A 144179-nucleotide genomic window follows, 5' to 3' on the forward strand; every position below is an offset into this window, starting at 1 on the left:
GACTCTCTGAAATGTTTTAACATATATTTACATTTATCCTTCTATATGTGAGTCTTATCTCATTATTGTATCAAATTTCAATTATTTTCAATCCCTTTGTCCTGGGATACATTCTAAATTATTAGTAATTGATTGCTGATGATGGTATTTATGCCAATGTGTGTGACATGCACTTATTCTCATTTCTGACACTGACAAGCACAGGTATATGTTTTGACATATTTATATAGTGCATATATTACTGTTGGACATTTGTGATGGACATGTTAATTTTGGTGCAAGCATTCATCATGATACGGGCACTTAGACGAAAATTATCCATGTTTATATTTTTGTAACTTTAGTAGGTAGATGTGTATAATGTGTTCATTTTAACAAGATATGACTTCATAAAATACACACTTGCATAACACAGGGAAAAGGACACTTTGGACTTAAATAAAATCTAATAATTAACAGAAATTGCACAAGGCAAACGGACATGTATCCTTAATACATCTCAGACATGTTTTAAGTTTAGGGGTAACATTGGTTGTACATCGTGTGTAATCACGCTTGTTTCATTGTGTAGTGTAATAACTACATTATACTGGATTTCTATAGTTACAATGATGTGTACTGTTTATGCATATGATATGGTAGCTTATGGAAAAAGATCACACACACCTGTATGGACACATTTTGATTCAGGGATTGATGTGACTTTTTGTGTAGGTGTCCATTGGAATGGAGTCAGTTAGTACAAGATTGGTGATGTTAATGATATATCTGGGTGTGTTTCTTTCAGTTTTTCTAATGACTGAATTGCACACATATGCATTGCACATCATTGTATTATTGCTTGCAAATATTTTTTTTTAACATCCAAGAGTCCAGAGCTAATGGACACAGACAACTCTGATGATTACAGGTAAAACAGTCACTTACCTTCTGGTGACGACGGGGTTGATTTTCATTGAGGTCTACTAGCAGCAGCAAAGGTAGGACTTGTAGGATTGGGTTCATGGCAGCAGGAAATGAGGAGGGTTGTAAAAAGGTAAGTTTCTTGCTTATATACTTCTCAATCCACCAACTCAGGTGTGAAGGTTTAAACGCCACAGTTATGTTAGCAGGAAGGCATACGGTGATTGGCCCAGCACTAAAACTGGCTTCATCCTACCGCTTTTGCCTATGGCACCATCAACTCAGGTATACAATCCATTGGTGATGGTGGCTTGTCGATGGACGTTCATCTAAGGAACCGCCAACAAATAAATAGAGTAGGTGTGGCGCAAAGGCAACTTAATGGTGGGACCAGTTCTGCCAAGATCTAAATCAGGCCCTTAGTATTTGTTCCCGCTTGGCAGGATATTTAAAAATGCTCCTGCCAGTTGGGAGCAAACACATGTTTTCCTGGCCGTGCTGGTGTGGGCAGGGAAACTACAGTGTCCCACGTGTCAGCTTCCTGGGATACCGTAAGTGAGCCAGCCCTGGGGGATAAGATCCCCACAACTATTAAAAGGCCCGGGAAGGAGGATGAACAGATATCCTCCTTTTCATTTTAAGTGATTGCCTGGGGGTTGGGGTCCCAGGGCCTTCTTAAGGCTTATGATGTGGGCCACATTACCCTCCTTCCTTTTTGTTACATTTTGTCCCCAGGGTATAGAGTCCCGAAGGCCTAATTAGTCTCAGGGCAGGAGGCTGAGTGCCCCAGGCCCTGGGTAATGGGGACCTTGGACCTTATTTTGCTTGGGGAGGCTGGTTCAAGTCCCCCTGAGTTCTAAGATGGCTGCCACCACTTCCTGGTTGAGGTGCTGGCAGCCAATCAGATCTCAGCATGAGATCTGTTGGCTCCATGGATCTGACACAGTGTGATATATTAAAATTTTGTAATCTTTATTTCACCAAACTTCTGAATAGATGTACACCAAAACACAGAGAGCACTCTTTCTTGAACTAAGATCTAGCTTTCTGCGAAATTCGGGGTAAACCCATTCAGTGATTTTGGCTGTAGATGTGTCTAGAGTTTCTATGGAAAAATTAATTGGGAAACCTCATTTTGGTGCCTGCCTATTTTGTTGGACTCCCTTAATGATCACCCTGAAACTTTTCATGTGCAAACATGTCAAAAAAGTACTATTTTTTTAAAACGTTTAGTAGAGAATTGCCAAATGATGCCAAAGCTACTTACAGCTAGCACTACAAGAGGAAGCAGGCAAGCAAGCAGGTATCAACAGGCAGCATATAATGAATGTTGCCTATCCAGGCTCAGTAGGTAATCCAACCTCTCTTTTTACAATTCAGCAATTTGATTGAATACAATTCTAGAGCTAAACTAAATAGACCGAACCATATAAGTGAAGCACTGTGTCTGTGAGAAAAAGAAAATAAAGTTTCAGGCATGGGGCCATATCATAGCTATGGATAAAACAAGAATTTGATTTACCTACAGGACCATAATAGTTAGGCATACAGTGGCATGCCCCTTCCTTGCCTTGCAATTCTGATAGACAAATTCTGTTCTGCAAGCTTTCTAGAAAACTGATAGAACATCTTCTCCTAGCCTCTTGCCTCAGGGATGTACAAGACTCCCTACAACTAATGCAAGGACTGAGATCCCAGCTTAGGATTTTAAACTGAAACACCATAACAGTGCCTCTTTTTGTTTGTCACACCCATTTTTAGCAGACTGGTATTGCTTATTTTTAAACTCTGCACCTGCGCATTGCTGCTCAAGCCCCAGTGCATGTGCTCTGATCCCTCAAACATGGTAGCATTAGCTAACTCTAAATTGACCTACTGACATTTCCAAAAAGGCCATAGTATGTGGTGTAGGGAAGTACATCATTGGCGTAGAAAAGTTATATGTCACTTGTGGAATGCAACACAATCTTTGGCCATCTACTAGGCTGACATGAAAACATAACTTCAATCCTACTTGTGAAGCCCCACACCTGCAGCTTTTAAAACTGCAGATGAACCTGTCAAAATGACCCTTTTTGAAAAGAAGGAATATTACTACTATTAACTAGTAAATGTCAGCCCTATGTAAGCCTTTTAGTCCACAAGGTAGGGTGCCTGGTATTTGGAAGTAGTATATACAAGAATTTAGTGTTGACATGTACCCACAGTGAGTAGCCTCAAAAGTAAATTTTATTGTGAAGGGTCGTAAACTGAAATTCAGGATGAAATCATAACTGTGGATTAGGACTGACTACCGGCAGAACTAAAACACTATTTTATTTTTTTGTCAAAAATCCACTTAAGTGATCAAGTAGGATTTTAAATTCATATTTAGGAAAATGTGTTGTTGTCTGTCTGAACCTGCAGTCGGCCAATTAGCATTAACCTGCCAGGAGCCAGCCAGTCAGCGCTACCCCTTAATGAAGTGTGAAAACTGTTCCTGGAGCTGAAACAGTGGCTGAGGCCTTTTGACTAGAAGTCCTGGGTGTGATGTGTGGGACACATATTAGCTCAGGAAGGGTGACTGGGTTGGGTTCAGGGACATCAGCCTTTTGTGGTAGTATAGTCGGTCATGACAAAAGCCACTCGCATTTGGGAACGTAAGTGGCAGAAACATGTTGACAGGTTGACGTATGCCTCATTCCACTACGGTGGGTGGGAATTCTTTAAAGCAAAATTATTCTTTTTGCCTTAAATCAACAAGAGGGTTCTTACATTGAGCCAATCGAGTGGGGGTCTAAGGTTTGTGTTAATTTGCTGTGTGTGAGGCAGTCCAGGGAGGCAATGCAGAAGGTGATGCAAATGTTGAAATTCTTAATGGCTTTTGGGATGTTGTTGCTGTGTTCTAGTAGATGGATGTTGAGAGCTGCATGGCAGTTCTTGTAAGTGATGCTGTTCCAGTTTTGATAGACTGGTCTGGAAGAGGTGGGGTTCGTTGGACTGGCACTGGAATGCTGAACTTGACCAGGGTATGGTCTTTCCAGGAGACTGGTGTGGGCTCATCAATGTAGATGCTGTCAAAGGTGGTAAAAATATGGTCAAGGAGGTGCCCAACAATGTGTGCAAGTCCCTTTGATAGTTGAGTGAGGCCTGGCTTCCAAAGTCTTTGAGAAATATTTTTTAGTATGTAAGTTCAGGTCACTTGTTAAGCTGCCTTCACTAGTGTTGAGGATGAGTTGTGTGACAAAGTCCCCTACCGTGTCAGTGAAGTTGGTAAGTTGGTTTGCTGTACCATTGGTCTGTAGATGAGAGTGTTGCTTTGGGTGATATTGACTGTGACGTGGATCTTGAGCAACAGGTATTTGTTGTTGGAGGATGAGATATCCATGGAGGTGGTGCAGCTGATGGGGTGTTGTGGATTATGGTGATTCTGCCTCTGGGCTTGTGAATTCTGTCTTGCCTGATGATCTTATAGCCTGGAGGGATGTCTGTGGTAGTGCCCATGCAGCGTTAAGCCTGATTTCCATGATGAAAAGTAGGACTGAGTCACTGTCGTGCAGAAGGTCCCAGATCTCTGTGGGTTACATCACAGCTCTCTTTTATGGTATACAGCATCCAGGCTGTTTATCTTGCACTTTAAGTTTTTTTTTTCCTTTAGCCACTACATTTTGTGATACATGAAATGAACCAATAGAGCTATTGTCTACCTGTTCTCACATCTCTGGATGCTTACTTATCCTCTACAAGACAGTGTCAATTCTTATCATCCCACCTGTATAAGAGGCCAATACATCACCACTCCTCAGCCAGTGCCAAACGCGACCCTTACAAATCATCCCCTTATTGCTTCAAAATGTGGTAGCGCATTGTTATCTTTCTATACCTGCTTTTCATATGCTACCATGCCATGCATATCTTCTAGACAATTTTAGATTGTATCCTTCTTCTGGTGCTTTGGAATACCAACTTTTGCCAGTGCGGTGCATATCCATTATTTTGTATTAAAAGTTAACAAAGGGAAATGTAAGGTGGCATGCAAGATTGCTATCTTAGCAGTGAAATATATTGCTGGCTCTAAACTCAATTTAAGGTGTCGCCTACATTACTCCAATATCACTTTGCTCTCAAACACTCCCACAAAATGTGCTCTTTGTCCCGCTTGTTATTTTCACATCTTCAGTACTGAGAGTGTTGGGTATATATGGCCTTGTATAACCTACCTGGGATCCTGTGCCATCAATGGAGGACTTTAAAATAGCTATTGGTCAGCTGTGCCTCCCTGAGACCTCTATCATATTCCTTTAAGAGGAGCATCTAATCCTCATCATGAAATTACATTGATAAATATGTTTCCCACCAAGTATGATTCCCCAGTAAAAAACATAACTGTTAGATCTGACAGCCTTAGGGTGGTCACCCCTAACTTTTTGCCCTCCTCCCTCCACTTTTTAGAAACTGTTTTTGCTGGTTTTAGGACTCTGCACACTTTACCACTGCTAACCAGTGCTAAAGTGCATTTGCTCTTTCCCTATAAACATGGTAACATTGGAACATACCCAATTGGAGTATTTAATTTACTTGTAAGTCCCTAGTAAAGTGCACTATATGTGCCCAGGGCTTGTAGATTAAATGCTACTAGTGGGCCTGCAGCACTGGTTGTGCCACCCACTTAAGTAATTCCTAAACCTTGTCTCAGGCCTGCCATTGCAAGGCCTCTTTGTCAGTTTCACTGCCAAATTCGACTTGGCATTTAAAAGTACTTGCCAAGCCTAAAACTCCCCTTTTTCTACATATAAGTCATGCCCTAGGTAACCCATTGGGCAGGGTACTGTGTAGGCAAAAGGCAGGACATGTACCTGTGTAGTTTACATGTCCTGGTAGTGTAAAACTCCTAAATTCTTTTTTATACTGCTATGAGGCCTGCTCCCTTTATAGGCTAACATTGGGGCTACCCTCATATATTGTTTCAGTGGTAGCTGCTGATCTGAAAGGAGTAGGAAGGTCACATTTAGTAAGGCCAGAATGGTGATACAAAATCCTGCTGACTGGTGAAGTTGGATTTAATATTACTATTTTAGAAATGTCACTTTTAGAAAGTGAGCATTTTGTCTGCACTTAAATCCTTCTGTGCCTTACAATCCATGTCTGGCTGGGTTTAGTTGACAATTACAGGATACTCAGCCTCACTTGCAAACATCTGTATTTTGAATGGGTCTTCCTGGGCTGGGAGGGTGGAAGGCCTGACACTTGCATGTCAAAGGACAGTAGCCTGCCCTCACACAAAGGACTGCCACACCCCCTTCTGGGACCCTGGCAGACAGGATTGAACTGAAAGGGGACCTCGTGCACTTCTTAGCCACTCTTTGAAGTCTCCCCCATTTCAAAGGCACATTTGGGTATTTAAACAGGGCCTTTGCTCCTACCAACTCCGACACTTCTTGGAGAGGAGAACCTGCACCTTGTCAAGAAGATCTGCCTGGCTGCCCAAAGGACTCACATGTCTGCTTTCTGTGAAGGACTGCTGCCTTGCTGTTGCCCTGCTGCCATGCTGCGCTCTGGCTGTGGTGAGAAGTGCTCTCCCAGGGCTTGGATAGATAACATTAATAAGGACTGAGGAAATGCCTGATATCGTTTCCCCAAACTCCTTCCATATGCTTATATATTGAAGGATAGGGGAGCTCTCCACTAAGATGGGTGTCTTTCCCAACTTACAGTTTGAGGTTTGAATTAAATAAATATAAAAATCATGCACATTTTCTCAGTCTGTACTTTCTCCCACAGAGACAGATTTCAATGCCACCATCATTTGAATTAAACATTTGCTTTTTCTATTAGAAGGGAAACGTTATCATGCACTATGCTTTTACGTCTATTATTAACAGAAATTCCTAAATACTTCATGACCACTTGCTTCCATCTTAAGGGTAAATTATCATTTGATGCTTGAGTCATAACTGGTGTCATTTGCAAGGCTTCACACTTAGACCGATTTATCATGTACCTTTAGAGTTTGAGAAAAAGTTTACCAATTTCATCAATGCCTTCTCTGAAGTCAGTGGATAAGATAGATTTACAAATACATTGTCCGTGTAGCACAGAGCTTTCTGTTCCCTTAAAACCATCTTATTCCCCTACATTTGTTCTTCTTGCCTCACAGGAATGGCTAACGTTTTGAGTGCCAATAGCCAGTGGATCAGTCTGAGTCACTGGGCATTACTATCACAGAAGATGAGGTAGCAAAAGCCATTCCTGACATGAAATCGGAAAAGGCGTGTGGAGAAGTTGTGTTCCCCACAGAATTTTCCAGAATTATCAAGCCACTGATTATCCCATTATTGGTTAAAGTTTTTAGGGAAGTGCTGGAAATAGGTTATTTGAATTGAAAAAAGCTAGGATTTTCGCTGTATTCCAACTAGTGACCTGTAATGCACATTAATGTTGGTGTCAAATTGTTAACAAAAAAAATTGATGAACAGACTGACAAAAATAGATATCTCTTAGTGTTTATTCCTCACACGTAAAATTCATGCTGGGCTGTTCCTTGTTCAACCACTTGACACTTTTTTCCCACGTATTAGGGAAGGTGAAGCACCGTATAGATGAGAAAGTGCTTTTTTCCATAGATGCACAGAAGGCATTTGAAATAAGGTCAACCCAAGCACTTGATAAATCTGGCCCCAGGTTTAATTCATTTTTGGCTTTGCTTAATGCTCTTTATTTGTCTTGTGTACATGGTCAAACATATTTGGAGACAGGCCTCAATCATGGATTCTATTTGTAGTTCATTGGTTTCTGACTACCTGTTGGCCAAAGTCAAATCCAACAACAGCCCTCACCCCTATAATATGGCCCAGATTTATACTTGCTTTGTGCTGAATTAGTGTAAATTTTTTTACGCTAATTCAGAGCAAATCTAACTCCAGATTTATACTTTGGCGCTAGACCTGTCTAGCGCGAAATTTATGGAGTGAAAGTCATTTTTTGCTAGCGGGAAACTACCTTGCGTCAATGAGATGCAAGGTAGTCATTCCCGGGCAAAAAATGACTCTAAGGCCCAGGCACCTTATTTATCCTCCCGTGCAAAAATGGTGCACTGGAGGGAGGCGGGCCTAAAGCTTAGTGCCATTATTTAACACCTGGGTCAGGGCAGGCGTTAGGTGACCTGTGGGCCTATTTCCATGGTGGAACACCATGGAATAACTCCACAGGTGCCCTCCAAGAGGCCCCAGGGATACCCCACCCACACCAGAGGGACAGCGGAGGATAGGGGGACCCAATCCCAGGTAAGTATAGGTAAGTTGCCATTGGGGGCCCTGAAACAGGTGCCCCTGTGTGGCACTGGGCACACTGGGACCCTTGTCGCCTGTGCTGGCCATTGGGGTGGTGGGCATGACTCCTGTCTTTTATAAGACAGGACTCATGTGGTATGGTAGGTTTTACACCAAGAAATGACGCTAGGGTGGTTAGAGTCATCTTTTTTTACTCTAACCAGCCTAATGTCATTTTTTGGTGCCTTAGATCTGGTTTGCTTGAACTGTCCAAAATCTGGTCTAACGTTACGTTCCTATCTCCCCATATCAATGCTATCGTACAAATCCTTCTCAAGTCTAGAGCGGAAATCTGATTTGTCACCCAGTGGAGCATTGGTTGACCCAACGACTCAATATGTATTCTGTATCTGCATTTTGGTGAAGATATATCTACCTCTGCCATAGGGCCATGTCTGTAGACTTTGATACATTAGAGATTTATGAAGCAATATTGCTAAATTCTCCAATTCCCATTGTGTCATGTGAGTTTACTGAACTAGTGCTATATCTGGTTTTACATTCTGAAAAATTGCTTGTGTTTTATATAATGTATTTTTCAATTAACCTTTGGCGATTCCACTGCTATGTTTGAGTGATCATTCTTTATTTCCCATGTGATACTTCTTCAGAGTGACCTGTTTGCAGTTTCAAGTTTGCAGTTTGCAGTTGATATCTGCTTTCAACCACATAGGTCTCTTTCCCCTCTTTTGATTCTCTATTTTGCTATACAGTATTAGAATATGTGTAAATGCAAGTTGTCACCTCCAGAAACTAAAGTCCCTCCAACTAAATATTATGTGGGAATCTGGAGGATATTGATCTTTATGACAAAGTTGGAGTCAAACAAGAGGTGTGTCCCTCACTTCTCTACTTATTCACTTTTTTGCCCTTTAAGTAGGAGTACTGTTTATGACTAGGAATATTTTGTTATCAGTGTTGTAGGTTCTAGTATTACCAGCCTAATATTCAATCTGTAAAAGATGGGTGATGTTGTGACCTCTGATGTCACAGTCCCCAGACAGTTTTCCTAGTTCCATCAATCAATTTACTAGCAGTTCCCCAAGCAGTTCCCCAATGATATATACCTTTGACTTAGGAGATATAAGAACTGCATCTCTAAATAGGTCGCACTATTATTTAAAACTCTTGTATGGGTGGCAAACTGAATACCAATCTGTCTGTCATATTAGGGGAAAGCCCTGTAATTATGAAGGGAAAGAAAACAGAATTCTATTGATAGGTTTTATCTGGGGAAGCTACACTGAGGATTGTACATTTCCCATTCAGGATACTATGTTAACATTACAGTCTGTTCTCCCCTCCTGAGTCTGTCCCTTCAATGGACCTTCTGTATAAGAGCTGCAACTTCATCTGAGTTCCTGGAGGGATATCCTTGCCTCCCCTCCAGACCTACATCTCCTATCCCACAGTGGTCACAGCAGAACAGGGTTTAGCATGCAGTCTGTGGTGGTGTGCTGCCTTGCAAATATCTCTGTGTCTCCGGTTCTCAAGATCATCACTCTCTCTGGTGTCTGTAACACTTGCAAAATTGTCCTTTATGTTCGATTCTGTTGCCAAAGGCCCAATGTGTGCCCTTTCTGTCCCATCACTGTCATCCAGAAACTTCTCTAAGTCCTCCAACCTTTATTATTTTATTGTCCTTCCATCCAGTGTAATTATCACCGTGGCTTATTCCAGGAGTTCATACTTTATGACTTTCTTCCACAATTGAGGTCTGAGTGCCAAAGGCACTTCCTCTTAGGGGTAGTTTCAAAAAGAAATATGCAGAGAAAAACATTTGCCTCTTCTCTGATACATATGTCCATGTTTTTTTTGCCATTTTGAAAATGTGTCTATCGTTTTGGTGCCTCTGGCATATGACAGAATCTCTCATGGTTGGGCCTTGTTGCCCCTGTTGTGAACTCAAACTCTGTGTGATCTGTTGAACTCAAGTGGCTGATCAAAAATGATATGAATAACTGTCAGAATAAGAATACATAGGAACACCATCATATCCCACGTGTCTGCATTGTCTGGTTTCCCAGATATGCAGACATTTTCTCTACAACTTTTGTCCTAACATTCACAACTCGGGTCCCTTCTGGTTAGTTTTCCAGTCTGCTTTCCACATATATGATTCAGTGTTTCACCATAACCAACTGTGTTTGAAAATTGCCAATTTCTTCTCTGAGGTACTGCACTTCAGTAAAAGTTGATGTCACTGTAGTGTTTACTGAGCAAACAGAAACTTTAATATCCACCAGTTCATTAACAATGTGTACAGTGCCAATTCTGAAATGATTGAGGAGTTTGTCATGGCTGCCATTTGAGTTCTCGTATTCAGTTTACAAGGTACCTTGAATGTTTACAGACTGGTCTGTGCCGTGCAGACCATAAGAGGGGAAAAGTTTATGCCCATATTTATGGAAAGTTAGCTTCGCCTTAACGTCATTTATTTTGACGCTAAAGCAGTGCCAACTTAACTCCATATTTTTACATTTTCACACTAGCCCTGTTTAGCATCAAAATATTAGAGTTAGCCAATCCACCTTGCATCAATTAGATACAATTTTATCTTCCTAAAAATAATGCTAGCCCCCCATCGCCATATTTAACTACAGGCACTAAAACAACACGCAACTGGGAGGCAGACCTAACTAATGGTGCTAAGCCCGATTAGCATAATTGTTTAACGCCTGGTTGGACCAGGTGTTAATGTGCTGGTAGGCCCATTTTCATCAGGAAACACCATGGAATGGGCACAAAGATGCCCACCTCCAACTCCAGCATCACCACCACCCACACCACAGGGACACTACAGGAGGACGGAGCCCATCCCAGGTAAGTTGCAGGTAAGTGTATGTGCGTAAGTGTGTTGTGCCACTGGGGCCCCCTTAAATGGGGCCCCCTAGCTGGCACTGGGCATGTTGGGCATGTCCTGGGGACACTGGTCCCCAGTGGTGGGCATTGGGGTTGTGGTAGTGTCTCCTGTCTATACTTAGACAGGAGTAATTTTTTGGCTGTTTGTGCGTCAAAAAATGACCCTAGGCTGACTAGTAGCAGACTTTTTGCCGCTAATCAGCCTATCATCATTTTTGACCCACTAGCGCAATTTCCGCTAATGCCATCCCTCAGCGGTTAGCATCTTTTTTTGAGACGCCAGCCAATCCTTAGCACCACAATGCATTATTTCCTAAATATGGCCCATGGATGGCGTTAGCTTGCGTTAAAAAAAATTACGCACAACTGCGCTAACACAGTTGTGTGCCATTTTTCATAAATATCGGCCATAGTGTCATACTTCTGATGATTATTCTTCCAGTAGCGCCTCACTAGGCCCACCTACCCAGTAATCTGCCTATATCCCAGCCTCTCCAAACATATCTAGCATGTGACCTTATCCTTTATGTCACCATCCTGTATGCTGACCTGTACTCCGATATCTGTATCCTTCAACTAAATGAATGTACTCTGATAAGACGGTCCTCCTTTGTTGGTACATGTGTCCCTGTGCTGAGTTACTACTGTGAGCTTTTGCTGTGAGCTTTTGTCCATTGGTGCTACTTTCATGCCTCCTTTATTCCAGTTTAGCATGCAACATCGTTGAAGTGTATGCTATTGGTTCTAATAAACACTTTGTCAAGTTAACAAGCTCCTTTCAAGATGGCCACCCCAAGTGTTACTGTTATGTCCTTTTACAATGCAGAGGCCTACAAAATCATAGCATTCAAGCTTGTCCACTTCTCATTGATGTTACTTGTCTCTCAGTTCTCCTAGATCCCCCATGCTCACATTGCAACCCTCTTGACAGCATGTGAGTTCATTTCCAGGCTTTCTTTCTTCATGAATTTTGACTGTGTGTCTTCTCTTAGCCCATGCAGGGCAACCATTCTCTCTTGGGTCAAAATCTGGCTAGCAGGGACTAAGAGAGGAAGGGTGTTAGGCACTCCCATCTAGTATGATCTTTATTCAATTATTGGATCCCTTCCCAGCTTCACAATCTTGCGGCATACCAGTTTTGCTGTGGCCGATTCTAGTGCACTGATAAGCAAACTGCTAACTTAGATACTGGTTGGCTCTGAAGACTCTGGGTTTTCTGTGAGATGCTCCATCTGCAGCTTCAGGCATACTGGTACTGTAAGAGAATTAGCATGATTTCTCCGTAGTCATTGGCATCAAGTCCTTCTCTCCATTGTATGTGTTTGGTGTTGGTCCTTGTTCCAAGATGCATAGGTACTTTATATAGAACTAATGTATATTGTCCCTTTGAATTTCTGAACGTATGCAACATTATTCTTGGCAGAACTTCATAAAAAATCAGTAGTAAGTTCGCTGGACACAGTAGGGTTATCAACAGGTTCTTTTATTCCATCAGGAGAAAACCCCTTACATAGCATCCCAAGCCAGTCAACAACTACATTGGCATCATTCAAACACCAAAGAACCCCATGATGTCATAGGAGCTCCAATTAGTAAACATTCCATCAGCCGGGGGCTGAGCTGCGTGGATCTCAGAAGATAAATACAGTTCACACTATAACATATCTCCTTTCCTTCATGAAGCAATTTTTAAAACACATAACACCTACCCCATATTTCCCAACACTAAGCTTTGATGTCCACCCCAACACTCACACAATACACACTAACAAACACAACAGACAGAAACCCAACATTACCCCAATGAAAGATACAACCACTATCACTCCCCAAACATAAACACCCCTAGAAAAAACTCTGTCATTGTTCTGACAGTAAGGATCACCCACAGAGATAATCCCTCAAATAACCAGGCGGCGTAGGTGACCTTACCACACTGGCAACAAACAATGCCCTGTCACCAACACCTGCACCCACACAAACTGGTCCACTGTTAACTTCACTACTCTGAAACACAATCTTTCATGAGCAGCCATTTAGAGCATTTATGTTTGCTTTCTGGGGAAAAGTTTAAGGCACCACCCTTCTGATACAATGCAACCCTTCTCGGATTCCATGTTTGACCATTCACCAACCTGATCCAATTATTTCCACCTCCAACACCTTAAATGTGCCACAGGAATAGGACAAACCACCATCAATACCTCCAGGTTTGACTTTTACCTAAATGCCCTTGTTAATGAGCCTACAAGGTTCATCTTGTGACTTTTGAACAGCCCCTATGCTTCCACCAACCACCTGTATCCAATAGGGAACCAATTTAGAACCAGGTGGTCTCCCCGCATCATCTCAAAAGGTGTTTTCCCTGACCTGGCATTTACTATGGTGTGATTAGCTCACATCATGTCTTCGATGACATCCTGGATAGGCACTCCAGCACTATCCACCATTTCTATACTCCCCTTAAACAACCTGTTGACCCTTTCCACCAATCAATTACTTTGGGGATTGTACTAAGACGTACACACATGCTTAACACCCACACTGTCCAAGAATGACCTAATCTCCAATAAAGTGAGCTGGGTTCCATTCTCTGTAAGCAAGATTGAAGGAAACACTTTCCTTCTGAAGAACTCTCCTAAGACTAGTATAGTAGAATGTGTGCTGATGGACCTCATAAGGATTACTGCTGTACATCTGGATTTGGCATCTTCTATAACTGCCGTAAAATTTTCCTGATCTAGTAAGAAAACAAATGGACCAATTAAATAAATCCAAGTTGATATTTTCCCAAACTTCCCTTACTTCTTACTCTTAAACCCACTCTCAACCATTTTTCTGATTCATTAAATAAGCCACATTCCTGCACTCATGTCATTACCTAACCATTCATAAGTGGCCACCAAAATGTTATCTTCAATCTCTTCAATATGAAAGTCTAGCCCAGATGACAGTCATGTGCTAAATGTACCAGTTGTGGGTGCACAGAACTGTGAGGCACAACTCTGGTTCCCCTCATAACAATGCCCTCGCCCTGTAAGGATAAATCCTCCCCAACCACATAAAAAGGTCTGAGTGCCTCTGGCAATGAGCTCTCCCTCCTTACACCTCCTCTGACCAATTTGGCTACTTTTTTCATCATGCTATCATTCCCCATTGCTTTCATCCACTCAGACTTGGAGACAGAGCTTTCCAATCCCTCAGTGGCATCCATCACACTAGGCACCACTTCCTCTGTGTAACAATCTTCTTCTTCTGCAGCTTTATCTGGTAGTCCTGACAGTCAGCTACTTTGTTCTTCCATTCTAAAATATATTCCACCTTACAATCAAAGTCCTGTAGCTTCAGAGCCAACCTGGATAACCTGCTTGAGCAATGTTTGTGCCCCTCGGCTCCAGAACCTTGAATAAGGGTTTATGATCTGTCCTAAATACTATTTGGCATCCCCAGATAAAGGTACGAAAATTTGATGTAGCCCAAGCAGCTGCCAATGCCTCACACTTTAGGATGGAATGGTTTCTTTCAGCCCCCAACAAAGAGCGTGATGCAAATGCTACAGTCTTCTCCATTCACCAATGTATCTGTGACATCACTGCCCCAATACCAACTGCACTGGCATCCACTGTGATCATGGTTTTAAGACCAGTCTGGAATGGCACAAGAATTCCAGCATTGGCAATGTCATTTCTGACTTGCATGAAAGCAGTTTGCTGTTCCTCCCCCCCATGAGAATGTTTTCCCTTTCCTCAAAAGAACTCTCTACCTTTCAGTCTTGTGGACGAAGTCATGAACAAACTTAGAGTAATACTCTACTAGTCCCATACATTATCTTAATTTGTCTTTGTCATTGATTACCTTTGCACTCACTATCGCACTTACTAGATCATTCTTAGACATCACTCCTCTCATTATTCCCATGTACTTCACCTCCTTTAACAAGAATTTATACTTTTCCCTATGTAATGTCAACCCTGCATTACCCATCAGAGACAACACTTCATCCAACACCCTGTTATGTATTTCAAAGCTTTCAAAGCTTTGCCCAAACACAAAAATGTTGTCTTGGAAGAACACAACATTAGATCATTAGATACACCAGATAACAAGTTTGTAATCAGTCGTTGGAAAACACTTGCTGCTGAATACAAGCCAAACGGGAGCCTCTTAAATCAAAAAGTGCCCTCTATTGTTATAAAGGCCATACGGTGTCTGGAATCTTGGTGGAGTTGCACCTGGTGAAATGCACTCCTAAGATCCAAATTTGAAAAATATTTCCCCCATGACAATGTCAGATGTTTGGAAGGGGAAACAAGTCCATCACCACATTTTCACTAAGACTATTTAAGTCTACGCAGGATCTCAAGGAATCACCTGACTTTTTTATGACAACAACCGGTGAAAGCCTTCAGTGCCTCCAAAGCCTCTATAACATCCTCCTTCATCATTTGCTGTAGCATTTCTTTCACTTTATATCTCACTATAACAGGCAACTTCCTTGCCACATGCTTCATTAGCACTGCTTATTTGCTTTACTCTAATCTCATGCATGCATTGCTTAGTGACCCCCAACCTGTTCTCAAATACTCCATTATGTTGTTTCCAAATTTCGTACAAGTCCTCGTCCTCTACCACCATCACCTGGTTGACTGCTCTAGGGGTGACCACTATTTGAAAGTCATACTGTGTGTCCACCTCAAGATGGGTGGTCCCTCAGCAGCCACATACACCTTCCCTTTGATCATCTTGCCCTTAAAGTTGATGACCCCTGTCAAGTATCACCAATGTTTGCCCCTTGATACCCTTTCAGAACCACACTAGTGGCTCTTAATGATCTTTTCAGTCATACCATCCCATACATCAAATTCTGCTTAAGGGTGTATAGGGAGCCTGAATTGATCATTAAGGATACCACCTTGCCATTTATGTCAAAATCTTCCTTGGAGCATGTCTTCTGCTTCCAATCTTTACTTTCATTCCCAGGTTCATTGTCTTTGACCAGTACTTTATGTTCTGAGTCTTCATCCTCCACCCAAGCTATTTCTCTTATACATGCTCGACACATCCATGCAAAGTGCTCTTTCTTTCCGCTCTTGGGACAGTCCTTGCCTATTGTAAAACAATTTTTCCAATCTTCCATATGATATGTGCTTCCACATCTGTAGTAAAATGCAAGATGAGCCATTTTCAGGGTTTGACATTGTACCCACCATTCTCACACCTCTAGTTCTGGTTCCATTAGGATAGTTGGCAGTTGGTATTTCTTTCTCACTACATTGACCAATCAATTTTAATCTTCCACCTCTGCCACCTCAACCGTAGGTTTGGTACTCCCATCATTTCTCTGCATTTCCCCCATGCATCTTTCAGATTTCTCCACGACTTTCGCTATGGTAATAGCATCTTTTAAAGAAGGATTGCTATCTGCCCACAATTGTTCTTGAATTTTTTTGCTGCTGCATTAACAGAACAGGTGATCTCGTATCAACTCCTCAGTCATTTGATCAAATTGACAGTTGGCAGCCAGTTCATGTAACCTGGCTACAAAATCATCAACCGATTCTGCTGCCGTCGAGTATAAAACTTGTGTCATTGCATTACTGTATTTGTAGTCATGGCAGATCTCACCTGGAATCGCATTTTGGCTTCTTTGTAAACATCCTCAAATTCATTACCTTGGTTATCATGCACTGGAGGGAAATATTGAAACACATGTTGGCCCACCTTACCTAAAGAGCCTAATCAAGTGCCTTTTTCTGCACTGAAGAGAATCCAGTACTTTCCAATGCTAATAGATTATTCTCAAAAGTGTCTATCCAATCCTCCATTTGAACAGGTGGATCGCCAGGCAGCTTTAAAAATGGTGGAGTGTGACTATGGATTGATTTATCTTCATTTTGATGTTATAGACACTGCTCTGGTTTTGGTGCCAATCAGGCTGCTCTGGGGTGTGTTCAATACTGAATATCCACACACTGTAAGGCTGTACAATCTTAAAATCAAGCGCACTTTACTTAAATATATATTGCATTTATTGGTATCAAGTGAATGTCCATAATAACTCAATATCACCAAAAGGTCAGGCTAGGAGCAAGCAAATGTGTATGAGCTAAGGAATGTACTTGCTTTGGAAACAAAACAGATGAGAGGAGGTGAACGGAGCAGGGCTGTGAAGATGTCAGAAAGTCTTTTAAACATTATGAGGTGAGCACTGCCTCCTTCCAGTAATCAGCTTTAAAAGGTTATGATGCTTCTAAACCTGAGGTGGCTGGTATTGTCACACACGCCTCAAGCCATGTGTCAGCTCCCTTTGTGCCATGCTCCTCAAGCCGTGTGCACTTTCCCTTTGAAACACACGCCTCCTGCCACACGCTAGCTCTCTTTTAATGGTTCTTAAGTGTTTCTCTCTCCTGCACTTGTCTGGTTGACGCATGTCTCTGCACTCTTCAAAGCTGACAAATTACTATACATTTGGCAGTTTATTCACTGCCTCAATCTCGCTTTTTCAGTTGCTTCTCACAGTTTAGGGTAGTGAAACTTGGCAGTGGTCACGCAGTGTGGCCTTAGTACATGCTTAAAGTTTACACAAGAGAGGTTGTCGCACAGCAATCTACTTAACAGTTGGCCTCTTTCAATGTATGCACAGGCCTAAAATAATATAGCGCAGGGTGGCAAAAAAGGCACAGCATAGACTACCTTGACCCTTGGGTGAAGACACAGCACTCAAGAGTCTCACTTCTCTTCTCTGGGGTTCTCCTGACGGTTGACCAATGCCTGACCAAGTTGCCCTCAACTGAAATGTAGTAAGCTCACTGGACACAGTAGGGTTATCAACAGGTTCTTTTATTCCATCAGGAGAAAACCCCTTACACAGCATCCCAAGTCAGGCTCAGTCAACAACTGCCTTGGGATCATTCAAACCCCAAAGAATCCCATGATGTCATAGCAGCTCCACTTGGTAAACATTCCATCAGCCAGAGAATAAAGCAGAGTTCAGAAGATAAATCCAGTACATACTATATCAAACACATATACCCTAATTTATGTGCCTGACCATTTGAGGCACTGAGTACAGAAACATGTAAACTAATGGAATACAAATTATTCTTTTAAGGTTTGTTGCGATTTGTAATCATGTGATAGGGATAACAATAAGCTTGTCTTGGCTCACCTTTATACATTTTAGTGATAATGCTGAACTTGACATCAGTAAGCAACAAGATTAGGGATTCATACCATAGGTAACTAACATCTAAGATGGCTGTATGGCTAATGTAGGAGGTGTATAGAAGACTGACAACCAGGTTGCTTCACCAGTGGTGGTGGGGGGGGTGATCCCCATGATAAAGCATTCCACTCTATGTCTCTGAGAGATCTAATGCCTGTGAGACTGGCTGCACAGAAATTGTTATACAAAGACTTAAAGCGTTTCACACTTCAAGTGGACTATTTAAGATGTCAGGTCGTGTTAGAGCCTGTTTATCTGGAGTGGAAGGTTCATAGTTTAGTGTTAAATTGTTTTGATAGAATGACTCCTCAGATACTTCTTTAAAACAGTCAGTTCTGAAAATCAATTAAGACCTCACTTTTCCATGATTAAAACTGAGTTTGTAGTTGGAGGTTGCTTCTGATTATTAAGATATATCAAGACTCAATTTTGATGGTGAATGTGCTTCTTATAAATGACAATATCCTATCACATTTAAGATATATTTGTAATATGCACTCCAATATTGTCCACTGTTCTAGATGCCTGACTATCCAATCCTCCCATTGTATAGATTTGGCTCATTTGGCACATTTTAGGTACAATGTCATTATTTTGCAACATGTAAAATGTTATTAATGTAAAGTTGCTGACCAGCACTCCCACTCTGAACATTGCCCAGTACCATGAGGCCATGTGGCCAACCCTCACTGAGGATGTCTTTCACCATGTGCACTAACAGTTGGCCTCCTGCTGAAGGTTGTGTGCAGGACTGCGTGGCTAGTGCACTGTAGTTCTTAGCAGCCAACATTGTAGAGTACTCTTGCATGTGGTCCAAAGCTATGTGCAGTGTGGTTTTGATTATTGTGGAGTGTTGCTAGGAGAGCCAGAGAACAGTCCCTTTACTGTAAATAACCAAAACTATTTGCTAAGGTGGTTGGCCTCCTGAAAAAGATTGGACACAAGGCATAGAGGCCAGAGCGCAGCAGTGTTGACAACCCATAGAACGTGTGGTGCAGTTCTTTATCATAGACCACACCCTGTGGTCATCCTTGCTGCACACAGCTAAAGGCCATGAGCTCTCATCGGTCCTGTGGCCAATACTCTGGTGTGCATAGCTGACAAATGTGTACAGTAGGGTTTGACCACCTGGAGAGAGTTGGGTTCAAGTCCTTGCTGGAAACCAACCTCCACTGCAAATGCCTTCACCCATGTAGGTTGGATATCCTGTGTAGTCTATGGATGTATGTAGACTTTTAATTTTAAAGGCTTCTCATTCCTAAGGTTTCCTTATGTCACGTCAAAAGGACCTTTCTTTTGGTAACCCGAGCCAGAACAAATATTTTGTGAGGAGCAAGAAACCTGTTTAGGTGTCTCTACACTTTCCAGTTTCTAAATTGTACCATCTCAAGAAAAGGAACTTCTAGCATCATCCCCAAGTGTTGCACAGAAAAAGGGGAGACTGCAAAAGAGGGAGAAAGAAATTTTGGTCTCTTCAAGGTAGGAGTCGCATGTACATGTGGGTAAGTTTGAAATCTGGGACACAAAACAAAGCTGCATGATGCGGGGCCACAACTCTCTGGGCACATCCACAATGGAGAGGCAGGAGGAGAACAATCTGTTCTTGACAGTGTTCACACTCTTATGCTTATAGTGCAAGGTGCACACATGGGTCAAAATCACAGAATAAGAAAAAGGCTGTCCACCTGCTGCAAATTGGGCGCATGCCCACTACCTTGTCCCAGTCCCTGCTGCAAATGATCAAAGGCCATGTGCTGCAGCTGGGTTAGCTGTCCACAGTGGGTTGAATAACTTGGGTTGGTCGGCCAATCTGTGCTGCTCATAGCCAAAGGCTGTACATGCCACCAAATGGACATATGGCAATTAATTAAATCAAGTGCATCATTTAAAGCCATAGGATAGGAAAACAGTTAGTTAGTTTTGGAGAAGCAAATTCAAACCTGTAAAACCACAAAAATTCACAGTTATATAGTTTGCAGTGTGCACCATTACTCATGCTCCCCTCCAATCAGCCATTAATAAATGGCACAGAAAACAAAGGTGGCTTAGTAACAAAACATGTGTGAGGTGACACTGCAAACAAAAACTGACCATGACTTGTAAATGTGAGGGGGGGTTTACCAGGTTTGCATTTGGTAAACTATATAACAAAGATTGAGAATAGTGACTGTGTAGTTATTCAAAACAAACTGCCCAGAACATTTTGGAGGGGAGGGAGAAAAAGGGTAGTCACTAAAGCTGGATTTCCTATTTTAACTCCCATTAGAAACTTTGCTTTACATTACAGAAAAACATCAGAATGGCATTATACCAAGCCTGGCTTGAAAGCAGAGCTATCCTCACTAAAGTCCTTTGCCATGTTTGGTGTAAATAAGTTTAGCAGTGTTCTGGAAATAAGAATTTAAAAACTGTTTGGGGGGTTGGCTTGAAAGTTAGCAATAGCTGGACCAGTATCAATAGATGGTCTGTGAAGCAGAGTTCGAGAGCTGTTCATATGTCAAATTAAAATAATAAACAAGTCCTTTTGATTGAGGAAGATTTTGATCCTATTGCCATTTCATGACTGAGAAGCAAGCCACAGCTGTGAACCTGAGATCTCTGAAAGGCTTGCCCCACAGTGGAGGGAACACCCAAAGCGCCCCCACCAAATATGTATTTTTGATACACAGTCTGTGAAACTGGATCTGGGTTAATAGACCCCAAAAGGCACAGTCCCCATAGTATTCATAAACCATAGTCCTTGTTCTTGGTACTAAAGCCACACCTAATCCTGGGATACCATGACACAGAGTACATGACTTTCCTGCAGGAGCAAAAGAAACAAAAGCAGGAAAAAGAAGAAAGATGCCAGGAGTCAAACAAGCCCAAAATGTGGCTTAAGAGGTGCTACAGGAAGTGGAGAAAAGCAATTCCTTACTAAGCATCTTTTGTATTTGTTGCATCTGGTGTATGATGAGAATGTAGGAGGATAGCAGAATGGGTGTACAAGATGATGGGGTATCACTATCAGAAACACAAAAGAACAATTTTACATCATTATAAATACCCATTTACACAAACGTTAAGAACTGTAAAGCAGAAAATCTCAGCAAATAACCCCTGAAAATATTATCTTGAGAGCCACCAACACAATTCAATGAAAGGGCTGTTGATATTAAGTCATACCTCTGCATGGCTTCCCGGTGTAGGAAGGCCAGCCAATGTGTCTGGCCAAAAGCCATACTTATCACTGGTTGTCCATCTACTGTAGAATGGATTCAGCCAGGCTTTGCAGCCAACCCCTGCTGCACACAGCAGAATGCAATTGACTGCAGAATTGTCCTGCTTCAGAGGATTTGGATGTGGAGTATAGTAAAAAAATAATTCACTAAAAATATTAAGTAAAAGTACGATTAGTTTTTGGTTATTACATCTTGAAGTATGTTTAAAAAAGCAAAACATTTCACTTTTAAAAAAATCAGACATTATTCCCTGCTGTGTGAAATTGTGTTGATGATTTAGACGGGTGACCTTTTTCAAGCATCAGCCAAAATCTGTGTCAGAGTGAACAACAAAAAGTCACTAAATTGCCCTGTGCTGTACCCTCTGGTAGTATGACACAAAAGCAGTCGGGTTTCACTTAGCGGCAATTTGTAAAAGTGTTTATGGAGCACTAAACCAGTACTAAAGTGACTACACAACACAGAAAAATCCCACAGTAACTAGAAACATAGAGTTAATTTTAATAAATTATTTGACACTAAAAATACAAAAATCCAATCAGTAGTGTTATGAATTTTTTAACTTTAAAGTGTAAAATGTCACCTAAAAGATCATAGAGCCAACTGTGGACATCTAGTCTCACGACATTAGGGCAAAGACAAAAGTTACAGCCAATCTCCATGGAGTGTGATTCTAATACACAAATTGGATTGTGCCCAGTTTATGCTTACCTTCAGAAAATTGCCTCAAATGGTAAAGGTCAGAGGGGCAAGGCAGCTAGTGCAGTCAAACAAGAAGGCATCATCATCTGGGAGCCGCTGGACGAACTAGCAGTGAAGTTGCAGTCAAGGTGAAAATGTTTATGTTTGAACTTAGGCCCAGATTTACAAAACTGCCACGCAATGTAGCACAGCACTCAAAAATGCTGTGCTGAGATGCGTTCCATCACAGGAAGAGACCAGGATTACTCCATATCTATCATGGAACTCTCCTCCCCTCTCCCTAGCGCCGGCACAGACATTTGCTCCTGAGCACCAAGCACATACCTTTGCGCCATAGTGCAAGAATTTGTGCATGAGTCTAGCATAGGATTTGCACTGGAAGTCTATGCTTAGACTTAATTTAAAACTTTTACTTCTTTATATGTGTGCTGTTCAGTGCAACACACATGTGAAGTCGGGAAAGAATGGAGAAATAAAAATATTTCTCTTTTTATTGCTTTCTTTAAATGGCGCAAACCTATGTCTACTATTGTTAGTAGATAGGGTTTTGCATCAAAAAGCATTGGTGTTTGCATGGGAACGCCCATTTGTCACCCATGTAACACATTCTTGGCACTAAGTAGCACAAAACAGTGCTTCGCTCTGCTTTACTTTTAGGCTACTTTCTAGTGCAGAACATGTTTTGCTCTGGAAAATAAATAAGAACAAAAACAGTTTGTGCGGATTTGTGTCACAAACCCAGAGCAAAATGTTAGTAAAAGTACTCCTTTTTCTCTTTTTCAGAAGTTGAAAATCTCTAGCAAGACAAAGCTGTAGGCTGTAGCCAATGAAGGCCCCACTAGGCCGGATACCCCTTCTGTGAGGAGCCGCTGAACAGGATTTGTGCTGCAGCGACGAATGCCGGGGGAGTGTTAGAAATGGGGTCTTTGGTTGGCAGTTAGGTTACCCCCTGTCCAAGGCAGGACCCTCACTCTAGTCAAGGTAAAAGAGAATCACCCTCAGCTAACCCCTGCTTACCCCCTTGGTAGCTTGGCACAAGCAGTAGGCTTAACTTTAGAGTGCTAGGTGTAAAGTATTTGTACTAACACACACAGTAACTTAATGAAAACACTTCAAAATGACACCACACAGCTTTAGAAAAATAGGAAATATTTATCTAATCAAAACAAGACCAAAACAACAAAAATCCACAATACACTCAAAGTCAAGTTATTACTAAAAATGCAAAAAAAGTCTTCATGTAATTTTAAACACACACTAACAAACACTGTTAGTGTGAAAATGTACCTTGGGTGCGTCAAAAATAACCCTGCATGGGTGAGTGTGCCTCAAAAAGGGCTTGCGATGCTTCGATTTCACTCACGAGCAAGACCTTGCATCGTTTCTCCTTTCGTAGGATTGGGGCGCATCGTTTCTTCTCTCTGCAGGAGAGCGATGCGTCGATCCGGTCAGCACTCTCGGGTCCGGGCAGGCCTTGCGTTGTTTTTACATGCCCAGCGGTACTTGCATCAGAAATCCAGCCGCACGATGATCCGAAAACCATGCAGCGTGCGTTGCGATCTCACCAGTCTCTGTCAGCGATGCTGTGCATCGTTTTTCCAGCCCCTGGCGACGATCTTTGTGTTGCGTTGCAGGCGAGCGACGATTTTCATCTGCTAAGCCAGCGGTGCGTCAATTTTTCAGTCGCAGATCAGAGTTGCGTCAATCTTTTCCCCGCACGGCGTTCTGTGCGTGGATTTCTTCCTCTTAGGCTGCCAGCTTCTCCTTTCAGAGTCCCAGGAACTGGATGGGCAACACTTGGCAGAGTAACAGACTCTCCAGAGAATCCAGGTGCTGGCAGAGAGAAGTCTTTGCTGTCCCTGAGACTTCAAACAACAGGAGGCAAGCTCTAAATCAAGCCCTTGGAGATCTTCACAAGATTGAAGGCACACAATGTCCAGTCTTTGCACTCTTAGGGCCTGATTCTAACTTTGGAGGACGGTGTTAAACCGTCCCAAAAGTGGCAGATATACCACCTACCGTATTACGAGTCCATTATATCCTATGGAACTCGTAATACGGTAGGTGGTATATCCGCCACTTTTGGGACGTTTTAACACCGTCCTCCAAAGTTAGAATCAGGCCCTTAGTCTGGCAGAAGCAGCAACTGCAGGATAGCTCCACAAAGGACAGTACAAGGCAGGGCAGCTCTTCTTCCTCAGCTCTTCAGCTCTTCTTGAGGCAGAGGTTCCACTTGATTTCCAGAAGTGTTCTAAAGTCTGTGGTTTTGGGTGCCCTTCTTATACCCATTTTCTCCTTTGAAGTAGGCCTACTTCAAAGCAAAGTCTCTTTTGATTGTGAAATCCTGCCTTGCCCAGGCCACCAGGGGGTTGGAGACTGCATTGTGTGAGGGCAGGCACAGCCCTTTCAGGTGTGAGTGACCACTCCCCCCCTCCTAGCACAGATTGCTCATCAAGAAAGGTAGACTACACCCCAGCTCCCTTTGTGTCACTGTCTAGCGTAGAGGTGCAACCAGCCCAACTGTCAAACTGACCCATACAGGGAATCCAAAAACATGCAGAGTCACAGAAATAGTATAAGCAAGAAAATGCTCACTTTCTAAAAGTGCAATTTTCAAACACACAATCTGAAAATCAACTTTACTAAAAGATGTATTTTTAAATTGTGAGCTCAGAGACCCCAAACTCCACATGTCCATCCGCTCCCAAAGGGAATCTACACTTTAATCAGATTTAAAGGTAGCCCCCATGTTATCCTATGAGAGGGACAGGCCTTGCAACAGTGAAAAACGAATTTATCAATATTTCATTGTTAGGACATATAAAACACATTACTATGGGCTACATAAGGCCCACCTTAGGGGTACCTTACATGTAAGAAAAGGGATGCTTTAGGCTTGACAAGTGGGTACACTTGCCAAGTCGAATTTACAGTTTAAAATGCATACACAGACACTGCAGTGGCAGGTTTGAGACATGATTACAGGGCTACTCATGTGGGTGGCACAACCAGTGCTGCAGGCCCACTAGTAGCATTTGGTTTACAGGTCCTTGGCACCTCTAGTCCACTATACTAGGGACTTACTAATAAATCAAATATGCCAATCATGGATCAACCAATTACATACACATTTTCTATAGGAGCACTTGCACTTTAGCACTGGTTAGGAGTGGTAAAGTGCTCAGAGTAACAAAAACAGCAAAATCAGAATCCAGCACACATCCACAACCTGGGAAACAGAGGCAAAAAGTTAAGGGAGACCACGCCAAGGATGAAAAGTCTAACAGGGAGGTGTTTTGAAGTCAGGCTGACCAGCAATGCACCCTGGGTGGATGGCAAGCAGGTAGGTCCTGGTTTCCTCTCGGTTCACAGAGCACTTTTTAACAGGAAGTTCCAAGTTTTGGATTTGGGCTATGTAGGGCTCCTTAAATATTACTTTCAAGGCTCGAGCACCACCACTTGGAGTGTCAGGACTGACTCAGGGTAGGTTCGCGTATAGGTTCAAGATGTTTGGAGCCTTTTCTATCCCTGAGGCTCTGACAAGGATGTCAGCCAAGTATCCTCCCCTGGAAGCTTTAGGTGGATGCAGGAAACCAGGTCTTAGGCAGCAGAGCAATCCTCAGAGGGTACAGGGCAGGGTTCAGGCAGCAGAGCAGTTCTCTTGGTGCAGAAAGGAAGTCCTCTGAAGTACACAGCAGGCCATTGGCAGCAGGGCAGTTCATTGAGAGTCCTTCTGCAGGTCCAGGAGTAATCTGAACAGTGGGTCTGAGGGCCCTATTTTTATACATGGTGTTCTCTTCTGGAGCCTTCCCCCCACAGAAGTGTTTGCAATTTCTTGTCTACTTGTCTTAGTGTCAATCTGTCTGCAGTCGCTATAGGCTAGGTGGTGTCTTTAAAGTGCATAGGTTCGTCCCCATAGCCCTTCTTGGATGGCCAATCCTGCCAACACCCTGTCCATCTATTGTGTAGCTGACTGGGAAAAATACACAAAAGCAAACTACACACAGTCATGTAACTCTGGAAACAGGCTGCAGGCATTAAATTTCTAGTACAAGAAATGCCAACTTTAAAAAATTGGTATTTTCAGAATCGGGACTTCAAATCTGACTTTACAAGGATTTTAGATTTCAATTCCAATTCAAATTTCAATTCCTTAGGCACCAATCATGACATTTCTATCTGCTCCCAAACAAATGTTTTCACAAACTAAATGTAATGAGGCAATCCAATGTTATCGTATTGAAGAGGCAGGTCTCATAGTAGTGAAAAACACATTTTGGAGTTTTTCATTACCAGAGCATGTAAAACGTAAAAATCAAGTCCAACTGTCTTAGAAAAGGAGCTGTAGGCTTGGCAAAGGAGTTATTTTACAAAGTCCAGTTAGAAGTTTAAAACTTCATACTTGCTGCAATGGCACACCTGAGACATTTTTAAAAAGGATGCTTAAGTGAGTGCACAATAAGTACTGCAGGTCCACAAGTAGCATTTCATTTACAGGTCCTGGCTACATGTAGTACCACTTTACTAACGACTTATAAGTACATTGAATGTTCCATTTAGATGTAAGCCACATTGTACCATGTTTAAGGAGAGAGTATGAACACTTTAGCACTGGTTAGCAGTAGTAAAGTGCACATAGTCCTAAGGCTAACAAAAAATGAATCCTGCAAAACAGAACAGGAGAAGGCAAAAAGTTTGGGTGTGATCATGCAGAGAGGATCGAGTCCTGCTAAAAAGACCCAAATGACAGTGGGGATATTCCTGAATATTTCTTTCCTGTGCTACAATTTGAGAAGCCCCTTTAATAAATCTTACTTATAATGCCCAAAGGACCAGATTTAGTGAGCCCTTGCACTGCCATTGTATCACGCAAGGCAATGCAAGGCATGACAAGGATTTAAGAAATATTTACTAAGCAAAGTAAAGCCACCTTGCGTAATGCAAGGCAATTCCATGTGTAACTGTGATGGGAAGGCCTTCAATGGGTGGAATGTTGCTATTCCCACACATTCCCCCATGGATTTTGGTGCATTCCCAGATTTACTAAAGGGAAATGCATGAAATGCCACACCGTCCCTACAAAGGCATTATGATGAGAAATATTTTTATTTCTTTTCATTATTTCTTATTTCTATGCATGCTGCATTTTTCAGCACTTGTAGAAAGGGGAAAATGTATCTGAAGAATATTTTTATGCTGGAATGTGTGCCTCCCTCCACAAAAACAATCCTTCCTGTAACACAGGCAGCCTTCCACCATGGGGCAAGGGTACTTGCATTGGTGCTAGGCAGCACTCAGTACACCGAAGTAGAGAGCAATCAGGAATGCTCCATATCTTTGTAAATATGGCAAATTCCTACTCTCTCCATTTGACACAGTGCAACAAGTTGTCTTGGTATGCTGCATAATATAAAATAGTAATTCTCAACCTAAAAATGTAGGGAACCTAGAAGAATATCTGACTGATTAGTCACAGCCTAGTCGAGCCTCTAGTAAATTAATTAGGTTTGCTGGGGAGAATTGACTCCCTGAGGAAAATTACTTTTGCACTTAGAAGGACTTTAATTTACTTATACAGGCTATATCTGCTTACATATACCTGGAGCTTAAGTCCCGGCGACTCCTCTACATTTCTGTATTGCAGCACCACCAGCTCTGACTTGATAACCCACCGTTCAAGCTCCATCAGTCAGATTAATTATTAACCACAAATATTTTTGCAGGAATAGAGCACAGTAAAAGTGGAAGGTGCTTGGTATTCAATAGAATCAGTTGTCTTCTTAGGCATTAGAACAAGAAGCAGGGCTGGTCCAAGGCATGGGCAGTGTGGGCCGCAGCCCAGGGCCCCGCATCCAGGTTGAAAAAGTGGGGTTCTGCATCCCTGTGAAAGGCCACAGTAGAAGTTAGCACCCTGCTCCTCCTTTGTCCCTTCCCCATTCTGATCGCATTGCAACTGCATTTGTGAGTTGGGTGACGTTGCTAGGGGTGCAGGGCTGGGGGAAGTGAAACAGTAGGTTGGTAAGTGGGCAGCAACAAAGCCATTAATTGTGTTGGCTAACAATGTCAGGGATCCCCCCCCAAAATACATTTGCCCTCAAGCCTTGTCTTTTGGGTTGCCAGGCAACAAAAGACCCTTTTTGCTCAAAAGACCTGCTGGACATTATCAGGTGAGAAAAGGTGGGTTGGGGAAGGAGGAAGCAGCCACAACAGACTGGCATAGCAGGAGAGTTTATCAAAGCACACTTCCCTAGGCCTGGAAGAGCTGGATAAGTCTGCAAGGTCCATGTATGGGGCCCTCTTCCCTGGGCCTTGCAGCCATTATCCAGTGCTGTGATGCCCAAAGCATGGGGCCCTTTCTCCTGGGCCTAACAGAGCTACACTATTGCTGCGAAGCCCAGAGGATGAAACTCCCTCCCCTGGATTTATGGAACTAAGGAATCACTTAAATTTCCCCATGCCCAAAGAAGAAAGACCTTTTGTAATGTAATCGGCACAACACCACGTCACAGTCATATCACATCCTGGCTCTGTGTATCATGCATGACTCCCATGTTTTCAGATTGCCTATGTGCAGGGGCAACATAACCCCCTCCATCCATCCCTTATTTGAGGAACTACAGGACAGTCGAGGTCTTGAAGGGGCTCATCTGTCTGTAGCTCTGCAGACAGAGGCTCAGCTCATAATTAATGTGAAAGGGTAGGTGGGTAAGTGAAGGGATGGATGTATGGCTGGATGAATGGATGAGTGAAAGGATGAGTGAATGGAAGGATGGATGAATGAGTGAAAGGGTGGATGAGTGAAAGGGTAACTAGATGGATGGATTGGTACAAGAGTACATGGATGGGTAAAAGGGTGGATGGTAGATGGGTGAGACCCAGGATGGATGGATGGATTGAGTGAAATGGTGTATAATGGGAGAGTGAAAGGGTGTATTGATGAGTGAAATGTTGGATGAGTGAGTGAAAGGAAGGGTAGATGGACAAAAGGATGGATGAGTGAAAGAGTGAAAAGGTGGATGGATGGATGTGAGAAAGGATGAATAAGTGAAACAATGGATGAGTAATAGGATCAATGAATGCGTGAGAAGATGTGTGGATAGGTGGATGGAAGGAGGGATGACTATGTGAAAGGGGATGGAAAGTTAGAGGTAGGATGGATGAATGGATGGATGGATGAATGGATGGATGGATGAAAGTATGGATGGATGATTGACTGGATGGAGAATGGATGGGTGGATAATGTAAGGGTAGATGAGTGAAAGAATGGATAGTTCAGTAAAAGGGAGGCTGGGGAGATGGAAGAAAGGATGGATAGATGAGTGAAACAGTGAATGGATAGGTGGGTGGATGATAGATAGATGGATGGATGAAAGGGTAAATGGATGTATGAGTAGATAGATGGATGGGTGAAAGTGTGGATGGCGTTGGCGTGTGAACTCCTACATTAAGCTAGATGACACGTAATAGGGCAGTGACATCCACTACCCTCAGAGGTCGACTCAAACCATTTGACTAAGACAGGAGTAATAAGATCAGGAAATCAAAGAATAGGAACTAATAGCCATAAACCACAACGAAAATTGAATGAGTGAGTAATTTACACTCACCATGACCTATGTTACCATGAATCATGAATCACTATACTAATCTAATAAAAACAATCACTATTAAACGCTCGAAAAGAATTATAAAGAATAACAACAGAGTTATTTCAGAAATTGCAATAGATTTCTTTAGCTGTGCAGTTGAATCGGTTATAATCAATTATTAAATACATCAATTACATTATTGTGTTGGACATCCTTGCTACCAAATTCTAATTTGAAAAGCATGTGTGGGGCTGGGCTTTGTCACATGGAAAAATTAAAATATGACAAAAATTAATTTGGAAAACATCTGAACTATGGCGCTAACAAAAATAAGCTGTTGGATTTCTAAAGGGAACCATGTGAAGGAAACAAATGCACATTGGTTATACTTCTCCTAAATGAGACAGCAGTTAGACAAGTCTTCATCAGCAGAGCACAGAAACAGTAGGTCTTCAGCGATCAGTATAAGTAACATGGAAAGGGGCAACAGTTCAGTAATGTTTTGGGAATAAAGTATCTAAACTATTAGAATCATAAACATCACAACACTTCTTCTTCTGAACTACATCATCTGAAACTTTACTAAATTAAAGTTCCACAAATCACTAGCTAAACTCCTATTGGACAAGACTATGCGGTGTGACAGTGAACATCCAATTGAATTGCTCTTCTTCTTCAGTTTGTAACGTTCCTCACCACTTCTTCGAGATAGGCCCATGCTGACACTCCTCTCCAGTATGCAGTTTCCGCAGAATAATAACATTGTATAAAACAGCACAGAACATGACACTTTAGCTAACAATACTTTCTACCAGAAACTAAAGCCCATTGTTAAAAAGTTCAATAATTATCACAAGGAAGTATAGAATGAACAGAGTGGAAACAGCATTAGATTTCCACTGTTTCTTTCATTGGAATAGCCAATAAACAATGTGTACAAAAGAATTTCAATGAAGTCAGCATAACACCCCAAACACTGTTTTGTGGAAAAATACTAAAGCTTAGGCCTTTTTACTAATGCTAATACATGAAAAATAAAACCATTTTAATAGTCAGACCATATTTAGTACATTATTTAATTAATCAATAATAATTTCAAATTATTAGTTTTGCTCATCAATATTAATCGTCTTTTGTTAGTACGAATGGTTATGATTCATGATTCTTGTAAATACGGCACATCCCTGCAAAATTATTATTTCACATAAAACTCAAAGTGATGAACACCATGTCAACCACATTTTAAACATGCATGTTTTATATTTCTAGCACACATTTATCTGACTAAGCTCTTTTAGTAGACATCAAATATAAGATTTGTCTACTCACATTTTATTAATGATGTTTGCTTTCTGACAATGGATGACTGAAAGGATGGATGGAGTGAAAGGGTAGGTAGATGATTGGAAGGATGGATGAATGAGTGAAAGGGTAGATGGAGGGATGGATGAGTGAAATGATGGATGGAAAGATGGAATAGTGTTGAAATGGTTGGATACGTTTTGATATGCATAGGCAGACAGATTGATGGAAGGATAGAATGGTAAAAGACTGAATGATGGATGAAATAATGAATGTATGACAGAATACAAATCTGAAATGGTGGACATCAGTGGTTTGATGGAAGGATGAATGGCTAGTTCCTTTATGGAAGAGAAACGAGAGTGCTTCTGGGAGGATTGTGATGGCTTAATTTGCTTGCTTGGTGACATAAGAGCTTTGGTTCAAAGTGAAGGATATTTTAATTTTCTGGCTTCTCGCGTGCCTATGTGTGACATTTTTGCATATGTTGTGTGTTTACGTGTGGCATCTATAACTCATACATATGACATTTTGAGTGACACCCAACTGCTACTTGAATGCTACCAGGGGTAGTTCCTCGGATAGAGTGGAGGAACATCACCCCGGCCAGCAGCAGAAGCCACAAACCTTTTACAAAGAAACAATAATAAACCGTGTTTATTATCATTTTGTTGTGAAAGGGGCGGGGCTATGGGTGTTACAAGCAGTGAGGGGAGTGTACTGTGTACTCCCCTCAGTGGCAATGGATGTTTGGCCGGCCGTCTCGGGCGGCCAAACACCCATGCGCACAGGGCTGTCTCCAGCCCGGCACTGTGTTGCTGGGCTGGAGAGAGCAGGCACAGGCTTCTAGTCTGCTAACGCTGCTCTGCGCAGCATCAGGATCGGCCGTAGGGCAGGCTGGGAACCAGTGCCCTGGAGTGACAAAGGAAAGAGGAGCGGCGTGGCGGCAATGGAGCGGGTAAGTTTGCAAAGTTTGCATTTATTATTTTTTTTGTTATTAAATGCCCCCTCTCCGCGCTCTGCACCACCCTGCTGTTTCAGAGTGCAGCGAGCTGTGACTGAAGGTTACTGTAGTAATTGCACATTTTAGCATATTTTGTTTCAGCTGTAAGTTTCTAGAAAGAACCTCATAGTGCAATGAGGTGTTCTCGAGATGAATATATTGTGTTAGAAGCAATACACAACGTGTGCAAAATAAACTGTGAAATAGTATATCCTCAGTATCTTCTTTAAGAAAGGCTGCATGGAAAAGCACCTTTGTAACCTGTCAGTCAGTGCAGCTCTCTGCGAAGCCCTCACAAACAACGTACAATTCCATATTTTAAGCCCGACTTGCTAACATACCCATAATGTGCTCCCCACAGTGTGTTTGTCACAGCAATTCTCCCTTTAGTACATGACCAAACCAAGAGCTCTTTAGTGAAATCCACGTAGGAATGCAATGCAAGGACATCTTAAGGATTCCAAGAGTAGAAGAGCAGTCCTCTTGGGATGAGTAAGGGGTCAGATTCCAGGTTCTAGCTAGGAACCTGAGTAATTCCACAGTAATATTGGTGGATACCCAATTGCTGATATTAGGACACAAATGCCTAAACTCTCATGTCATAGTAGAGGCAGGAATAAACATTTGTATACTGCTGCCAAAAACACACACACACACACACACACACACACATGAACACACTCATACCAAAGCTTTCCACTGCCTTATCCTCACAACTGGCCTCACTAAGGGTTCCAAAATAAGTGTATCATTACACTTTCTGTGTCATCAAAGTAATGAGATTGTAATGAAAACTTTCACTAGGATAGGCTTCCACGAGAGGAGGTCTGAAGTTGCTTCTTTATAGCACATGTAATTAGTTAATTCTGCTTTTATTTCTTTTCCTTCTGGAACTTGCCTTTTCATTTTTCGGCCATAAATGGGGCAGTACAAGATTCAAATGAGAGGGCTACTTCACTTCAGAGATACTCAAAAAGATTATTAGTCCTGTGATACCACTTTCTGTTATGTCATTCTCTGTGGCGTCACTCCCTGTGATGTCACTTTTTGTGACCTCATATGCAACTTAGAGGGGCCTCGCATCTTCTGTTTCACCTGGGGCACCAAAAGTCTTAGGACCGGCCCTGACAAGAAGCAATTAGGTAATAAAAGCAAAGCAATTCTTTTTTGGATTATTTGAAACGTTGCCTGCGGAGATATTTTGAAAATATTCTAGTTGTCCCCACTTCCTTCTTGAAAGGAAAAACATATTTGATATGACTTTTCAAATCGAGATCTTTGCTAGTATAAAAGGTAGTCACAGAATATTGTTTTCAGTAACCCCAGAAATGTATGTTGTTTTCAGTCGATTTCAAAAAGGAAAGAACATTGAAAACAAGGAAACACGTTTTGCTTTTTAACAGACATCTGCTTAAGAAACAGTTTCAGCATACAGCGTAAATCTAAATGTAATTGTTTAATCATCATGATCGGCCTTTGTAGCATGCGATATTGAATATAACCTCGATTAAAGATCTAAAATAATGCAACTTCCAAGTCCTCCAAGGCAAAACATATAAAGCTAAATACTCAACATTATAATCAATTAAAATGAGAACTTGTTAATCACTTGTTTTCCCCCGGGCAAGTTGTAACTAATGAATATCTAAAATGGTATATTTGTATATTCTCATTACATCTTAAATGGTTACACTTATCTAAGCAACAACGTACAAGTTCTGCAAGAGAATTAGGGAAGGTTAGTCAGAATAAGGATAAAGATTTCAACACCCTTGTGTAATTGTTTGCAAGTCTGTCTCGTCGTCTATATCAGCTTGTGTCCACCGATCTCTTAAACATTATGAGCCTGATTCACAAATATAATTTCCACTTTTGAGTAAGTTTATACTTTTATTCCCATATGATATGAATATTTACTTACAGAATATATAATAACCTATTTGCAAATTAATTTTAATTGAATGTTACTTATTAAATTTTGAATGGAAACATTAATACAATTACATTGTTTCTTTAAAATTTAAAATAAGGTATTACATATTGTAAAATGTAACATTAAATATACACTATTTGTTTATTATCATGAACTTATACACACATTCCATTGTGTCTGGGCAAAACTATATACCTCTCTGGTGAGCTATAATGAAGCACATAAACAATCATTCAAAAATGATGTTTGGTACTTCTATGTTTGCTGCATTATAGAGCACACATAAAAATGTCAAATCGCCATTGTAGATTGTTTATGTGCGGGGAGGGACACCTTTCTCCACATAAACAATCACTCCCCTCAACCCAGACACCCCTGCACTATGGTGCAAGGATGCCTGCGTAAGTGCTAGGCAGCTAAATTTAGCACCAGCGCAGGGTGAAACGCAGGAGTGTGCCGTATTCTTGTAAATACAGCGCATCCCTGCATTTAAAAACAGACACAGCATGGCGCAGCTGATTTTGTTGCAGCATCGCGCAGCTTCAGTTTGTTGTAAATCTGGCCCCTAGAGTGTTGTAGGGTGCTCCTTTTTGGAGCTGCTCTCAGTCTAAACTTGGAAACTACCCAGAGTTCTCTCTTCTTTTTTGCCTAATTTATGCATCACTCTAACCCTGAAAGGGTTTTGTGTTGACTTACACTGTGTACTCATTTGTGTCTGTGCAAAGCTAAACCTCTCTGATGAGCTACATTGATAATGAAACACATGTCAGAGGATGCTTTTGCTTATTCCAGGTTGGTTTTGATGGTATTTTACCAATCCAAAGCTGTAATACTGTGGCTGGAGTGGTGAAAGACTTTACAGCTCTCTGAGAATTGATCTGTGCCAATAACATGCCTAAAGATTTTGCTGTATAAATCGCAAAAGGGTTTGTCCCGTTCTAGCTTGTCATGGATGTCATTGTGCTAATCCATGCTTAAAAACTTTGCTAGTAAAACAGACATTTGAGGTGAGCAAATCTAGATTGTCGAATGGTATTGTAGGGTGCTCCTTATTTATTTATTTATATTTAGTTGCTACTTTTCCTTCTGTTTGAGACTCTCTGCTGCCTAAAAGTAAAATTGGCCTGCTATTTATATTATATTGTATAATAATTGTATTGTGTTGTATAATAAGTCACCTCTGATGTTTCTACCATGTTTAAAAACAAGCAGGCAGGGGCGGCTCCTTCGCAATGGTAAAGGAGTGTTGCCCCCCTGGTTAAAGGCCAGCAGCTGAAAAAAAACCAGTAGTTTACACAGCTGGGTTGATGAAACTGCACAGACTCCCACGCAGTGTCTGGGTGGCAGACCAAGCTGCTCAGACCAACACTGCTCTCATTCTATGTGTAGCATGAGAGCAGCACCAAGATTGCGTGGGGAGCCTGTGCTCATGTCCCAGGGACTGCTAGGACACCAACACCATCGGAAGAGGTGCGTGAGGTGAACAGCGGTGGCAGGAACAGGTAAGTTTTCTTTTTTTATTTATTTTTATTTGTTTTACCCCCTCTGCCCCCGCCTCCCACCCCTCCCCCTTGAGATTTGCGGAGGGCGCCACTGCAAGCAGGCATCCTACAGTTTGAAACTGCTAAGATTTTGCATTCTTCATTTTCTATTATTTATGTTATCCAATTGATTTGATATGTGGCAACACCTGATCTTTTAAGTTTAGTTTCTCTCACTCTCTCTAACACCCTGTTTCAAAGTTATGTGGAGTGAAATAATACATACATTTTTCATTAATTTCATTCTGCATAATTATGAGCTGTTTGTGTTTTCCACAACTACCTGGTGTGGGAGAAAAGAACATTGTTTTTTGAACTAGTAATTATGCATGATGCTTTTGGCTGCAGCAGCCAAGTCCTTTTCCTGTCATAAAGGCAGCATCCCTTTTCTTTCCCATCTCTCCTTATTCTCCTCTCTGACTTCCCAGCCCACCCTCAGGCCCAGTCATAGATTAACCACCTGCTCAGAGCTGGTGGTAATTGTATATGGTAAAACTGAAAGAATGAATGAATCGGGAGACTGATATTGTGCACGGCTAGTCAATAGAGTGTCCTGGCTCACAAACCAGCAAGTCAGGCAGGCAATCCGATAGTTAGCACTGATTAAAGAGCAATGTTTTCATTTGTTTTTTAAAAAGCTGATTGATAGGGCAAGGTCCGCAGTTCTAGCAGCAGCTTGTTCCAGGCCTCTAGGCACATAGCAGATCTACTGCCAATTCTGGCCTTCTGCACTTTTGGAATCACTGTCAATGATTTATTAGCTGATCTCAAGTTGTGAGAAGGGTGATGAAAATTCAGCCCCAGATAGATAAACGGCCACATGTGTCAGTACCAGTGCTTGAAAAATAATTATTTTCCTAACTGGCAACCAGTGCAACTCAAGCAGGAAGAGAAGGAGGCGAGCTGCCGCATTCTGTACCATCTGAAGTTTCTCCAGAAGATACTCAGGCAAGCCCAGGTAAAGTGCATTGCCGTAATTAGACTAGATGTTATCAGAGCCTGGATGACTGATTTTTGTTGCAGAGAAAAACTGAAGATGTAAAAATGTTCTAAGAGAACGCAGTATCCCTAAGCACATGCCTACCAACACCTTAATTGGTGGCTTAAAGGATAACTGATCAACAAATTTCAGTCTATGGTTCTTGACAGTGCCACTCCGAAGGCCAGGGAGAGGAGCATTATTAGGATAAATGAATAATCAGCAATTGGAGGCCAGATTACCAAACAGAAGAATTTCTGTCTTCTAAGTATTACATTTGAGCTGATGTTTTGCAATCCTGTCATTTACTCCTGTCTGACAGCTTCTGATCTGGTTCAAAGGGAGCTCACTGCCCTTGTCACAAGAGAACAAAAGCTGTGTATCGTCAGCATAGGAAATACTCTTTGCACCTAGGGATTCTGTGAGATCGGCAAGGAGGGCCAGATACTTATCAAAGAGTGTGGGCCTCAATGCCGACCCCTGTGGGACCCCAACAGACAGATCTCGAGACCCAGATGAGAAAGCTAGAATCCAAATCTGTTGAATGCACCCCTCTAGGAAAGCTGACAGCCAATTCAAGGCTTGTCCTGAATTACCCACTGATGACAGACACTCCAGGAGGCAAGCATCGGGGACCATATCCAAGGCTGAGACCCAGATGAGAAAGCTAGAATCCAAATCTGTTGAATGCACCCCTCTAGGAAAGCTGACAGCCAATTCAAGGCTTGACCTGAATTACCCACTGATGACAGACACTCCAGGAGGCAAGCATCGGGGACCATATCCAAGGCTGCTGATAGGTCCAGCATTATCAGCACAGTCTTTTCTCCTCCATTCAGTGTATCTTTGATGTATTCACTGACCTCCAGGATAGCTGTCTCAGGGCTATATCTGGCCCTAAACCAAGACTGACTGGAATGTGGCAGTTTATTAGATTCAAGATAGCTTGAAAGTTGTGAGCTAACATGTTTTTTCCAGGATCTTGAAAAAAGCAGGGAGCAAGGAGATATGTTTATAATATGCTGGAACCTTCAGATCTGCTAGGGTTTCTTTAGAAGAAGAAGGCTTTTAGCTTGTTTCCAGCTACTAGGAACCTTAGCCAACTCAAGTGAGCAGTTTAGTACCTGATTTACCAAGGATTAATTGCACGAACTGCTAACTCATACACTCTCGGTGGACATGGATCTGAAAGAGAGCTTGATTTCTGAGTGCATAATGCCTTTAAGGAGTCATCCAAAGAGGTAGGTTGAAAACTATGGTGGGATGATCATGAAGGAGGTGATCCAAACCACTGAATATCATTCAAAGTCCTCTCAGACAGAGGGAAATCTGAGGGAAAACATCCTTAAGTGGTTTGAATTTTTAACTGAAACTAAAAGGCAAGCTGCCCACACCAAACAGTAGAAGGCAGGTGGGAGTGAAAGGTTGCAGTAGGTGTGAGAAATTCTTTGACTATGTTAAAAGTTTTCCTTGGCTTATTCCCAGATTCCATGGTTTTCACCCCAAAGAATTATAATTTTGAAGTTTTAATGTTAACATGGTATTCTTTCAATGCTCGTTTATAGTTTTTTGTCTATCACATTGTAACCTTTCCTCCATCTTCCTTTCCAGGACTTTGCAATTTTTTCTCTCTGTGAACAGACTACTCGACTACCAAGGGCTACTCGAGAACCAAGGACTGGCCAACTTTGTTCTTTTTGTCTTGGACGAGAGGAGGGGGCTAATTTCTCAATCGCCTTCTTAATCCAGTTCTCCTTCCACCTTAATATGTCCCACTAAGACAGGGGCACCCATTTAAAAAAAAAAAAAAGAAATTCCTCACAATTAATTTTATGGATGTCTCTCTTCGTAGAAGGATGATTCATAGAAGAGGGAAGAGTCTTCACTGGAGTTACCCAGGAAAATCTCATCAAATAATGATCCAAACAAACTTGCGGTACAGGGTCTTCCAAGTTCAAGAGCAACTTTAAGAAAATGTGGTGAATTACATGACCTGCCTTATGAGTGGGTTTGAAGACAAGGCTGAGATTAAGTAACGTAGTCAATTCCTGTAACTCCACTATCTCACTAAAGCTATTCTTTTCCATATAGAGATTGAAATCATCTAAGAGCAGAAAATGGGAGTATCCTAAAGCAAGGTCTGCTATTAAGCTACCAAGAGATTTTAAAAAGGGACCCATAGGTCCTGAAGGTCTGTAAAGTAGCACACCAAAAAGGGATTGTTGGTGAGAAAAAGAGATACAAAAACCCATGGCATCAGCACCTACTAAACTACCAATGTCAAAAGTCGGACATTCATGGTCCTCTCTGAGATTGATTGCAATGCCTCTACCCCGGCCCAAAGGACAGTCCTTCTTTAAATTGTATAGCCCTTTTATAAAGCCAGGGCAATAACTGGATTTGATGAATCAGAGAACCAAGTCTCTGTAAGGAACAGAATATCAACTTTGTCAGGGCGCATCTCACTGAGAAGTAAAAAAATGCTGTCTGCATGTTTCTGCTTCAACCGAGCATTCATCAGGGCCATTGAGTAGAACATTTTAGTATTTCTCCAACTCAGAGGAGGGGGTATGCCTGCATTCTCACACAAGGGTCTGCACTGGAACAGGCAATGGTGGCATCTAAAAGTCTTAGAGTCTACATACATCTGTCCTGCTCCTTGACAGCTAAACGTAGGTGCTAACCTGAGGAGTTCCTCCTTACTGTAAGATACTACACTACTACTTACTGCACGTAAGCGGGCAGCATGACTGGTGCTGAATGCATCTGGGATGGACATAGGTGCAGATAGGCACCAGAAGTGTGTCCACGCAGGGTGGCCCATGAAATATGTCCAAAAAATAAACAATTACAGCACGCACTACATAAATGGGACTTCTAGTTGTCAAGATCGACCACCCAAAATATTTTTTGCTTCTCCTTCCTCCCAATTGATAACTCATAAAACAATGAGGCCCACACAATTTAAAACAGTGGCACAGTGTCAGTGCCTATCGCTGACATGTCCAGGCAGTGTGGCCCATGAAATATACCCAAAAAGGAAACAGAAAAGTGTGCACTACCAAAAAATGGCCCCTTTAGTTTTCTATTGACTAAATGATTTTGTGTGGTTTTATGATCAGAATATTTGGTTTCATTTGATAATTTTCCATTTAATGGGGATTTTGCACAGTTCGAGGGTGTTTTTAATGAGCACTAATGGTAACGTTGCGATGTCACTGAGGCCCCAGTAACCTGCAACTCAGAAACAGGGAATTGGACAGAATCTCAGTTATTGTGCTGAGCCACTTTTTGGCTCCATGTGTGCTTTTCTTAGGTTAATATCTGGATACCAATTTTCTGTTCTTAAGATTTGCATGTTTTTGGAAACTTTATAATTCTAATGAGTTTCTTTAAATGCTCAAGCATTGGCCAGCGAGTAAATTTGCTCCTTATTCTGGTCGATGTTTACCATCAAAGATGAGTATTGCATTCTTGCAAATGAGCTTGTAATGAAGCTTACTGTTGAGTGCAACACTGTTAGACATAACTATAATGTGTAGACATGCTAATTCTTCCTTAGTGTATGTCATGGTTAATCTCAAACTGGAATAATTCAACGCTTGTTGCTCACGATCCTTCCAATTGAGGAAGCCTCAATCTATTTCCATTTCCAGGATCATATATTGTTACCATAAGGGATAGATGTTGTGAATATGCAATATCTCTCAAAGTAATCGACATAAAGGTTTGGTAGTCTAGGACAGGTGGAACTTCCCATGATTGAGTCTTGTGTTCGTTCGTAGGTAGTAGTCATTCTCATAGCTGAAATTCTTTAAAAGAGCAAATAACTGGAATGATGCCAGTGTTTTTCACTCAGACTAATTCTGTTGTTCTTTATTTTTGATTTCCATAGAAGGATGCAAAACTTCAGTCACAATGTGTCTTGCATTATCATAGTGTTGCCCGTCCTCCAAGATGGGCCTTGTTTAGGTTATTTGGTATCTTGCCTAGATGAGCTGTGTTTAAGAGTGGACCTGTTGTGCAGTTATTTAGTATGGAAGGATTCATCTCGCATTCAACATGAGGGGCATCTCTATGATGAACCACGTCACATTGTGTGAGGGAGCGTTCACATCTTTTTATGGAACTCAAACATAAAAAACAGGATTTTTCTCAGTGACATACTATTGGTGCCATACTAGTTATCCTCTCCTTTAATGAACTATGAATGTTAATAATTATTATTACAGTTTAATCACGGGAGGTCAACATATTATTACCTTTATCATAGGTTGAATATTTTTTAACATTGCCAGGGAAGTTTTGCAAACTTTGTAAATGTCACAGTTCACAAAGTTTACAAATTGCAAAACTGTGGTTGTGGGTACATACTTGCAAAACATTTTTGCTACACCACATGGGAACATTTGTATGAATCTTGCAGATAATGTGGTAAAATGTATGTAGAAAAAATATTTTCACTTTGCACATTCCTTATAGTGTATTAAACAGGTGACATGGGATCAATATGACATATTACCAGAATCTATTTTGTAGCTATGATAAGAGGGAGTCATTGTTTTGGTTTCCCTACTGGGAAGGAAGTCATTGTTGTGGTTTCCCTGCTCGCCTTTGCCTAACCTTTCATTCAGAGCCCTGCTGGGGTGGGAGAATGTCCTCCAGCACCCCATTACTACAGGATGGTCCTGTACTGGAGGCACATGCTATAGAGCGTAGGCAGCTTCTCACAGTTTTGGAGAGCCATTGTTTCGGTGTCCTTACTCACATTTGCTTCACCTTTCATTCGGATCCCTGCTGGGGTGGGACTGTGTCCCCCAGCATCCCATTGCTGCAGGAGGGGCCAGGACTGAAGGCATGAGCTATATAGCAATGGTGGCTTCCTGTAGCATGGGGTACATGCAGGACGTGTGCGGGACGTGCCCGGCATGCACTGGGCCAAGACCGGGCCCATCTTTGCTCGTTAACATCCGTAGGAGGCCAGGCTTGGCCATCCCTCGGATCTCTCTGTGGCAGATTCTTAGTGAGTATTTTTTCTGACCTTATCATCACATATTACTTTCTTGATTGTGTTCAGTATGGGGAAACATAAGATTCCTGCTTGTGTTCCTAAGTCCTATACCAATGTGTCACTGGATTGCTTTTTGCAATAACCTGTTGCGTCCTTAATAAGCAGATTATCCCTCTCCTCCTCATCTTCACCACCTCCAGTTGTTGCCAGTGTCTGACTACCTCCTCGGGCTGAACAGGCGAGCTCGTTGTTGATGGCTGAGAGTCCAGCCGGCCACTTTCTTCCACCAGAAGTCTCTTGACCATCCAGGTCAGTACCCCTGGAAATCAATTGTGCAAGTGGTCACAAATGGGAGCATTTGGGCAACTGGCAAAAGGAAGGGAGTTGAGTCAACTAGTATAGCCAAATAAAGAGGAATCAATGCCCTGTTAACAAAGGACAATATCCTGTAAGTTAGAGAAAAGGACATGATGAAAGTTTTTCCGGCTATTCTCCAAGACAATTTAATTGCTGCCTTGCACTCTAAGCTAGAGCTGAATCTTGCTTGGTTAGCCAAGATTGAATCTGAGTTCAACAGTGTTGATCTGCCCATGTATAATCGAGGAGCCGCGGAAAGCTATATCTGTGCTCATTTCCCTACATGTTATGAAGGGTCATCTGGCTAGGAAAAAATGCAAAAACCTCATGGGGGACTGTGCTATAGTCAACTTCAATTGGCCTTTCATTGTGGGAAAAGTCCATGCCTCTACATGCCGTACCTATGCCAGTAGCTCCTCACCCTCCATTATAGCTCTACCCCTGGGCTTCTTCTACAGACCTGCAACCAGTAGATCATACTCCTCCAAGCATATGCAAAGGCAGGTTTTAAGACTACAAGCCCTGGAGCACGTTCATTAGTATGCATCTCCCTACCCGCATGCAACTTCCTACCAGGTGGATGTCTCCAACAGATACACCCCACTGTCCTCTCTTGATGATTTACTGGAGGGGTAAGAGACTGTGGGCAGTGCTCCCTGGGCTCCCATGGTCAATAACATCAGGGCTTTACCAGAATCCAATCGAAAACCTAACATTAGTGGTTCAGTGCAAAAACTCATCACTTGGAACATAGTGGGGCTGACGGCTACGTTTCAGGGTCCTAAGTTGATGGACTTCATCAGATGTTTTGAGGTGCTTTGCCTACAAGTGACCTGAGCTACCTCCAACTGTTTTATAGAAGGGTATAAGACCTTTTTCATCCCCACCACTCAACCATGGATAGGCAGGCTGAAAGGTACTCTGATTATCTTTGTGCCTCTGGCTGGGAAGTGAAGTATTGATGTACTCCCTTTGGGATTTCTAAACTTTAGGCTTTAAACTTCTCTGCTATTGTACCCTATAGGTTGGTGCTACTTATCGTTCACAATGCTAGTTTCCCTATGCCCAATGTATGTAGCATTCAAGTGCCTAGGACTCTTTTTGAGGAAACTGAATGGTACCAAATTGTCTTTGTAGATGATTTTAATGTCTTGTCGAGGACTCCACTGTGGAATGGAGTAGTTTACAGTGTTGTATGTTTTCACCAGGGCTGCATATGGAACATTTGCATCAAGGCTCTACTTTTATTGCCATTCTGAATGAATTTAAATTGGTCTCTGCATTGGAAAATCTTGATTATAATGCTATGAACAATAACCTTACTTTCATAGGGAGGGCAGGTGAGTCCGTTCTTGGCTTTATTTTTTGTCTCTGCACCTTTTTTCATTGTATCTCTGAGTTTAGGATCCCTTTTAGCCTTTTTAGGGATGCCAATCCTGTGTGCATCTCATTACGAGGCCAAAGCTGTGCAGGAGTCATTGATGATGGATCTTACCTCAGCGTTCTACCGGGTAAATAGAGACAAACTTTGGCAGAGCATGCTATCCTTTGGGGGTGAATCAAGACGTTGCCCTCTTTCTAAGAGACCTTCATCCGAACACCTGCATAGTAGTGAAATGTTCTAAGGATCGTAATTGCACATGCAGCTTTCAAAATGATAGAGAGGTATGTCAGGGCTGCATCTTGGCCCCCTTTTTATTTAACATGTATATAAACAACCTGGAGCAGGCTTTGATCACTGCAAATGCAGATTGCCCTCAGGTGGGAACCCGCCAGTTACTGGTGCTTTTATAGGCAGATAATGTAATTCTCATGGCCAATACTGCAAGGGGACTGCAGTCTCTTTTGAATACATTCCCCTCTTTATGGAGGATTGGACTTTTCAGTAAATGTAAAGAAATTCTTCATAATGGTGGTTGGCCATCTTCTACAAAGATGAGCATGTTTTATCTAGGGAAGAGCATTCTGCCCAATGCCACAGCTTTCTCTTATATGGACATGTTATTTGACTCTCCCTTGGTTTGTGTTCCCCCAGGCCCATTTCTAACCATTGTGATTTTCACTAATTGCACTGTTTTCTAACTGTTTTTACACCCGTTTTTGCATACTAGTGTGTATAAATGTGTATTACTTACCTCCTAAGGGACTATAGTCTCTATGGTGTTTTTGGTATTTGTGTCACCAAAATAAAGTACACTGAGTATTTTCTTTCATGTTTGTGAGTACTGTGTGACTACAGTGGTATTGCATGAGCTTTGCATGCCTCCTAGATAAGCCTTGGCTGCTCAGCTAAAGCTACCTCTAGAGAGCTTCTAGAATCTGCCTACATTTCACTAATAAGGGATAACTGGACCTGGCATAAGGTGTAAGTACCATAGGTACCCACTACAAACCAGGCCAGCCTCCTACATTGGTGGTGCAGCTGTGGGATAAGTACTTGCAATTGGCTTATCACTCTGGCACCCGGTGATGTCCACAGGAAAGACTACTCTATAACTAGAGCTATACAAATATACCTCGTATAAGGGTCTAGTTTCCTACTTTCCTTTTTTAGAGACTAAGGGCCAGATGTATCAAAAAGTTTTTCACTCGCAAACAGTGCGAATCGATAAATTAGTCCGTTTGCGAGTGCAAAACAGTGGTCTGCGATGCATGAAATGCATTCGCAGACCACAAATAAGAAATCGCTAAAATTGCGATTTCTTGCGTTGCAACCTGGAAATTGCGAGTTGCAATTTGCGATTCGCAATTTCCAGGTCGCAAGGCTCTGCTGGAAAAAATCGCAAATTGCTGCGAATGGTGCCGGTATCGCAATTTGCGATTCGGTAATAGCTTTTGCGATTTTTAAGAAATCGCTATTACCGATTTGCAAATGTGATACATGGCCCATCATTGCGAGTCGGTAATAGCGATTTCTTAAAAATCGCTATTACCGAATCGCAATGGGCCGTGATGGTACATCTGGCCCTAAAGGTTAGGGAGGTTAGGTTTACCCTACACCTCCCTAACACACAAATCATATCTACTGCTGGGCCTAGCTCTGAGGTCATGGGTACTCCCTATGAAGGTATGTCCTTCAAGGAATTGAATGGGCTTTTTACAGATGGAAACTAGATGTGGGGAAGAATCCCTTCAAGAATTTATTTTTGAGCCTCCTTCTCCAGGATGACCAGGAGTATGCTGGTAGCCAGGAGGAGGAGGAGGGAGATTCTGACCCCACAGAATCAGAGAATCATCTTCCAGGCTCAGGGAGGGCTCTTCCAAAGATGTTGTACCTAGCAGACCCACTAGTGTAGCTGTTATGGGAGAAATAGTCACTCAGGTACGGCTCCCTTCACACCCACAGGTCAGATCACTAGGGTCACAAAAGCTAGGGAAACATTCACCTCTGCCCATTCCCATATCACCTCAGTGTCTGAGGGATCCAATTGCACAACTTCAGGAGATGACTCCATAAATAGGGAGCTCAGGAAACTGAGGCTGGAGGAGGCCAGGCTAAGGCTGGAGCAGCAACAGCTACCCCTTGATAGGGAGGCCTTGGCAGTGGAAAAGGAAAGGCATGGGTTGGGGTCAGTACCCCCATGGTGGCAGCAGCAACAGTTTTAGGGATTATAGAGTCAGGGTGGACTCCATTGATTCCAGGAACCTGCACAAAATTGTTCCCCCATATAAGGTGGGGGCTGACATTTACAAATGGTTTACTGCACTTGAGAGGGCCTGTAAAGTTCAGAGGGTCTCTCAAAGGCAATGGGCTGTTATTCTATGGTTGTCCTTTTCTGACAAGGGGAGAGATAGACTTTTCACTGTCAAAGAAGAAGACTCAGAGAACTACAGGGTTCTCAAGACGGCACTCTTAGATGGTTTTGGTCTCATCACTGAACAATAAAGAATCAAATTCATGGAGTCCAGAAAAGAGGCATCACAGGATTGGGTTGACTTTGTGGACTGTTCTGTTAAGCTTTAGGAGGCTGGTTACATGGCAGCAAAGTGTCTGACTGTGAGGGCTTGTATAACCTCCTGTTAAGAGAGCATATTTTGAATAACTGTGTGTCTGACTTGCACCAGTACTTGATAGACTCTGATCGGACCTTTCCCCAAGAATTAGGAAAGAAGGTAGACAACTGGGTCAAAACAAGAGTGAGCAGAAAAGCTCATACAGAGGGTGACAAGGACAAGAAGAAGGATGGTAAGTCTCATGACAAGGGTGGGGACAAAGATAAAAACAAAGAGTCTTTATCAGGTCCACAAAACTCTTCTGGGGGTGGGCCTAAATCTTCTTCACATAACCATCACAATAAAAACATCAGTGCTTTATCTGTAGGAATAAAGGCAATAAGGCAGGAGATAGTGCTTGCCCTAGAAAAGTACCAAGCCTTCCATCACCACAAACCCCAATGCTTCAACTAGTGCCCCTAGCAATAGCAGTAGTGGTGGGAAAAATAACACTACCAATAGTCAGTCCAAGGATGTAGCATGGCTCCCTCTGGAAAATGTAGTGGGGGTTGATTTAGTTAGAGAGACCACTGAGGCTGTTTTAGTCTCTGATGGTGGTATTGACCTTGCCACCCTTGTTGCGCGTCCCCTTAATATGAGTAAGTAAAAGCAACAACCCCTAATAAATGGTGTTCCGGTTGAGGCATACAGGGACACAGGTGCCATTGTCACAATGGTGACTGAAAAACTGGAGGCCCCTGAGCAACACCTACTTGGTCATCAGTACCAAATGACTGACGCACATAACAACCCTGTCAGCCACTCCATGGCTGTTGTTGATCTTAACTTGGGGGGAGGGGTTACTGGTCCTAAAAAAGTTGTGGTGTCCACAGCCCTACCTGTAGAGTGTCTACTAGGGAACAACTTGGAGATTTCAGCTTTGGTTGAAGTGGAGTTGGAGGCCAATGCAGCCATGCTGGACATTCCTGGGCATATCTGTGCTTCGACAAGAGTTCAGGGCAAGAAGCAAAGAGGACAGGGAAACTTGAATCCTGAAGCTATGGACCAAAAGCTTCCCAGAAGCAGGGGCAGAAAGGGTAAAAAGTTATCCACTACCCCTCTGTAAGGAAATGCCTCCTTGGCATGGTTGCCCCCTGACTTTTTGCCTTTGCTGATGCTATGTTTACAATTGAAAGTGTGCTGAGGCCTGCTAACCAGGCCCCAGCACCAGTGTTCTTTCCCTAACCTGTACTTTTGTATCCACAATTGGCAGACCCTGGCATCCAGATAAGTCCCTTGTAACTGGTACTTCTAGTACCAAGGGCCCTGATGCCAAGGAAGGTCTCTAAGGGCTGCAGCATGTCTTATGCCACCCTGGAGACCTCTCACTCAGCACAGACACACTGCTTGCCAGCTTGTGTGTGCTAGTGAGGACAAAACGAGTAAGTCGACATGGCACTCCCCTCAGGGTGCCATGCCAGCCTCTCACTGCCTATGCAGTATAGGTAAGACACCCCTCTAGCAGGCCTTACAGCCCTAAGGCAGGGTGCACTATACCATAGGTGAGGGTACCAGTGCATGAGCATGGTACCCCTACAGTGTCTAAACAAAACCTTAGACATTGTAAGTGCAGGGTAGCCATAAGAGTATATGGTCTGGGAGTCTGTCAAACACGAACTCCACAGCACCATAATGGCTACACTGAAAACTGGGAAGTTTGGTATCAAACTTCTCAGCACAATAAATGCACACTGATGCCAGTGTACATTTTATTGCAAAATACACCCCAGAGGGCACCTTAGAGGTGCCCCCTGAAACTTAACCGACTGTCTGTGTAGGCTGACTAGTTCCAGCAGCCTGCCACACCAGAGACCTGTTGCTGGCCCCATGGGGAGAGTGCCTTTGTCACTCTGAGGCCAGTAACAAAGCCTGCACTGGGTGGAGATGCTAACACCTCCCCCAGGCAGGAGCTGTGACACCTGGCGGTGAGCCTCAAAGGCTCACCCCTTTGTCACAGCCCAGCAGGGCACTCCAGCTTAGTGGAGTTGCCCGCCCCCTCCGGCCACGGCCCCCACTTTTGGCGGCAAGGCTGGAGGGAACAAAGAAAGCAACAAGGAGGAGTCACTGGCCAGTCAGGACAGCCCCTAAGGTGTCCTGAGCTGAGGTGACTCTAACTTTTAGAAATCCTCCATCTTGCAGATGGAGGATTCCCCCAATAGGGTTAGAATTGTGACCCCCTCCCCTTGGGAGGAGGCACAAAGAGGGTGTACCCACCCTCAGGGCTAGTAGGCATTGGCTACTAACCCCCCAGACCTAAACACGCCCTTAAATTTAGTATTTAAGGGCTACCCTGAACCCTAGAAAATTAGATTCCTGCAACTACAAGAAGAAGGACTGCCTAGCTGAAAACCCCTGCAGAGGAAGACCAGAAGACGACAACTGCCTTGGCTCCAGAAACTCACCGGACTGTCTCCTGCCTTCCAAAGATCCTGCTCCAGCGACGCCTTCCAAAGGGACCAGCGACCTCGACATCCTCTGAGGACTGCCCCTGCTTCGAAAAGACAAGAAACTCCCGAGGACAGCGGACCTGCTCCAAGAAAAGCTGCAACTTTGTTTCCAGCAGCTTTAAAGAACCCTGCAAGCTCCCCGCAAGAAGCATGAGACTTGCAACACTGCACCCGGCGACCCCGACTCGGCTGGTGGCGATCCAACACCTCAGGAGGGACCCCAGGACTACTCTAAGACTGTGAGTACAAAAACCTGTCCCCCCTGAGCCCCCACAGCGCCGCCTGCAGAGGGAATCCCGAGGCTTCCCCTGACCGCGACTCTTTGAATCCTAAGTCCCGACACCTGGGAGAGACCCTGCACCCGCAGCCCCCAGGACCTGAAGGACCGGACTTTCACTGGAGGAGTGACCCCCAGGAGTCCCTCTCCCTTGACCAAGTGGAGGTTTCCCCGAGGAACCCCCCCCTTGCCTGCCTGCAGCGCTGAAGAGATCCCGAGATCTCCCATTGACTTCCATTACAAACCCGACGCTTGTTTCTACACTGCACCCGGCCGCCCCCGCGCTGCTGAGGGTGAAATTTCTGTGTGGACTTGTGTCCCCCCCGGTGCCCTACAAAACCCCCCTGGTCTGCCCTCCGAAGACGCGGGTACTTACCTGCAAGCAGACCGGAACCGGGGCACCCCCTTCTCTCCATTCTAGCCTATGTGTTTTGGGCACCACTTTGAACTCTGCACCTGACCGGCCCTGAGCTGCTGGTGTGGTAACTTTGGGGTTGCTCTGAACCCCCAACGGTGGGCTACCTTGGACCAAGAACTAAGCCCTGTAAGTGTCTTACTTACCTGGTTAACGTAACAAATACTTACCTCCCCTAGGAACTGTGAAAATTGCACTGTGTCCACTTTTAAAACAGCTATTTGTGAATAACTTGAAAAGTATACATGCAATTTTGATGATTTGAAGTTCCTAAAGTACTTACCTGCAATACCTTTCGAATGAGATATTACATGTAGAATTTGAACCTGTGGTTCTTAAAATAAACTAAGAAAAGATATTTTTCTATATAAAAACCTATTGGCTGGATTTGTCTCTGAGTGTGTGTACCTCATTTATTGTCTATGTGTATGTACAACAAATGCTTAACACTACTCCTTGGATAAGCCTACTGCTCGACCACACTACCACAAAATAGAGCATTAGTATTATCTATTTTTACCACTATTTTACCTCTAAGGGGAACCCTTGGACTCTGTGCATGCTATTCCTTACTTTGAAATAGCACATACAGAGCCAACTTCCTACATTGGTGGATCAGCGGTGGGGTACAAGACTTTGCATTTGCTGGACTACTCAGCCAATACCTGATCACACGACAAATTCCAAAATTGTCATTAGAAATTCATTTTTGCAATTTGAAAGTTTTCTAAATTCTTAAAAGTCCTGCTAGGGCCTTGTGTGTTAAGTCCCTGTTTAGCATTGTCTTTTTAGAGTTTAAAAGTTTGTTAAAAGTTTGAATTAGATTCTAGAAACAGTTTTAGATTCTTAAAAAAGTATTCCAACTCTTAGCAGAATAATGTCTGATACAGAGATGCAGGTGGTGGAACTCAACACCACACCTTACCTCCATCTTAAGATGAGGGAGCTAAGGTCTCTCTGTAATATCAAAAAAATAACCATTGGCTCCAGACCTACCAAAATTCAGCTCCAGGAGCTGTTGGCAGAGTTTGAAAAAGCCAACCCCTCTGATGATGATATCACAGAGGAAGAAATTAGTGACTTGGAGGCCAATGTCCCTCCTCCAGTCCTAAATAGGGAGAACAGGACCCCTCAAGTCCTGTCTCCAACTGTGTTAGTCAGAAATAGTGAGTCCCTCACAGGAGGGTCCCACATTTCTGAAATCACTGAGGATGCTCTCAGTGAAGATGACCTCCTGTTAGCCAGGATGGCCAAAAGATTGGCTTTAGAGAGACAGCTCCTAGACATAGAAAGGGAAAGACAAGAGATGGGCCTAGGACCCATCAATGGTGGCAGCAATATAAATAGGGTCAGAGATTCTCCTGACATGTTAAAAATCCCCAAAGGGATTGTGACAAAATTTGAAGATGGTGATGACATCACCAAGTGGTTCACAGCTTTTGAGAGGGCTTGTGTAACCAGAAAAGTGAACAGATCTCACTGGGGTGCTCTCCTTTGGGAAATGTTCACTGGAAAGTGTAGGGATAGACTCCTCACACTCTCTGGAAAAGATGCAGAATCTTATGACCTCATGAAGGGTACCCTGATTGAGGGCTTTGGATTCTCCACTGAGGAGTACAGGATTAGGTTCAGGGGGGCTCAAAAATCCTCGAGCCAGACCTGGGTTGACTTTGTTGACTACTCAGTGAAAACACTAGATGGTTGGATTCAAGGCAGTGGTGTAAGTAATTATGATGGGCTGTACAATTTATTTGTGAAAGAACACCTGTTAAGTAATTGTTTCAATGATAAACTGCATCAGCATCTGGTAGACCTAGGACCAATTTCTCTCCAAGAATTGGGAAAGAAGGCGGACCATTGGGTCAAGACAAGGGTGTCCAAGACTTCAACAGGGGGTGACCAAAAGAAAGGGGTCACAAAGACTCCCCAGGGGAAGGGTGATGAGACAACCAAAACTAAAAATAGTAAAGAGTCTTCTACAGGCCCCCAAAAACCTGCACAGGAGGGTGGGCCCAGAGCCTCTTCACAAAACAATGGGTACAAGGGTAAAAACTTTGATCCCAAAAAGGCCTGGTGTCATAGCTGTAAACAGCATGGACACCAAACTGGAGACAAGGCCTGTCCCAAGAAAGGTTCCACTCCAAACTCCCATCTAGGTAACACTGGTATGGCTAGTCTCCAAGTGGGATCAACAGTGTGCCCAGAGCAAATCAGGGTCCACACTGAAGCTACTCTAGTTTCTGAGGGTGGGGTGGATTTAGCCACACTAGCTGTCTGGCCGCCTAACATGCAAAAATACAGACAGCAACTCTTAATTAATGGGACTAGAATAGAGGGCCTGAGGGATACAGGTGCCAGTGTCACCATGGTGACAGATAAACTGGTTTCCCCTGGCCAATACCTGACTGGAAAAACTTACACCGTCACCAACGCTGACAATCAGAGAAAAGTACATCCCATGGCAATGGTTACTTTAGAATGGGGAGGGGTCAATGGCCTGAAACAGGTGGTGGTCTCCTCAAATATCCCAGTGGACTGTCTGCTTGGAAATGACCTGGAGTCCTCAGCATGGGCTGAGGTAGAACTAAAAACCCATGCAGCAATGCTGGGTATCCCTGAACTGGTGTGTGTGAAAACAAGAGCACAGTGCAAGGCACAGGGTGAAAAAGTAGAGCTGGAGTCTGGGAAAATGGCCCAGCCTACCAAGAGAACAGGAAAGTCAGTTGGGAAACCAACTGCAACACAGCAAAAGAAAGGGAACCTCTCTTCTCAGGAAGAAGTTCTGCCCTCTGAGGGAACTGAGCCTTTGGAGCTTGAACCTTATCAGGTTGAGCTCTTAGGCCCAGGGGGACCCTCAAGGGAGGAGCTGTGTAAGGGACAAGAAACCTGTCCCTCTCTTGAAGGCCTTAGGCAGCAAGCTGCTGAAGAGTCCAAAGGCAAGAAAAATGGAACACATAGGGTCTATTGGGAAGATGGACTCCTGTACACTGAGGCCAGAGACCCCAAACCTGGTGCCACTAGGAGAGTGGTAGTGCCTCAGCTGTTCAGGAAGTTCATCCTAACGTTGGCCCATGACATTCCCCTTGCTGGACATTTGGGACAAACCAAGACGTGGGAGAGGTTAGTCAACCACTTCTACTGGCCCAATATGTCCAACATGGTTAAGGAGTTTTGCCTCTCCTGCCCCACCTGTCAAGCCAGTGGTAAGACAGGTGGGCATCCAAAGGCCCCCCTCATTCCACTTCCAGTGGTGGGGGTTCCCTTTGAAAGAGTGGGTGTGGACATAGTTGGTCCACTGGAACCTCCCACAGCCTCAGGAAATATGTATATCCTGGTAGTAGTGGATCATGCTACCAGGTATCCTGAAGCTATTCCCCTTAGGTCGACTACTGCCCCTGCAGTAGCCAAGGCCCTCATTGGTATCTTTACCAGAGTGGGTTTCCCTAAGGAGGTGGTGTCTGACAGAGGTACCAACTTCATGTCAGCATACCTAAAGCACATGTGGAATGAGTGTGGGGTGACTTATAAATTCACTACACCATACCATCCACAAACTAATGGCTTAGTTGAGAGATTCAACAAGACATTAAAGGGCATGATCATGGGGCTCCCAGAAAAACTCAAAAGGAGATGGGATGTCCTCTTGCCATGCCTGCTTTTCGCTTACAGAGAGGTGCCACAGAAGGGAGTAGGATTCTCACCCTTTGAACTTCTGTTTGGTCATCCTGTAAGGGGACCACTTGCCCTTGTTAAAGAAGGCTGGGAGAGACCTCTCCATGAGCCTAAACAGGACATAGTGGACTATGTACTTGGCCTTCGCTCTAGAATGGCAGAGTACATGGAAAAGGCAACCAAAAACCTTGAGGCCAGCCAACAGCTCCAGAAGTTTTGGTATGACCAAAAGGCTGCACTGGTTGAGTTCCAACCAGGGCAGAAAGTCTGGGTTCTGGAGCCTGTGGCTCCCAGGGCACTCCAGGACAAATGGAGTGGCCCTTACCCAGTACTAGAAAGGAAGAGTCAGGTCACCTACCTGGTGGACCTGGGCACAAGCAGGAGCCCCAAGAGGGTGATCCATGTGAACCGCCTTAAGCTCTTCCACGACAGGGCTGATGTGAATCTGTTGATGGTAACAGATGAGGATCAGGAGGCAGAGAGTGAACCTCTCCCTGATCTTCTGTCATCAGACCCAAAAGATGGCACAGTAGATGGAGTGATCTACTCAGACACCCTCTCTGGCCAACAGCAAGCTGATTGTAGGAGAGTCCTACAACAGTTTCCTGAACTCTTCTCCTTAACCCCTGGTCAGACACACCTGTGTACCCATGATGTGGACACAGGAGACAGCATGCCTGTCAAGAACAAAATCTTTAGACAATCTGACCATGTTAAGGAAAGCATCAAGGTGGAAGTCCACAAGATGCTGGAATTGGGGGTAATTGAGCGCTCTGACAGCCCCTGGGCTAGCCCAGTGGTCTTAGTCCCCAAACCTCACACCAAAGATGGAAAGAAAGAGATGAGGTTTTGTGTGGACTACAGAGGGCTCAATTCTGTCACCAAGACAGATGCTCATCCAATTCCAAGAGCTGATGAGCTCATAGACAAATTAGGTGCTGCCAAATTCCTAAGTACCTTTGACTTGACAGCAGGGTACTGGCAAATAAAAATGGCACCTGGAGCAAAAGAGAAAACAGCATTCTCCACACCTGATGGGCATTATCAGTTTACTGTTATGCCCTTTGGTTTAAAGAATGCCCCTGCCACCTTCCAAAGGTTGGTGAATCAAGTCCTTGCTGGCTTGGAGTCCTTTAGCACAGCTTATCTTGATGATATTGCTGTCTTTAGCTCCACCTGGCAGGATCACCTGGTCCACCTGAAGAAGGTTTTGAAGGCTCTGCAATCTGCAGGCCTCTCTATCAAGGCATCCAAATGCCAGATAGGGCAGGGAACTGTGGTTTACTTGGGCCACCTTGTAGGTGGAGGCCAAGTTCAGCCACTCCAACCCAAGATCCAGACTATTCTGGACTGGGTAGCTCCAAAAACCCAAATCAAATCAAATCAAATCATTAACATTTATAAAGCGCGCTACTCACCCGTGCGGGTCTCAAGGCGCTAGGGGGGAAAGGGGGGGTTATCGCTGCTCGAACAGCCAAGTCTTTAGGAGTCTCCGGAAAGCGGAGTGGTCCTGGGTGGTCCTGAGGCTGGTGGGGAGGGAGTTCCAGGTCTTGGCCGCCAGGAAGGAGAAAGATCTCCCACCCGCCGCCAGACTCAAGTCAGGGCATTCCTTGGCTTGACTGGGTATTACAGGAGGTTTGTGAAGGGATATGGATCCATTGTGACAGCCCTCACTGCACTCACCTCCAAGAAAATGCCCAAGAAAGTGAACTGGACTGTGGAATGCCAACAGGCCTTTGACACCCTGAAACAAGCAATGTGCTCAGCACCAGTTCTAAAAGCTCCAGATTATTCTAAGCAGTTCATTGTGCAGACTGATGCCTCTGAACATGGGATAGGGGCAGTTTTGTCCCAAACAAATGATGATGGCCTTGACCAGCCTGTTGCTTTCATTAGCAGGAGGTTACTCCCCAGGGAGCAGCGTTGGAGTGCCATTGAGAGGGAGGCCTTTGCTGTGGTTTGGTCCCTGAAGAAGCTGAGACCATACCTCTTTGGGACTCACTTCCTAGTTCAAACTGACCACAGACCTCTCAAATGGCTGATGCAAATGAAAGGTGAAAATCCTAAACTGTTGAGGTGGTCCATCTCCCTACAGGGAATGGACTTTATAGTGGAACACAGACCTGGGACTGCCCATGCCAATGCAGATGGCCTTTCCAGGTTCTTCCACTTAGAAAATGAAGACTCTCTTGGGAAAGGTTAGTCTCATCCTCTTTCGTTTGGGGGGGGGTTGTGTAAGGAAATGCCTCCTTGGCATGGTTGCCCCCTGACTTTTTGCCTTTGCTGATGCTATGTTTACAATTGAAAGTGTGCTGAGGCCTGCTAACCAGGCCCCAGCACCAGTGTTCTTTCCCTAACCTGTACTTTTGTATCCACAATTGGCAGACCCTGGCATCCAGATAAGTCCCTTGTAACTGGTACTTCTAGTACCAAGGGCCCTGATGCCAAGGAAGGTCTCTAAGGGCTGCAGCATGTCTTATGCCACCCTGGAGACCTCTCACTCAGCACAGACACACTGCTTGCCAGCTTGTGTGTGCTAGTGAGGACAAAACGAGTAAGTCGACATGGCACTCCCCTCAGGGTGCCATGCCAGCCTCTCACTGCCTATGCAGTATAGGTAAGACACCCCTCTAGCAGGCCTTACAGCCCTAAGGCAGGGTGCACTATACCATAGGTGAGGGTACCAGTGCATGAGCATGGTACCCCTACAGTGTCTAAACAAAACCTTAGACATTGTAAGTGCAGGGTAGCCATAAGAGTATATGGTCTGGGAGTCTGTCAAACACGAACTCCACAGCACCATAATGGCTACACTGAAAACTGGGAAGTTTGGTATCAAACTTCTCAGCACAATAAATGCACACTGATGCCAGTGTACATTTTATTGCAAAATACACCCCAGAGGGCACCTTAGAGGTGCCCCCTGAAACTTAACCGACTGTCTGTGTAGGCTGACTAGTTCCAGCAGCCTGCCACACCAGAGACATGTTGCTGGCCCCATGGGGAGAGTGCCTTTGTCACTCTGAGGCCAGTAACAAAGCCTGCACTGGGTGGAGATGCTAACACCTCCCCCAGGCAGGAGCTGTGACACCTGGCGGTGAGCCTCAAAGGCTCACCCCTTTGTCACAGCCCAGCAGGGCACTCCAGCTTAGTGGAGTTGCCCGCCCCCTCCGGCCACGGCCCCCACTTTTGGCGGCAAGGCTGGAGGGAACAAAGAAAGCAACAAGGAGGAGTCACTGGCCAGTCAGGACAGCCCCTAAGGTGTCCTGAGCTGAGGTGACTCTAACTTTTAGAAATCCTCCATCTTGCAGATGGAAGATTCCCCAATAGGGTTAGGATTGTGACCCCCTCCCCTTGGGAGGAGGCACAAAGAGGGTGTACCCACCCTCAGGGCTAGTAGCCATTGGCTACTAACCCCCCAGACCTAAACACGCCCTTAAATTTAGTATTTAAGGGCTACCCTGAACCCTAGAAAATTAGATTCCTGCAACTACAAGAAGAAGGACTGCCTAGCTGAAATCCCCTGCAGAGGAAGACCAGAAGACGACAACTGCCTTGGCTCCAGAAACTCACCGGCCTGTCTCCTGCCTTCCAAAGATCCTGCTCCAGCGACGCCTTCCAAAGGGACCAGCGACCTCGACATCCTCTGAGGACTGCCCCTGCTTCGAAAAGACAAGAAACTCCCGAGGACAGCGGACCTGCTCCAAGAAAAGCTGCAACTTTGTTTCCAGCAGCTTTAAAGAACCCTGCAAGCTCCCCGCAAGAAGCGTGAGACTTGCAACACTGCACCCGGCGACCCCGACTCGGCTGGTGGCGATCCAACACCTCAGGAGGGACCCCAGGACTACTCTAAGACTGTGAGTACAAAAACCTGTCCCCCCTGAGCCCCCACAGCGCCGCCTGCAGAGGGAATCCCGAGGCTTCCCCTGACCGCGACTCTTTGAATCCTAAGTCCCGACACCTGGGAGAGACCCTGCACCCGCAGCCCCCAGGACCTGAAGGACCGGACTTTCACTGGAGGAGTGACCCCCAGGAGTCCCTCTCCCTTGACCAAGTGGAGGTTTCCCCGAGGAACCCCCCCCTTGCCTGCCTGCAGCGCTGAAGAGATCCCGAGATCTCCCATTGACTTCCATTACAAACCCGACGCTTGTTTCTACACTGCACCCGGCCGCCCCCGTGCTGCTGAGGGTGAAATTTCTGTGTGGACTTGTGTCCCCCCCGGTGCCCTACAAAACCCCCCTGGTCTGCCCTCCGAAGACGCGGGTACTTACCTGCAAGCAGACCGGAACCGGGGCACCCCCTTCTCTCCATTCTAGCCTATGTGTTTTGGGCACCACTTTGAACTCTGCACCTGACCGGCCCTGAGCTGCTGGTGTGGTAACTTTGGGGTTGCTCTGAACCCCCAACGGTGGGCTACCTTGGACCAAGAACTAAGCCCTGTAAGTGTCTTACTTACCTGGTTAACCTAACAAATACTTACCTCCCCTAGGAACTGTGAAAATTGCAGTGTCCACTTTTAAAACAGCTATTTGTGAATAACTTGAAAAGTATACATGCAATTTTGATGATTTGAAGTTCCTAAAGTACTTACCTGCAATACCTTTCGAATGAGATATTACATGTAGAATTTGAACCTGTGGTTCTTAAAATAAACTAAGAAAAGATATTTTTCTATACAAAAACCTATTGGCTGGATTTGTCTCTGAGTGTGTGTACCTCATTTATTGTCTATGTGTATGTACAACAAATGCTTAACACTACTCCTTGGATAAGCCTACTGCTCGACCACACTACCACAAAATAGAGCATTAGTATTATCTATTTTTACCACTATTTTACCTCTAAGGGGAACCCTTGGACTCTGTGCATGCTATTCCTTACTTTGAAATAGCACATACAGAGCCAACTTCCTACACCCTCCCTCCACTGATGAGTCCCCCTTTGAGGAGAAGGAGTCAACTCCCTGGACAGAACCTAAACCTGAGGAGCTTCAAGCTGATACAGCTGAAATCTTAGGTACAGGGGGGTCTGCCAGGGAGGAATTGAGTGTGGCACAGTAAACCTGCCCCACACCTGAGGGTTTAAGACAACAAGCTGTCAAAGAAGAGGCAGGGGATATCAGTGGTACCCACAGGTTGTACTGGAAGAACAATCTCTTGTATTCGGAGGCAAGGGAGCCAAAACATGATGCCACCAGGAGACTGGTAATTCCCTTGCAATACAGATACTTTTTGTTGACCCTAGCACATGATATTCCCCTTCCTGGATATCTGGGGCAAAGTAAGACCTGGGACAGACTGGTCCCTCACTTTCACTGGCCTCACATGTCTGAAGATACCAATTACTTTTGCTGCTCCTGTGTCACTTGTCAAGCCAGTGGCAAGACAGGTGGCACTCCAGAGCCCCCCTTCATCCCACTGGCAGTGGTTGGAGTACCCTTTGAAAGTGTAGGGGTTGATATTGTTGGCCCCTTGACCCTCCCACAGCTTTGGGAAACAGATTCATTCTGGTGTGGTGGACCATGCCACCAGGTATCCAGAAGATATGCCTCATAGGACCACTACAGCACCTGCAGTGGCCCAAGCCCTCCTGGGAATCTTTACCTGGCCGGTTTCCCAAAAGAGGTGGTGTCAGACAGAGGTAGTAACTTCATGTCTGCATACCTAAAAGCAATATGGAAAGACTGTGGTGTAACTTATAAATCTACCACAGCCTACCATCCCCAGACTAAAATGGGTTGGTTAAGCGTTTTAATAAAACACTCAAAGGCATGAATATGGGACTCTCTGAAAAGCTCAGGATGAGATGGGATGTCCTGTTACCATGCCTACTTCTTGTCTACAGGAGCGTACCCCAAAAGCAGTGGGCTACAGCCCCTTTCAACTCCTCTTTGGTCACCCCAATTTGGGATCCATTAGCTCTTGTAAAGGAGGTTTGGGAGCCACCATTAAATCCCCTAAACAAGAGATAATATATTATGTGCTTGGCCTAAGATCTAGAATGGATGAGTACATGAAAAAGGCCAATAAGGCCCATATTTATACTCTGTTTGCACTGGATTTGCGTATTTTTTTTAACGCAAATCCAGCGCAAACTTAACTCCATGTTTATACTTTGATGCTAGACTCATCTAGCGTCATAAATATCTAGTTAACGTCATTTTAAGGATTTGTGAAACCACCTTGCGTCAATGAGATGCAAGGTAGGTGTTCCCGTCCAAAAAATGACTCAAACACCCTAGCACCATATTTATCCAACAGGACAAAAATTAGGCACGAGTGGGAAGCAGACCCCAAAAATTACGCTAACCCCAATTTGCGTCAAATTTTAATGCCTGGGTCAGGGCAGGGTGTTAAAATGAGGCAAACACACCACTACTTAAGGAAAACACACACAAGCAACATTACAGACCAACAGGACAACATGGAGGTACTACTGATGTAGCTTGCAAGACAATGCCAAGCACTGGACCAACGACGGCAGTCACCACCACCCCGGCGGGGCCCACAAAGGCGATGCAGAAGGCAGGACAGAGTTTTCATAAACAGGACAACCCTACATGGCCTCAGGGAACAGGACATCATTCGGAGGTATCGACTCAACTGGCAAGCCATGCAGAAGCTGCTGCGCCATATTAAGCCACAACTAACAGCTAGCCTGCAGACACCACACAACATACCACTGGTGACCAAGCTGCTAGCTGTCCTGCATACGTTGGCAAGAGGCTCTTTCCAGAAAACACAGAAAACAGGTGCCCTGGTCGCTGGGGTATCACAGCCTTCATTCTCAGCTTTCCTGCCCAAGGTGTTAGATGCCATAATCTCTCTCACACCTCACCACATCAGCTTCCCCAACACCCAGCAGAAGCAGCAGGAGATAAAACAGGGGTTTTATCAAATTCATGGCTTCCTGCATGTGCCTGGTGCAATTGACTGCACCCATGTCCGGATCGTCCCACCTACAGCAACAGAGCACCTATTCAGGCACAGAAAGCACATGCATTCTATCAATGTGGAGGCAATAGTTGACCACAAGGGATTGTTCACAAACATCTTATTCCAGCACAGCAGGATCAATCAGCACTTCCAGAATGGACAATATGACAGTGGCCTTGTCGGTAAGTCAAAAAACCTAGCAATATACACATAGTACAACAACCCTGTAGGACACACAAGACATAAACCACCACATTGACAGGTGGGCAGGGTGACACTGAGGTGTGACACTGGTAGTTTTGTTGTACACCCTGACACAATGGGATACACACCTCTGGACAAATTATGGCTGCCACCAACATTAGCTGCCACTCTAGAACACCAAGGGACCAATGTCAAAGCCCACAGTGTCAATGACATGGCCTGCACTGTAAGTACAACTTGGAAGATGAACCATTTACAATTACATTAGGCCACACAGTCAATAGGCCACCCTCCCAAGCAGTATGTAGCGTGGAAAGAGTGTACAATGTGTGTTGCAGCAGGTCTAACACCATGTGACACATCGCATGATGATGCAGACTCACATGTAGGTGACACAGAAATACTGAGGCAGTCCCAACATCATACATCACTCCTGGGGTGCCGTTTCCAGGATGCAACAAGAAAGTGGACTGTGCTATGAACACATTCTGATGTGCCACCAGTGCAAACTGAACACTGCTGCACACACTGAAAAAACTAATTGTCTGTCAAAATAGCATATGTAGATGGAGATGGCCCTTCTTGCACAGATACATCCACCTCCACAATGTTTCCTGGAGCAAGTTTGGTAGTGTAGGTGCACAGCTGCACATGAGCTACTGGCAGAGGGAACAACAAAGGCTTGCCTAGAAACAAGTCACACATAGGACAATTATGCATTGTCAATACTGAACAGCTCAGTGCTGTCAATTTATGGAGATGTTTTCTGCATTGTCACCTACCCAATTCAAAGGGCCTCAGAGTTGCATTTCATCTGCAATGACATATGTCTAAATGGATGGGATGTCCAGGCCATGTATTGCAACCATGTTACCACCACATCTGAATCCATTGTGTGTGTGGATGTATCATGTCCCCTCCGGTGAAAGCACACTGAAACATGTGGGACACTACATACTGTGCAACAGTTCGGAAACCAAATCATAGGTCCCAGGACAATGAGCCAAACACAAGTTGTCATGTCAAACAACCCAGTGCAAGGAGCTTGTGTGACAATGGGCGGGGGATCATTTGTGACAATGGATAGCATGATTGTCCCAGGTATGACAGGCAATGTTCACAACACATGCCCTGCGCAGTCCATTCCTGGAAATCAGTTCTGCCACTGCCATGGAGCCCAATCCTGACACAGAGTACACATGTCCACACATGTGGACTGCACACTTCTGTGGAATGCACATCTGAAAATATGTGAACACATGTAGCCAGGACAGCAGGTCCACCACAGCAACACAAGTAACATAGCTAATTGTAATGAGTCAAACAGAGGTGTACCAAACATTTTATAGGTGGAATTTAGGCAAGGTGTCTCAAACACAGTACGTACCAAACATGTACACATGTCAGACTTTTGTGTAGTCCACACACAAGTCACCATGAACTCATAGCCAACAATTAATGACATATGAAGGGTAACATATCCTTTATAACACTCATCAGCCATCCTCAATGATACCTGAGTTTGTTTGAAATGTAATGTTCCCCAAGTCAAACAACTACACACATCATATGAGTCAACACATGTTACAAACACATACCATGACTGTTGTAGATCACTGGTTGCCATCAGATGTAGATACACATTTGGCACACATTCATACATTTACATGACATCCAAAGTATTGCATGCGTTTCATCAGAAACACACACATCATTGTTACAGATCATTCACACCCAAATCACAAAGTAGCATGCTCTACCACATGTGGCCATACACTATATTATACACTGAAGGCCATACCATCCTATCTTCATGTTGATACAGGGTGCATTCATGTTAAATATTAGAAAATCACACAATTACAGAGAGTCAAAAATGTTGACACAAATGTGGCGAAAACACCTGCAAACACAAACTAATGATACATGAGCCCTTAGCATGAATTCCACCCGTGCACCACACTCACGCGGATATCCATTGAAATTGAAGTATACAGGTAATGCGTTGTATTTTGCCAAACATGTAGGTGATGCGTCGAAAATATTCAAGCAAACATCTAATGCTTAAAAAAATACACGCACACCGTAAAGAGTGCCGCAAGGGGACTGGAAGCGATGGAATAGGAAATCCTGTTTACAGGCATGGTACAGTGGGTGCACTTTCACTTTAAAGTCTGTGCATTTGTTGACTGTGTGGCTGTGTCTCGGTGTTGCTGGTGTGTTGATTGCATTTATTGTATCTTGCGCCATCTCTCTTGTTGTGTCTATCGTGAAATCTGTTTGTTACTTCTACCAGTGTATGTGATTTCATGTAGTTTATTGTCTTTCATATTGTATTTGTACTGTCGGGTGTCTGTCTGGGTGTTAGATTAGTTGTGTTAGTTGGGGTTCTTAAGTTTGGGCAGTAAGTTTCTTTTATTTTCATTTATTTTCTTTTTTTTTTCAACATTTACTGTTTGAATTTATGGTTGAGGGACATGTCAGGGAGGGCAAGGCTAACATGCATGGGGGAGGAGGAGCTTGGGTGCTTTGTGTGGCTGGTGTGCCACTTCCTACCTATGATGCTCGAGATGGGTGGCCAGGTGATACATGGGTATCACACAGAGGCGAGGCAGCTGGGGTGGGGCAAGGTGCTCTACCAACTGAAGAGGGTGTACCATACCAGATGGAAAGAGCAGCAGCTAATGCATCGCTAGGCTGATCTGGTGGCCAGAGAGCAGGATCTGCTTGACCACCTGGGTGTGGTGATTGGTGGCTCTGTTGGTGAGTATCACATTGACAAATGTGTACAGTAGAATGCTCCTGAGTGACAGTAGCAGATGTCTTGGCGTGCTGCATGCTATGTTTGTAGCCAGGTTGAATGCAACCAGAACAAAGTGTTAGTGACCCAGTACTGAGATAGAGTCCACATGTCTATACATGTTAACTATGCAGGTCAGAGATTTGTCGAGTCATGTACAACTATCACTTAGGGCTACATGTACGAAGGTCTCTTTTACTGTCTCAAATGGCCCAGTTTCCAGAATTGATCCATTGTGAATGCTTGCAAAAACATTGGTTTGAAGCAGGCAGTGGTCCCATGGACCACTGCCTGCACTGAAAAAATGTAAATAAAAGTTTATAATTTTAGTTTTTGAAAATAATACTGCTTTATTTAAAAGCAGTCACTGACCCCAGTAGGCCACTATCCCTATGAGGGCCGCCATTCCCAATGGGTTTGCAAATTGAGACCTACCTCATGAATATTCATGAGGTAGGTCATTTTCTCCCCTACTGTGAATTGCAAACAGTGTAATTGACAGTGTTGTACCTCAGATTTTCCTACTTGCAAATTGCGAGTCACTAAGTCTCACAATTTGCGACTCAGAAAACCTGATCTTTGTACATGTGACCCTTAGTCACACATTTCAGGTGGCATGGCAACACCTCTGCCCATATCTCACTGGTTCCTGACAACACAGTGGGCAATCCATGTTTACTGCTCCATTCTCATCATTACACACACAGGATCCCTGCCGTTATGTTGGCGAAGGGGGCATACCCGGCTTAGGGGACACTACCAATGGGGCATTTGCAACCAACGTACAACTGTGGCACATCTGTCATGGACCACTGAACGCATGATAATTGCAGACTGAAAATTGAGCCACATGTTCATCACACAGTAACTCAGTGTCCCTTGATGCACAAGCCACAATACCTGAGTCACTGAGTATTGCAGTGCACCAGGGAAGTGCCATGGACATTTTTACCCAAATACAAATCGTGCCATGGAGTGCCATCTTGAATGGATTAGACACATATGGTTGTTGTAGGGTTTAGCACCACATGATTGTTAGGCCCAGTGCATGTGTGCAGATATGTGGCTCTCACTCACTGGAGTGTCAGTGTCAATGTGAGTTTGCAGTGGTATGTCTGTTGTACTGTCTTCATGCATGATCATCAGCTCACTCATGTAAAATGTTACACACTGTGATATGTTGTCCACTCCTATGTACAGTGATGTGACATTGAGCATATATTTCCATCCATTTCTTATAGGTGGACCTGTTCCCCATACCATCGGAGGAGTGGCAAGATTTCAGGACCCAGACGCATCCAGTAAGTGTGATAATGTCTGTCCCGTGTGGTGTTTGCGGCTGTTGTGTGAGTGACTCTTGTTTGTTGCACTCAATGCAAGACATGATGAGCTGGCACGTGATCAGATATCTTAGTAGGCTGGATAGTGACATAGTGTTCCGTGCAAGGATTACCCATTCACAAGCAGAGAGTCATATCTTGGGAGTCTTATGCTGTGCAATAGGCAGCAGCATGCATGTGAACAAAGTGATTAGTAGCCACATGTAGGCCCACATGTGACTTGGAAGTGCACCCATGTCAGTATATTGGCACTGGGTCATACCGTCATTCTCACAACACAGTGATGCATCCGTTATCCACACAAATTGTTGCATCCCTGAATTGTAATGTACATGTAGGACTGTATGGGTAACTGTCCCCCAGCATGTTGCCCCATAAGTTGTACTCCATTTACATGACACTTATCTGGAATGTAATAGGCATGCATGCAGGTCAAGGCCAGATGTGTGCTGGCATCAATGTGGGTGTTTTGGGAATTGTGTTGGCAGATCAGGTGTTGATGGGTATCCACACCTGGACACATGAATATAGGTGTGAATGACCTATGGATACCTTATTCCTAGGTGTCAGCCCTCCTCACATATGTTCCACTCACTAAATCCATGTATACATTTACATGCCTTTGTGGTTGACCTCAACAGTTGTGATGATGTATTGCATGCCCATCACCCCTGAGGCACAGGGGGTAGGGGAACAACATATATTTAGGTAGATGTGAGGGTCTCAGTGTAGATGACAGTCATTTCATTCAGGCTTGCATGTGTCCCAAACAACACTGACCCCTTATGATTAACAACTGCATACTATACTGCCAATTAAATCTACTAGTGACTGGTGTCGTGTGCTTTGAATTTGACTGAGATTATAAAGATTAGTGGACCTGGCCCAGGTGAAGTTGTGGCTGCCTTTCTTTGCACTGTGACACATCGCACTAAATCAATGCACAATTACTTTTTTTGGTCCAACTCTTGTGCTTTGTGTAAGAAATGGGGTCTTTGGTTGGCGGTCAGGTTACACCCTGTGCAAGCGAGGACCCTCACTCTAGTCAGGGTAAGTGACACACAATTCAAATTATCCTGTGCCCACCCTCTTGTAGCTTGGCACTGAGCAGTCAGGCTTAACTTAGAAGGCAATGTGTAAAGTATTTGTGCAATAAATCATACAACATCACAGTATAGACCACAAAAATACACCACACATTGTTTAGAAAATATATAATATTCATCTGGATAAATGCAGGTCAAAACGATTAACATGCAATAAGTATATGTTGATATATCACTGTAAATGTGATATAAAGTGTCTTAAGTCTTTTAAAAGCAGTCAAAGTCTCTTTCAAGCACAAAGTACCTGGTTCGTGTGCAAAATCTCCACAAAGAACTGCAGAGGAGATGCATGGAAACAAAGGGGTGTGCGTCAATTTTCTTGGGCCGCACACAGCGATGCGTCATTAAGTTTTTACGCAGGGACGTCTGTGCACCAATTTCGTGGATCCTCTTCGGGTTGGGTTTTTTTTGGATGCCCCAGGGACGATTCATGGATGTTCTGCGCTGGCAGGACGAAGTCACAGGCGCTGCGTCAAATTTTCTACCGCACGGCAGGCACTGCGTTGATTCCTCTCTGGAAGTTGGGCTGCGTCGTTCTGGCTCGGCTGTGCATCAATCCAGTAGCCCGTGCGTCTAATTTCCAGTCACTACACTGGTGTGCATCGATCTTCTTGATGCGAAGTCAGGCTGCTTCGTTCCGGTTCAGCGAGCAGTGAATTTTTCACCACGGTGCAGGCTGTGCATCCTTTCTGGCAGACTATGAGTCAAATTTCGGCGCCCAAGGAGTCCTTCTTGTAGAGATGAAGGCCCTCATTACGACCCTGGTGGACTGTGTTATTTTGCAGAAAGGTACTGCCAACAGGCTAGCAGTACCTTTCCCCAAAATATGACATTGGCGGTTTGGCTTAGGCCAAACCACCAATGTACCACTCCATCCGCCCGGGTGGTAACAGCCACTGGGCTTGAGACTTCAGTCTCCATCCAGGCGGCCGTCACAATCCTACCCTCGGGATAATGACTCTGCCTACCTCCATGGTTTTCATAGCAATCTTACTGCCACAAAAACCATGGCGGTAGGCACTATCAGTGCCAGGGAATTCCTTCCCTGGCACTGATAGGGGACTCCCCTGCCCCCTTCCCAGAGTCTTCCCCACCCCCCCTTTTCCCTCCCTACTCCTGCACGTACACACACCTACACACACATACATAGACACGCATATCCACATTCACCCACACATGAATACATTCATACACACACACCGCAACCCACACTAACAAACATAAAAGCACACACGCATTCACACGACACAACATACACGTACACTCCCATCCATTCATGCACGCACACATTCCACATGCCTCACACATGCATGCATGCACACAAAAACAGTCACACACACCCTCCCACACACACACACAACACCCCCCATCCCACCCATTGGAGAACCCGGCTTACCTGCTTGCAGGGGGTCCTCTGACAGAAGACAGGATGAGGTGGTGCTGCCAGCAGCAGCATCCACCAGTGGAACACCACCAGGCCGTATCATGCGCAACCTTACCGCTGTCCGCAGCCATGACCATGGCCAGAATTCCACCAGTCTTCTGGTGGAATTCTGGCTACAGTCATATTATGGTGTACGGTAGGTAGCCACTGCGACTGTCTTTTGGAGGCCATCGCCGTGGCGGGAGATGGGATTTACCACCAATGTCATAATGAAGGCCGAAGTCTTTTTGGTCCTGAGACTTCAGGGAACAGGAGGCAAGCTCTATCCAAGCCCTTCAAGAGCACTTCTTCACCTCAGCAAGAGAGCAGCAAGGCAGCAGGGCAACAGCAAGACAGCAGTCCTTCACTGAAAGCAGACATGTGAGTCCTTTAGGCAGTTCTTCTTGGCAGGATGCTGGTTCTGGTTCACGTTTCTTCTCCACGAAGTGACTCAGTTGGTAGGGGCAGAGGCCCTGTTTAAATATCCAAATGTGCCTTTGAAGTGGGGGAGACTTCAAAGAGTGGCTTAGAAGTTCACAAGGTCCCCTTTCAGTTCAATCCTTTCTGACAGGGTCCCAGTAGGGATTGTGGCAGTCCTTTGTGTGAGGGCAGGCTACTGTCCTTTGCATGCAAGTGTCAGGCCCTCCACCCTCCCAGCCCAGGAAGACCCATTGAAAATGCAGATGTATGCAAGTGAGGCTGAGTATCCTGTGTTCGTGATGTGTCTGAGTGAATGCACAAGGGAGCTGTCAACAACCCAGCCAGACGTGGATTGTAAGGCACAGAAGGATTTAAGTGCCATTTCTAAAATAGTAATATTAAATCCAACCTCACCAGTCAGCATGATTTTGTATCACCATTCTGGCCATACTAAATGTGACCTTACTACTCCTTTCAGATCAGCAGCTACCACTCAAACAATATATGAGGGCAGCCCCAATGTTAGGCTATAAAGGGAGCAGTCCTCACAGCAGTGTAAAAACAAATTTAGGAGTTTTACAATACCAGGACATATAAACTACACAGGTATTTGCCCTGCCTTTTGCCTACACAGCACCCTGCCCTATGGGTTACCTAGGGCATACCTTGGGGGTGACTTATGTGTAGAGAAATGCAAGTGCTAGGCTTGGTAAGTTCTTTTAAATGCCAAGTCGAATTGACAGTGAAACTGAACACACAGGCCTTGCAATGGCAGGCCTGAGACCAGGTGAAGGAGCTACTTAAGTGGGTGGCACAATCAGTGCTGCAGGCCCACTAGTAGTATTTAATCTACAGGCCCCCGGCATACATAGTGCACTTTACTAGGGACTTATAAGTAAATAAAATAATCCGATTGGGTATGATCCTGTTACTATGTTTAAAGGGAGAGAGCATATGCACTTTAGCACTGGTTAGCAGTGGTGACGTGTGCAGAGACTTAAAACCAGCAAAAACAGTATCTAAAAAGTGGAGGGAGGCAGGCAAAAATCCGATTGGGTATGATCCTGTTACTATGTTTAAAGGGAGAGAACATATGCACTTTAGCACTGGTTAGCAGTGGTGACGTGTGCAGAGTCTTAAAACCAGCAAAAACAGTATCTAAAAAGTGGAGGGAGGCAGGCAAAAAGTTAGGGGTGACTACCCTAAGGCTGTCAGGTCTAACACTTTGCTTTGGTGTAAATGACATGATGGGTAGGCAGTGTTGCCATTACATTCATCATGGGCATTGCATTATTTGGACTGTGATTAGGACTGCATGTGCAAATCGAGGCAGAGTGTTAGAGTATCATCTGTACATACATCACACAGTGATGACACTGATGGTTGCCTCTCTCATTTTTACAGCTGCCAACATGGATGTTGTGGAACCCAGGGCATTCCAAAAGAGGGCTGTACGATATCGCCACATATTGGATGTTGAGCATAGGTACTGCAAGATGGTGCGACTGTATCGAAAAAAAAAGAACGAGGCACAGGGGAATGGCTGGCATGCAGCCAAGGGGGACCCGCATTGGCCTCAAACAGTGGACCGAGCACCACACCTACACAGGGGACCACAGCCGCCATCATCACATCTGCCCCACCTGCAGCACCATCAACATCAGCACCACAGCCCACCACGCCTGCTGCAAAGAACATGTCAGCAATAAAACATGAAACAGGTCCTCAAAAAGCTGGACAACCTACAGAAGGATGTGGAAAGGAATACAAAGAGAATGAAGGTAATCAAGAGGACACTCAGGAGGGCCAACCTCTAAACTATTGCCTCCCTTTACCCGTAGTTCAGTCCCCTCCCTCCTCATTCCTCAACATGTTTTGTAGTGGGTTTAAGGGGGCTAGTGATAGGTTAGAGTAAGGTAGTTGTTTAGATAGGATAAGTAGGTTTTGGGGGTGTTTTTTAATATTATTACATGTTAGTTTGTGGGTGGGTGGGGGTTAATGTTGGGGCTTTGTGTATATAAAAAACAAAAAGAATTACAAAATATATATATATACATACATATAAATATATATATGTATGTGTATATATATATATATATATATATATATTTGTTTAGGATTATGTTGTACATGTCTATGTAAGTATCTGTTGTCCTGCATGTGTCTTATCATATAAGGGGGGTTGGGGGCCAATGTTTAGAGTGTGTTGTTCAATGTGTTAACCCCTTTGGTGCGGGCGTCGGCCACTGGCCGACGCCCACACACCCTCCCTGGTGCGGGTCACGACCAGTGGCCGACACCAGGAAGGGCACTAATAAATCCTCGGGTGCGTCGCACCCGAGGATTTTTTTTTTTTTTTTTTTACTCACCCCGGGAGACGTTGCAAAGGTGTTTTCCCCATGAAAGCAGGAAGCAGCCTTGCGGCCGCTTCCTGCTTTCATGCGGAAAACGGGCTTTTACACGTTCGGGAAGGCCTCGTAAGAAAGGGGAGTGTCTCCCCTTTCTTACAAGGCCTTCCTGAAAGTGTTTCCTGGCCCCCGGTCGCAGCTGTGCTGCGATCGGGGGCCAGGAAACACTTTCAGGTTTCCTAGCTCCCCCGATCGCAGCACAGCTGCGATCCGGGGGGTCAGGAAGCATTTTGAAAAGGCCTCGTAAGAAAGGGGAGACTCTCCCCTTTCTTACGAGGCCTTCTGAAACTGTTTCTGGCCCCCGATCGCAGCTCCCCCCCCGGCATAATTTTTTTTTATAAAAAAAAAGGTAGGTGCCCCCCAAAAAAAATGAAATGACAGGGGGTCGCCCGTGGGCAGGGTGACCCCCTGTGGGGGCAATTATTTTTTTAGATGTTGTAGGGCTTCCCTGGGGGCCATTTTGGCCCCCAAGGAAACCATACAGCAACTAAAAAAAAATATATGTATATATCTATATATATATATATCTATGTAGATAGATATATCTATGTAGATAGATATATCTATAGATATATCTATGTAGATATATATATATATATATATATTTATATATATATAAATATATATATATATATATGTATATATATATATATATATATATAGGTAGATCTGTATCAAAGAGATTTATAAAGCGCGCTACTCACCTGTGAGGGTCTCAAGGGGCTGGGGGGGGGGACGGGGGGAGGGAAAGGGGCTAGGAGGTTCACTGTTCAAAAAGCCAGGTTTTGAGGCCCTTCCTGAAAAGAAGTAGGTTTTGGGTCTTGCGAATGTGGGTTGTGAGTGCGTTCCATGTTTTGGGTGCAATGTAGGAGAAGGATCTGCCCCCGGTGGTGGTGTGTTTGATGCGGGGGACAGAGGCGAGAGAGAGGTCAGCTGAGCGGACGTTTCGTGTGGGGGTGTGGAAGGTGACTCTCGTTGAGGTAGGCAGGGCCTGTGTTGTGGAGTGATTTGTGTGCGAGGATGAGGATCTTGAAGGTGATCCTTTTGTCAATGGGGAGCCAGTGGAGGGATTTGAGGTGTGGAGAGATGTGTTCGTGTCGGCGGAGGTCGAGGATGAGTCGTGCTGCTGAGTTCTGGATGCGTGTAGTTTGCACTTGAGTTTTAGAGTGGTGCCGGCGTAGAGGGCGTTTCTGTAATCAAGCCTGCTGCTGATGAGTGCGTGAGTGACAGTTTTTCTGGTCTCTGTGGGGATCCATTTGAATGTTTTTCAGTATACGGAGTTTGTTGAAGCATGAGGAGGTAAGAGCGTTGATTTGTTGGGTCATAGAGAGGGAGGAGTCTAGGATGATGCTGAGGTTGCGTGCGTAGTTGGCGGGGGTGGGTGCAGGGCCTAGCGTGGTGGGCCACCATGGGGGGTCCCAGGTTTTTTTGGTGAGGGCCAAAGAGGATTATTTCGGTTTTGCTTGAGTTTAGTTTCAGGTGGTTGGCTGTCATATATACATCACTTTTGTCAATATGTGTGTGGTTTCCCTGGGGGGAAAAGGGTCCGACTTGTCTAGTGGCAGTTTTAGTGCCATAAAGAAGCGCAGAAGGTTTATATGCCTACTGCAAAGAGCACATCTGTATTTTATATAAATAGCTGAGTACATTAGTAAAGTCTATGGAGAGATGAAGGGCACTTTTGCTGGGTGGTAATGAGGGAATCCGAGGAGGAGGGAGTGGGAGCACCAATAATGATTGTTGGACTGGGCGCAGGAGGTGCTAAAGACTGTGACGAATGGTATGTGACAAGGTGTTTTTTGAGTGTCTTGAAAGTACGTGCTGATTGAGGGAAGAAGCGCAGGTAAGGTGGCCTCTACTGTTGCACGTATCTCACACACACCATCGATTTTGTGACTGTCTACGTAGGCTAGTGTTTTAGAGCAACAGTTTAGCCAATAGCAGAGATGGCATCTTGATGGATGACTGCTGCCTGCACTCGGGTTATAGAGGACCGCTCTGACATAGGATCAGAGACTGAGACATCAGATACTGAGACAGCATCTGAGGGATAGGACAATGGCGCAGACTCTGGGAGTGATTTTTCAGTCAGAGGAGTCCCATTCGAAAACTCCTCTTCCAGTACATTATGAGGGAGGTGATGAGGACAGTCCTGCTGTCCCTTCGCAAGCTGTTCGTGCAACTGGGTTATAGTGGGTTAGGCCAACCCAGAGAGCAGGTGAATGCGGCGGCAAGCAGAGAGAGAGTGCTCTCTTGGGAGCTCACCAATTTAGTTCAGCCCCAAATTCCACCACCCAAATCATATTGTGGAGACATCAAAATTGTCTATGGCAAAACAAACTGGTTTTGTAAGGCAGGCACCTGTGTTTTTGGTCCTGGATTCGGCGGCCATATAGAGAAACACACTAAACCCAAACATTTCTGGAAACTAGACATTCGGGGGATTCCACAGAGGTGTGACTTGTGTGGATTCCCCAAAGTTTTCTTACCCAGAATACCCTGCAAAGCTGAAATGTTGAAAAAAAACTTTATTTTTCTCGCATTTCTGTCACACAAACTACAGGAATATGCTGGGATCCACAACATTCCTACCACCCAGTGACTACTCACCTGTCCTGATAAAAACACTACCCCACTTGAGTGCCTACACCTAGTGCCTGTGTCAGGAATGGATCACCCCAGGGTCAACAGCTGCCTCACGTAAGGACCAACATTGACCGTTGTGTGATCTATTCCTGTCGCAGGCTCCAGGCCTAACCACACAAGTGAGGTATCATATTTATCGGGAGACTTGGGGGAACGCTGGGTGGAAGGAAATTTGTGGCTCCTCTCAGATTCCAGAACTTTCTGTCACCGAAATGTGAGGAAAACGTGGTATTTTAGCCACATTTTGAGGTTTGCAAAGGATTCTGGGTAACAGAACCTGGTCCGAGCCCCACAAGTCACCTCATCTTGGATTCCCCTGGGTTTCTAGTTTTAAAAAATGTGCTGGTTTGCTAGGTTTCCCTAGGTGCCGGCTGAGCTAGAGGCCAAAATCCACAGGTAGGCACTGTTTTCTATGAAAAAATGTGATGTGTCCACGTTCTGTTTTGGGGCATTTCCTGTTGCGGGCGCTAGGCCTACCCACACAAGTGAGGTATCATTTTTATCGGGAGACTTAGGGGAACGCCGGGTGGAAGGAAATTTGTGGCTCCTCTCAGATTCCAGAACTTTCTGTCACCGAAATGTGAGGAAAACTTGTTTTTTTAGCCACTTTTTGAGGTTTGCAAAGGATTCTGGGTAACAGAACCTGGTCCGAGCCCCGCAAGTCACCCCTCCTTGGATTCCCCTAGGTCTCTAGTTTTCAGAAATGCACAGGTTTGGTAGGTTTCCCTAGGTGCCGGCTGAGCTAGAGGCCAAAATCTACAGGTAGGCACTTCTCAAAAAACACCTCTGTTTTCTTCCAAAAATGTGGATGTGTCCACGTTGCGCTTTGGGGCGTTTCCTGTCGCGGGCGCTAGGCCTACCCACACAAGTGAGGTATCATTTTTATCGGGAGACTTGGGGGAACGCCGGGTGGAAGGAAATTTGTGGCTCCTCTCAGATTCCAGAACTTTCTGTCACCGAAATGTGAGGAAAACTTGTTTTTTTAGCCACTTTTTGAGGTTGGCAAAGGATTCTGGGTAACAGAACCTGGTCCGAGCCCCACGAGTCACCCCTCCTTGGATTGCCCTAGGTCTCTAGTTTTCAGAAATGCACAGGTTTGGTAGGTTTCCCTAGGTGCCGGCTGAGCTAGAGGCCAAAATCTACAGGTAGGCACTTCTCAAAAAACACCTCTGTTTTCTTCCAAAAATGTGGATGTGTCCACGTTGCGCTTTGGGGCGTTTCCTGTCGCGGGCGCTAGGCCTACCCACACAAGTGAGGTATCATTTTTATCGGGAGACTTGGGGGAACGCCAGGTGGAAGGAAATTTGTGGCTCCTCTCAGATTCCAGAACTTTCTGTCACCGAAATGTGAGGAAAACTTGTTTTTTTAGCCACTTTTTGAGGTTTGCAAAGGATTCTGGGTAACAGAACCTGGTCCGAGCCCCGCGAGTCACCCCTCCTTGGATTCCCCTAGGTCTCTAGTTTTCAGAAATGCACAGGTTTGGTAGGTTTCCCTAGGTGCCGGCTGAGCTAGAGGCCAAAATCTACAGGTAGGCACTTCTCAAAAAACACCTCTGTTTTCTTCCAAAAATGTGGATGTGTCCACGTTGCGCTTTGGGGCGTTTCCTGTCGCGGGCGCTAGGCCTACCCACACAAGTGAGGTATCATTTTTATCGGGAGACTTGGGGGAACGCCGGGTGGAAGGAAATTTGTGGCTCCTCTCAGATTCCAGAACTTTCTGTCACCGAAATGTGAGGAAAACTTGTTTTTTTAGCCACTTTTTGAGGTTTGCAAAGGATTCTGGGTAACAGAACCTGGTCCGAGCCCCGCAAGTCACCCCTCCTTGGATTCCCCTAGGTCTCTAGTTTTCAGAAATACACAGTTTCGGTAGGTTTCCCTAGGTGCCGGCTGAGCTAGAGGCCAAAATCTACAGGTAGGCACTTCTCAAAAAACACCTCTGTTTTCTTCCAAAAATTTGGATGTGTCCACGTTGCGCTTTGGGGCGTTTCCTGTCGCGGGCGCTAGGCCTACCCACACAAGTGAGGTATCATTTTTATCGGGAGACTTGGGGGAATGCCAGGTGGAAGGAAATTTGTGGCTCCTCTCAGATTCCAGAACTTTCTGTCACCGAAATGTGAGGAAAACTTGTTTTTTTAGCCACTTTTTGAGGTTTGCAAAGGATTCTGGGTAACAGAACCTGGTCCGAGCCCCGCAAGTCACCCCTCCTTGGATTCCCCTAGGTCTCTAGTTTTCAGAAATGCACAGGTTTGGTAGGTTTCCCTATGTGCCGGCTGAGCTAGAGGCCAAAATCTACAGGTAGGCACTCTGGAAAAAACAGCTGTGTTTTCTATTAAAAAAATGTGATGTGTCCATGTTGTGTTTTGGGGCATTTCCTGTCGCGGGCACTAGGCCTACCCACACAAGTGAGGTATCATTTTTATCGGGAGACTTGGGGGAACACAGAATAGCAAAACATGTGTTATTGCCCCTTATCTTTCTCTACATTTTTTCCTTCCAAATATAAGAGAGTGTGTAAAAAAGACGTCTATTTGAGAAATGCCCTGCAATTCACATGCTAGTATGGGCACCTCGGATTTCTGCGATGTGCAAATAACCACTGCTCCTCAAAACCTTATCTTGATCCCATTTTGGAAATGCAAAGGTTTTCTTGATACCTCTTTTTCACTCTTCATATTTCAGCAAATGAATTGCTGTATACCCAGTATAGAATGAAAACCAACTGCAGGGTGCAGCTCATTTATTGGCTCTGGGTACCTAGGGTTCTTGATGAACCTACAAGCCCTTTATATCCCGCAACCAGAAGAGTCCAGCAGACAAAACGGTATATTGCTTTCAGAAATCTGACATCGCAGGAAAAAGTTACAGAGTAAAACATAAAGAATAATGGCAGTTGTTTTCAGCTCAATTTCAATATTTTTTTATTTCAGCTGTTCTTTTCTGTAGGAAAACCTTGTAGGATCTACACAAATTACCCCTTGCTGAATTCAGAATTTTGTCTAGTTTTCAGAAATGTTTAGCATTCTGGGATCCAGCATTGGTTTCACACCCATTCCTGTCACTAACTGGAAGGAGGCTGAAAGCACCAAATATAGTAGAAATGGGGTATGTCCCAGTAAAATGCCAAATTTGTGTTGAAAAATTTGTTTTTCTGATTCAAGTCTGCCCGTTCCTGAAAGGTGGGAAGATAGTGATTTCAGCACCAGAAACCCCTTGTTGATGGCATTTTCAGGGAAAAAACCACAAGCCTTCTTCGGCAGCCCTTTTTTCCCATTTTTTTGGAAAAAACTAAATTTTCACTGTATTTTGGCTATTTTCTTGGTCTCCTCCAGGGGAAACCACCAACTCTGGGTACCATTAGAATCCCTAGGATGTTGGAAAAAAAGGACGCAAATTTGGCGTGGTTAGCTTATGTGGACAAAAAGTTATGAAGCCCTAAGCGCGAACTACCCCAAATAGCCAAAAAAGGGCTCAGCACTGGGGGGGGGGAAAGGCCCAGCAGCTAAGGGGTTAAGTAAGCTTAGCATAGGGTAGTTAGGGCCATTTGTGGGTAATGTATGAGGTAAGATAGATTAGGTTAGTATAGGTGTTTTACATAGTTTTAAGTCCAGTTCCATACATAGATACAAACTCTTTGGGTACTCCCTTACTGCATGTATCATATGCTTAGGGTTCAGGGTCTTTGCATGAGTGTACAGTGCCAATTGTCTCTTGGCCTGGGGATTCAATCCTGCATCCAGATCCCTCTCTTGACAAGTAATTCCCACTTCTAACTGAGCTGTCACATTGACAGCTACAACAAATCTACTTCTCAATGCATCTGCCATCCAATGTACCCACCACTCAAGGTGACTGTGGTTCCCATGTATTGGACAGGTAGGTGTGCTTTTTAAGCTGTAATTGTTTGGATCCTGTGTCGGGATGTTGGGTCCGTGGAACATCTGCCTGCAGCCTGAAGTTCATGTCAACACTGCTAAACTGAGCAGTGTCAAATTCAGATGACTCCAAGTATAGCAATTTCACACCAATGTGTTTCAGTTGTATTTCCAGCTGACGTTATTGGCCGAGCACTCTTACACAGCCATTCCTGCTGTCTGTAGTGGGTGAAGCATGTATGTTTCAAAACAAATGCCACATACACAGTGACTTGCTTGTAGGGGATGTGGCCAGTATAGACATTGATCATGTCGATACCTTGTGCGTAGATATTTCTGCACTCCTGTACTAAGACTCTGTGACCATAGACATGTTACATGCATCACAACTCTCCAGCGAAGTAGATGTGTCACATTACACAGAGACAAAGTCGTTTTGTAGGTGCTGTTTGTTTTAAAGTGCTGTAGTGCAATATTTACTTTGTACAGGTCTGTGACCCCATTAGTGTAAACCATTCTATTGTGGCACAACACAAGTGCAGGGTTGAGGGACATGTGATTGGACATGCTGAAGTGAAGTGTTGTTCAGTGCAGGGGAAAATGAATTGCCAATGGAGTAGTGAGAGACAATTGCAGTCCATAGTGGAAAGGCTAACAGTGTGTCGGTGAAGAGTGAATGTCACCAACTGTAGCAACAGTGGCATGTTGTAAAGCACATGACAAATGGAAATCACTGCCCATGTGGCATGGGCTTGAGCTACTGGGTACTCCTACGGGTGAAGATGATCTGTTCCTCATCTTCATCCTCTGATGTGTGTGTTGTCTCCTCTACCCTTGATGGTGGTGGTGGTGGGGTTGAGGGGGCAACACACACTTCAGTGGTTGGAGAAGTGGACACCAAATTCCCAGCATCTGCCATCTGTGGAACTACATATGGCATTACTGCAGCAAGGAGGAGCTGCTGATTATTGAGTATGGCAGCAACATCCCTGTGGTAGGCTCCATGTCTGCCCTGAGGGAGGCCAGTTCCCAGTGCATGGAGTCCTGCTTGTTGTCACACATGCAACAGCAAGATTGGGATGGCAGTTGTAGTGGCAACTCCCTTAACGCAGTGATTAGGTCCCTCACACACTGTTGGACTCCATGCAGTGGGGATTGTGTGCCTTGTTTGGCTGCTGTCTGTTCAGTGGCCGTTGTCATGCATATGTGCATACCCTCAAGGCTGGCTGCCATAGTTTGCATCCCCAGTCACACATCCTTTGCTAGATCCCGCTGGACTCCCACTACTGTCCCTTCAAAAGTGGTTCCTGTGTCATCAGAGTCCTCAGCTTTGTTTGAGCTGGCACGTCGTACTATTGTGGTGGTGTGTGGGTCATGAATGCTCTTCCTTGTGACTGGAGGTGGTGTCGGGAGGGTTTCTTGGCTGATGGTTGTCAGCTGGTCATCCAGGTCATCAGGGTAGTCCAGGACAGGCAGAGATGCCATCTTACTCTGCAATGAGCTATTGTACAATTAGTGTGTCTGTGTTGTGCCAGTTGTAATGTGACATTGCTGACTTTCTATTGGTGGTACATTGTCATCTTGGTTCCCATACATTGTTCCTTTCATTAATGTTTACAGTCTCTCAGCCCTATGCCCCACCTGCATGTCCCAGGTAGTGAAGGGCAGTTTGGGTAATTCTCTGCTACACATCTTCTAGGTGTGGGTTCTGTCCAAATTGTGGATTGCCACCTTCTTGTCCTCATCAATCCTCCCCCTGATTCCATTTACATGGTGAGGCCTTGCAATAAATGGTGGTGTGCTGATGTCACAGGACCACACATGACAATGTGGCCCTGTCCCAGACTTTAATTTTTCACATACACCTATGGGGTGCAGAGACCTAGCACCACACCATGTATAGCATCTCCAGGAGACAATGCACATGTTACCATTGGTAGTTTCTCATGTTTATGTTTGCATATGTGTTCTACATTGTATTGCACTGATGGACCCGCAGAGTTCTGTTTCCTCTTGTGGCTGTGCAGGTGTGTTGCCTTCCTTCACACATGTCTTCCCCCTAAATGCAGTTGTCTTTGCACAATGATACCTGAGAGGTGGCATGGTGGCATTGCAGCTAATGTGACACAGGCACAGGGGTAAATCCAGGGATGGACAGCATGGTGATGAGATCACTGCTGTGTACATCATTATGTATGTGGCAGTGCCTGATGGTTGTTGAGTCTATGGACATGACCAGTTGACATGAGTTGCACTTGGATGGGGATTGATGGGGATTGATCACGTAGTGATACTGAACCCTCATTTCTAGTGTGTTTGTTCTGTAGGCACCTAACTGCCATTTCCTAATTGACCAGCACAAACAGTACAGGTAGTTGTGGGGACTGTTGTCAATGGGGAATGCCGCTTGAGCCAATGGCCTGACACTGGGCATTTTCCTATAGTTTACATTCTGACAATACCAGCTGTCCTGTGACACCAGACCAGTTTTACGTTCTACCCTACCTTCTGCTTCAGTATTTCCACCAACCCTGGAATGGCAGTGTACCCCCAGTAAGGTGTTGGTGTTGTGTTGTGTGTGCCCCTGGATGCCCCTGCACAACCCACGCACCTGGCATGGGCAGTGCAGGGAGTCCCATGCCCTGCCTCTTTCCCCTTTCCACTGCCTGATTTGCAGGGCTAACATGCATTGTGCAGTAGCTATGTGACTTGACATTTAGGCATTTTGGTCCCCCATGCAACTTACCCTGCATATTTGTTGTTTCCTGGTAGTCTGTGCTGTCCTGTGACACCAGTGACAATTTCCTTTGGGATGCCGGCTGCAACCATCTCCTCCATCTCGTCCAGGTCCTCTTGTGGTGCTGGACTCCCACCTCCGGTCTTCAGTGCTGCCTTCCTGTTCCTTGCCATTTTGTCCTTTGTCTCCCGCTTGCAGTCATGCCAGCATTTCTTGCACTCAGTGACAGTTCTCCTGACCTCTGACACACTGTTAATCATGTCCACAATCTGCTGCTAAATTGCCTCTCTCCTTCCAATTGGCAATTTAGAGGTGATGAAGAGTTGATGTTTGTGCTCCATTACCTCTCTCACCAGTATTTCATGCTCCTCTGTGCTGAAGCAACACTTCCTCTTTTTCTGGTCTCTCCCTTGGGTCTTGTCAATGTCCTCCTGGCTGGTTTCTGGTTGTCTGGGGTCTCCCTGGGGTCTCTCCTGGCTTTGTGCATCCATCTTGCCTCTCCTTTGCACTGGTTACTCCGTTAGCGTGGCTTTTTAATGCTATTGCGGGCAAAAGTGGCGCATTACTGTCTTGCGAAGTGTTTACATGTCGTAAACCTACGTTAACGTAATTTTGCCATATGACAAGGCGCAATGGTTAGCATCAGGAAAATGACTCTAACCTATTTTTAGCGCCACCCAGCGTCATAGTATAAATATGACGCACGGGTGGAGTTAAAAAATGGTGCTAGACAGCGCTAAACTTTTTGACGCAAAACTGCTTTTGCTCAGTTTTGCGTCAAAAAGTATAAATCTAGCACTAAGAACATTCAGGCAAGCCAAGAATTGCAGAAGCAATGGTGTGACTAGAAGGCTGTCCTGACAGTGTACCAACCAGGGCAGAAATAGTGGAGAAGAAGGGTGACTTTAGTTGACCTTGGCACTCCTAAGTCCTCTTAGAGTACTTCTTGTGAACCGCCTAAAGCCCTACTATGATAGGGCTGACTTAACCCTGGTCATGGCCACTGATGAGGGACAGGAGGAAGAGAGTGACCCTCTCCCTGACTTCTTCTCTAATACTGCAGCTGATGGCTCAGTAGATGGATTTGTCCCAGCAGACTGCCTTACTGAGTCTCAGAAGAAAGACTGCAGGAACCTCTTGGGTCAGTTTTCTGAACTGTTTTCTCTGACATATGGTCAGACTACATGGTGTGAACATATCATTGATACAGAGGACAGTTTGCCAGTTAAGATTTATAGGCAACCTGATCATGTAAGAGATTGTATTAAGACTGAAGTTCAGAAAATGCTTGACCTAGGAGCGATTGGGCACTCTGACAGCCTCTGGGCTAGCCCAGTGCTTCTGGTACCTACACCCCACTCCCAAAATGGGAAAGGGGAGTTGAGGTTCTGTGTAGATTACAGAGGGCTCAACACAGTCACCCTATACCAAGGGCAGATGAGCTAATAGATACACTTGCATCTGCCAAGTATCTAAGCACTTTTGATTTAACTGCAGAGTATTGGCAGATCAAATTATCAGAAGATGCTTAACCAAAAACTGTTTTCTCAACCGTTGGAGAGCATTATCAGTTTACAGTTATGCCCTTTGGTTTGAAGAATGCACCTGACACTTTTCAGAGGTTGGCAAATACAGTCCTCTAAAGTCTGGAAACTTTCAGTGCAGCATATCTAGATATTGCTGTCTTTAGCCCCACCTGGGATGACCACTTGGTCCAACTTTGGAAGGTTTTGGAGGCTCTGCAAAAGGCAGGCCTTACTATCAAGGCTTCAACATGACAGATAGGGCAGAGGAAGGTGGTTTATCTAGGACACCTGGTAGGTGGAGAACAGATTGAACCACTGCAGGGGAAGATCCAGACTATTTTAGACTGGGTACTACAGGAGGTTCATTAAGAACTATGGGGATCATTATGATCCCAGCAGTCAGTGATAATGTGGCGGTAGTACCGCCAACAGGCTGGCGGTACATACTGCCACATTATGACATTGGCAGGTTCGCTGAAGTCAACCAACCAATGTTCCACTCTGACAGCCATGGCGGTAGCAGCCGCCGGGCTGGAGATAACAATCTCCAGCCCGGCGGCCGCTATTGTACTGCCTCAGTCATTTTGACCCTGCCTACCACCATGGTTTCTATGGCGTTCGTAATACCACGAAAAACCATGGTGGTAGGCCCTACCAGTAACAGGGAATTATTTCCCTGTCAGTGATAGGAGGCCCCCTCCCCTGAAACACTCCCCAGACATCCGCCTCCATCCACGCTCCCCCCACTTCCAATCCCTCACCTCCCCATACACACACGCGCAGACCCGCACCAGGCATACACACACTCACTCACACAGGCATACACGCATTCATACACACATGCATCCATTCATTCATGCACACATCCGCACCACATTGACACTGACACGCAGACACACATTCAAATATCCATTCATACATGCATTCTCACACATGCATACACTCACGCACACAACACTACACACTCATTAGAATTCATACACACTCAAACATTCATGCACACACCCCCACACACATACACAACACCCCTGCCCCCCTCCCCTGTCAGAAACCCTACTTACCTGGATCCAGGGGGTCTTCCAGCAGGGGACGGGACAGGGCACTGCTACCGCCAGCAGTGCCTGCCAGCAGAACACCGCCAATAATTTTTCATAATACAGCTGGCGGTGGTCTACTGGTGTGGCGCTGCTGGTGGTAGCAGTGCCACCTAAATGCCGTCTGCCAGTATGGCCACAGCCAGATTTCCGCCATTCTTGTGGCTGTTAGCCACGGTGACGGTCTTTTGGCAGACGTCGATGCAGCGGTAGGCGGCACTTACCGTCATTGTCAAAATGAAGGCCTATGGCTCCATTGTTTCCCCTCTTAATGACCTCACCTCTAAGAAGATGCCTAAAAAGGTATTATGGACACCTAGCTGTCAGGAAGCTTTTGAGAAGCTAATGCAGGCCATGTGTTATGCACCTGTCTTAAAAAGACCAAACTGCTTCAAGAAGTTCATAGTTCAGACTGATGCTTCTGAATTAGGGGTTGGGGCAGTTTTATCACAACTCAATACAGAGGGCCAGGATCAAACAGTTGCTTGTATCAGCAAAAGATTAAACCCCAGAGCAAAGCATTGGTCAGCCACAGAGAGGGAGGCCTTTCCTGTGGTCTGGGCCTTGAAGAAGTTGCGCCCATACCTCTTTGGTACTCGCTTCATTTTTCAGGCAGGCCACAATCCTCTCATATGGAAAAAGCAAATGAAAGGAGAAAATCCAAAATTGTTGAGGTGGTCCATTTCCCAACAGGGGAAGACTTTACAGTGGAACATACACCTGGGAGTAACCACTCCAATGCAGATGGAATCTCCAGATATTTCCACTTGGACAATGAAGACTCATCTGGGCAAGGTTAGCATTATTTTCCCTCATTTGGGGTGTGTGTGTGTGTGTAAGAAAATACCCTCCTTTTGCCATGGTTACCCTCATTTTCTGCCTGATGTCAGTGTGCTTGACTGTGTTCACTGGGACCCTGCTAATCAGGACCCCAGTGAATATGCTCTCTCTGCTCTAAATTTGGTTGTAGCATACTGGTAACTCAGTATTTCACCCCCAATTGGCATACTGGTGCCCTCTTATAAGTCCCTATTATATGGTACCTAGGTAATCAGGGCTGCAGCACATTTTTTGATACCCCTGGGGAGCCCATGCAAAGTCTTCTGCAGGACTGCCATTGCAACCTGCATGAAAAGGTGCATGCACCCTTTCACTGTCATTTACACTGCACCAGGTCACTTATAAGTCACCCCCATAGCAGGCCCTCCAGGCCTGAGGGCAGGGTGGAGAGTACCTGTGTGTGAGGGCACCCTTGCTCTAGCAGAGATGCCCCCATGACCTCCAGGACAATTTTCCCAGACTTTGTGAGTGAGGGGACACCATTTTACACATATTCTGGACATAGGTCACTAACTATGTCAGCTACATAATGGCAACTCCGTACATAGGCATGTTTGTTATCCAACATGTTGGAATCATACCCCTCGGACTTTGCAAACATTAGAGGACCCCCAGTATTGCCATTCCAGCCTTCTGAGGTTTTCCAGGCAGCCCCAGCTGCTGCCACCTCTCAGACAGGTTTCTGCCCTCCTGTTGCTTGAACAGCTCAATCCCAGGAAGGCATAACAAAGGATTTCCTTTGGGAGTATTTGTGTTATACCCTCTCTCATTGGAAATAGGTGTTACAGGCTTGGGAGGGGTAGCCTCCCCATACCACTGGAAATGCTTTGAAGGGCACATTTGGTGCATAATACAGTGTACACTGGTTCAGGAACCCTCAGTCCCTGATCTTGCATGAAACTGGGCAAAGAAAAGGGGAGTGACCACTCACTTGCCCATCACCACCCCAGGAGTGGTGGTCAGAGCTTGGATTCCAAGTTGGCAGGGAACTCTTGGAGCATCTGTGTGGCCAGTGCCAGCAAGTGACGTCAGAGCCCTCCCCTGATAGGTGCTTACCTATTTAGCTGACCAATCCCACTTACATTGCTATTTAGGGTCTTTTCTTTGGGGGTTTTTAAGATTTGGATTGGAAGACTCCTGCAGGAATCCTCTGCATCCTCTACCTCACCTTCTCTTCAAAGTGCATCTGGACCCTGCTGGAACTGCAACAAAGAAGCAAAGATGACATCTACAATATTGTATCTTCAGCTCCTGCCAGCAACTGCAACTGTTTCCAGTCATTCATCCTCAGAGGACAGCCTGTCTCCAGCCTGCACCAGAAAACCGAAGGAATCTCCCTTGGGGTGGAAGAATCACCCCCCTGCTTCAGCAGGTACCTCACTGCATCGATGACCGGCTGCATGGATCCCCTCTCCTGATGAGCTGCATGGATCCTACATCACGGGCTGTGTACTGAAGTGGTCCTGATGGTCCTGACGTCCTACCGTCCAACTTTGGAGGAGGTAAGAGCTTCCCTCCCCATGCAAAACAGTACCCCCTCGCACTGTGTGTTTTGCAGTTGCCAAGGCTTGTTGGCTTCCTTCCACAAAGTTCTTCATGCACCTTGCAGCTCCAGCCTCCAGCCCTCTATTTTGCTACTCACTTCTTTCTAAATGGTTCTCCGGTGGCGTGGGAGACTTTGTCGTAATGCTGCATGTGCCTCCTTTTGCACCTTCTTTGTCCCTGTGCTGTGGGACTCCTGTGGGCACTGCCTGGTCTTCTTGTGGGCTCTCTGAGTCGCTGAGAACCCCCTCCAGCTCCCCTTCCTGGGTAGAGTCCACCAGGTCCCTCTTGGTCATGGGCAGCGCCATTTTCCACTAACTGCAAACTTTGATTTGGCCAAGGCTTGTTGGCGGACTCCAGCGACGTAGAGACTGCAATCTTCAATCCAGCGTGGGACATCATCTTCACCAACCAGGAACCCGCATCCATATTCTTGGGTGCAGTACTGACTGTAGTTCTTCACCAGTGGTTCTTCTTTTGCACCTTCATCCGGGTTAGCAGGGGCTTCTGTTCTCCCTGGACTAGTTTGTGCTTCTTGGACTTGGTCCTCTTCTTCCACAGGTCTTTAGGTCCAGGAATCCACTGTTGGTGTCTTGCAATCTCTTCCGGTTCTTGCATATTATTCTTTCTCGTGTTTATGTGTGTTCTGGGGAAGTTACTATGTTTTACTACTGCTTTCCTAGGCTCAAGAGTGGGTTCTAGTACTTACCTTTGGTGTTTTCTAGTACTCTCAGCGACCCCCTACACACCTACACTTGCCTAGGTGGGAACATTTGCATTCCACTTTCTTAGTATATGGTTTGTGTTCCCCCTAGGCCCATTGCTCACTATTGTGATTTTCACTAATTGCTCTGATTTCTAACTGTTTTTACACCTGTTTTTACATACTAGTGTATATCATTTGTGTATTACTTACCTCCTAAGGGAGTATAGTCTATATGGTATTTTTGGCATTTGTGTCACCAAAATAAAGTACTTTATTTTTCTAACATTGAGTATTTTCTTTCATGTGTGTGAGTACTGTGTGACTACAGTGGTATTGCATGAGCTATGCATGTCCCCTAGATAAGCCTTGGCTGGTCAGCTAAAGCTACCTCTAGAGAGCCTGGCTTCTAGACACTGCTGATATTTCACTAATAAGGGATAACTTGACCTGGTATAAGGTGTAAGTACCATATGTACCCACTACAAACCAGGCCAGACTCCTACATTAGCTTTTTAAGAGCCGCAGTGAGACTGAGGAACAGCTGTGACCAGTTATGTCATGTGTTGTGGCAGTTATGCCTTGTTAGGAGCTATGTAATTATGCCTGTTTTTCTTTAGTCAGATCTTTGTTAATTCTCTTAGTGTTCATTGCTTGATCTTAATACATACTATGAATGTTTTCATTCTATCAATTTTGACCACGCAAAGATTTTTGAGAAATTAATTGTATGATTTGTTTTTTGTGGTTGCTTTTATGGTTTCACCAAAAACTGAATAAAGCTTATTTTTAATTTAAATGAATTGAGAGGGAGTGGGCATTGGTGTAAAGATCATACTAGCAAATGCAAATGTACAACATACTGACTTTGTGGCCATTCATGAATGGTGTTTTACTACATTAACAAACAGGGTGGGCATTGGTGCAAAAGCCAAACTAGCAAATGCAAATGTACAAAGTACTGACTTTGTACTTATTCATGATTTGTATTTTAATTTATTAAAACACAAGTTGGGAGAGTGGAGTGTGCAATAAAGCTATCCGGTTACAGAAATCTAAGATTTCCTTTTTATGAAGGGTACTGGATGTGGGCATTGGCATTAAAACAAACAAGCGAATACAAATTTACAACTGATAACTTTGTAACCAGTCATGATTTGTGTTTTAATATATTAACAAACAAGGTGGGACAGTGGAGTGTGCAATAAAGCTATACTATGGTTCTTGGTTCTTTATTTTCTATAATATGAATTTCTACAATACTATGTCACAGTAACATTCCCCTCAACAACCATTTCTTACCTAATTTATTAAATGTTCTCTCAATGCACAAAGTCTTCCACTTCAAAGTATGAAAAATACATTTGGTATCTTTACTGTGTCAATATACATTTGTCAACTATTGTTTTGCAATTAACTATTGCAGCAAGATTTTCAGTTTAGAAAATGAGAACACACAAGCTTAATTCCTGTTGCCCACTTATTTTAAATAGTACAAAAATAACTTCCAGAAATGCCTCGCTGTGAGCTGTTTACTTAATTTTCATGAAAGAGTAGATCAGCTTCCCAGGTGGTGTGTAGAACTAAATGTATATGCCTTAAAATTCATATTATATGTCAGCTTCTCCTACAGTTTTAGGTAATACATACTCACATTTTTGACAGTTCGTACCTATCAAAAGTTACACATTTAGGGCCTGATATAGAGTTTGGCAGACAGGTACTCAGTCACAAATGTGACAGACATTCCTTCCACCATACTACAAGTGCAGTATATCTTCTCCTAGTTCACTTGCAATAAGGTGGACAGAATATTCATCATATTTGTGCTGGAGTACCCCTCCAACACACTCTTAATTAAGCTCTAAAATTGTCAATACATGTTACACTTCTGTAATATGTAATGCAGTGGCAGGTATAGCAATTTGCACCAAAAAAACAGTAGTCTATTTATGCACAGTGTTAGAAATGGGGTCTTTGGTTTGCAGTCAGGTTACCCCCTGTCCAATCAAGGACCCTCACTCTAGTCAGGGTAAAAGAGAATTACCCTCAGCTCACCCCTGCTTACTCCCTTGGTAGATTGGCACGAGCAGTAGGCTTAACTTCAGAGTGCTAGGTGTAAAGTATTTGTACCAACACACACAGTAATAATGAAAACACTACAAAATGACATCACAGATGTTTAGAAAAATAGAAAATATTTATCTAAACAAAACGAGACCAAAAGGACAAAAATCCACAATGCCAAGTTATCAATTAAAAAGAAAAAAAGTCTTCATGTAGTTTTAAACACACATTAACATTTTTAGCGTGAAAATGTACCTTGGGTGCATCAAAAATAACCCTGCATTGTCGAGTGTGTGTCAACAAGGGCTTGCGGTGCGTTGGTTTCACTCACGAGCGGGACAATGTGTCCTTTCTCCTTTCGCCGGGTCAGGCTCATCGTTTCTTCTCTCCGCAGCAGAGCGATGCGTCGATCTGGTCAGCACTTTCGGGTTGGGGCAGGCCTTGCGCTGTTTTTATATGCCCAGCGGTGATTACGTTGGAAATCCAGCTGCACGATGATCCAAAAACCACGCAGTGTGGCTTGTGATCTCCCAGCCTCCGTCAGCGATGCTGCACGTCGTTTCTCCAGCTCGATGTGTCAATTCTTCGTTCGCAATACAGGCGAGTGTTGATTTTCAGCCGCAGATCGGAGTCACGTTGATCTTTTCCCTGCATGGCATTCTGTGAGTGGATTTCTTCCTCCTAGGCTGCCAGCTTCTCCTTTCAGGGTTCCAGCAACTGGATGGGCACCACTTGGCAGAGTAGAAGTCTCTCCAGAGACTCCAGGTGCTGGCAGAGAGAAGTCTTTGCTGTCCCTGAGACTTCAAATAACAGGAGGCAAGCTCTAAATCAATCCCTTGGAGATCTTCACAAGATGGAAGGCACACAAAGTCCAGTCTTTGCCCTCTTGCAGAAGCAGCAACTGCAGGGTAGTTCCACAAAGCACAGTCACAGGCAGGGCAGCTCTTCTTCCTCAACTATTCAGCTCTTCTCCAGGCAGAGGTTCCTCTTGGTTTCCAGAAGTGTTCTAAAGTCTGTGGTTTTGGGTGCCCTTCTTATACCCAATACCTCCTTTGAAGTAGGCCTACTTCAAAGCAAAGTCTGTCTCGAATGTGAAATCCTGCCTTGCACAGGCCAGGCCCCAGACACTCACCAGGGGTTGGAGACTGCATTGTGTGAGGGCAGGCACAGCCCTTCCATTCAGGTGTGAGTAACCACTCCTTCCTTCCCTCCTAGCAGAGATGGCTCATCAGGAAATGTAGACTACACCCCAGCTCCCTTTGTGTCATTGTCTAGTGTGAGGTGCAAGCAGCCCAACTGTTAACCTATGAGAGGGGCAGGCCTTGCAACACTGAAAAACAAATTTAGCAATATTTCACTGTCAGGACATATAAAACACATTACTGTATGTCCTACCTTAACCTTACACTGCACCCTGCCCTTGGGGCTACCTAGGGCCTACTTAAGTGTACCTTACATGTAAGGAAAAGAGAAGGTTAAGTCCTGGCATGTGGGTACACTTGCCAAGTCGAATTTACAGTTTAAACTGCACACACAGATACTTCAGTGGCAGGTCTGAGACATGATTACTGAGCTACTTATGTGGGTGGCACAACTAGTGCTGCAGGCCCACTAGTAGCATTTGATTTACAGGCCCCGGGCACCTCTAGTGCACTGTACTAGGGACTTACTAATAAATCAAATATGCTAATCATGGAAAAGCCAATTACATACACATTTTGTAAAAGGAACACTTGCACTTTAGCACTGGTTAGCAGTGGTAAAGTGTCCAGAGTAATAAAAACAGCAAAATCAGAGTCCAACACACATCAACAATCTGGGAAACAGAGGCGAAATGTTAAGGGAGACCACGCCAAGGATGAAAAGTCTAACACACAGTATAAGCTGTTGAGGCCAGTTTAGCAACCCATACTTCAGTAGAAGTAAATACTAGATGTTCTGAGCGTAAAAATGTGAGCTCTTGTATGTCAACCAATGGCATAGACGTAAACAGAGTATTTGGCTAGAAAGTGATGGTACCAGAATATTGTAACCAAAACATAACTCATGTCCTAAGTACGATTTGGAAACAACAGTCCAATTGGAGCTAAAAATAAAACATCTAGACTTAATGGGGCTTTATTCTGTAAAATATATTTAGGGCATAATATTTCTAACTGACAATACTTTTGATAACAATATTGTGAAACACACCTGACAAAGAAGTTGCACTCAAAGTTGAACTTTTCCAAATGTTCAAGAGTTGTAATCGCTAGATTCACAAAGATCACAAGGTCATCATTTTAATCCACAAAACATCGGAAGCATGGACTGCTGCATTTGATGAATGGACCTTCCCAGTGAGGGGGTGCATGAGAACTATGTGTGACACCCTTGAGGAGTTTCTTGGGGGCTTTGCTAGTAAGGTGAAACCTAGGCATTCTCCCTTGTTTGGCCACCTCGCTGCTCTGTAGTGCTTTCTGCTTTGATGACTGCCTTCTCCACCATGGTCAAGCAGTGCAGTTTAAAAGGGGGCCATCAGAGTGGTGGGGTGTCCAAAACCCCATTGAATGGCATAATACTGGGGGCTGCAGTGGCCACTGACTAAGCTGGTTGATTAGCTTCTGGGGGCCATCAAGGATGTTAAGGCTATGCTGGACTGAAGCTGGACACCCACACAATTAAAATGAGTTTGCTGTGGGCTGACAGGGCCAACTTCATGGATAAGGTGGAGTCCAATGAATCTACTGACTGATATTAGGTCCACAGCAGGTGGCATACTTACTACTGAAGCAGATATTAATACAGCCTTATTTTACTATTATAGCTCACTTCATCAGGAGGATGTCGGGTTTGGGAACCCTCTCTGTCAGCGTACCTCGACAGTTTGTCAATCCCATACCTGGACCCTCTCCATGACTGTGCCCTGGATGAGCTGTTGACACATGCAGAGGTTCACCTGGCATTGGTCTAGATGGCATATGATGAGTCTCTGGGGACAGATGGGTTCCTGGTAGAGGTATATTCATCAGATTGGGTCACGTTCTCCTGCAGCTGTCTCAGTTGGCTTAGACCAGGAATGATCTTCCTGTGTTATTGAGAGAGGCCTCGATTGTTGTCCTTCTCTCAAGCCTGATGGAGACCCACTGGAAGTGCGATCCTATCGGCCGCTCACTCTGCTTCATGGGAAGATATGTCACCACATTGGTCTACCCAGATCAAAATGACCTAATTCCTAGAGAAATACGCTCCAGAATCTCCATTGTCGGTTTTGCCTTGTGGATGAACATCGTTCTGAGATGCCATCAGGGGTTGTCCTTTTGTTAGATATCAAGGAGGCCTTTGACACCTTGGGTTGGCTTTATCTACTTGGAGTACTATGGTGCATGGCTATGGGTCTGGAAATTATGAGATTAATGTATCTCCTGTGTGCAGAACCAGTTGCTAGGTTGCACACTGATAGAGACATTTTGGCACCATTTCAGGTACACAGGGGTACTCAACAGGGACGTCCCCTTTTCCTGCTCATCTTCACCCTCACCCAGGAACTGCTGGCAGGTCTGTTTCCTCAACAAGGTCCGCAGTGGGGCTTATGGAGTAGTACCACCTGGGAGGTGGCCTCCCTCTTGGCAGATAATGCACTAATGCCCCTCCAGGATTTCCACAGGGACTCACTTGGGTGATAGCAGTGCTAGATGCTTTTGGTGGAGCCTCTCGATTGAGGTTGAACTGGATTAAGACCTTTTCCTTCCCCCTAAATAGACTCACGGAGGCAGAGAGGGAGCACCAATGCCATTTGTGTCTGCTTTGGCAACGTGACACCTTCCGATACCTCATTGTGAATGTTTATCATATGGAACAGGACCTGATTGATGGCAATGTGGGTAGAGCCTTGTCTGTGTCATTCTCTGATGTTCTGGAACTCCATAGTGCTCTCTCCCATGGGCAGGAACTCAATTGCAAAAATGCTTGTATTATCAGGTCACTTTTCTCGAGAATAGAACAGACTCCTCTCTGACTTGATTGGGGTACCTGGGAGGAAAAGTGTGGCCTTTTTTGTCCCTCTGCAGAAGGTTGGCTTGGCAGTACAGCACTATGAACTGTACTATGCTGCTGCATAGCTACAGTGTGGCCCATGCGGTGGCTGGTGAATGTTCCCCCTCCAAACAGACTTGCATTGTCCAGGAACTAGAGGGACGGGTCATTTTGGAAAGGCTCATGGGCCCCTGGTGCAGCACCCAGATGATGGGGTGCCTTACCAAAGTAGCTAAGAATTGTTGGGACAGATATGAGATCCACGCGGTGTGGCCCAGTACCATTTGTTCCCACTCTCCCACTGTGGGTGCTTCCAGCATTTCATGAGTACTATAACATTCATGAGGGCTATTCCTGACACACAATGCAATGTTGGCGACCATCAGGGCTCTGCTGGGGCTGGAGTGCTCCAAGCTGGGCACGTTGTCAGTGTTGCAGGTACTGTTGGGTCACGGTATGGCCCAGAATGTGGTCACTCTGATGTACAGCGGATTGTTAGAACATCTCTTTCCGATCATCCAAGCATTGAAGGATAGGTGGGTTCTATCTCTTGGACAGTACCTGGCAGACAGACAGTGGTCCTGCGCAGTGGAGCAGGTGCTGGGGGTTCCAGGAATTTCCCCCCTGAAATAAACCTAGTTTATTTATATCCATCAGACATATTTGACCGAATTGTGGATTCGCTGATGTACCGCCATTGTGCCCCTGATGCCCCTGTCTTTAGGCTGACTTTTATCATATGGTAAAACGTGTCCAGAAAGAGACTGCTATTGAAGCGAAGCCATCCAGATCCTGTGTGACATCAGGCTCCATCCTGTACAGCTCAATCCTCTTTATTGTCTCCTGTATGTGACCGCTTGTACGTGTAAGAGTAGATATGCTGTCAGGTTCATCAATCGGCATTCATACTCCTGAAGTGCTGCATTGCCATGGCCTGGAAGTCATTGGCAGCGCCATTGTTCTCAATCTGGCTGAAGGACCTTTTTAAATGAGCATCTGCTGACACTACCAGTATCCTGGCATTTTGCTACCTTTGAATCATGAAGCAGCACCTTCGCTGAACACCTGAGACGTGTATCTTTAAAAAAAAAACGTTATCATTTTTAGCAATCAAACTAAGTACATAGGTGCTATCAAATGGTAACATAACATATATGTGAATAATTAAAAATGAATAGAGGAAAAGGACTACCAGCATACTCCGATGACGTTGAGAGAGGTAGAATACAGCAATACATGCATACACACCAAGCAGTATATCAATGATAATGTAAAGTTAACAGGGCACATATATCCTGCCTGTTAGTCCATGTCTGTGTGCTCATCATCTGAATTTAAAGTTAAAGAGTAATCTCTGAGTGGTTACCAAATGTCCTTCTGCCAGGAAGCAAGTAGCTGCAGTGAGGCATACACGTCATTTGCAGTGTCATAATAAGTCAAGTACAGAGCCAAGCTGAAGTGGCTGGGGTGTGGAGGAAGCCCCAGTGGCCTTCTATTTGATGTTTTGCCAGAAAAAAAGCCATGGCTGCAAAATTACGTGAGTGTACATCTAAAGGTTTGACATATCCCAAAAGAGCTAAAAGTGGGTCAGGTCCGATGGTGTGTCCTAGATTAGTGGATACAGTGGAGAAAATGGCTTCCCGGTATAATTTGATAGTCGTACAGTTCCAAATCAAGAGTACAAAGTAAACGTGTGCAGCTTTACATTTCAGGCAGCAGTAGGATCTGGAAGGGTCAAGCTGGGCCAGTGCATTCGTTGTAATATAAACACAGTAGAGCCATTTATAATGGAGCAATTTATGTCTATGGTTATTGGATTCTAATTTAGTTTGTGTGCAAAAATAGTACCAGGTTTTATCGTAAAGGGAATGCCCTAAACCCCATTCCCTTTCTGCTCTGGATTTTTCTATCCCAGTCGGTTTTACCTGCAGCAATGCACAGTATAAACAGGGAACCAATCTGCTGACATCCGGTAAAGAGGTCTCCGTGGACAATATAGGGAATCTGGGGGCTCCTCAGGGTATGTGGAGAGTGTAGCGCGCATAGTACTGTGTCGCCGATGGATCATGAATCTGTCAATTAGAGTGGTGGAGGTCTCATCTATCAGGGTGGAACTGGGTCTAACTTTGCCATTTACAAAGAAGTCACAGCAACATGGAGTTGATGCGCCTGTGTGAGCGAAAGTCATGGATTATTCCTGAGTGGGATATGTCGGGAGTATGGGATCTTGCCACCTACATATTTCTGGAGCTTGAACTGGCCCATCATGTGGTGTAAAGAGTCTGTATGTCAGTAGGGTCACATGGTAGGCCCAAGGGCAGCAGAGAGGAAAGGGAGTGGTTGTCAGATGCTTGTGCTTTTTCTAGTTTGAGGTAGGGTACCCTGGCATCTGGGAGACACCAGTAGAGTGCATAATGACATTGGGCAACTAGATATTATCGTTGAATATCTAGAGCCCCAAAGCAGTCCCGCCTGTAGGGAAGTATTAGGGTCCCCCACCTAATTGGGGCCTGGCGCCTGTCCATGTAAAGCGGGACAACAAGCCATGCAAGGTGGTGAAAAAGTTATTGGTCAGTGGGATAGGGATGTTTAGGAACAAATATGGGAAATGGAGTAACACAACCATCTTAATGATGGCTATCACCAACAGTTAGAATCTGATCCTGCATTCTATCTGTGTGTTAAGGTGGTCAGTTGTAGGGCCGTAATTTTTCTGAATAATCTCTGTCTTGTCTCTATGTAGAAAGATACCCAAATATTTAGTGAAGTCAGTGCACCAACGTAGTGGATAATCTAAGTTGAGAGTAGTAGTGGCCTCCGTGAGTGGAAACAGTCCTGATTTCCTCCAGTTTATCTGTAGCCCGGAGAAAGTGCAGAAGTGCACCATCTCTCAGACAAGGGGAGAAAGATTAACAGAGAGGTTTCATATGAATAGGAGAATATCATCCACATGTAAGGATGCTAAGAGCGAACCGGGCCAAAACTGGAGGCCTCTGTTCATATGGTCTCCTGGAGGTGTCTAACCAATGGGTTCATTGCTATAATAAAAAGCAAAGGGGAGAGCTGACACATGCCTCTGGTTATGGGGAAGAGGGGTGTAAGTACACCATTGACCTTTAGTCTCACCATAGGCTCTTTATACTATAACTGGATCAGGCCAGGAATCCTTTGGCATCCCTAGTGTTATGAGCCACTCACCTGAACTCCAGGTGGTTCTGATGGGGTGATGAAAATCCCGAAATTCCAATGGGAACTGACAGAGCAGTAACAAAGGACATAATGCAACCCTAGGAGTTTCCAAGGGGAAGGACAATGGGATGAGAGAGAACGAACAATGTCCCAGGACTTCTGAGTATTCAGATTTCTCTACTCCAGGCAATGCTGGGCTCAAGGATATCTGGATTCTTGTTGTGGATTCATGATACTGTCAATCAGGATTATTTAGATACAAGGGATAGGACTCGGATTTCCCTGTAATAAAACCACACTTTAAAACAGGAAAAACTAAAGAGATATTTGGCATTAACTAACATCAAATCAACAGACCAATAATTCACACTAGAAACATTACCCAGTCTGATTCGAGAATTATCCAGGAATCATCACGAACTGGAAGTATCAAGTACAAGGATTTCACTGAGAGTTTAAGAGTCTCACGAGTTCAAGGTACATATGCAAATAAGCAATGACAATCAGAATAAACTTCTCAGTTGTCCCAAAAGTCTTTAGAACACCAAAATTAGATTCTGATCAAGTAAACACAGATTGAAAACAAACTATGAGCACAAAATCCAGGAAGGCGCAGCTATCACAAGAAACTACAACTTTACTCTAGTGTCTTTGAGGTCACAAGATTGATCCAAATATTATTGCTGTCTTTAGATAAGTTTGATCAATCAGCAATGATCAAGATCCCAAATTAAATAGAAAAAGTTGTGTTTCCATATTTGGGATGGCTCGAGTCTTTTTACCAGCACAAGAAAGCGCGATGCACGAGATGAATTGCAAGCTGCCCATCTTTTACAGGTGCTGTGGTAATTGAGGAGCAGATTGGAAATACTGGGACAGACGTCAGGTAGCGTGTCGCTGCTAGGAGAAGCCTGTCACTGTGAAGGTATCGATGCTGCTGCACAGAAAGGACTGATGCTGCAAAGGGAAGGCTGTCCAAGATTGGAGACAGATAAGCGTCCCTTCCAATTTAAATGAGGATAAGCAGGATTTAGTTTGAAATGCCAGCTTTTATAGCCGTCCCGACTCAGGAGCAAGGAAAAATTGAGAAAACAGAGAAGCTCATTAGTCAACTGCCTTTTTTCCAGGCTCAATTTAAGAAGCAGCAGTTGACATGGACTTCCTGGATTACCTGGGTGAGGCATTGCTTTATATATGCTTTAAACATTGCCATTATATTACCAACTGAGTTGCCAAGTTGCCAATGTTTCAAAGGTATAACATGATTCAAACTGGTACTGTGATGAAAAGAAAATAACACCACCTCTGATATCACTAATTAAGGGTGGAATAAGGCATGTCTAAGGCATGACTAGCCCTGCTCACAGCTGAGACCATGTGGCCTATGGCCAGCTTTATGCTGGCCGTGAGCTGTTCCAATGCCACATTAGCGTAATCTTTTTTACGCTAATGTGGCCTTGGAAGGGGAAAAACGCAGCGCTATATTTACAAAGTCGTGCAATGTTTGCATTGCACCACTTAGTAACCCCTTGTGCCATATTACTCCTGCACCAGGGGGTCTATAACAGTGGTGCAAAGGAATCTCTGAGATTACTTTGCACCATTTTATCGACATTTTGTAACACCTGCTAAGTGCAGGCATTAAAAGGAGGCTCCCATTGATTATAATGGGCCTCTGGGTGCTTTGCAAAGCGCAGGAATAGTGTAAACAATTATGATGGTAGTCATCATAACTACCACCATGGTGTGACGTATTTTAAATATGCAACTTCCATGCTGGTGTTAGGGGGTGTAGGAAAAATGCCGCTGCAATAGGTACAGCGCCACTTTTAAAAAAATCTGCCCCCTAGTTTGGTGAGCATCGTACACAGGCTTGGCCACTCCATCGAGTCAAATGCTTTTTCTGCATCTGTAAGTGCCAATGCAACAGGGAATGTGCAATTTAGAAGCGCAAAGACCATACAGGGTTTTAAGGATGTTGAGCTGTGGGGAATGAAACCAGATTGTATGGGGGAAATAATGTGTTTCATTAAAAAGGAGAGGCGAACCACTATAACTTGAGCTAGTATTTTATTATCATGGTTTAGTAAAGACAGTGGCCTTTAAGAGCTACAGAGGTGTGCAGGTTTGCTTGGTTTTATTAATAGCATGTTAACGGCCTACTGGAGTGTTGGGGGCAACACGTCCACTTGTAGGGATTTGGCACATACCTCTATGGGGCATGGGGTGAGTATTTATCTATAGACTTTATAAAAATTCCCAGTAAATCCGTCTAGCCCAAAAGTCCTAGAGACACTCATACCATCAATAGTCTGAGTTATTTCCTAGCATGTAATCGGGGCTGAGTGGTATTGTTGCGGCCCTGGAGTGAGCTATACCATGGCAATCTCTGCCAGTTATTCAGCCAATGTTGAGTCTTCAACAACATAATGAGTAGTGTATAAGTGCTGACAATAAGGGGAAAATATTTTTGCAATGGATGTACTGTCAGTGGCCGTAGTACCATCATTTGCCTGAAGGCTTGTAACATATGTGGCATGAAAATTGGGGCATAGAAGTTGAAAGAATGTGCATCCTGGCCTCTTACCCTTTCTGCATTGGCATGCTCGTGCACACTTGCCTATGTATGCTTCCTCCCTTGCTGCCAGGTCTCTGAACTCTTGCAGGAGTGGAGATCAGTCAGAGAGTTGGGAGAGTGGCACGCCGGTCATATTGCATTGTTCATGCCATGTAGTTCCCTTACCACACAGTCTAAATCAGTAAAAATACTGCATAGGAACCCTGCATGGTTCGCTATGCATACCCCTCTGATATAATCTTTGAAGGCCTCCCAAACTGTGGAATATTTTTCCATATAGGTGACATTAGTTTTAAAATATTCTAGGATGGCATCATGGAAGACCTCATCGTGCAATGCATTTTCAGGGAAGCACCATTGCTGAGTTGCTCGATCCCTGGAAGGCAAAAGCAGGGTCATTGCAACTGGGGAATGATTAAAGTGCCTGTGGGGTTTGTGTGTGATATCTATAAGTCAAAGTAGGCCTTTGACTTATAGATATCCTAAACTACTCAAAACAAGGGACGAGACCTAATACACCACGCTTGGACTTATCACGGTCCAGGTATGAGCCTTGACTCATTTTCAAGGTGTACCGCTGAACGTAAATCGATAAATCTCCATATGTGAAAGGATATTCTAATTCGAGTAATACAAGATGGTTATATTGTGATATAGATCTAATAATTGACATTGCATCAATAAGCCTTGAAAAAGTCATTTTTACGACGAAACATGTGTCGGCTGTATGTACATGGAACGGTATAGCGTTTGCTGTATTCAATGAATACCCAAGAAGAATAAAGGACTAATATTTGGAATGCTTGGATGTGCCGTGGTTCTTTCTACTTCAGGCCTTTGCTTATGTTCAGCAGAGTAAAATGTGTAACCTCTGGCATGGGGGTTGTGGTCGCGAAAGGCATCAACTAGTTGGAAAGTCTTAAGCAGTTCAAGAAAATCTCCACACCTAAAGGGTACACTTTTGAGGGCAAGTAATGAAATCACCATGGGTGTAGGAGATATAGTATAAGACAAAGTGGTTAGGTCCCCATGTGGTGGCTTATCAACATTAACTTCGCGGGGAGGTGTGTCTCCTGCAGAAATGCTAACTTAACCCTATGTCTATTAAGCTAGGTGAGCACTTGCTTGCCATTCCTGAAATTGTTGAGACCTCGTATATTCCAAATCATATATTGGAGAGTGAGACCCTGTGTGTTAACATTATGCGTTGTCATGGTCCGCAGGCTGCATGTAGAGGTGTGTCAATAAGAGTGGCAGCGGTGTGGTGTATGGAGTAAGGATTGTGCAAAAACAGAAACATTCTTAACAATGAAGAAAAACTGTCCCACACTAGAAGGAAGACAACCTGTGAATCCCAAAACACCTCTAATAAAGCAGATAATCAAACATGGTGGTGTACACCGTAGTGTTGAAGTAAGCCTCAGCAAGGCCTACTAGTGCAAGGGGTTCACCTTTCTCTGCACAAAGTCCTCAGACCATGTAGGAAGAAGTTGGCACATAAACTGGAATAAAAGACAAAAGTTTATTAACCTCATGAGGTGGTACTACAGTTCAAACAGCACCCTTGGGTAATGTCTGAAGTAGCACACTGAACTGAGAGAGCATGGTCCTTTTATACCCACACAGGGGCTAAAAGGAGATGGTACAATTATGGAAACAAGACTTGTATACATGTAAGGTCATGTGGAAAATGCACAGTCGACAGGTAGGAGGAGCTAACAGTTTCCAAGGACTAACAGCTGCAGACCTTACTGAGCATGTGCGAAAGTAAGAGATGCTAAATATAACTTGTCACTAGGCAGATTTCAAGAGCAGTTAACAGAAAGGTAGGACAGAGCACATGGTGAGCACATGGCAGCATGTATCAGAGAAAATGGCTGCCATGAATACAAAATGGATTCCGCAAAATGTTCACAATAGTTACTAAATACAAGATGTCTTCTGCTAATGCTTAATCTAATCACTGCTAAATTACAACAGATGACCCTTTCAGCATTAGCTGAAGACATTCGTCTTTCTGGGATAATCTAAATATTCATCTTGTATATTTATGCTCATCATTTCAGCTATTTCCTTATCTAACATATAATGTGCCTTAATTTCTGTAATATTTCTTTTGGTAGGCATACAAGCAGTAATACACATGGAGCAGAACATTGGACCACACTGAATACAGATACAGCATGTAAAAAATATTGCAATTATTACACACAGGATAGTCAGTAGTTTCCAGCCCCAGGCGGAAACAAGAGCCCAAAACCATCCAGAAAAAGTCCAAGTACCAGTCTCTGTATGGATTTCTGCAGCAATTTTATGCAATTTAGATATTGCATCATATACTGAAGGTGAGTGATCTGGGATAAAAACACAACAGCTACTACCGATGATTCGACATGCACCACCTCGATCAGCTAATATCACATCTAGTACCATACGATTTTGGAGCGCTACAATCCTTGCAACTTGGAGCTCCTCAGTAATATTCCCAAGTGCCAGAGCTGCCTGATTGGTAACAGCTTCCACATCCCTAGTCAATTGTCTCACTTTCCTACTGTTTAACGCAACACCTACAAAGGGGAACAGTCCTAAATTAAAATCAACATATTGTTGCAGGCTAGTATCCGTTTGGTCTACCTCATTTGTACTTATTTCCCTTTTATATCTATTGTTAATGATGTCATTGAACAGTTTTAAATCTTGGTGATATGATGCAGGAGCCAAAAACACAGGGGGTAATAGAAAAGATACATAACACACACCTGACCACCCAACAGGTAGTTGGTAATATCCATAGTTACCACAAACAAAATATGTATTATGTGAAGCTGTAAAACTACTATTATTTACACCCTCAATAGTTAAAATCAAGGTACAATCGCTTATCCCTACTGGAATTCGTCCAATGCTTCGTATACATAAATCTGCTTTAGTTTTTGTAACAGAAATCACAAATTGTTCTTTCTTGTCAGAGTCTCGTATATTTGTGAAGACATATGGTATTGAAACATTGTCCGGTTGATACTCTTCCGATTCCCATTTAGTTCCTTTAGCTTGGGGATACCCATCTTTGTCTTGGTAGCACACTTTATTAAGGCGAAAAAGAAGTCCGCCCTCCGTACGTTTTCCAGATGCAAACAAAAGCATGTACCAAGCTTGACAAGAACCATTGTGTGAAAAAGGAAGAGGAATGAAAGATGTTCCTCCTTTCTTTTGATGCGCAGGTATCATTCCACATATCCCACAGTTAGTAGGATTTGTAGCATTATGAGTATGATGCAACATCTGAATGAAAGTATTATTGAAGTACGATTGACGGTGCTTCTGCTCCTGATAGGGAAGCGTAAAGTAATAGTGATCCTCTGGTACTGGAGTAGTGGCAACAAAAAACTCACGAGCAGGAGACTTCTTTTCAATAAACCAGGTGATTGTTGCTGTAACCACCAAAACAACAACAAACCCCATAATACTAATGATCAATTTGTTATTCATTTTAGCAACAGTGATAATCGACCCTTTCAGAAATAAATTAAAAACAATCGTTGGAGATCTTATCCCTGGGCAGCTGCTGATTTCTTCACCACGGGCCAAGACGGGTGTCACTACTCTAATGCACGGCTGATCCACCCCCCTCGCCACATTGGCTCTCCGTTTCACTAACCCAGGGCGGTAGCTCAACCAGTCTTTTCCAAACAATTTTCAAATTCTTTCCTTGGTCTCAAATTATATCGCGACACTCCAGAAGTCGTATGGTCCGGGAAGACCTCTGCAGATTCGTCAGGTGATATAGCACGGCCTTTCTCCGTAGTCAAAATCTCTCGATGATCGGTCAGCACAGCAGGTTCCACCAAGGTAGGTAGCACTCTCTTGCAGTGAGTACTATGGACCCAATTCTTTCGGTTCGTCACTCGAACTGCTGTCCTTGTCGCAAGGAGCACCTGTTCTGGGCCTCGCCACCTTGGTTCCAAGCTGCTTGATCTTTCAAAAGACTTAATCATCACCTGGTCACCAGGTCGGAGTTCATGGCCTTCACCTGTAGATCTGTCAGGAAGTGCTTCTCGAACCTGTTGATGAATAGAAACCAAATTGTCAGTTAACTGTGCCAAATAATCATTCATCAGGACACAAGGTACATCATATACAGATTTTGGTTTAGGAACTCCCCAAATATTCATTGGTCTCCCAAATACTACTTCATAGGGGCTAAGGCCAAGTCGGGAGTGTGGCACTGACCTAATAGACAATAATGCCAATGGTAATGCATCCGGCCAAGTTAAGGATGTGGAAGCCTGTATCTTCGCTAATTTCAGCTTCAATGTAGCATTATACCTTTCCACCAACCCTGCTGATTGTGGGTGGAAAACCGCATGGAACTTCTGTTTGATCCCTAATCCTTTCAGGACATACTTAATAACTTCCCCAACAAAATGAGGTCCGTTATCACTCCATAAAAGTCTGCAAACACCAAATCTAGGGAAAAATTATTTCAAAAGCACCTTCGCTGTGGTAATGGCAGTATTATCCTTTGTGGGGTACGCCTCTATCCATTTACTGAAGGCACAAACCACCACCAAGACTTACTTTAAATTGTTGCAGCATTCAAGCTGAATATAATCCATTTGTAGAACTTCAAAAGGTGCAGTTGGTGTAGCAAACCCTCCTGCAGGAGTACGTGTCCCTTTTCCAGGATTGTATTGTAAGCAGATCAAACAAGACTGTACTACTCTCTTAGCTGTACTGGAAATTTCTGGAAGCTCCCAAACTTGCGTAAGCAACTTCGTTATTGTTGAAGCTCCAACATGTGCCAGCCCATGTGCCATCTGAACCATAGGTTGTACAAAAGCTATAGGCAATTTCCATTTATCCATCTACTTATTCCACCAACAGCCCTCATCATCCAATTCTCCATCTTTAGACCATTGCTCACGTTCTTTCACAGAAGCAGATTTCTGTATATCTAATACGTCTTGTCTAGCATTATGCCAACGTTCAGCTTGTGACTTCACTACATACATAGAAGTAGTACTTCGCTGCATCGCAGTCTCACGTGCTACACGGTCTGCAAGAGCATTACCTTGCCCTATCTTATTGGTCACTTTCTTATGTGCACTACATTTCACAATAGCTAGTTTATTTGGATATGTTAATGCAGTCAAGAGGTTATGCACTTATTCTCTGTGCATTATCTGCATCCCGTGGGATGTGAGAAAACCTCTCTCCTTCCAAAGCAAACCAAAATCATGAGCCACTCCAAAAGCATAGCGGCTGTCTGTGTAAATGTTCACACTTAAATCAGTACTAAGCTCACATGCTCGTGTCAAAGCTATTAGTTCAGCTGCTTGAGCTGACTTCTGTGGTATACGAGCTGTCTCCACTACCATGTGTGTTGTGGTGATTGCATATGCAGCTGAGGTCGTACCATCTGGCAACTTCAAACAAGACCCATCAACCCACAGGTCCCCGTCTACATCTAAAAGGGGCGTATCTTGTAAATCAACACGACCCTTTGTCTGTTCTTCGGTAAGGAATATACAATCATGTGTTTCTTGTGACTGAGGCTGAGTCACCGGATATGGCAACAAAGTAGCTGGATTTAGTGTTGCACATCTCTTCAGTGTAATGTGAGGAGCCAACAATGTCAACTCATAACCTGTTATACGGGCGCTAGTTAAATGTTGTGTCTTTGTTTGATTTAAAAGAGCATCAACCACATGGGGTACTAGCACCAACAGCTTATGTGACAAAACTATCCCTTCACTCTGACATATTGAGACAGCTGTTGCGGCAACTGAACGAAAACACCCGGGCAACGCTCGAGCGACAGGATCAAGTACTACTGAAAAATATGCACAGGGACGCTGCTTATCGCCATGTGTCTGTACTAAAACTGACAATGCACATCCATCTTTCTCGTGTACGTAAAGTGCAAAAGGCTTCATGTAATTTGGAGTACCTAACACTGGTGCAGAACAAAGGGCTTGTCGCAGCTGCCGGAAAGCCGTCTCACATTCATCTGTCCATGGGAGGGCATTGGAGTATCTTTAGTCAAAAGTGCTAGCAAAGGTTTGGCAATGTGTGAAAACCCTAATATCCATTGCCTACAAAAAGAAGTAAGACCAAGAAATGCACGAACATCTTTCTGAGTAGAGGGTACTGGTGTCTCTAAAATTGCTTGAATACGATCTGATGTAAGTGCACGGCCCTTCTTAGACAAAAGGTGACCTAAATAGGTTACCTTTGGTCTACAATATTGCAATTTCTTTCGTGACACTTTATGATGGTGTGAAGCAAGAAAAGAAAGTAAGGACAAAGTGCACTTTTCACATTGCTCCGGGGAATCAGCTGCCAACAAAATATCATCAACATATTGTATGAGAGCCACACCTTCAGGCAAAACAAAAGAATCAAGTTGTCGTTTTAACGCCTGACTATAAATACTTGGACTCTCCGTATAGCCTTGAGGAACTCTGCAAAATCTATATGATCGTTTATTCAAAGTAAAACCAAACAAATATCGGCTGTCAGGATGAATAGGGATCGAAAAAAAGCATTCTTCAAGTCTATCACAGAGAACGTAGTTGCTGTCGGGGGAACCAAAGTAAGGAGTGTCGTGATGTCAGATACCATAGGATATTGTGGTATCACAATCTTATTGACTTCTCGTAAATCAATAATGAATCGGTAAATCCTAGTATCAGTATCCTTTTTCAGAATAGGAAGAATCGGACTGTTACAAACATTATACAGAACTTCCTCGACAACTCCAACTGCAATAAGATCATGCACAATTCGTGTGAGTGCTTCTTCGCCCTCCTGTGAAATTTTGTATTGAGGCAAACGTGGCAATACAGCTCCCTCCTTGACACTAATATATATCGGTGGAATAATCATTTGTCCCACATCAGTCTCTGAAGTAGCCCACAAAGTACTAGGGAGTGAAGCTAATGCAACATCCTCTTTAACAAGACAAACTCTTTCCATCACAGGATGATTATCATTTAAAATAACACGCACCCCTTCAGGAGAGCATCGTATTGTAGCCCTGAAATACTTGAGCATATCAAGACCCACAATATTGTCTGGTGTATTTGGAGAAAGCAAAAATGGACATGGAGTAGTAAATTTATCAACATGGAATGCAAGTGGTTGTGACAATGGGCTAGGGGAAGGTGTTCCATCGAAACCTATTGATGTAATGGTTAAGCCAGACAGGGGAGCCCTTGGAATCAATTGTTTAGACAAGGCGCTACGAGTAGCTCCTGTATCAACCAGAAACTGATCAGTAAGACCCAAAACATGTGCTGTAACATAGGGACCCCTCTGATCTACTGGAACTTCAACTGATTCCTTACCCCATCCTAGGCAATTCTATGCATAAGCAGAATCTTCGAAATCAGGCTGCACATGGTCAGACATCTGGTATTGGTTCCGTCTATCAAAAGTGTTAAACTCATCCTGCCCTCGTGTATTAGCATCAACCCTAGCATGATCATTTGTGCTTCTTCTAGGTCCTGAATATCCTGAGCGATTTCTCATTTGTCCCCGACCACGTGAACACTGCTGAACACATAGTGCTGGACAATCGGCAGCCCAGTGCCCAAATTTCTTACAATACGCACACTGATCATCAGACAAATTCGAACAAGTGTAAGAAGAACCATAAGATCCACGTCCACCTCTATCACTACCTCTAAAAGGCGGACCATAAGCTTGAGCCAACATAACCTTCGTCTTTAATTCTTTAATCTTTTTCTCCTCGCTACCTTTTGCTTCTAATTCCTGTCGTTCATAATACTGAGCCATAGTCAAAAGAGAAACCGGAGTAGAGGTAGTCCATGAACTTTCACTAGCTTTTATACGACTAGCTAATCCTGGTAACAGATTTGCAACATATTTATCGACGAAAAAATGTCTGCCCGTATCATCTGACAATGACTGGCCGCTAAAATCATGAAATGCTTCTTCAAAGCGTGTAAAGAAATCAGAGACCGATTTATCTGCCTTTTGTTTACAAGACGCTAAAACAGTCCAATCTATCTTTTAAGGGGGAATAATCGTTTTCAACTTAACTAATATGGCTGCAGGAAGATCTAGAATCAACTGATATGGCTTTTTCGCAGGTTCCCTATCCCCGTCCATCTGTTCTATTTCTTTCCATGATGCCCCAAAAACTGTACGATCATCAATTTTACGAACAGTTCTCCACATATCTGGCGGTAATATCAATCCGAAAAATAAATCAATGTCAGCCAAAGTCATAGTACAAGAACTAATTGCTCCCTCAACTTCCTCATAAAAGGCGGCTGGATTTTTCCGCGTGTCAGGTAATGCTGTTTTAAGTGCCATTACATCTGCCCTATTCCAAGGAGTATACACCCAATTATAAATAAAATAACCCTTAGCATCAACAGAAGTTTTATCATCATTTGTACCCAATCCTTTAGGAGGAACATACAAAGGCGCGGCCTCCCGCATTGGTTTCGCGTGAACTATCATAGTCTTATCTGTTTCAAAGATGAAAGCTTGCGCCCCTTCGGTCTGAGATGCTCGTGCAACTGCGTCCGCAGCCCTTTTCTCTTCTTGCAAACGGACTGCCACAATACGTAATTTCATTAAACGCCTGATTGCATCAGCCACCTGGGAGAAAACAAAAAGACCATCACGCATTTGCTTATGATCAGCTGCTACATCATCAGGCTCTAACTCATCTGAATATTTCCGATATAGTTCAATAACTTCTGAGCCAAATGCCTCAGTAAAATATAGCTGCTCCTTTTCCGTCCACCCTTTCATGTTGTCTAAAAGTTCAGAAGCAGAAACAACGCTACAAATTGTTTTACGAGCAATTGATCTAAGCTCAGACGCACGGTCAGCAGACAGCATAGAGCGACTGTCCCGCATCTTCTGTTGCTTCGAACTGGAGACTTTAGGTAACTCATGAGGGGCAAAAGGGACGACATACGGAGGTGGAGGGCGATCTAGTAACAATAAATCATCATGTGGTTTATTAAGGATAGGATAGAGAGGTTGCCTAACAGTGTATTGGCCAGTTACCTGTAGCTTACGTTCTTTCTCTTCTAGCTCCTTTAAGTCATTTATTTCTTTCTTTCTCATTTCCAATGCTTTCACATATACATTCTTCCGCTGCTCTTTCTCAAGCAAGGCTTTCTCACGCTTCACTCGTCCACGCGCTTCTTTCTCCCACATTCGTACACAGTCAAACATATCTTGCCTAGACTTTCGCTTACACATACATTGTTCCACGTACTCAATCTTTCGCAAATCAAATGACCCATGCATAGGCCAACGTAACTCAGGATCCGCGCGGGTGTATTTATTCCATAATGTGCTGTACATTATAGAAGAAAGACCATGTTTAACATACATATCTCTATTTGGCGTCCCCTCTGGGGGTGCCGGTTGCGATTCTTCCAGTCTCAAATTGGTACCATTACAAAAGCAACACATCCTACGAAGTGCGCTAAAAACAGGTATGCCAAAAATAGTGCAGAATATGCAATATTATATTCAAAGTAGCACTTAAGGTGCCGTTCAAATCAAAATTAAATTGGAGAAAATTCTCCTCATTACCTGCCTATATAAATTGCAATTTATATATCAAATCCAAAGAATACAAATTGACTAGTCACCCAAATCACGAAAGCCACAGTAAATAGTGCTAAACTACATTACCAAACACAGGCATCAAAACCCACAGCAAGTGCCGTAAAATGGCTCTTACTAATCACAGGGTGTCCAGGTTCCAACTGCCAAGTTCTAAAATCAACCAAATGGTCACTGCATGACGAATGAACAAAAAGGATCTCAGTCGAGGACCGGCGCCACCTGGATGGTCAAATCAGAAAGAAGGGAAAAACGCCGTGGTTGCCAAGACTCAGGTCTCCTCAGGCATTGATCGTCCGCAGCGAGATTCCAATCCTTCGTCGCAACCAATCCGTTGGGCATCCGAGTCGCCGATGAGTCCCTGTTCCGGTGCCAATTTGTTGAAGTAAGCCTCAGCAAGGCCTACTAGTGCAAGGGGTTCACCTTTCATTGCACAAAGTCCTCAGACCATGTAGGAAGAAGTTGGCACAGAAACTGGAATAAAAGACAAAAGTTTATTAACCTCATGAGGTGGTACTACAGTTCAAACAGCACCCTTGGGTAATGTCTGAAGTAGCACACTGAACTGAGAGATCATGGTCCTTTTATACCCACACAGGGGCTAAAAGGAGATGGTACAAATATGGAAACAAGACTTGTATACATGTAAGGTCATGTGGAAAATGCACAGTCGACAGGTAGGAGGAGCTAACAGTTTCCAAGGACTAACAGCTGCAGACCTTACTGAGCATGTGCGAAAGTAAGAGATGCTAAATATAACTTGTCACTAGGCAGATTTCAAGAGCAGTTAACAGAAAGGTAGGACAGAGCACATGGTGAGCACATGGCAGCATGTAGCAGAGAAAATGGCTGCCATGAATACAAAATGGATTCTGCAAAATGTTCACAATAGTTACTAAATACAAGATGTCTTCTGCTAATGCTTAATCTAATCACTGCTAAATTACAACAGTAGGGGTGCAGCAACACCATCAATGGAAACTCCTGTCAGTAGGATTGGTATGGAGTTGGAATGTCTGCAGTCAGGCAATGGCTGAGCTTCATCACCCAGACAAGACTATAGAGTTTTGGAGTTGCTGGCAGTGCAATTAGAGCAGGTAAACAGGAATACCTGGTTACAAAAGTAGTGTTTCAGTAGTGGTACTCAGGACGATGAGCTGGGTTGAACATGCACCTTGTCTGTGCCAGGAGAGTGTTCCGGAGGAGTATGAGGTGGGGAGGCAGAGATGCCCTTATACTGCATGCAGAATTGAACAGCTTCTATTGGAGTCTGGAATGTATGGCGTTGACCATGTGTCTCAACACCCAGGCGGCTGAGTACAGAATGCCATATTTGGTAGTTTAGCAGTCAGGCTAATATTGGGCGTGATGGAGCCCCTAGTATAGGTGATGGACTGAGCGGTATGTGCACCCTCCCAACAATGAATGTGTCTGTTAAAGTGAGTCTGTCAAGCAGTGCAACCAAGAAGTTCTCCACAAAGACATTTGGGCGTCCCATGTTTGTGATCTCAGATACTCCTGCTATTCTGATATTATTACGGCGTGATTGCACTTCTAATTTTTCATTTTTATCCGTGACTGTCTTAAGAAGACGTTCCACCTTCTCCAGATGTTTCCACCAGTTGAGTCAGCTTCTACTTACGTAATTCTGTGCTCAGCACCATCAAGTCAGACTACATTTCACTCCAGCCGCTCACCCACTTGATGCAAGTGACTAGTGAGATAGTAGAAGCATGTATCAATTTATTTGAAGCCTGCACATAGTTCTGTCATTATAGCGGCTGAGCTATGTGTGGGGGGATTGTCACCATCGTTCAGTAATGGGTCCTATATATCTGAGGAGGTGAACCCATTGTGGGGTTCTGGCTGTATCTGACTGTGAAAGGATAGCTTTTTCTGTTTTGGTTTGTTGTGGCTCATGACTACTGCAATATTGTTGCTTTGGTGAATATAGATCAGCCTTCCGGCTTGTGAATGGTGCAAATGATGTGTGCGGGTTTCACCAGGACAATCTCCCACCAGGGCTTCAAAAGGGAAAGTACAGATCAAATTTAGAATAGGACGGCCGTCTGAGGTGTGCTACGATAGGGACGAAAACACTATGTGGCAGCAAGCTGTGCGGTATTGACTTTGCAGGATGGAGGATAGCAAGATGGTGATTCCTGCACAAGTTAATAAAGAGATTATCACTAGGTACACGAATTAGGCCTTGTGTGCAGTCAGGCTTATGGTAGGTCAGCACATCATACACCCCATTTGCAGCACTAATATTTCAATGCCCTCACCATTAGGCCGTAATGTGGCATTCCTTAATGGTTCATGTAGCCTTTTAACATGCCATGCACAGCGTGAGAATTCTGGGGCCAGAGGGGGTGACCAAGTTGATCAGCGCTGTGGTGTGCAGAGAAGCAGTGCTGCAATGTGGGGCCCAGCTAGAGATGAAGATCACTTAAAAGCCCAGGGAACATCAGACATAGCTATGAAGCTGCTTTCTCTGGGACTCACGGCACCACCTTCAGGCTCACCCATAGAACCCGCTGCTACAGGGCCTCCGAGGGAGATGAAGATCACTTAAAAGCCCAGGGAACATCAGACATAGCTATGAAGCTGCTTTCTCTGGGAATCACGGCACCACCTTCAGGCTCACCCATAGAACCCGCTGCTACAGGGCCTCCGAGGGAGGTGTTAGGCCGCATCAGCCGGGCTGTAAGCAGCTGGCACGATGGCCACTGGCCCCTTTGCAACAAGTGTCCACGTTCCATGGGTGACTCAATGCCCCAAGCATCTGGGGCATTGAAGTGGTAGGTGTAGATGGGGTCATTGTACGCCTGATGGAAGAAGGATCTGGAGAATCCTTGGGAGCTTCAGTGATGTGCTGTCATCTTGGTCGCTGGCCTGGCATGTAACATGAAAACATTTGGACGTGCCATCTTTGGGACTTGTTCAGGGACTGGCTTGGTTCTGGTCCATGGGCTGCTCCATTTGGTGCCTTTCCCTTATGTGGAACATGGATTATGTTTCTGATTTGTTGTTACACTATCACCAGGGGGTTGATACCCTGTGATCTTGGGACAAATTAATTGTATTGACTGTGTACTCCTGCTGTCTGTCCATTGCTACTGTTGCAACCATGTTTGCAGAGAAAAACATTAATAAAGAGGCACTTGAAAAAAAAAAAAAACATCACTCTTAACAGCCATCATGATAGCATCTTTGGAATATGATTATAAACTCCATATATGTTAGTATAGGCACTCAGGACATTTTTAATTATGCAAACTAGGGTTGCTGGGCTAATTTTTGCCTTCAAACCGTGGAGTCCTATCCTGACAGCCATTAAATGCCTCTTCTGCCTTCTCTGTTGAAGCTGAATTTAGTGCAAGACACAAAGACGTACAGAAAGGGTCTCACATATTTCAGCTCAAGCTCTTGAATGAAAACTGAGCAAAGACACACTGATCCAGCCTGCAAATATCCTCAGCTACTAAAAGGCTAAGAAATAAGAACTATGAAACTCTTTACCTACCAATGTTAAAAACATTAAAACCCACTCACCTTCTGGCAGTATCTGAATAGAATGTGATTTATAGTATAAAACACTTATATTTGTGGATATTACTAATAGACTGATTCCATCATTGGTTTTAAAGATTTACAGATCACATAAAGAGATACTAATTTTTGGAGCAAGAAAGAACTTGTAATGATTCCTCCCAGTCATGTTTTGGACAGGTGGTTAAGGCGATAGATTACATGTACAATTTACCACAAAATTATGAGGACATAGGACCAGATTTACAAGTTCCTAGCACCACCAGAGTGTCACTTTTTGAGTTGCTCTGGTGGCTCTGTACAATGCTTCTCTGGTGGCTCTGTACAATGTGGCTCTTTTTGTGGCTTAATGCCACCTTGTGAATATGGGCCACTCCAACCCATTTATCTGTGTCAAAGGGGCATGCAATGGGTGTTGCCATGGGCATTTCCTCCAGAACACCCACTTCTTTTGACGCTACCCGAGATTTACAAGAAGACGTAAATCTGTGGCAGCGTCAAAAACTAATGCCACCCCAGGGATGGAGTTAGCATGGCGCAATGAGGAGGAATACTTTTATTCCTCCTCGTTTTTGCTTTCTCCATGTGTACTGCATTCTGCAGTACACATTGAAAGACCAGAAGACCATGAGTGATTGTTTATATGCAGGAAGGTGTCCCTTCCTGCACATGAACAATCATTCAAAAATGACAATTTGCTACTTCTATGTGTGGTGCATTCTGCAGCACACTTAGAAGTGTCAACTCACCTTTGTAAACAATCAATTTCCTCAACGCAGACACCCTTCCACTATGGTGCAAGGGTTCCTGCATTGGCAGCTAAATTCAGCACCAGCTCAGGGGGAAACATGGGGTGCACTGTATTTTAGTTAATATAGCACCTCCCTGCATTTCTGTGTTGCTGCTAATTTTGTCGCAGCGCCGCACTGCACCACTTTTTAGTAAATCTGGCCCATAGTTTGACCAAATAAAGGTACAATGACTCCTTCAACAAACCTGAAGTTTCTTCTAGCTGGCAGAGTAAGCACGAATCTTTCTTTCAGAACTACAGGGAAGTACAGGGTACAGAGAGAGAGAGTGGTATATGGAATATCAATCAAAACAGTAAAGAAATAAGAAAAATAGCTATTGTATTCTTGTAGAATACATGTACTTACATCCATTCAAACTGAATATGGTGCAATTAACTTTATAAGGATAGAGTGAATGTATAGAACACAAAGTTCATTTTCCCAAGAACTGAGTTATTCTTTATTACCCAATATATCAATAGGATCAATAAGAAAACTTTACAAAAATGACAAGGAATTACGTAAATACTGTGTAATTCAAGAAATATGCAAAAATCTGCTGCAAACCAGCCTAGTGTCATTTTTTGACGCCCAAGCAGCCAAAAAAATGACTCCTGTCTAAGTGTAGACAGGAGTCATTACCACCATGCTAATGCTCACCACAGGGGAGTAGTGTCCCCTGGGGAAGCCCAACATACTCTGTGCCAGGTAGGGGGCCCCATGTAAGGGGCCCCTAATGGTACTTACAAATTTCTTTTATATTAACTTAAACTTGCCTGGGATGGGGTCCACCTCCTGTAGTTCCCCTGTGGTGTGGGTAGTTGTGTTCCTGGGACTTGGGGTGGGAATCTTTTTGCCCATTGCATGGTGTTCCATCATGGAAATGGTTCTACCTTCACCCTAACTCCTGGTTTGAGGCAGGCATTAAATAATGGCGCTAAGCGGACTTACCACCATTGTTAAGGTTTGCCCCCTCCTTGCCCGTCGTTTCTGCGCCTGGAGACAAATATAGCACTAGGGGGTTAGGGTCATATTTAGGAATAGGAATGCCTACCTTGCATCTCAGTTTGCACATCCTAAACATGGTGCTAACTCCAATACGGGTCTAGTGTCAAAATATAGATATGGAGTTAGGTTAGCGCCTTTTTAGCGCCAAAGCAACGCTAACCATCCATAAATATGGGCAAAGTACCCTCAGGCCAACCAAAATGACAAATTTAGACCTCTATGCAATGTTTTGTATTGGGTTAGGAAATCTAGCCTTTTTTGCAGGAGGGTATTGTATTGCACTATTACCAGAATGGACTGTCATTGTGTTTTATGTTGGTTATTAAGTTTGTAAAGTTGGCAATGGATTCATGTTTCATTTGTCAATATTACACATGCAATGGTTTTAATTAACTGCACAAATAAACAAATAAACAAATGTAAACAAATGCAATACAACTGAGAACAAATATTTAAATCAACAATGCACACATAAGGAACAAGGGTATTCATTGACTGAGGGCCTGATTGAGATGGGTTGCTCTGTCACAAGAGTGACAATATCTCACCCGCCATATTACGATTTCCATAGGATAACATGGAATCGTAATAGGGTGGACGGGATATTTGTCATGTTTATAACAGAGTAACCCCATCTGTCAAACTCTGAGTGTTAGTACTGAGTGTTAATATGCATGTTAGTATGAGTGTTAGTATACATGAAAAGGCTGTAATCATTATAAGGTGTTAAGTTCCTGTGTGGACTTACTAGTAGTGCCTAGCAAAAAAAACAAGCCAAAATGGGAGTGCACAACAGATGGATAGAATTTTGACAAATGTCCTATTAAGGATTTTGAATTTCAACCTAGAATTTGAGGTGAAAGACCTCCATCATCTTTGAAAAAAAGCATACAATACAGATAACTGTTAAGGGCAAAACAAATTTGTAACTCTGGTAAAGTCTTTGGGAGTACACAAAACAGCATAATCACCAGACGCAGAGCCAGGGAGTTACAGGGAGGATACACTTAACATCATTTATTAGTGTGCCCATGCCCTAAAATATATCAGTACACAAGTGGATCTTACAGCATCTGTGGGCAGCAGAGAATCAGGATGATACTTAAGTCTCTTTAAAGCCTTCCACAATAGTGATCCAGGCCTCATGGCGTTTAGTGTTATAGATTGTATCACAAACCCCGGAGAGGAGGTGATAGAAAGAGAGCATTATGCCAACGAGAAGGCAAATATATTCTTAGAATTGACTCTAAGGAACTCAATGGACTCAGCACATGTGAAGAAATATACACACATCTGTGAGTGACCATAGAGTGTTCAATTCAGTAGTTGCCTCCAGTGTTCTTTGGAAATGTTCTTAATATTTTTAAGGAAGTTTAGAACATGTTGCTGATTCCCTCTTTTACTTTCTCCCATTTGAGTGTGTGTTTAAATTCCTGTTAATTTACAGTACTGTGGAAAGGATACATGCCATTGGCAGACAGTAATTCAAAAGAGTTATTATTCTACCACATTTGAATGAGAAAAGTGAATTTTATTTATTTGGCAATTTTGTTTTTGCATTTTTGAAAAAGGCGACTTTAACTATGTACATAAGTACTTGCTTAAAGGACTGAGAAAATCACCCACGGGAACATAATTTATCTGAAGCCTGTTTGTTGGGAATTATGTTCAAGAGTAATGGTGGAGATAACATCATGATGAATTAATTGTAGAAGTCCATAAGGCAAAATTAATGCAGCAGAGATTCCATGTATTAATACAATTACGTCACTGGACACAAAAGGACATCTGGTATGTAATCAATAGGGTGTCAAACCCAGCAGCATGTTTGCACAAAACAATGAGCTTTTTATTAATATTTGAATAATGCAATATTTCTTGTAGATGTAATGAACTAAAGCATTACACTTTATTGCCATAGATAACTGCAATTTCAATCATAGACAATTCATTCATGTGCTTTAATTTGACATGTTTGTTTAAATGTTTTTTTACTGCTAGGACAATGTCATACTTCCTTCCCTTAGGGGTGACTTATTGATATTAAGGAGGAAGGTTTAGGCTAGTAAAAAGGGCACGGTTGACAACCTGCACACCCAGGCTGCTCAACCTGGAGACACGTTTTACATGACTACTGCTGTGGATAGTACAATGAGTGTCTCATTTACCAGCCCTGGGCATGGTAGTACCATATGATCAGGCCGTAAGGTTAAATTAAATGTGCCAATTAGGAGTATAGAAATGTTGCAATCTTTAAAAAGGAAAGCACAAGGATTTTACCACTCATTTACAGGGTTAAAAGACACACTTATTTGCCAAACAATGGGTTCAGCAACAGAAAACAAACATCTGGGGGGATATCACTGATATGATGATCATTTTTAAAAATGTGTAAGTTTCAGATGTTACCTTACCTCTGGGAGGCAGGCTATCAGTGATACCAGCCTTGAATAATAGAAGTGTTTCAAATGCTCTGCAGAGTACCCTATCCTTGATTAGTAAACTAAATATGCATTATATGTCTTACTTTTAAACAACTTTGTCAGACAGGAGATGTGAAACCACTGTCTACAGTTAAGGAATCTGTTTGATGTGGTTCCTTTTTATAATTTAATCTTCTTTCTGCAGGGTATCTAATTCTTTGAGTAAGGCTCTTACAGTAGATAGTGATGATGCTAGCCACCAATCAGGAGTACCTAAATCACAAACACAATATTATTAAACTTTACACCCGACTTCCAGCACCCTATCTGGATGGACCACTCAATGAAAGAAAAAAAAAAACAAAGCCCTACCTAGGATCTTTTCTCCTTTAGCAACTGAATCTGCTGACTCCCCCTCTTGTGCAATATTACCCAAATGGTAGTGCTCAGGAAGAATCACTAAGTAATCCTCTGCTAAATAGATTGCATTCGGATCAAATAAAAGAGACTCTTTAACTACATGAAAATCCCAGTGGTTCCTCAGATATATTCAAAAATATGGATATGGTTCAGAGCTGCTTGAATGATATGAAGTATCTTTCTGTCAATTTGACCCAAGCAATTCAGGTTAGTCAAACTCAGCTGGAGACTCCTGAAGGCAAGCTCAGAGCTATAGCTTCCAAAATGGAGAACATTGAGAATCACATTCTGTGAAACAATTTTCATGTCCTTGGGACTCAGAAAGGCAATGAGGAAGACAGTGCTATAGCATATATTGTTAAATTGTTATATTGTTTGAAATAGCATTTCCTAAGTTTGGAGACTGTGATCTGGGCTTCAATTTAATAAGGCAAGCAAGGGCAGACTGGCACAATACCCTCAGGCTATTCTAATGCATTTATGAAACTCTATTGTGTGACAAGTCAAGTTTTAATTAGCTTGCCCCCATTGTCCTTTGAGATCATGTGGAGTAGAAATCTCTTGGGACCAGCTAACTTGTACATTAATTACAAAGGTAAATCTACTATTCATAGGATCTGATCAAGGCAAAGTATTTACTTTCCCAACTACAGGGTAATGAAGTAGCAACTGATTACATATTATAATTGAGCTGATATACTTCAGAGAGAGTGGGTTGTTGATGCAAACATGGAAGGTGTGGACACTCAGCAGGTGGTTAATATTTTTTAAATGTATCTGTTATTCAAAATATGAAGGTATTTCTAAACATACCTCCAACAGTAATCTGTGTGTGTTTGAGGCTATTCCTATATTTGCTGGGTTTCTCGTCCCCCTACTCCAACCAAATGTCTCTTTGCCATTTGCTGCTGTCTCTGGGGGCATAGGCTAGTTGCTTGAAACTTTAATTTCACTGGTGCTGTTTAATTTTTAGGTAGGCTTTTTAGGTCCTCATTCTATCAAATTTGGACAGGAATGGGTGGTATAAGATGGTGTTCGGGGATGGTGTTTTTTGGTTGTAGGTGGTCGGTTCGCAAAGGGAAGATGTTTTTGTTGGATTGTTTTTGGGCTGCCACATGTGCAAAGAGGAAAAAACATGGAAAAAGTGTCAAATGTTTGAAGTATTTGTGGACTCCTATGTATCAGTTTTATATTTCCTAAGGTTTGCTTACTTTTGATGGGGAATGAGGATTTACCCTTACTCAATTGGATATCACAAACAAAAAATAAATATATAAGGGAGGAGCTAAGAATGCTTGAACCACAGGTCCTTTGTGTCCATGAGACTAATCTTAAATCATAAGAGTTTTTTCACATTTGAAAGCTTGGTTACAAGGTAAATCGCCAGAACGTGGGATTAAGCTGTTTACACGAGGAGTAGATTTGATCGCAACTGAGCTTAATGTTAATAATGTGTGGTTTCGTCTTTTTGCTAATATCCATGCTATACGTACACCTACAGGATAAATGACACCTCTGTTTATAATTTTCTGTTTAGTGAATGCACCATTGGCCAGAGCCAATTTTATTCTGTGGCAATTTTAATGTAACTATTCAACCTGGCCTGTACATCACTACAAAAGGTGCTCTGACCACATATCAGAAAATCAAAATCCACCCTGATTATTGTATAATACATCTTGTAGACCTATGGAAAACACATTGGTGTTCTGAGTTTAGGTTTCTTTTTGGCTCCTAACCACTCCCATTCCAGGTTAAATTTGTTTTTGCAAGTCGTTCTACAATTATACATTTAGACATTAAGGCCCATATTTATACTTTTTGACGCAAAACTGTGCCGGCGCAGTTTTGCGTCACAGATATTACCGCCGGCTAACGCCATTTCAGTGCACCGTGCAGGCGGCAAATTTATACTTTGACGCCCAGCGGCGCAAACCATAGGTGTAAGTCTTTTTTTTTACGCACATCGCAGCGCCAAGTCGTAAAGCAAAACAACATTAACCCGGCAGAAATTACTGTGGGTCGATTTACGACCCCGCACACCAGATATGCGGCGTTTTTTTATGCAATAGCGTCAAAATTCCCTGCAAACACAGCCATTTCAGCAGAGGAGAGCCAAAATGGATCCCAGATGCCTGTACAGACACCAGGAAGATGACAACAGACCAGGAACCAGTCAGGAGGACCCACACAAGACCCAGGACAGTTTTAAGAAGAAAAGACAGTGTCGCTTCAGTGCAGAGGAACAGGAAATACTGGTTAAAGAGGTGACGGAACACCAGCACCAACTGTTTGTCACCTCAAAGTTGCCAATCAGTAGGAGAGAGGCAATATGGCAACAAATTGTTGACAAGATTAACAGTGTGGCAGGAGTACGCAGAACAGTCATCGAGTTCAAGAAACGCTGGCATGACAGCAAGCGCAGGACCAAGGAAACGATGGCCAGGAACAGGAAGGCAGCACTGCAGACTGGAGGTGGGAGTCCAGCACACCAGGAGGCCCTGGACCACATGGAGGAGATGGTCACAGCCGTCATCCCTGAGGAGATCGTCACAGGGATTCAAGGACAGGACAGCGCAGACTACCAGGAGACAACACACATGCAGGGTAAGTCGCATGGGGAATTAAAATGCACTAATGTTAACTATAAGTAGGGGGGGGGAACTGACCACAAAATGCATGGAAGCCATGATATACATGGAGTGGCATGGGTGAAGGGGTATCGCATGGGGGCATGGCCTGCACAGAGAGAAGCTGGGGCACACCATTACACTACACCAACAACAGTCCTATGGGGGCATGCTGCCATGCCAACGATGGAGCAAAGGTAAAGCCACGCCAGGAGGGAAGGGCACAGCGTCAAACTGACATCCTGGCACACATCAGCCACTATACCCCTACATTAACTAGGGCCCAATTAACAACCTCTAGCCATACCGACAACTGGAATGTAATAGTGACAACAGTTGCCACTACCACCTCCGCTCTGTGTGCAGCTCAAGTTGCCAATGGCAGTAACGTCCCCATGGATCATACACACCTAATTAGTGGGTTGAGGATGACTACTTTAACAATCCCCTGAAATAAGACAAAGGCTCCAGTCCTGTCAACTGTGAATGCCCATAGTTTCCGCAAACATCAGCCAATGTCATCAACAGTAGGAGCTACACAGCACTAAGAACACACCCATGCTGCATTTGTAAGGGTCCATCCTGTGCCTGGGTCACAATGCAACATCCCAAATGTCGTACTGCTCAGACAACAGCATTGAGGGGGAGGACACATGTAACTGGTCACTGACATACACCTGCACAGTCAGAGGATGAAATAGGACACTGCTACGACTATCAGGGCAATCCAATGTACCACACATTCCCCAACATCAGCTGTACACATTACCAATGCTAACATCCATATCGTGCCATAACAATGCCATGCATAGGATACGCTACATGTCAACTACATATAAGTGGATGTGAAAGATCAGAGACTGGGGCAGGTCCAGATTGTTAAGTGTGCTGCTAGTGCCATCAGAGCACCCACAGCCAGTGAAAGGACCCGCCATTAGAATGGATGTAGACGGAGGCTTGAGTAGGACAGGAAGGTGGCAATTCACTATATAGCCTAGAGGAGATGATGCCGACAAGTCTAATAACTTAATACAATACATCTGACATGCAGGTGGGCCATAGGCCTGGGAGAATGCCCATCTGAAAGACTGGAGCAATAAACAGGAAACAATATCACAATGTGAAATCATCACAAGGCAGGCATGTCACATCACCAATGCCACAACACAGACACACTAATTGTACTCTATTTCATTGCAGAGGATGATGGATCTCCTGTGGATATGCCTGTCCAGGTCTACCATGATGACATTGATGACGAGCTGACAAACTTCAGCCACCAGACCCTCCAAGATGTCCTTGGAACCCTCCAGACCCCGCCTTCTGTCACAAGGAGGAGCTCAGAACAAGCAGCCATCACAGAGGACCCACCCACAACACCAATTGTAAGACTTGCCAGCTCCAATACAGCTGAGGACTCTTACGACACATGCACCAGAACTGTAGTCGGAGTACAGCAGGAGCTGGCCAAGGAGGTGCGGGTGGGGATGCAAACTATGGCAGCCAGCCTAGAGGGGGTGCGTTCGTGCATGATGTCATCTGCAGATCAGGTAGCAGCCATGCAAGCCCTAACATCCATCCTGCAAGGACTACAACAAACTGTCAAGGAATTCACTGCTGCAGTAAGGGAGTTGCCACAACACCTCGCACCCCAAACATTCCACTGCATGCACGAATGCAATCATGACCCCCTCAGGGCCGACCTGGCTGCCTACTATCATGATGTGGCTGCTATTCTTAAGAATCAGCAGATCCTCCTTGCAGCAGCACTGCCCTTAAGACCTTTACAGGTAGCAGCGACCGGGATGTCTGACTCCACGTCTTCTAACACTGAGGTGTGTGTTGCCCCTTCACAACCACAACCACCAAGGACAGAGGAGGCAACACACACATCAGAAGAAGAAGACAAGGAACAGATCACCTTCACACGGAAAAGTACCCGGAAGCACTAGTCCCTGCCACATGGCCAACAATTACCAAGGTCCAGTGCTTTGTAACATGCCACGCTTATAACAACTGTACTCATTGACTGTTCTGCAAACCACTGTTTATCTTGTCAGCCTGCCCAGTGATTGTCTCTCACTTACTCAATGTCAAATCCTGTCCCTCTGCACTGTCTGTCACATCACCCCAGCATGACAAATGCATATTCCTTTACCATTTGTGTAGGATCACAATGGAAGATGTCACTATAATGGACTCACAATCATGGACAATGTACATATACCACTACAGCACTTTTGAATAAATAGCACTTACACAACCACTTTGTCTCTGTGTAATGTGACACATCAACTGTGCAGTAGAGAACTGAAATGTGCCTACTGTCAAATTACATAGCTTGTCAATACAACTGTCCTGAAATTATGTAGTCTGATAACTTTGCTCAGTGGCCTGGATTGCATTATACTCTGCCCTTCCTGAGGGTAATATCTGATGAAAAGAGAAACCATACACCATCATGCAGTGTTGGACAGAATAATGCTTCCTCAAGGGATATCTAAGCCATCAAATAGTGGCAGCAAAATGTTGTCACCATGCAATACAACACATATAACAGTGCCCACAAATCTAAGCAAACACTCAAAAAACTGCATGAATGACGGTGTGTGAGTTTACATCCAAATAAGTAATCATGCAGAACAGTGCCACAAATGATGTCTGTGAGTCATGAAGACTATACTACAAGAGTGCTTACGACCACTCACCTTATAAGGGTTTCCTTGAACATCACACTGCAGTCAGACATAAAACAGTTCCCCCAATACCAAATCTGGAAGCACTGTTTGTGACTTTGAAAACATACTTATTGAAAAAAACACATTGGGATCCATAGTAACTGTGACTGGTGGTTGCAATGAATGGTGGAATCTTTGCAAGGTAGCTCAGGGGTAGCTACCAATCTTACAGCGCAGTTGGAGAACACAGGAGACAAAAGCACAATTTCACTGGACAAAACTCAGAACACAGCCACACAGTCTAGAAGAATCACAGACTGCAAAGTGAAAGTGAAAGTACCACCACTGTACATAATCTGTAAACAGGATATCCTATTACATCACTTCCTGCATAAAATGGCTGCCGTTTTTATCGTTATGCGTCATATTTTTTCACGCATATAGTATGTGCGTCATTTGTTTCACCGCACAGGAGCAAAAATTAGGCCGCATCCATATATTTGGAAATAGTCTTAACACTTAACCAATTTACAGGGCATTATGCATAGTTTTTTGGGCATAAGCGTCATTTTTTGAGGCTTGTGCGTCAAAATTTCAGGTCATGAACTGGTTTTGGGTATTTTTTCAATTTTAATGTAATGTTACATTTGTAACACAACTGAGATAGGCTGATTGCACCCACTTTGGTTTTGATGGTGTATGTTCACATGTGAGACATCATACTGCTGCGGACCATGACCCGCTACTTCCTTAACAGGATTCTCAGGCTTGGCTGACGCACTAGATGTCCATATGTGTGGCCTACATATATGTATTGCACAATTTGGGCATGTTTTGCATCAGGAGAGGATAGCAAGGTGACGCACATAAGTACAATACCTCAATGCCTATGGCTCAATGTGTGTGCATTGGCTATTAATGTAGTTGTCGACCCAGTGTGTGTGCATCACAAGATGCATTATTGCAAATATGCTTGTATGAATGTGAAGTCAATGTGTCCAAACCTTAGATGCAAGTCATTGTGGAAATGAGAGAGGACATGTGCTAGTCATACATGTAGCAACATTTGTTGTGTGCACTTCCAAGATTTTGGGTAACGTAGACACCACAAATGACAAAGCATGCACCAAATAGATATCAGACGCTTGTTCATGTCAATGGTCCACAAGTTGGCCATCCCATGTCCTAGAAATTTGGTAACTGCTTCCTAGGCACTTGCTGGTGAACCCACAGTGAGTCAGGCACATGCATAGACTAAGTGGGTACCATGTTATTGGCACAGACAGCCAAAGGTGAACCACAAATATAATATGGCGCCACAGTTGTGGTCATATGACTGAGCCACAACTCTCCAGTGGCAGTGCTGGACCAGCAGACGAGGCAGCACGTGGCCACATATTTCCAGTGACCAATTGCACAGAGGTGTCTTGTTCATGTGTGTGGTCCAATGTTGATTCTGTATATTTTTAGGGGTGTATGTTGTCACAGTTACTTCCAGGTCTCTTCATGAGTCAGTGGCAGCTATTCCTGTATCTACGCAGTATCCTTTGGAGATCAATGTGAGTAAAGTCGATGAGGACATGAGAACCTACATGGGGATGGTCCCACCCTGTCACTGAAGACGTGTTATGAGACTGTCAACAGGGCAACCTTGGTGTGCTGAGTGAGATAATGTCTCAGGTGTCATGTTCCGGCAGGTGTCATTACAACATTTGTATACAGGTTGGCCTGTGAAGTTCCCACTGCATCTGGGACCATCATAGCCTCTGTGTTGATTAATGTAGCAGCTATTCAGCATGCACATCCCATCAATATGTTGTGAGCAATGTGATTAAGCGTGTGAACTGTCAGGGTCCTAATATGCGTGGACTTTTCATGCACATTATCAGAGGTAGCTGGTTCTGCTGGAGGCACCATACCCAATCCCTGCATAAGGCCCTGGTACACTGTCACACTTTGTCGTTCATGCATACATGAGACCCAGACAAGGGATAGGCCATGATTTTGGTATTCAAAGACAATTTTACTAATATGGTACAATTAAAAAGCAGATGATGCAATGTGTTTGGGTATGCATTGAGGAAGCACACGACAAAGTACCCTCTGAGGAATGAGAGGTTTGGTAACGCAAGTGTGGTACATATGTAGCCACAAGGAACCTTTAGGGTAACGCACAAACAGGTGCCAGTCAGGCTGACAGGATGCAGGGTCAATCAGGATCCAGCAATTTCACAAGGTACATACTCAGTGGTCTGACTAAGACTGGTTGGAGGAAGAACAAGACAGTTGACATGGAAAACTGTGTATGTCCTGTGTTTTTGAAGGTGACACATAAACCCAAGGGCTGTGTTACACAGCTTAATTACTAGCAATGCATTACGGTGTATTTGACAAAATGGAAACTTCTATGCTGTTCCAGGCATCAGCAGGGGCAGTGCATGTTCAAATGGGTGGTGTGCATGGAGGTGATCACAGGTGTGTGCTCCATCAGTTTCTCACAAGTCCTGTATGTGAGCACTTGTGCTGTCTATGTTCTGCTTATATGGAACTCTAGTCACAGATAGTCCTTGCAAAGATCTGTGCAGTTGGACTTACTGCTGTCAGGAGTCTGGTCATACATTCCTGTTACCAATGCAATATCACATCCACTGCCTCATGCATGAGGCTTGTTTTCCCCTTATTGAGTGATGGTGTCTTAGGGCCAGATGTAGCATTGTTCCAAATTGCGAGTTGCAATTTGCGAGTCCCAGCGACTCGCAAATTGCAACTCACAATTTGGAATGCAGAAAGGTGTCTCAGACACCTTCTGCGAGTCGCTATGGGGTCGCAAAGACCCACCTCATTAATATTAATGAGGTGGGTCGCAATTTGCGACCCCATAGCGATTCAGGGCACTCTCGGGGATGGTGGCCTGCTGGGAACAGCAGACCACCATGTCCGTGACTGCTTTTAAATAAAGCAGTTTTTTTTTTTCAAAGTGCAACCAGTTTTCCTTAAAGGAAAACGAGCAGCACTGTGACAAAAAAAAACGAAACCTTTAGTTTCGGTATTTTTCAGGGCAGGTAGTGGTCCATTGGACCACTGCCTGCTCTGAAAAATTATTTTTAATGCCAGACACAAAGGGGGTTACCATCCACTTCAAGTGGATGGTAACTGCGAGTCCATTCGCGGTCGCAAATGGAATTACATCGCATTGCGAGTCGCAAATAGGAAGGGAACACCCCTTCCTATTTGCGAGTCGGAAATGCATTTTGCGAGCCGGTTCCGACTCGCAAAATGCATTTCTACATTGCAAAGTGGCTTTAGCGACTCGCAAAGGCTAAACCTTTGCTACATCTGGCCCTTAGTTCTGTGCCATATGCTGTGATGAACCATTTCTGTGTCCTGATCGGTATATCACAATGCTCCATGAGGCTACACTCTTATTCTGATAGTTAGAGATAAAGGTGAGCAAAAATGATTAGCCAGACCATGATATGGTGATTATTATCAGTGTTTATTTACATTAGTTAATACAGTGGTGATTCGTTTTAAAAGAAATTGTTCACTATATGTTGGCGCCTATGCAATCCAGCAGCTGTGTTTTGTTGTTCCCCCTCATGTTGCAGGCCAGCTTCCTCCTCTTCCTCCTCTTCAGGCATCTGTGGCTCTGGTTCTAAGAGGGGAATGCTCCTTCGTATGCAAATGTTGTGCAGGATGGCACATGTTAGAATGATCTTACAGACCATTTCTGGGGAATATAGGAGGCTGCCACCAGTGATGTCGAGGCACCTGAATCTCGACTTGAGGTCCTCTCAACTATGCTGCGTGTCCTTCTATGTGCGTCATTGTAGGAATGCTGTGCTGCAGTGCTTGGGTTGCCAAATGGTGTCATTATCCATGGCTGGATCCCATTCCCCTGATCAGCTGAAAAAGAAAATGAATGGGATCATGTTGATGTAGCTTGCCCCATTGAAATCACCTTGCATGGCAGTAGTTGTCTTGTGTTGTCTGTGACTCTTTTGTATTATTGCGTTCCTTCCTAGGCTTGTAGGATGTACCATCTCCATTGGGTTGTTTCCTTGGCTGAACGAGTATTTGGCTGCTGACCGGTTGCCAGCAGTATGTTTTGGGATTTGCAGTACGGTGTGCACTCCCTAGCATTGTGACTTGTGATACAGGTGTCCTTGTGTCTTCACTGGGGGTGAGATGATGTTTCCATACACAGATTCATTTTGACAGTGTTGTTAACACGTTAGCATCAATGTACCCTGGACATCCCAATCCTTTAGACTTATGCAATGTATTAATGTAAACATCAGTGAGACGCTTACATTTTGCAAGGTGACAAATAGGCAAACCTCCCCAAACGTTGTGATCATTGACGTCTTTACATTAGGCTGGACACTAATTTCAGATGTGTGACAAGTTCAATGCTGACCTATGAAACATAGCTAGCGATGTCACGACCTCAGTGTGTTCCTGTCCACATGTTGCTGTTGTGGTTATGTGTTGTGTGTCCTAGAGGGTTGCTGTGCAGTGTGAATATAAGTTGGTTTTTGTACTTACCAACAAGTAGTCCATTGCCATACCGTCCATCCTGGAAGTGCTGATTGATGGTAGAGTGACGGAAGTTGAATGAGTCATGGACACTCCCAAGATATTTTGCTACGATGTTGGTGATCAATCCTTGGTGATCGACCGTGGCCTGCACATTGATGAAATGTGTGTGCTTCCTGTTGCAGTAGAGGTGTTCAGTTGCAGCAGGTGGCACAAGGCCTACATGTGTGCAGTTGATGGCACCAAGGACGTGTGGGAAGCCACTAATGAGGTAAAACTCCTGTTTTGTCTCCTACTGCTTCTGCAGTGTGTTTGGGAAGCAGATGTGGCTGGGTGTGAGTCCAATTATGGCATCCAGTACTTTGGGCAAAAAGGCAGAGAATGATGGCTGTGATATTCGAGCAACCAGGGCACCAGTTTTTTTAAAAGAGCCACTTGCCAACATGTGAAGTACAGCTAGCAGCTTGGTTTCTGTTGGGATGGTGCAGGGTGTGAGCAAGGTGGGTGCCAACTGTGGCTCTATGTTTCGCAGCAGCTGCTGAATGGCCTGCAAGTTTAACCTGTACCTCTGGATGATGTCATGTTCCCTGAGGCCATGAAGGGTTGTTCTGGTGCGGAATATCCTCTCCTGCCTTCTGCGCTGCCTTTGGGGTCCCTGCTGGTGTTGTGGTAGCTGCTGTTGTTGTTGCTGGGCTCTGCGTCTGCGTGCACGCTGGATGAGAATCACCTCCATGTCTCCCTTTTGCTACTCTGCTGTTGCTTCTGTGTATTCTGATTAAATACAGGTGTGTTTGCCCCATTTTAATGCCTGCCCTGAACCAGGTGTTAATTTTTAATGCAAATCGGGCTGTGCGTCGTTTTCCGGCTCCGCCACCCGGCTGTGGGGCATTTTTGCCCGGAAGCATAAATACGACGCAATGGCGCTAAAGTCATTTTTTGGACTGGAACGCCTACCTTGCATTTGATTAACGCAAGGCGGTTTCCCGCATCCCAAAATTTACGCACACAGCAGGATTTTGACATCCGCGGGTTCAGGCATCAAAGTTTAAACATGGGGCAAGGTTTGCGCTGAATGTGCGTCAAATTTTTTGACGCACATTCGGCACAGACAGAGTATAAATATGCCCCTAAATTTAATCTGAGGATTATTTCTTATCATAATGGCTTGTCTTTGTATATGTGCCTGCTGTCTTACCCTGCTGGACCTTCGCTCACAATCTGCTATAAGATAGACTTTTTATTAGTTTTCTGATAGATCATTTCAGGGACTTATTTTAATATTGGAACAGCAGCTACAAAGGGGGTTTGGGACACCTTGGAAGCTTGTTTGTGGTGTAGGCTGAGATTCACCAACTGCTAAGGGAAGACAGATAGAGAAACAGAAGCATGTCTATCTTCCAAGCTTCTTTCCCTAGAATCAGAGTACTTGCTGTTCCACAGTTCATGGTTCCCCGATTTATTATCAGATAGTTGCTGTACAAACAGCAGACCCCATATGAGCAGCAGCCACTGCAAAAAATTAACAATAAGTGTTGTATTGTTGAAGGGGCGGCCTATGGAGGATGACAGAGACAAAGGGGGAGTGCACAGCACTCCCCTCAGTCTGCATGTATGTTTGGCTGGAAGCCTCGGCTGGCAAAACACACATGCACACTGTGTTCTTTCCAACCCGGCACTGTTATCCTGGGCTGGAGAGAGTAGGCACAGGCTCCCAGTTTGCTTGGGAGCATACAGCCAGAGGGCTACAGCCAATCCTACAGCTGCTTTCATGCAGCGCTAGGATTGGCCACAGGACAGGCTAGGAGCCTGTGCCTCCAGTGACCAGGTAAGAGGAGCAGTGTGGCGGCAAGAGAGGTATGTTTTTATAAATTTTCTTAAAAATTTAATGTTTATTTTGTCCCCCCTGCCACCCCATCCCTTCACCACGCAGCAAGCCCTGACTGTGTACAAATGCTTTTTAAAAGGATACGGACTAGACCCTATTGTACAATACAGGCTTTCCAAGCCTAGTGGTTCGAAAATAGTAGATACGAGACAGGGCAACTACAGATGTTCGGAGCCAAAGACAGAAATATTAGGAATTCTGTGTTGAAGATCAGAAATACTGCTGGTGAATTAATAGGAGGCATCTCCAGTATATTAGCAGTTTTCCAGAACTTTCATGCCAATTTGTACAAGGATGACTGTATAGCCTCTTAAGAGAAAACAGGTAACTATCTGACAATCAATTGTCTACAGAAATTGATGATCAACAACTGTATATTTGGGACTCCTTCAATAGAGGAGGCTATATCCTGCCTTATAGCAGGTAAGGCAACTGGCCAGATTGAATTCCAACAGAATTGTATAAAGTCTTTTGTAATACTCTTAACCCAAAGTTGCTTTAACTTTTCAATTTAGCAGTCTTTTGTCACACAGTACCTGCTTCTTGGGGCAAAACACTTGCCTTGATTTGCTTAAAGAAAGGTAAGGATCTGTTAGGTTGTGGCTCATGTCGCACAATTTCACTTATTAACTCAAATTCTAAGACATTTAACCACACTCTCTCCAGCCATCTTGCATGGGTTATCACTTGTTGACCCTATGTAATATGAATTTATTCCTCATCGATGTCACCTTTCATACTAATTTGGATACTTCAGGGCTTGGAGCTGCTGAGAATCTTGCCAGACCCGCTGGATTGTCCTTTGGCATTCAACTGGGTCTCCTCATATTTCCTGTGAACTGTCAGGATTGCAATGGGCATTGGCTCTAATTATTTGAACCACAGAGCTTCATACGCCTTTTTAGTAGCTTGCATGGTCTGAATGGGAAACCTTTAAAATATCATCAGCCCTTTCTCTATACAACTTTTTAATCTACATCTAAACATACTTTCAAGCTTTGAGATCCTTAGCAACATTTCCTTCACTAACATTCAATAGCCTAGAAGTAAGAATCTTAACCTATGGAAAAAAAGCCATATTGTTCATAGCTCTGCTAAAAGCTATCAGGGCCATTTAACAAATGGCCTTGCAACTTGGTCTGGTATCTGGTTAAATGCTGTTAAGGCTCAAATAGCTACCAATCTTTCTCATAAACAATCAATAACGGTGATTTGTTACTCCTATGTGTTGCAGAATGCAACACATATAGAAGTAACAAATTGTCATTATTTAATGACTGCTTATGTGTAGGAAGGGATGCCTTCCTGCCCATAATCAATCATTCATGGCATTTTCGTCTTTCTATGTGACCACATCCAAAATACAAACAAACTAGGATGGTGTGTATCATTAGACACTCTAATGTTAACAATAAGATACAATTTATTATCAACAGGTATTGGAATATTTTGAACACCAATGAAGAGCATGCTCCTTTTCCTAGACCGCTGTTTGTCTACAAAACAAATTCCAACTTGCGAGACAAATTGGTCCAAGCAAGACGCATGAGTGAAAATACATTCATATAAAAGAGCATTACAGGAACCATTCCTGTTTTGGGTAATCACCGATGTGGGAGCTGCCACGTGTGTGCTCAAGCAGTAGTATCTGACACTTTTTATTACAACAAAAAAACAGTACAGTTAAGGACCATGACTAATTGTCAAAGCTCGAATGTCATATATTGTATTTTGTGCCCGTGCCACTTAGGATATGTGGGAGAGACAGGGAGACAATTTAGGGTGGGTTTTAGCGAACACAAGTCAGCGGTCAAGAATCGATGACTTCAAGCTCCCCTAGTTGACCACTGTATGGAGAAGGGTCACCAAGGGGATGAACTGAGGTGGACTATATTAGAGAAGATCAGAGCAGCTCAAGGAGATATGAACAAATATAGAAGAAAAAGAGAAGTGTTCTAGATTTATTTGTTCTCTTATAGTTAACATAAACAAGTTTATTTATTTTTGTCCTTAGATTCCATGTCTATATCGTCCTCCTTTCCCTCTTGGTGAAATAGGTTTTTGATACTTGGGATCTACATCTGTATTAGTGTTTTTTTCACATTGTCTTACAGTTGTGGATACTTTTTTTCAACTAATTATAACGTTTTTTGTGAACTTCGACCCATTGATAAATAAAACATGCCCTATTCGTGGAGGATTTTATCATTGCCTTATCATTGCCTCCCATATAGATATCTGCCATTTTTAAATGAGGCTTTCCTGTTTAACAGCTATATATCATATATATCTTGCCTCCTACCTGTTCATGTGGAGATTATTTACATCATCTTATGTGGATTGTCTTCATTGAGGTTTATACTCTGGTCCTTCCTTTTGACATTATTCCAACATGGCGACTACGTTTTCACAGTAGATATCGGACATCTTTGGTCTAATGCACAGCAGACTCGCGTATGTGTGCAAGTTTCCATGGGGTCGGCGTCTTTTGATTACATTTCGGCACGGAGAAGCTCTGCCCGTACCGGGAATAATACTTAGCATAAAAAGGAAGTCGAGGCCGTAACACTAACGTTAGTGTTTGAAATGCCGATATCATGGATCAAAATTTAGGAGGTAAAGTTCTTTTATATTATCCACAACCTAATATCTAAGTGCTAGTAAATATATTGATAACTTTATATTCCCAAGGAGACGCAGAGACTTATTTACGTGTTTATTGTTCTGTGTCTGCTAGTCAACACAAGGACTCTGGATATTTGATGCGATCTAGAAAAGAAACTTCCTAACGGGTGAATAGGATTGGAGCTCTTTGAACCCTTCACATAATAGTAAGCATTGGCTAAGATGGTATTCTCCTTTGGGGAGTTGACTCAGCACATTCCGGTCTACCTTTGGTGAAGATACACTTACTGGAAACATCTATAAGCACGTTATCAATAATCCTTTTTCTGGCAGGTTCGATATGCATAGACGATTAATATTCATGTACATGAGTTTTTGGTCATTATTCACATGGTAGGGAAGCACGAGTTTAAGCTATAAGCAATGTTTCTGTATCAGCACTGGTATTGGAGCACCTTTAACATGTATTTTGGGCTTTCCTGTTTTTTCTTGGTGTGTGTTTCCACTTTTCTTTTTTTTTCTTTCTGTTTTCTTTTCTTTTTTCTTTATCTTGTTCTGTACACTACATTAGGTGTCCCTCTTGGCACTTAAGCCAACAGATACAAGTGAATCTTTTTTTCTATTATATGGACGCATTTGATGCCTACTACAGTCGTTCCTGGGATGTTTGTACATATGATTGTTTTCGTGCCCTGAAGAAGGTGGGTGACCCCTAGGGGCCACGTTCCACCAAAACGCGCTTCGGCACTGACCTCATAGACCTGGACTCATATGGTTCATTGGATTTGTTTTCCTTTTCATCTTTGTGTTTACAAACTGCTGCCACTCAAATTAAAGTTTTCATTAACTTAGAAAAACTTTGCTTTTCAATGAAGGTCTTATTATAAAAATAGTGGATGGTTTAGCTTCAAAGTACAATGCCCCTTTTGGACATCTAAACTTGTGGTCATGGAAGAATTGTTAACCATTGATATCATGTACGATCTTATGGACAAATATTGGAATTTCTATGTTGTATATATTATTTGATGCTCTGTCCAGGCTGTGTTTTTTATATTGTATGATTGTGATGGTGTGACTGTATGTTGTTTTTTTTTTTGTTTTTTTTTTCTTGTCCCAGGTGATGCAGGATTGTTTTGCATTATATATTTTCATTTGATTATTTTTTCAATACATTTATTATTTGTTAAATGTAAATGAGTTTTTTCAGAACCATGTTCTGAATATTAGAGACTGGTATTTGTTTATCAATTTCTGTTGACTTGATGTTGTTATTATCTGTCTGTTATGAATTCTGCTCTTTAGGAATTCAGATCTGAAGGTGGGTTTGCTTAGTTGTTAATTACATTTTTCCCTGTCCCACTTCAGCTTTCTGTAGTCGGGGAGCCCTTGTTATTTTTGAAGGTGAAAAACTGACCATAACTACTTTGGAGGGTAGGCCAGAGTATACACCATATGAAGGCTGGTACTAGGTCCAAAACTGGGATCTGCAGAACCCCTCACTAAAGCACTTACAGACCTGAGGAAGATTTAGAAGGAGGGCTGCCCTGCTGTATAAGAAAGACAGACTGCCCTGTTGACTGGAGGAAGACTAAAACTGCTTGCCTTGAACCCAGGCTAGCCACAGTGACTTCAAGGGTCACCTGTATGAGCTCCTGTGTGAGTTGCAGGGATAGAACTAGCTTCCACAGGTCTTCCTGCAACTGCCACGCTGACCAGCACAAACTGGATCTGCCTTGACCTGCTTGAGGTCCTCTACTGGCCTCAGCTGGAGTGCCTTCTGATTCCCAAGAGGTGCTCCCAGGTTCTGGAAACTTAGCTAGCATCTGTGTAAATGTCTCCTGAGGGAAAGGCAAAGGTACAGTGACAACAGCCAGAGTGAAGTTCCCTTGGGACTTGCTCTCCTCACCAACAGAACCACTTGGGACGACCGGCATTAAGAGACCTGTTCTTTGCATTGTCACAATGACAATGTGAAGCTCCAGCAATGGCCAGCTCTTCGCGCTAGACGAACAACTGTCCATGATACGCAAGCTGCTCCTCGCACCAACAGACTCCTCTTTACAGCCGCCACCAATGAAAATGACACTAGCAGATCTTGGTCACTGTATCCAACCTTGGCTCCATTGAGTTCGGCCTGTACTTGTGACTTTCCCCCAACCCAGCATGACCAGGTAACCTAAAGTGGAACTTTGTGCTTTTTGGTGCTATTTTCATCTTAACAAGGTATATCTCAGGTTCTACCTATTGGATGTTTGTTGTTTTTGTGTACTATCATTTACTAAAATATACTCTATTTTTCTAAATTGGTATGGGATTTTTCTTGTGTTGTGTATTCACTTTGGTAATGTTTGAGTGCTGCATACTTTACACAATGCCCCTAAATAAACATTGAATGCTTTTGTTGAAGCTTCCAGATGGTTAGTAGCTTTTGTGGCTCATCCTGGCAAAGGTTATATTCATTATCTGAGTGGGGCTTCCACTCGTCAAAACTGATAACCTATGTTCTTACAATTTGGTAGATAGGCTTCATGTGTGACAGGTGTCTGGGCCTTGTTTGTGTTAGTAGGGGAGGAGTGTGAGGGAAGGGCAGTGGTGTGGTGGGGAGGGTGTCAGGGTACATATAAGCGTAACAGTTTGTGAACCAGTAGAGAGCGGTATATTCCTATAGGGGAGGATATGAGGAGGAGTGAGCTGGGGGGCAGAGGCAGCTATAGAGTATGAAAGTGATCAGAGTTCACCAAAGTGTAGGTAGTATGTGACAAGTACTGTTGGCTGTAGGGGTAATGCTGAAGGAGGTCATGAAGAGGAGCAATTGGTATTAGATGCAAAGGAAAACACTGAAGAAGGACGAAGGATGCACATGTGAAGGTGTGGGGGTGAAGTCTGGGAGAAGAAGATGTGTAAGGTAGTGGAGTAATGGAAGGAATGCTGCAAGGGAGTAGGACATTGAGTGTAAAGATGGTGTGAGAGGAGTTGAGCGGAAATAGAGGGTTGGGTAAGTTGCTGAATGGTGTGAAGGAAGTGAGGATATTAAAATATACAAATGATGGAGGGGAGGCAATATTGAAGAGAGAGCTAGGACAGGTAGCTGAAGAAAGGGCAGGGTGGAAGGAGATGTAAGTAGGGTGAAAAAGAGGTATTATTATTCATGTCAGTGAGGGTCTGATATTTGCTCTTGTACATGGCTAGGGTTTCATCATAGGCTTGTTTTTGATCATCCCATTTTGAAAGAAGGGATTATAGGTAATTCACGGATGAGGAAGGAGTTGCTCATAGAGAGTTTTTTTCCATGAGGTATTTGTAACAAGATAGGGGTATATTTAAAAAAAATGGAGCTGCACACAGTGCAGCACCACTTTCCCTATGCCCCAAAAATATTGTGCACCATGGTGGTAGTTAGGGACTAGCATCAGAATTGTTGACGCTAGTTCAGTGCTTTCCAGGATTAGTATAAAAAAGTCTGATACTAATCCTGCAAAGCACCCAGAGGCTCTTTGTAATCTGAGTAGGCATTAAAAGTGCTGAAAAAATGGCACAAGCAAATCTCTTTCCTTGCACCATTTTGTGTCCCTCTAATGGGGGAATGTCCCATTTGGATACTTTTTGCCTGGCACAGGCGTAATGTAGCGGAAAGGTTTACAAAGTGGCTCAAAGCATGTAGTGCACCACTTTGTAAATATGGCGTTTTTGGCTTCGAACACCACATTAGCATAAAAGAAATGACGTTAATGTGGAGTTGGAATGTCGCGAGAGGCTACTAAATATGCCCCTTAGTGTAATAGTTGAGGTGGGGGAGTACCCTCCTCAAATAACAACCTCAATATGAACCATAAGAATCACTAAATGAACCTAAGCGTAATCCCATGGTACCTATGATACAGAGCAGATGGGCTTAATTTGGATTTAAGGTAAAATAATTATGTGACATCAAAACTGTGATAAAGTCAAAATATACCACAATAAAAATCCCAACGCACTTTAGAAAAATAGAATACATTATAATTAAAAACAATTACACAAAATGAGAAAAATGAAATAAGTGAAAGCAGAATTATGAATTTTTAAAGTTTAAAGTTCGAAATAGTGACAAAAGTCATTCAGCGCCAAGAGTTTCACTGGTATCTAAGCAAATGTTAAGGCCATCTACGATGGTGCATGGGTGGTTTACAGAAACCAAGTATGACCCAGTCGGAAGTTAGACGTAGGGCCTGATTTAGAACTTGGCCTATGAAATACTTAGTTACAAATGTGATGGGTATTCTGTCTGCGGTATTACGATCTCCATAGGATATAATTGGATTATAATACAAAGGACAGGATATCCGTAATGTTCGTGTTGGAGAATTCCCATCAGCCAAGTTCTAAATCAGGCCCTTATTCTCTGAAACTGAAGTTTCAAATCCTGAGCAGGGCATATCAGTGGGCAGTGGTCGAAAAGGGCTGCATGTTATGGGAGTGGGAGAAATTTTAATTATGTACCCAGAAAAGGTCACTTGTTGGCTGAATATTTTTAGCACTTTCACCCGGTGAAGATTTCTACCTGCAGACTTTGTTACTTTTTTGCAGTGCAGTTTCTTCCAACAGGGCAAGGGGAAAGGCTTCAGCTGAAGAGGGCTTCACATGGGCAGATACCTTCTCCAAGAGGTTTGGCTAAATAAGATTTGCTGCATAGGAAAAATTCTGAGTGGGTGCACACCGAATCTTTGGCCCAACAGCAATGCTCCTTTGTCACATCAGTTTGGCAAGTTAGTTTCAGTCCTCTGGAGGTTTTCAAAGCCAAAATGTTTCTAACTCCCAAGTTTGAGAATATGGCATAAGGGTCCTGGATCTTGGGGACAGGATTTGGATGTCAGGAAATACATTTTGCATCTTTTTATATTCCTTTAGATTGAACTGGAGATCAACCTTATGTCAACTGGAGTCCCCTTTTTAGGCTGAGAGCAAGACAAGCCTTCCAGGTTCGTCCCAGGACACACACAGAAGGTGTGGTCCACTTATGTTCTTCCACAGGAACAGAACGTGTTGTGTTATGAGGAGGGAAAGGTAGATGAAATATTTATGCCTGGAATCAGCCTGTGAGTGGCAGAATCTCCTGGCCACTGACTAACCAACTGGAAGACATTCCCAGGGGTGACCTTATCCAGTTTTGCATCAGATCCTGTGTGCTCTTCTGTAAACAATACCACAGTGCCCTACTCCACCTAGAATCAAGATGGCAGAACCTTTCGTCACATGTACAAATCTCCTGTGCAAACCCAGAGATGTTGCCAGGGAAATAAGTAACCCTCCTCTGTGGTCACTCTAAACGGGCTCTGGGGGGCTCTCTAACAGGGGTTGTCTCTTAACTATCCAGGGGAACCAAGGAGGCCATGATCAAATGTCACCTAATATTTGCCTATAACAGTGTAGGCCTCTTTGAAGTTAACCAAGTTCCTGGGTACAGCCAGATGGTCATCCATCCTGCCAGAGAAGAAGGCACACCCCTCCACTGCCAAGTCCTTTGTCCTGCTCTGGGAGAAGTTCTCACACCTCTTCAAGGGGATTGTTCAGCTGCCAGGTGACAGCTGGAGCTCATACAAATGGTCGATAGAGGCTTTAGACAAGGAAAACATAACTTTTCTAAATTTACCTTTTCTGAAATATGTTATAAAAGTCTTACTTCATCAATGAATTGGACTTTTAGTAAATATTTTAAAAAACACCCACAATACATTTCTAGCAGTTCCCTAGTTGAAGATTGCATTAATATATTTAATATTGCATTCCAGTGATTTTCTATGCAACAGCCAGCCTACAGTGAAAATAGTTTTTAGGCTGTAGACTGCAGGATGCAGCACGCATTGAAAAAGCAAAAAACGAGGAGGAATAAAAGTATTCTTCCACTTTGCACCTTGCTAACGCCACCCCTGAGAAGGGGGTTTAGGACAACTCGTAGATCTGAGGCAGCGTGAAAATGCAATGGGTGTTGCTGTAGCACGCCCACAATAACACCAATTATATGCCTCTTCCACGCAAAGGGCTGCATGTGAAGGGGCCGTATTTACAAGGTGGCGTTAAGGTAAATAGGTGCAGGGCATAGCGCCACCGGAGCCTCACGAAAAGTGACACTCCAGTGGTGCTAGGGGATCTTAAATGTGTCCCCTAGTGACTTTAGGAAATTAGATTATTATTGGTGGGGTCATGACTGTGGAACAGAAAGTATGATATAAAGCAGCCTGTGCTATAACTGTGGTACAGTAGTACATGTCAGAAAACAGAAGTTGTGGAAACTCTCTCATGATAATATGTATCTAGAGATGTTTGGTGGGAAGAGGATTTTGGAAGAGTTGGGTCCAGGTTTTGAATGGTGTCTGTAAGGAGTTGAGTTTCCAAGGTGGTCCCTCGTGGTTAAGTTGAGTTATGCACTTCTGTAGATCGGAAGTCCTTTGGGGCTAAGTCATTCCCTGGGTATTGTAAAGAGTAAACGGAGAGCCACTCGGGCTCTCCGTGTTTAAGTAACGTGCTCAGCGTGTCCGGGAGGGGCACGGAGCACCAAGCTATAAATAAAGGACGGAACTGTGGTGACGCAGTTCCGAGTGTGGCAGCACCCATACCAGTCTGTGCGTGTTCCTTCCATGTCGACGTGCCACATTTACAATGGTGACGAGCGGGATGCGAGTCATCGCGCCGTAGGTGCAGAACAATATACCGGTGCACAGAAAAAAAAACAACACATGTACCGATTGAGGGGTGCAGGCTGCCGCGGGTGAAAGAAATTCACATGGCGCGGCGTCAACCTGGTGACGATCGATTGAAGTCCCGGGCCTCGTGGTGTGCCTCGCGCTAGCGGTGCGCGGTGCCGTGTGGTTTCCCAATCGGGGAAACCCAGGAAGGTGAGCCCTGCCCCGCCCCGCCCCCAGAAGAGGATCGTTGGAGGGAGCGAATCGCTCCATTGAGTGCCCGGCCCGAGGGCGTGTCCGCGCTGCTGGGAGAGCAGCTGAAATTGACGAGGTTCGTCAATTTCAGCCGAGCGCTCTGTTTTGGAGCGTCTCTGGAGGCGTGACGGCTCCGTGTGAGGAGCGCGTTCCCCGAGGCTGGGGAGCTTGGGGAAAGGACGTGTTCTCCCCGATGAAAAGAGAAAAACAAGCTAATTAACAGGTTTTGCCAATTTCGAACTGGACACGTGCTCCCCGAGGCTGGGGGGGGACTCTCAAATGAATAGAAAAGTACAAAGAACGGAAAAAATTGTAATAAAAGAAAAAAAAGAAGAAAACAAATAAAAAAATAAATAATAATAATAGAAATATAAGAAAAGGAAGTAGTAAGACAAACTGGCAGGCAGACCCTCAGAAAAGAAAGATATCTTAGCCTGTGCAAGACACCGGAGTGAGACAGTGCTAACATGAGTGCCCCACCACAAGACAATGCTAATAACGCCAACCCCCCTCAACTACCAGGACATCCTCAACTTCCAGCACAACTAAACAACAGTATTCATTCCTCACTTACCTCTTTACCACCGTTTAGCCAGCTGATTGACCCAGCCACAGCTGCGCCAAGGTGGCGACTATGGATAAATCGCTTAGAAAACTATTTTTGTGCCACCCGAGAGACGGATGGAGCAGTGCGCAGGTCTGTGATGCTTTTGATGGGTGGAGATGAGTTACAGGAGCTTTTTGATTCTCTCCCTGATACAGGGGATAAATCTGATTTTGACGCAGCGGTGACTGCTTTAAATAGGCATTTTGATCCTCAACTTAACTCTGATTATGAACGTTTTAAGCTCAGACAGGCGCAACAGACAGAGGTAGAATCAATGGATATGTTTTATGCCAGGTTGAGAAAACTGGTGAGCTCGTGCACGGGTCTCAACCAACAAGAAGAGATTCGAGCGCAGATCATTCAAGGATGTCGGTCGAATGCTTTGAGAAAACTCATTCTTCGGCAACAGGGAATGTCCCTTGATGACATTCTGATTCTGGCGAGGTCGCATGAACTGTCAGCGGTACGAGCAGATGCTATGGCGGCAGTGAGAGGTCAGTCAATGGCTGCAGCGTCGTCGACTCGTGTGGTTCAAGTCAAGGAGGAACAAGTGGATGCCGTCCAGACACGCCCGGCAACGCCTCGTAGGCTGAACCTCGCTAAACCTAGTGAGAGGGCCTGCGGAAGCTGTGGCTATGAACATCGATCGAATGCTGGATGCCCTGCAAAAGGGCAATCGTGTAATCGCTGTGGTAAGCCAAACCATTTTGCGATAATGTGCAGGTCCAGGAGAAACAAGCCGGGTGAACAAAAAGGACGAGAAACGAATGTAAAGGCTGTGTCCAAAGGGGCGGAGGAAGGAAGGGAGCAGGCGACAGCGAGTGGTCCGGTATTTGAGGAAGATGAAGATGAGGACATTTTTGTAATATCTTTCACAGGAGGAAAACCAGGGAAAAGGAGGCAGCCGCCCATGAGTGATGTCTACGTCAATGGCACGCGGGTTTCTGTACTCATCGACACTGGAGCGTCTGTCAATGTCATGGAAGAAACCCTCTTCAAAAAGTTAGTACCTGCCCCGCCACTTACGTCAACAGCTACTAAAATATATAATTATGGGGGTAGAGAGCCCCTTCCCCTCAAAGGAACTGTGGAAGTGGCCGTAAGCAGTGGAGACAGATCAGCAGAGGCCAAGTTCTATGTCGTAGCCGGGGATCGTGGCACTTTGTTAGGGTGTCACACGGCTGAAGAGTTAGAGCTGGTATTCTTTGCGCGTCAAATATATGACACTCACGTGGAACGCCTCCTCCATGAATTCGCGCAGTTGTTTGAGGGTTTAGGACGTTTGAAAGGAAAACGCATCAAGTTGCACGTAGACCACAATGTGACACCTGTGGCTCTACGACACCGTCGGGTGCCTTTTCATCTGCGGCCGGTTGTTGAACAAGAGTTGCGGTCGTTGGAAGAACAAGGAGTCATCGAAAAGGTGGATGGGCCTACGCCCTGGGTATCACCGTTGGTAATCGCACCGAAACCGAAACAGCCAGGAGCGATTCGTCTATGTGTTGACATGCGCCTACCAAACAAGGCTATCAAAAGAGAGATGCACATAACTCCCACCATGGATGACATTATTGCGGATCTGAATGGAGCCCAGTGGTTCTCCAAGTTGGATCTCAATGCGGGGTATCATCAGCTGGAGCTGGACCCTGAAAGTAGGAACATTACCACTTTCTCGACACATGTGGGGCTAAGACGGTACAAGAGACTGAGTTTTGGAGTGTCGTCAGCTGCTGAAGTATTTCAGAATGCGATTCGAGAAACGTTGTCCGGATTGCCAGGGGTAATTAACCTAAGTGATGATATCCTGATATACTCCAAGACGAGAGAAGAGCATCATCGTCATTTAAGGTCAACGTTGAATCGACTGATGGAAGCTGGGCTAACCCTTCATAAGAAGAAATGTGCGTTCTATCAAAACTCGGTAGAGTTTTTCGGATATGTCTTTTCAAAAGATGGTCTGCAAGTAGACCCACGGAAAGCGGAAGCGATCCGTCAAGCCCCTGTTCCGCAAAATCCAACGGAAGTTCGCAGTTTTCTAGGGATGGCCACATATTGCGGCAGATTTATACCACAACTTGCCACCATGTCTGAACCTCTTCGACGACTAACTAAAGGGCAACATCGGTGGGACTGGACTCCGGATGCACAACAAGCGTTTGTGGATATTAAAAATGCGTTGCTGGATAAAGCGACTATGGCTTACTTCAACCCCGGTAGGAAAACTGAAGTGGTGGTGGATGCGAGCCCCGTTGGGCTTGGAGCCGTGCTCTTACAAGAACAGAGGCATCAAGAGTGGGTCCCTGTTGCCTACGCTAGTAGAGCACTGTCAACGGTTGAAACCCGGTATGCGCAAATCGAGCGTGAAGCTCTAGCCATTCGTTGGGCGTGCCGCCATTTCCACCTATATTTGTATGGGCACGAGTTTCAAGTTGTGACTGACCACAAGCCGTTAGTCCCTTTGTTTGCGGGTAGTGCACGTTTGGCGCCTCCGAGAATTGAACGATGGGCTGTTCTACTTCAACCTTATAGGTTCACGGTTGTATATCGGCCTGGTGCGAATAATCCTGCAGATTATCTGTCTCGACACCCTCCTCCAAAGCGGTGTGATGGTCATCAAGAACAAGATGAAGAAAACACTGAACTCTTTGTTAGCATGGTTGTGCAGTCGGCATGCCCTAATGCACTTCTCGTAACTGACATTGTGAACGCTACCCAGGAAGATGTAATGTTGAGTCACGTCAAAGAAGCGTTGAGTCACAAAAGATGGAAATATTTTCTAGAGAAGACCCACATGTCCTGCCCTGATCAAAGAGTCGCTATGCAGAGTATTTGGAAAGTGCGTGAAGAGTTGTCTACTGACAATAATGGGTTGGTTCTCAGAGGTAGGAGAATCGTGCTTCCCCAGTGTCTCTGGTCGAAGGTGATCGAATTGGCTCATCAAGGGCACCAAGGGGCTGCTAAAACCAAAGCAAGACTACGAGCAAAGGTTTGGTTCCCGGGTATGGATACTCGGGTTGATGAAATGGTAGGGAGATGTCATTCTTGCATTATCACGTCAATGGATCCCTCGAGCTGTCCAGTAGAAACTGAACCGGCCACTCTGAAACCCTGGGCTAAAGTGAGCATGGACTTTGGGAGTTTCCCAGATGGTAGACTGACTGCTGTTTTGATTGATTCATATACCAAGTTCCCCGTGGTGGAAGTTATAGCGTCAACGGCGTTTGAAAATGTACGGCCTGTTCTACAAAAGACGTTTGCTTTGTTTGGTTTGCCTGACGAAATCCGAACTGATAATGGTCCTCCTTTCCAAGGGCAAGAGTTTAGGTCATACCTTGACTGTCTGGCAATTCGTCATCGTAAAATAATGCCTTACTGGCCTCAGGCCAATGGAGACGTGGAAAGGTTTATGCGCACCTTGAACAGAGCTCTAAGGATTGGAGTCGAGCAAAATGAAAACAGTGAACAATGTCTGTATCAGTTTTTGAGTGCATATCGTCAAACACCTCATAGCACCACTGGCTGTGCTCCCTCTTCTTTGATGTTCAAAGTGTCTCCACGTGATTGTATTCCCTCTGGTCCTAAGTGGAGACCCCCTGCATTGGACGTAAAAGCCACTCAGAACCGTCGAGAAGCTACCAACCAACGGGCAAGTATCCGACGACGAGCAAAATATCGAGGGTTCCAAGAAGGGGATCGAGTGGTCGTGAAACGTCGGCGAGGAGAAGGAGGAAAGTTCCGAACGCCGTTTGAACCGGATGTATGGGAGATAATTGGCATAAAAGGGTCCATGATAACTGCAGCACGAGGAAGGAAGAGAGTAACACGAAACGTGTCACATTTTAAGAGGGCTGGTCTAAGAGAGCAGACCAATGATGAAGGAGAGACAGAGGACTTTTCGGATGACTTACCACTGCCGGCAGTGGAAAGGAAGGATGTTTCCGAGCCAACAAGTATCGTGCAAACTAGACCTGGTTGTGCTTTTGAACACAGGAGTGGTAACGCTAGAAGTGCGAGATATGACTTGCGCCCTAACCCTGTACCGAATAGTCAGCTGAGGGATTTCGTTTGTTGAACAGGGTGAAATGATCTCCAGCTGTCTAATTTGGACTTTGTGAGTGACTTGAAGGTTCAGGGTGCTAAGGAACGAATTTGTAGTGTTCTCAGTTATTGACTATTCGTGTTTATTCATTTAATTTGTTGTTGAGGGTTGTTCCGTATTGAAAATGTTTTCACCTTTTGTTTAAGTTCAGTTTGGTTATCTATGTCCATGTGGAGTAAAACATGGGAGGGATGTAAAGAGTAAACGGAGAGCCACTCGGGCTCTCCGTGTTTAAGTAACGTGCTCAGCGTGTCCGGGAGGGGCACGGAGCACCAAGCTATAAATAAAGGACGGAACTGTGGTGACGCAGTTCCGAGTGTGGCAGCACCCATACCAGTCTGTGCGTGTTCCTTCCATGTCGACGTGCCACATTTACAGGTATGAGAACTCCAGTGCGAAGGCTAGCAAATAAGGAGAAAGGTCCGTTTATAATGTATATAGTATTAATAATGGCTCCAAGGTGTGTAAGGCACAGGGGAGGTCAGTTTGACGATGATACTTCCATAAGGAGGGTGTAATGAGCAGGAGATGAAAAACATTCAAGTGCAGACTACGGGTGGGATGGCCAACCACGCTCTCGGCACAGAGAGGGGGACTGGGCGCATGTGGTAGATGTGGGTCTTAATATATTGTTAAGAAGGACTATGTGCATGACTATGAAGATGCGAATGTCCGTGAATTTGAGACATCAAATCATTGCAGTAAAAGCCATGGTGGATTTCGCAGATGTCAAAACTTCAGGTCGTTCCCATTATGCAAACAGCACTGGAGAATTAAACACATAGGTAAACTATACTTCGAAAAGAATATTGCCTCCATTTAAACAGTCTTTCATTTGTATGGAAGACAAATATATAGCACAATAGAATTCATCCAGCACGTATGAAAATATCTATTGAAATGCCGCGACAATTGAACAATTCAAAGCCCCGAGGTGTATCTCAATGTGACAGATGCAAGTTACTGCTTCCGATCACGATGCCTTGTTTATTTCAGGGACAATGGATTCTTCTGACATCGATAACCCTTGCCACATCTGCGCCTTCGCTGTGTGTTAGGTTACAACAAAACAGTAAACGCTGGGCTTCAGCGGCCTTTGAATGAATGTGTGAAACAGTATATACAGAAAGCTACCAGGAATCACTGCATAGACAAAGTCATTATTGTCGGTGCTGCTGCAAGAGGAAATACTGTTAAAGAAAATGCGATCACCTAGGCACGCGTAGTTTTAACAATGACAAGCGGTTATGAATGTATTGAGCTGCAAACTGAATGAAAATCTTTTCGAGCCGTCCATTATAATTGGAAAGCAAATCTGTGGAGATCCGAAATAAAGCCTGTCCATATCTGAATACAATATATTGTTCTTCATTTGTTACCGACAAATAATATATTTTCACCCATATCAGATCTATGGAATGTGGAGTGCACCACTGAAGACAATGAGATGGCTCTGGGCCAAAAGTGGCTGATACAGTCCTTCTGCTCTAACATTCCAATACTTGTTTTTTTTTTTTTTTCCCTTTTACATTTAACATCCTACAATTAATGGGTGGAATGTTCTAGTATTGTTACCTGCTGCCTCGGACTATGTAGGTTTTTAAATGCTCTTGTTCACATGGCCGTGGCCCGCAGCTCATAACTTTATCCAAGGTTCAGGGCTTTCATCAAGTGCTTTAGTTCTTGGAAGATGGCTATTATGCTGTATTAGAGGCAAACACACAGTTGTCTTTTTAGCTTAAGGCCCCTCGGTACAGGTTAGCAGGAATATGGTGAGGTATTTACCACACCTTGTCAATACCATTACATGAGCTGAGGTATTTACCGTGTTTGTGAACTACCGCCTATTCCCATTTTTCAAAATGCAAATGAGGCATATCATGAGAAATCTGTATTTAGCACACCAAATTATACCTATTATTTATGGGCCTTTCTAACATGTTTGAATTCATTAGGGGAATATGGCGATGGTGTGATAATTGTCACATTACTTGTAACTCCAGTTAAGCATTTGTACAGGGATTGGAATTTAGCCCCAAACTGGTAATGAGGGCTTAACTGTAACTTGGGCAACCAGAGCAATAGATTTTGATTTGCACTTGCCTAACCTTTGATGTGGTGTAAAATTAGCCATTTTGCAGAAAGGGATCTGTTGGAAAATGGCCCTCTCTGAAGGGTCACCCCAAACCTTTTACCTTCCTCTTCTTCTTTTTCTGGCCTCATTTTAATTGGCTTTTGGACTCTGGGCACTTTACCACTTCTAACCAGTGCTAAAGTGCATGTGCTCTCTCACTAAAACATAGTAACATTGGCTCATACCAAATTTTCATGTTTAATTTACTTGTAAGTCCCTTGTAAAGTACACTACATGTTTCCAGGACCTGTAAATTAAATACTACCAGTGGGCCTGCAGCACTGGTTGTGCCACCCACATATGTAGCCCCTTAACCATGTCTCAGGCCTGCCATTGCAAGGCATGTGTGTTTCACTACCACTTCGACTGGGCATTTCAAAATACTTTCCAAGCCTTAAACTCCCTCCCCTTTTTGTGCAGTATTTGTCCCCCCGAATGTAGGTACTAGGTAACACATAGGGCAGGGTGCTATGTAAGTAAAAGGCAGTACTTGTATCTATGGGATTTACATGTCCTGATGGTAAAAAAATCACAAATCCATTTTCCACTACTGTGAGGCCTGCTCCTCTCTCAGACTAGCATTAGAACTGCCCTCGTATACCTTTTAATGGTAGATTCTGTTCTGGAAGGAGTAGCCCTGTCATGTTTAGTATTGCCAGAATAGTAATAGAAAAATCTTCTTACTGATAAAGGTGGATTTAATATTACTATTTTAGAAATGCCGCTTTTAGAAAGTGGGCATTTCTCTGCACTTACTGCCATTTGTGCCTTACAGCGTGTCTCCAGTCCACGTCTGGTCTGTGCTGGTTGACAGCTCACTCTGTGCATTCCATCCAGACAGCCATAAACACAGGACACTCAGTCACATCTGCCTTCATCTGCATACTGAATGGGTCTCCCTGGGCAGGATGGGTTGAGGGGCTCTCTTTTACACTTCAAAGACCAGTGGCTTACCCTTACACAAAGGACTGATAATCCACCACAGAGACCCTGGCATAAAGGACTGGGCTGAAAGGAGGAATTGTGCACTTCAAAGGCACTTTTGGGCATATATACTGGGTCTATAACCCCACCAAATCAGACACTTCTGGATCTACACCTGGACTCTTTCAGAGGGACTGCCTGGCTGCCCAAAGGAATTACCTGGACTGCTTTGCTAGGGAGGGCTGCTGCCCTGCTGGTTGCCATGCTGATTGCCCTGCTGGTTGCCCTGCTGCTTGCTGGCCTCTGACTCTGCTGAAAGGACTCTCACTTTCCCATAAGTGCTCTCCAAAGGCTTGGATTGAGCTTGCCTCCTGTTCTGAAGTCTCAGGGCCACAAAGACTTCACCAAAAAGAAGAAAATCCCCATGCATCAGAAAAAAAACCGCAACGCCTGCAGAAAATGTACACAGTGCCTGCCTCACAGCTGAAACCCCACGCATTGTCTACCAGATCGAGGCAGCGCCTGCTCCTTCTACCAGGACATCAAGGATTTTCAAGGCATCTTCCCTGGGCATCAAAGTATCCCAGCTATGCAGTGAGGAACCAAGGCTGCGCTCCTGAAAATTGACTTATCTCCTTGCAGCTTGGAAAGAAATGACGCATCATCTGTGCCACACCGGAAAATCCGATGCAGCGCCTTATTTTTCAGCGCATCTCCTCCTCTGCAGCCCGTGGGTTGTTATTTTTGATGCATCCCAGGTACTGTGTGTTACAAGAAACAACCACTGATTCTTAAGGAATGAGACTCATTTAAACTTTAAAAAGAGATATCTTAACTTGTTCATATTGGATTTATGTTGTTTTGATTGTATTTTATTCAGATAAATATTATGTATTTTTCTAAGCCCGTGTGGTGTATTTTTGTGGTGTTTCTACTGTGCTACTGTTTGAGTTATTGCACAGATACTTAACAGATTGCCTTCTAAATTAAGCCTGCCTGCTCTGTGCCAAGCTACCAGAGGGTGAGCACAGGATAATTGGGAATGTTTTGTGACCTACCCTGACTAGGATTGTGGTCCCTACTTGGATAAGGGTGTATAACTCTGCCAACTAGAGACCACATTTTTAACAATATCCTTACATGG

Source organism: Pleurodeles waltl, chromosome 2_2 (genome assembly GCF_031143425.1).
Source record: "Pleurodeles waltl isolate 20211129_DDA chromosome 2_2, aPleWal1.hap1.20221129, whole genome shotgun sequence".
NCBI classification, from domain to species: Eukaryota; Metazoa; Chordata; class Amphibia; order Caudata; family Salamandridae; genus Pleurodeles; species Pleurodeles waltl.